Source organism: Coffea arabica, chromosome 7c (assembly GCF_036785885.1).
Source record: "Coffea arabica cultivar ET-39 chromosome 7c, Coffea Arabica ET-39 HiFi, whole genome shotgun sequence".
Classification (NCBI taxonomy): domain Eukaryota; kingdom Viridiplantae; phylum Streptophyta; class Magnoliopsida; order Gentianales; family Rubiaceae; genus Coffea; species Coffea arabica.
In genome coordinates, this window is record NC_092322.1 from 15,403,271 (window position 1) to 15,525,483 (window position 122,213).

The window sequence follows — 122,213 nt, forward strand, 5'->3', positions numbered from 1 at the left end:
CGCAAGCTAACGAGTTTAGTATTTTTAAATTTGAGTTTGAATTGATTAGCTCGAGTCGAGCTCAAACCCAATCGCGAGCGGCTTGATTCGTTTACAACCCTAGTCAAAGTCAGGAAGTTATGGATCAAAATCCCCTATCCAACTCTACAAGTGGAAAATATATACTCACATATTACTTTAAAATTGATAGTATCTAATTTTCTCTAAGTTATGAATGATGACTGATGATCTCTAATCTCATATCAAATTATCCTGGAAGATGAAACATAAAACTGATGTTGATTTACCTAGGAAATAATGAACACATACATTTGGATGTTGCACTAAACGTAGGATCATTAACTCTTTAGTGTGTGTGTGTGTGTGTATATATATATATATATATATATATATATATCCCATCCCATTTCTCTAAGTTACGAGTGATGACTGATGATCTCTAATCCTATCTCAATTATCGTCGAAGATGACATATAAAACTAATATCAATTCACCTAGAAATAACAAACCAATATATTTTGGTGTTGCACAAATGTAGGATCTTTAACTCTTCAGTATATATAAACCTCCCTACCTCTATTTCTCTAAATTAGTATATATATGTACGTCTCACTGCCCCATTTCTTTATGTTAATATCGATTCACTTGAAAACAGCGAAACATATTTGAGTGTTGTACTAAATCTTTAACTCTTTAGTACGTATAGACCTCCCACCCCGTTTTTCTAAGTTATGGATGATGACTAATGATTTCTAATCCTATCTATGGATAATGATCTCTAATCTTATCTCAAGATGAAATATAAAACTACCCTATTTTTCTAAGTTATGGGTGATGACTAATCATCTCTTATTCATATCTCAAGATGAAATATAAAACTAATATCAATTCACCTAAAAATACTGGACAATGTCCAGACAACGTTTGGGTGCTGCACTGAATATAAGATTTTTTTGAATTTTTTAAACAATGCAATGCATATGTTCAAACCCATTTCTACAAAGATATATAGAGCCTTGACTATCACCTGCTGCTAACAGTGTAATGCATATGGTCAAACCCATGTAAAGATATATAGAGCCTTGATTGCCATCTCCTGCAAAATAGAAATAAAAAGAAAAAAAACATAAACATAGAATAACATAGGATTGCAATGTAAAATAGCCATATGTGCGACTAAAAAGTATGCAAAAAAAAAGATAGAAAGAGACAAAGAACAAATGAATTGGCAGAGTTTCATTGGATTTGATCTACCCAACTTTATTGTGTAGTCTGACATTTAATGAAGTTTTCTCAGGAAAAATATTTTTTGTGCCTTAGATCTATCTATTTGAGTCCCTTTTTTTGGTTGCTCAATCTGTAACATGAAAATTTAGAATAAGTACATATTTAGCGTAGACAAAACATAAATATGCAAGTATCTAGGAGCTTTACAATAAAAAAAATTCACTTTGGTAAATTACTTTAATTTTATTAAACAAAAGATGAAGAGTCAAGCTATTGCAAATAATTGTAACAAGCAAACTCTGGCTATTTGAGAGAGACAAGTAAATGTACCTAAAAAAGAAAGGAATTCGAATTGCTTGCCAAATTTAGCGTACTTTGCTTATTGACTTGTAAGGTTTGTCCAAATAACAATATAATTACCTTATGCACATTCAAATCTTAACACTATCACTTTTATGTGTGTTATTTGTTGGTCTTAAATTTCATTACCAGAAAAGTAAATAGGGATGCATTGCTTAGACTAGGTATGAATAGTTAAGGTCGACCATGGAAATTAACCCGAAATATGGAATCAATCTTCTGAATTTGCCCTTTTGTTTGCTATCTCACTTGAAACTTTTGTGAAATTTGACCTGTCAAAATAGCAAGACTTTCATGAGAGACTCAACTTGGAAAAGGATGTTTGCACTAAAAGGGTGCATACTAAGGTAAGCAAGTCGAAAGAAATTCATTTATGACAAGTTCATAATGAAGAAAAACACTAGTGGAAAATTCATTAAATTGTTGTCGTTTAAAGAAACCAAAGGACCATTACTAAGTCGTTAAAGAAAAGATTCCGAACAAATTTTCTCAAGTATAGACTGCTTCAAGTATAGATAGACAAACATGTGTATGAGTTGGGAAAGAGAGAGAGACAAAGAGAGATTAACCTATGCTTTGATGGCAATGTAATGCTGATATGTAGCGCATGTGACAACGACTAAGCTTATTGCTATCTTTTGAAAACTTGAACTGAATAGTAACTCGGCCAAACTCAAGAGTTAGGGTAAATGGATTCGATCGAGTTTGAATCAGTTTAAGAACTAGATGATGTCATCATCATGTCAAAAATATTAATTATATAAATAAAATAGTATGAAGAAATGACCTATAGATATATTAGTGACATAAGAAAATAAATATCCTTTATTCTTCATTTTTGTTTCACAGAGCTTAGTAAAATTCAAAAATATTAAAACCTAACCCTAATTTGATAGTTGTGACTTTTAAATGCAAATTAATGAGTCTATAACTAAATGCATGAGACTTATTTGAAAAAATACATCAAAATTGACCCTGCAAATGACATTATAAAATGTTTTAGGAACTTTGACAGCAATTCAAAACATTGCAGGCGAAAAATGAAATATTAAAAACTTAAGGTAATTATCTCTAATTTCTCATTCTGTTTCCTACATCTTCTAAGTCTCATATGGTCGTGTTCACCATTCTATTTCAATTCCCGGGGACCTCCGTCCTCTCGTTTTCCTTCTGTCTTCCAATCTTTTCCTTTTCCTTTTTAGTCTATCAAATTTGTCTTCTAATCCTGGTTCTTCATGTTTGGTTTTCTTTTCTTTATTTAATCAAACAAAAACATGGAAACTTATTATTCTTTTTCTTTCTCTTTTATCCATTTGCTGGCTTCTTTTTTTCTTCTCTTATTTTACCTTTAGATCTTTGATCTTCAAGTTTCCTTCTTGCTCTTAGTTTTATATTAGATGTTTAGATCTATAAATAGTAGTAATTTTACCATTACAGATTTGCTTGAAAAACGGGAAAATCCTAATTCTTCATCTTTTTTTTCCCAAAAAAAAGGGTGGCAAATTTGTGAAGCAAAGAATCGGGTTTTGAAATCTAATTTTTCTGGTTCAACCTCAATTCAACCCAATTGTTGATTAGATTTGACCAAGTCTCAATTAGCCAGTTTTTAGGTAAGCTTGGACCAGACATTTAGTTAGCTGTCGGTTCGACTGGTTGAACCAGCTGGTCCAGTCCGATTCCTAATCTAAAGGCTTTCTAACATTATCCGCTTCTTTCTTCCTTGAATTTAATTGCCTCATCCAAAGGTTGTTCAATTATCTTGTCAAGTACTAAATCTAATATATTTGAGTGTATATCACATTCATTGATAAGTGAATAGTTTATCACTTATTTTTAGAAACAAGTTTTGTTTAAGTGTCATTTAATTAATTCAGTTGTTTAATTTTTAGTTATCAAATTCATTTGAAAATATTAAGATTTGAATCAATTAAATTTAAGTACTGAACTAGGTTATCAAACATGGTTAGTTTTGTCGCAAAACATGCTTAAACATAATACTCCCTACTTACAACGTTCAAGCAAAATGGCAAAATCCAACCTCTACACATTTAAAAGCAAGGAGCTACACTATTACCTCAATATGGAGGGCGTGTGTCAATCGTAATGACCGAAGTAAACCCCATGCAATGCCTGCAAATTAGCATGAATAAAAACACAAAGATGTCAAACATTTGTGTGGCTCTGAAAATTATAAAAATGTTAACCATACTGAACATCATCAACCTAGTGATCATTGACAGGACCAAAGCAGCAGATGTAAAAAACACATAGAGGATTTTGCCAAGTGGTATCAAAATTAACTTAGCCTCTCATGTCTCTAATATTTGTTCAAGCAATGCAAATGTCAGAGCGTAATCTCTACCATACAAATAAGGATGGCCCAACCTCAATACAACAATTGCAATTAACTCAAAGGTACTGATGGCAAAAGGCAAAACCAAATAATGTTAGCCTTGTCCAACATTTGTATCTCTCGAAGAATGACTTGAAGGCAAATTCATCAACCATGACTTAGGCTGTTGCCTACAACATGATGGAAAACATCGATTAAACAGCACAAATTAAATACATAGGTTCTAGAAAACAATTAGCACTAAAGAATATATCAACAATCCTCTGGTTAAACTAAGTTAAATTGTGAAATACAAACATGCATCTTGAAACAATCTGCACTAATACTGCACCTATGGTTGACAAAGTTGAATGTCCCAACCCAACTAATTGCCTTTATCCACCGTCTCTACACTACCGCCATAACCATGCCCTCTAGAGCTTGTCCTTCTTTCTTCCTGCATGTGATTGGAGGTTCGGAACTTGGCGAGGCACGCTGTCAAGGCGGAAGCTGCGGGTTGTTTCTTTGTTTTGCAGTCATCATGGTACTTCCCCCTCTTTGTCTGTGGTACAATATGTTCTGGAATTATACAAGTAAATTTTCCTGAATTTGGATATTTGTGGACTGGATTCATGCTTTTTCCTATTTTGGAAAATTAAGTTAACATCATATTCATATGGTTTCAGACTTTCAGTTACCTGTACCATTAATTTAGTCTCTATTTTAACAGGATAACCAGTTAAGTAGCTACTTGGCTCGTGAGGGTGACATAAGATTAGACATAGCTCTGCTGGTGACATTTGGTTTCGATTGAGAAAAAAAAATCTACCGTACGAAATATGCATATACGACTAACGGGCAACCTTATAAGGGGAAAAAAGAAAGGAAAAGCCCGAAAAGTGGAATCAAGAACCTTAGACTAATATCTATATCAACTAAATTAGATCTTAGACTAATATCTGTATCAACTGAATTAGATCTTAAAATCTCAAACTCCTTATTTCCCAGGTGCTTTCTTCATTTTGTATGAGATTTCACGCACAAGTTAGTAGAGATTAACAAGTATACATGGAATAAAGAAGTAACACGGAATAGACACCAAGAGTAATGGAATTTAATTAATTAATTGTATAATATAATGCAAGTAAGAAGCAAGATCGGTAGCCAATTGATAGGGTTAGTGATTTAAAAAAGAATATCCCGCCATTGCCAAAATACTATATTTGGACTAATTTGCCCTTGTGAATTATACCTATGCATATTGCCTATTACGTGAATTATACATATACATTTATTTTTTAAACTACTTTACATGTATTAACATCATAGTAGTGCAACTATATTGCCCTTGAACTAAATTGCCCTTACCGAAATTATTTTGTCAACCACAATCCAAATAAATAAAAAATCCTATCAATTGGGTTCTGTGAATGACGACGTCAACAAGGGGATATATTAAAACCCTTGAGTGACAATTATTAGTTTGTATATAATTAAAATCCTTGATTTAATTTATAATTTTAATTAAGGTTATAAATATTAAAAATGGTAAATTAACCACATTAGGAAGAAACTGCAAAATAAGGGGGGACTTTGGTCATTATAATAGCAATCCCATTTTACCTAATTCCCAACGAAACACATTATAGCATTGTTTTTAAATATATCCTATCTAACTCAAAACCAACCAAATACTAGATAGCTTGGATTATTAATTCGGAATATCCCCTCATTGCCAAAATACTATATTTGGAATAATTTGCCCTTGTGAACTATACATACGCATACTGCCTATTACGTGAATTATACATATACATTTTTTTTAACTTTACATGTATTAACATCATAGTAGTGCAACTAAATTGCCCTTGAACTAAATTGCCCTTACTAAACTTATTTTGTCAACCACAATCCAAATAAATAAAAAAAATCCTATCAATTGGGTTATGTGAATGACGACGTCAATAAGGGGATATATTAAAACCCTTGAGTGACAATTATTAGTTTGTATATATTAAAATCCTTGATTTAATTTATAATTTTAATAAATGTTATAAATATTAAAAATGGTAAATTAACCTTATTAGGAAGAAACTGCAAAATAAGGGGGACTTTAGTCATTATAATAGCAATCCTATTTTACCTAATTCCCAACCAAACACTAGATAACTTGGGTTACTAATCCGGAAATGACTCAATCCAAGATTGGTAACCCTATCTTGAGTTACCCTATTTTAATTAGGTTGTCAGCCATATTGATCCGAAATTCAAACAATTAGGGTAAACAAATATAAAATTCAAATTGTTTGACTAACTCCATTTTGATTTTAGCCATTACATGGCATTAAATTTAGGCCCACTGGTTATACTTCTAATGACAATTACAAGTACGATTTGTCTATTTGATTTTTGGGCATCTAATTTTGCTTGTTTTACATCAAAATTTGAATGATAAAGCCATACTAGAATGTTGATTACCAAATCAAGTCCTTACACTACTTAAAAGAACAAATAAAATGGTTGGTAACATGCAACCCACTTTAACACTAAATAATTACTGCTAAACTCAATGTGTGTCCACCAATACCCATGGCCTATACAGAATGTAAACATGCAATAAATGATAAAACACCACCAACAAGGGCCTCAATTGCAAGCATAGTCATTCATTGAAGAATGGGAGCCAGCAAATTGCACATGTCTCGAGGCATATGCCATCAAATTTTGCTTTCTTCTATCGAAGTGCGATAACCGGTTCATGCTTTAGTACCAAATGGGTTGTCAACCATTGGGTCGAACATATATGAGCAATTATCCATGCTTCAATTAACCTTACCTAGTGGGTTAATATATGCATTTAAATTGCTGCCATGTGAGACATTTGCCCTTATCTCCACACGTGAGCCGGTTGCCCCTTTTTTCTACCCTCTTTTTTCTTTCTTTATTTTCCCTTTGACGTTGTACGAAATTGATTTGACAACGGCCTGTTTCTCCCAGCGATTTTGTCAGTCTAATGACATTTTTGTGGTAAAGACCACTTTTAACATACTGTATAATTATCCTAGAATACGTTTGATAAAACTGAGCTGAAATCTGAAATTTGAAATTTGAAGTTTGAATCCATTAAGTCATTGAATTATTAAATATTAAATCTAATATATTTGAGTACATATTATATTCAGTAATAAGTGAATAATTTCTCACTTAATTTTGGGAGTAAGTTTTGTCTAGAAAATTTAGTGCCATTTAATTAATTCAGATATTCAATTTTTGGTTATTAAACGGTCTGAATATATTATTATCTGAATCCATTAAGTTTACGTACTGAATTGGGTTATCAAATAGGGCCTTAGTGTTAGAAGGATATTTTACCCTTTTTTTGGCATTTTTTTATGCAATAGTTGCCAGAGGTGTAACTATCATGTGATTCTTTTAGGTTGTAATTTGGAAAAAATTTGTCAAGGGTGGTAAATGTGCTCAAAAATTAAAAATTTGGTTACCAAATTTGTTTTATCCAAAGTTTGGGGATTAAAAGTGCTCATATATCAAATTTGGGTCCCAAAATTACATTTTTCTTTGCTGAAAATTGTTGAATTCAAGTCCATCCTAAAACTTGTGCTGCTGTCAATTTTCTCAATAAAAAACAAAAAACACGGAGAAATGCTCCTTCTCCATCAAATTTTGGCTTCTCAAAATCCAAAAAATCAAACTCAATGGCGACAAAATCTTTTTCCCATACTGCTAAAACCACGACCCAGTTTTATTAATTACAATAATAGTGGCTATCATTCTATAGAAAACAGAGTATTGTTAAACAACAGGAGAGTGTATTGCGAAATATCTTATGATGTATTAGAAAGCGTGGGCTAGTGATGAAGGAGAGATGACAATTCCCGTTGTCAAGTAGTACATAATCTAGATGAAAAAAAAAAGATTATACATTTTAAACTTATAACTATTGCATCAGAAACTGTGTCCCATCCCATGTAAACAAACCCTTCAGCCGCTGCTAAATTAAATGAGATGTTTTTTTTCTCATTTTATTGGCGCCACCACCAAAATAGTTTCATGTTTCTGTTACACATTCTTATGTTATACTATGTCACATAACTTTTTTATTGTGACAAGCATCCCATCAAGAGAGATATTTTTAAACTTGGATTTTTATCCAATATTGCACGAGATATGTTAGTCGAATAAATACTGTAACAAGAGCGTAATAGGGAAAGTTGTAATTAGGAGTGTAAGTGAATCAATCTACTCGCGACTAACTCAATGCTTGGCTCGAAAAAAACCTCAAGTTGACTAGATTTTATCGAGTTCAAATTCAAGTAGCAAATGTAGTCAAGCTTAAGCTTCAAAATGCTATCCTAATTAGCCTAATCGAACTTAATCGAATATTTTTACTATTTAATTTTTACTTTTAGTTTTTATGTTAACAAGTTTTAAAATTTTTTTATTGATGGAATCACAACTACCATTTGGACATGGCTAGTTTGTTATTAGTTTGTTTTTATTGATGGAATCACAACTATCACAAACGTCTTGGACATATTCCCTCAGTTTAGCACTACCATCCAAATCAGGGATAGCAGTTGAATGTAGTACTATTTTAATCAGTTTAAACTTGATATCGTACCCTCCATGTTGTCAAATTAAGTCCTCAAATTTTTTCCCTATTATTTCACACCCAACAAACATGGCTTTAAAGGTTTACGATGTTATTGTATAACTTTTTGTATCAATTTCGTAGTACTACTTGAAGGCGTTGTGGGTATAGAAATGATTTGATAACTTGATTCTGTATGTATGTACGTACATTTGAGATAGTTAGAACTAGGAAAATCAATGCATTTCTGATAAATGTTCACTTTTTTCATATTATTTTTCTATCACCAAATCGTACAAATTATACGTGTTGGTTGTATGTTGGTCACAGATCAACAATCAACCTATAACACAAGGAGTACACAAGGGATGAAAATGTCATTTTCTTAATCCATGGTCGATCGAATCGACTTTCACTTGCCGGAGTTTGTTCAATTGTAATAGGTTGCAACAAAATTAAACCTCAAAGTAGTTAAGTGCTGAAATTAATAGTTGAGGGTGCAAAGTGCTATATGAGCATAGTAACTAGGGTTGCAAAGTGAAATTAACCCTAATAATTATGCCATATCTCATGGGAGGCAATTGTAATTTTGCAAACTCCAAGTCGGTTTAAGATTTGCGGCCCTACTGGCTACTGCCAAACCAGTTGCAACTTCATTGCATGTAGCCGACTGTACCCCATCTGTGCCCAAATCTTACACAAGAATTTTCCCACCCCTTTCTATATAGAAACTCGTTCAAAATCCTCCTCCCAACAAGTCTCCCTTTCCTCAGTCACACACAAAAAACACGCACAAAAACACACATCTGAAATCCCTAATTTCTGGGAATTGGGATTGTTATTCTTCTCCAGTGTGTGTTGTGTGTGAAAATAGTACACATAGAGAGATGCCAATAGAAATGCCAAGAGGGCTCCCATTTTCAGTGGATACATTTTCTCCAAATTCAAAGAGAAAAAGGCATCATTTCCTCACACATGCCCACAAGGACCATTGTCAAGGAATTCTCACCCATGCTTCTTACCCCATCTATTCTACTGTTCTCACCAAGGCCCTTGTTCTCCAGTATTATCCACAGGTTGGTTCATCTTTTTTTTTTTGGGGGGGGGGCAGTTTTTGTTGTTGGGAAAATTTTATTTTGTTTAGTTGCAGAGATTTTTTTTATTCAAATTCAATTAAATTTTGTTTATGGCAGCTTGATGATGGGGTTTTTGTGGGAATTGAGGTTGGTAAAACACTTGTTATTGATGATCCGGATGGCGATTTTGCGGTGACTGCTTTTGATGCAAATCATTGTCCAGGTGAGTCAATCTTCTTTTCTTCTAGAACTTCTGGGTTTTTTGCCTTTTATTTGCTTTCATGATCATTTTCTGTTTTGGTTTGTCATTTTGCTGATAATCTGATGCTCGTTCCAATGAAAATTACTATTTTTATGGTATTGTTGTTTTAGAAATTATGCTTCAAATGAGAGATGGCTGATTATCTCTGGCACAGGAGCAATTATTTGAATTATCTGTGATTGAGGGGTTTTAATGTGTTAGTAGCTAGTTTAATTAGCAATTGTTTGGGTTTTTGCTTGTATAATTGTTACTCGTTCAGATGAATTCATTTTGGTGATTTGGGGGTTTTAGTTCCTGCTTTAATTCTAGATTACTTTAAACCTGGTTGACAAGCCAAGTTGATATTTTGTGAAGGAGATACCTATCCTTTGATGCATAAAACAAACTAAGTTTAGCTAACTTGTGAGATCAAGGTCATAAACGAAAAAGGAGTTTTTGTTCTGGCTTTTCTGTAATCTATGTCATCCTCAAATTTCCAGGGTTTGATTAACCAGTAAGAGAAATATTAAAGAAAATTCAGGGAAGAACTTGGGAACAAATGATATACACTATAAAAGGAGGGAAGGGTGGGGAGAGGAACTTACAAGGAAAGAGGAGCAGTGAAAAGTTATCATTCTATTGCAAACTTGGTTAACAATACTTGGATGAAATGTGAAAGACAACAAAGAGACGCTTAAAGGGAGAGCGAAGTTGGCATTTGGATAGGTGGGAGGGAGAACAATAAAGAGGGAGGGGTGATTTGATTTTATTATTCTGGCCTCTCTGTGGGTTGGTGAGTGGGACAAAGTGGATAAATCGGTTTGAAGAGAAGTTCCACATAAATAAGAATCTTCAGTTATTGACTGCTTTCAGAATGAAAGTGAAGAAAAATGGCAGCTTCGGCAAGTTTCATTCATCTTTAATTTTCTGATCGTTCTCTTAGCTGCCAAACTTTCTAACTGGAAAATTTAATGGCCAAATATTACAGAGCTCACATCCACCTCTTTAACACAAATGGAAATCTTCTTTACCTTTATAACTTAAAGTTGCATCTGAACCAAGGGGCTGCTAAAGTTCTTGAATAGTGAAATTAGCTTGCTTCAAGCTAAAACTAAGATCCACTGCTTTTTTATTTGTTGCTTTAGAAACTTATTCTGCTATAAAATAATCCGTTGTGTGCTTCTTTAGCTAGTTTCTTTTTCCTTTTTGGTCTTTGGTGCTTATTCACCATGCTTAGTAAGTTTGTAGTAGGAAGGTCATAATCTTTGGAAAGAAGAACAAACATTGGGAAGGAAATTTTGGCATTGTTATTAGAACAGCAATTGGAGAACATTTTTTGTTGTTTCTAGAGACCTCTGGGGACTCTGATCTTAGTCTTTCTCTGTGAGAGGTTTTGTAAGTAAGGTTTTCTGACATTTGGCTGATGTGTTGCTCACTGGCTTCTAGTTTCTTTGCATAAAATTTTTCAGATGACGACGATGTATGCGTTGTCTCTGGGGTTTAGCATCGTCGAATAGGCCCGAGTTAATCTTCCCTTGGGAGGGGGGCTGCGGGTGTATGTGTTTGGTTAAACTCCAAGGGCTGAGTTGTAAGTCCTGGAAATTAAGAATTTATTTGCTGTTGTCTTTGTTGATTTCCTGCATCATTAACAGCTGAGCCTAGCTGAGCCTGCACCAAAATTTCCATTTTTCGCTTTGGAAGCATTTCCATGACATGCATGCTTTACACACACACACAAAGAGAGGGGCTATTTCTATCTTGGATTTGTGACAATACAGTAGTGGTTGGAAGATTTCAGTTCTTTTACTATCTTCTTCAATCCTTTGACCTTTAAATTCTCCTATCAATGGGTCTGAGTTCAGATATGTTTCTTTTTTGATGATTCGTAGGTAGATAGCTTCTGTTGTATGAAAACATCAAGTTCTGGAGCTGTTTTTTGAATCACATTCCAGATATTTTATTAACACTCTGTGCTGGCTTTAACTAATTGGAGCTGGAATTTTCTTATTATCATGTGTCTTTGTTATATTTATTTTTTCTTGCTGGTTGGCCCAATACAAGTTTCATTTTTCTTTGTTCCTTCAGTATTTGATATTAGGACCTGAGCCTATTCACGATGGTGATTGTGTTTGAATGTGGTTTTTGAATTTCAGGAGCTGTGATGTTTCTTTTTGAAGGCAGATTTGGTAACATTCTACATACAGGGGATTGCAGACTTACACCCGAGTGCTTGCAAAGCTTACCGGAGAAGTTCCTAGGAAAGAAAGGGAAAGAACCCATGTGTCAATTGGATTATGTATTCTTAGACTGCACATTTGGTAGGTTTTCCTTGAAAATGCCAAGCAGGCAATCAGCAATCCAGCAGGTTCATACATTCTTCTTATCGATTCTTATCCTAGAACAGCTTGAACTCGTTGTGCTGCTTTTGTCAAATACAGATCATTCTAGCAATAGGATTTCAAACGTCAAAATTCTACCGCCAATCTATTCTTTCTATTGCTATTTGGATTGGGTATTATCAATCAATGGTTATACGTGGTATATTGTTAGGGAGTTGGTATATCTGGTCTTATGTAGATATGTAATATGTGTAATATGTCTTAAGCCAATAGCTTCTTATGTGTGAATCTATTTCAGATGGATGTTCTAGGTTGACTTTTCGTAGATATTGATTAAGACTCTGAGAATGTAATTATTTCAAGAAAGAAGTGGAGACATGTCGAATCTCTATGTTAACTACTATAAATGGAATGAATATGTAATGAACATGTAGACTAGATACTGGTGGCTTAACTTTTTGTTACGTATAATATTGCAACTGGAATAATCTAGTTATTGGACTTTTCATCAAGTACAAATTGATATGGTTTTGGCACTAGCAGAAAAGGACAAAGTAGGACCTTCTTTTTTTTGAAATGGGGTAATCCTATTCAATTGATACACTTTGTAAGTCATAGTCATTAATCTGAAGCCTATTTACGTTCTGTTAGGGTTAGATTGAGAGTCAAATTGCTTTTCCTGAATAAGTCGACTCAACTAGGAATGCTCCGTATGAAGAGTTTGATCTATTTGATCATCTTAATAAACAATATGCCTTAGAGTTGAAAACCCAAGATTCTTTTTTATTGCATTATTTCTTTTTGGTGTCCCTTTCTTTGGGAGTTAGGACTTTTAGGTATTTATTTCACAGGTGAGTCATGTAGGTAGCATTTGGCACCACTTGAGAAATGAAACTTTTGGGGAAAAGTTCATTTAATGATTATTTCCATGAACAGTGGTGAAGGGAGAGCAAACAAAGTTAGGTAAGAAATTGGAAGAGTACTGCTGATGCATGTCAAGTTTGTAGGCCTTGAGTTGCAGGGAAAAACAATCAATGTAAAAACGAAATATGCTGCCTCTCCTTGATTAATATCACCTAGCAGGTGCATGAAGGGGGGGAATTTTGGGTCAAGTAAAGCTTGGTAGAGTCACGTCCCAGCATTTCTGGGTAAGCATCATTGCTGTAAAAAGAGTTGTGATCCTTGTAGACCCTTGATACAAACATTGGTAGTCAGTTGAATTACTTTGTGGAGGTCAGATTTCTATGCCCCTGCTTAAATGGTATGAGGAGCAGTTTCCACATGGTAGAGGTGGATCTATCTAAATCATTTTGAGGCAGACCTCCAGTAGCATTTTGGTGAAGTGTCTTATGAATGTACTAGGAAACTCATAGACTTTGGCAGTGGAGGCATCAGATGAAGTGTATATGAAGAATTTGAGATTCTAGTCCAGTTAATGTGTATCTAAAATGGTTGGTTATTTAAACCCAACACGTGAAAGAACTACTATGTACCAGATTACATCATCTTGGGATATTCCCTCACATGTAAAACGGGAACTTAGTTCTACTCAGGAATTTTAATCTTCTTGCAAGGCTTTTGCCCTCTGGCACTTTAAGCTTTGGTATCTTGGATCTGGCTTTGTTGCTGTAAAGATTGGGATATCAAAATGCCAGTATGTGCTTTTGCCTTTTGCAGTTCCTTCAGCAATACAGACTGCTAGTTTGAATTTAAGAGGGGTACAGCATGTTCTGAATTGTCGCATCTTTTTTTAAGAAAGCTAAGGGAATGTTACTTTGTTTTTGATTAATACCATGATTTTATGGAGAAATCTTATGTTCATTTGCAACATAGTTACTCAAAAGTATGGGATACTGTTTCCTATTAGCTAGTTTGTCTTTCTAAACTATTCTAAGAAGCTGAAACAGATTAATGACAATTGTTACTGTAGATGCAATAGTAAAGTCATACATGGGTTACAGTCTATGAGCATGGAAAACCACAAAATTTGGACATGACAGACTATGCTCCTTATCTGAAAAATACACGGTTTACAGACTATTTGAGTACTGAAAACCAGAAATTTGAAGTTGAGAGAGGATGCTCCTTTAGCCAAAATATACATGTAACTGTTTAACACGTAGTTTGCAGAGCATTTGAGTATGGAAAACTGGAAAACTTTAAGATCAGGGAGGATGCTCCTTTACCTGAAACATACATGCAAGTGTAATAATAGCTGGCGGAGAAGTTTACTGATATCTATGCTTTCTCCTGAATAGAAGGTTTTGTGGTTGTGGAGAAGAGTCTGGTTTTTTCAGAATTTTTCTGCTTCCTTAATTATTTTTCGGTGATTTCTTTCTCAAGTTTCGGAGGGAAGTGATGAAGGGGAGCCAAAGCTGTGGATAGTAAAGTAGCTATTATACTGAATAAAAAATTTTAGAAGAAGAGCATTTGAGCACTCTTGGATCTTAAACTCTGTCTAATCTGCTTCATATGTTTTCTTTTCTTGCCTAGGATATCAGCCATATAAGTATATCAAAGGGCTTCAGCAATAGATGTAAGACTTTGCTTTCTGTCTGTGTGCTGCTAGTTGGATTGGATGACTTGCATGTCATTGAATTTACAAATGCCAGATCAAACTGCTTTACGTCATTGTATTTTTGCACTCAAGTATAAGCTCATTTAATTGTTCAAGTCTTGCAATCACACAGGTCATAAATTGTATATGGAAGCACCCTGATGCACCCAGAGTGTATCTGACCTGTGACCTTCTAGGCCAGGAAGAAATTTTGGTGTATATATCTCAAACATTTGGCTGCAAGATATATGTTGATAAAGTGCAAAATCCTGGATGTTATCAGGCTCTAGAACTTACAGTTCCTGAAATTCTGTCACAAGATTCATCTTCACGTTTCCAGATATTTGACGGATTTCCCAAACTTTGTGAAAGAGCAGAAGCCAAGATTGCCGAGGCACGTGCTAATTTTCAACATGAGCCTCTAGTTTTACGTCCTTCTGCACAGTGGTATGCATGTGAGGAAGGATATTCAGAGGCTGAAAATCGAAGAAAGAGAATACATGATCAGGCTGTAAGAGATATTTCTGGTGTTTGGCATGTGTGTTACTCGATACACTCATCCAGGGAAGAACTAGATTGGGCTTTGCAGCTACTAGCACCAAAATGGGTTGTCTCAACAACACCTAGTTGCAGGGCCATAGAACTAGATTATGTAAAAAGGCATTGCTTCAATGCTCGAACTGCTTCAGATAATTCCTTCTCAAAACTCCTGAATATCACTCTGGAGGATTCTTCAGCTCCGGAAACCACACCAAGTTTGGGTTGTTTGCCTATTATTGAAATACCTAGTAAAGATGATTTGGAAACCCAGCCCCAATCAATGCTAGCATCAACAAGCCACAGAAGATTATTAAATTTGTCTCCCCCAAGCAAAAGACCATCTGTCACATTATTTGGAAAACCAAGGGCTGGAATTCAAGATTCTATCTTCAAGCATGAGAAGGAAACGGTTACAGAAGATGATTCTTCACAGAAAACAAGTGAAGATACTTCACTTAGGCAAGTGGAAGTTGTTGAAGTGGAATGCAGAAAGTCATTTGAGGAAAGCAGAGAGGAAGAAGACAGGAAAATAAGCGAGTCAACACAAAGAAGAAAACGTGCTTCTGATTCACCAATTGGATCGTCAAAGAGCTTTAGTCAAAGTTTGAGGAACTTTTATAGGTCCATGAATGTATCAGTACCTCAGCCTCTCCCATCCTTAGTGGAGCTTATGCATGCCAATAAATGCTCCAGGAGAAGATTCTAAATCCAAGTCTTCTGAGTATCATGGTGGATTTTAAATTCTCTCTGTAATTCAGACCATTGAATTTATGCTTCTCTCTCAAAGGCAGCAGAAGTTGTGTACACGTTGCAATTCTGGCTCCTTTGGCATTCTCCATTGTTTCAAGATTCAGATGCCATTGTGCTTGACAAGAGAAACAGATACATATATACATATACATGGAATTGTTTTGGTAGTATACCTTCTGCAACTACCCAGTTTCCTTCCTCTTTATGTTGTAAGTGCATTTGTTTTTAGTATACTTGATTTGAATTATTCAAAAGTTAGCGTATTTCTCAGCACCTTGTGATTTGTACATGATTAACTTGATATTTATTCTGTAAACCCCATTTTTTCAATTGTTTATCCTATCCTGAATTATATTCTTTCTATTCATGATGCATTTTAATCTGCGATTGTACCATATGGACAGTTTATAAAATCTACAGCTGGTTACGGCTTAAAGCTGACTTTGTATATGCTTCCGCAGGTATACCTTGCGAAAGATATGCTTGTAACTGTCTTCACTGAATTCTTTTTGAGCCAACTTACAAATACGAGTGAGCTAAACACCTCTGTTTGGATCCTTCAGTTTTTCAAAAATTAGTTTTTCAAAAATTATAAAAATTTTTAAAAAAAAATCTAAAAAGTAGTCTAAATTTGTTTTAAACAATATTCCAAAATATATTTTGAAAACTCTACTACTCTTAAATATTTCAATATATTTTCTAAAAATATTTCAAAATATACTCTAAAAACTCTGTTACAGTAAAATTTTTTAAAAACACTTCCAAAAACAGCTAATCCAAATTTGGGACTTTGAGGATGTTCAGAGCTGATGAATTTATTTGGTAGAAAACTTGGCAACTAAAAGCAAAAAGAAAAAGAATCAACACTACATGCCTCAGTGGTTCTGCATTGCTATGGCAGATAATCAAAAGTAGGGCTCACACTCATACATCAGTCATTGCTACTGCAAAAATTTTTTCTGCTTTAAGTTCAGAGTACATCTAAGTACTTCATATTTTTTCAATGCCACTAGATGATGTTGCTGCTTCTTGCATGACGGCCGTCAATTTTCTTTTTTATTTTTTTTAAATAAAAAATGTACTCTTTCTGTTCTAGAACTATGTGGTTTGCTTAACAAAACTGTATATGAAATGATTTTTTCTGCTTGACATAAATAATGCGACTCTGCAACCTAATACATTTCATCCTTTGCTGCTGCAATACCACTATAATTCTATGGTTTCAAAAGCAAATGAGGTACAACATATCCTAGTTTATACCCTCTATAAGAGTTCTTTCAGCTTGAAGGACTTTTTTTGTCCTGATAACTGTAATCTTTCGTTTCAAAAGTAAATGAAATATGGCATATTCTAAATGTTGTTTATACCCTCCATGAAAATGTTTTCAATTGGAAGCATTTTCTTCTCCTGATAAAGCCATTCAATGACCACAAATCAAAGCCACAGTCTCAAAGCAGATAATTTGGTTTACGGTCACTGCAATATTACGTTAAGCTACAATGACTAGTAAGAAAGCAAGAGCCTGTAAAATTCACATGTGCTTCAAAACATGGTATCCTCTCCTAGTTTTGAAGTATTAAGATCACCATTTCTCTGGCTGTGCCTCTGAATCCTTACATTCTTTCATAATCTAGCTTATCGGACTGCAAGAATGCATAACCATAAATCAAGACTTAAAAAAATGTTAAAAAGACAACACAAAATGCAAAAACCATATCCGAATATACTACTGCAAAGTTCTGCAATTGTCAGTAAAAGTTAAGTGCACCAAGGTATTTACACAAGGTACTGAAAAACCTTCCACTATGCTTAAAAAACCATGCTAAGAAAAGAGTTAAAAATGTGAAATGCTACCTTGATAAGCATGTCTGTTGGAAGCCAAGCTGGTGCAGTTGGTATTCCAACCCATCCAATCTGCTTAAGCAAATATTTGTTCATGAGCAGGTTTCTACTAGTCAAAAGTAAAGAGTATATGCTTTTCATTCTTAATTCTCATACCTTTTTTGTTCATGAAACAGAAAATCGCGGTTTGAGATGTAATATCTTTCCTCTACTGATTTCTCTACGTCATAAATCATTTCTTTTAGCAATGGAGGTGGAATGGATTATCTGAAAGCTCTTTCAACCTTATATTACTAAGTTTCAGAAGAATCATGCGAATTTTGCACTGGATGATGACTAAGCAAAACAATTCTTCAGTTTTAATTCATTATGAAGAGACATTCTTCTAAGTTTGTCATGTTAGATTGAATGTTGTAATTTCAAACCAGGGCTAGTCCAAAATTAATGAGAGATGCAAAAAGCTGTACTTACCAGCGCATACTCTCCTGTCTCAAATATCCGAATGTCCAGCACCTAAAAAGAGGTGGTAAAATAGGCAACAGGACACCTGAAATCAGTGTACTGCAGCCTCATTGTATTCCATATTTATTAAGAATTATGTAGCAGAATGAAGATAATACCTCCCCCCTATCTTCATATATGTAGTCCAAACCTTTATAATAAGGTGGATGTCCAACAGATAAGTACTGAAATTTGAAGCAATAACAGTTAGCAGATTATACCTCCTGATAGACAAGAAACTAGAAAACAGCATTTTATCCTGGAAGACAAGACATCAACAATCTGCTGGTCCTTTGCTCATAAATTTCTAACCTGAGATGGGATACCTTACATTCATGTCAGCTTTTCCATAGCCAAATGAGGTTTTCTGTAGTTCAGCATTGCATTGCTGAATCTAATTTTTGTAATTGATATATCCAAAAATAAAAGCGAATCTATTACTAGAACTGAATTTATTGGAGAAACTGAAGAAACAGAAACACTTACATTGATACTATTAAGGTACTTCTCCTTATCCACTCTCACAATCTGCCCCTTTTTCACTGCCAGAAAGAGTTTGCACAACTAAATTTGAACTATTCTTTACACATAATCCAGTAATTTTACAAGATTTTGATCGGTTAACTCACTTGAATATACAGGCTTTTTGGGCTTAGGAGGAGGACTCGTGGATGATGCACGTTGAGAATTGGTAGAAATTTCTTGAGTTTTTGTCTCTGTAAGCTTCTGATCACTTGCGGGTTCGGCCGATTTTTCAGCTTTAACTACTCGTATTCGAAATGGGATTCTTCTTGCTGGCGAGTGTAGAAGTGTAGAAATGTATGAAAATGAGCTCTTCGAAAAGGTTGCTGAGAAAGCCATAGAAGAAAGAAAAAGAAGAAAATGCATTCAATTGATTCTGCTTCAGTGACCCCCCTATAGATAAGGGAGGGAGAAGACCAACGGTCAGATTTCAAGAGAAGACCAAAAATCTGTTGGTTGGCGCTAAATTACCTTTATAATATGCGACTAGTATTTTGCTTGTGCATTAGCATGGAAATTTTTTTTATTGTGATTAATTATAAATAAACGTAAGGCTTAAATAATTCAATAACAATGTTTTATATAAATTATTTATATTTTTATCAAAAAATTATTATACTCCAAATATTTAACTACTAATTAGTCTTTAAAAACTTTTATATGTAAATTTATTATGATGTGATAACAGTCATTAAATGGTATAATTCAAAAAAAAAAAAGAAATAACAGGTGTTCTTTGAGATAGTAATTAAATTTTATCATAAATATGATTATACACCGACTCATATTCATTTTCAATTCAAGACAAAAGCAAAAATATAATAATCTATTTTTGTATGAATGATTTATTACTGTTTATCAAAGTTAATAAGTTTATCAATGTGACAATTGCATTAACTGTAAGCCAATTTATCATATATGGATAAAAAGAATAATTCACATTTATCAAATAAGATAAAGGCTGTCAAAAGTGAGAGAAATTGTAAATAAGTTGGTTGGAAAAGAATTAGATGCAAAAATGGGTAAAACCCATGTATTCATTGACCCATTAGTTCTCTCTAAAGACTCTAATTAGGCATGATACCTAGGAGAGAGAAATTACTTAATTGAAATAATAAGTTTCATATACACATATATATGTGTGCGTGTGTGTGTGTCTCTATACATATATATATATATAGATTGTAAAGTACACAAATTAATTTTTCCTATTATGATAGTGTAAATTCATGTTATGAATATCAATAGTAGTATTAATATGGATTAATTTTTTATATACTGACAGTGTATACGCTTTCACCATTAGATGCATGACACATAATCTGAATTTAAATTTGAAATTCAAATTTTGTATATACTATATATCCAACCGTAATAGTATACTATATAAGAACGAGTTTAAAACTAGATTTCAACCGCAGGGATGAGGCTATTTTGGGAATGTGAGAGTGTTTGAAGAATAATTGGAACATTGAGTACAAGTCATTATAGGTTTAATTTCACTATAATTACTTATATAACCTTTCAGACGTTTAAGGTTAGGGATAGGTTTGGTATGTTATAATGCTTGGTGTAAGTTGAGTATCAAGTACAACTGAATAAAACTTGTATTTTGATAGAATTACATAAAAGTCTTTTTAATCATTTATTATACTAACATCCAAGCTTTCCAATTTCCTGAAACCTTTCTCATCTGTTAAGGAATTAATTGGATGTTTACATAATTTGATTTTAATTAAAATTAATTAACTTAGTTATTATCTGAATAATCATTATCATATTTATGTCCCCATGTTTAGCCGATACCCTTTCTTCTTTTTCTGTTTCACCTCTTTGATTTTATTATGGCTATTAAATATTTTGTGGAATCCATAACTTTTCTTTTAAATTGAGATGAGTTTTTTGGGTTTATCTTCTTCGATTGTAGTTTTTTTTGGGTTTGTTTTCTTCGATTGTAGTTTTTTTTCTGATGATTGGTTTATTCAAAAACTCCATATAGTTTGCCTTTTGATACTTCTAATTCCAAAAACTGACTAATTATATTGTTTTTCTTAGTAGATTCCCAAGATTCTGTCTCTGGTCAAAATACAATTTGAGATAATGTTGTCACTTTCTAAAATAATCAGAAAAGTAATTTTATCATCTTCTCCTCCTTAGCCAAGGTATTATCTCTTTATTTAAGTCAAATAACCTTATTTCTCATGAATTTTCTTTTATTATTCTTGACTCCAGGGATCTGTTGACTACATTCCAGCAGTTATGGTTCAAGTAGTTATTTTTTCATGTAATATGATTTGGAATTCAGCTTTTATTTATTTTAATTGGGAATGCTATGATTGTAAAATTTATTAACTTAGAATTTTGTACTTCATTGAAACTAAAACAGAAAATTAATCATGCTACATAGTACTAAGATGTCATTTGTACTCTATTTGCTTTCCGTGTTATGATCTCGTTCTTGTATTATATTGTTTATATAGTTTCAAATACAAAAAATTTATTTTTTTATACTCTATAAAAGAATTTGTAGTGAAACTTGATGAGTTTAAATGCTTTAGCTACAGCACCATTTTGATTGCATTGTATTAATTCATTTACTCATAATTGTATGTTGTACAATTATAAATAATATTTCTTGATTTAATTGAAGGAACTATTATCCATAGTTCAAACGAGTCAATTAAGTAGAGATGTTATATTGGATACTTATACAAGTAAACATTGGAAAATATCATTAAACAGTTTCTACCTATAGTTTGTAATTCGAATTCATATGAGGAATTTCTTCTGATTTTACTTACCATTTTCTATAATTTCAAATTTAGAAAATATTATTTGCATCAATTTTTTATAATCAAGATAGCTTCAATTCAGATCTTTAACAATTATGCAGATTTGAACTTATGTATGAAATTATAAAGAAATACCTCTAGCAAAAAACACCAAATCTGAATAGTTTCTACAAAATTTTGAAAAAAATCAGTTAAGTTTCTTATCTATCTATCATTTTGGGGCATTATTATCTCTGTAAGAAACATGTGATTAAGTTGTATTATACCCACCAAATTATATAAATAGTTAGTAAACAATAAAATTATTTTAGATTAGATTGGACGCAAAGTGATTGATGGATAAACATGACTTGATAATTCAGGTTGAGTTTAAGTCGAGGGAGAAATCAGAAGCATTGCTTGAGGGATCTTTCACGAACATATATAGATTCGAGAGATGAAGGGTCCAATTGATACTTTAAAATGTTTTATCATCTTGGATAAGTTTTAGAAGAGACCTTTGGATACTTTTCAATTGCACTTCAAACATTCTTACATTTTCAAATTACCCTTATCTTTGCAGTTGAAATTCAAACATAACCTTTGATCACAACGGATTCTTATATAGTATAACGATAAAGATGTCTTATTGCACATTATTTTTATTGACTCACTATGTAACTTATGATTTTTTTTATTAAAATTACATGATAAAATCATCATATTTCAGTTCCTATACTACAAAATATTAAACAATAATTATTAATTATCTTAAATCACAAGCACCAAATTCCCGCACGTCGCGCGGGCTGTCCCTCCCTAGTACACATATATAAAATTTACTCTATTAGTATCTACATTGTCTAAAACCACCAAATATAGGAATAAATATTAATTGCAATTTGCAAAGCTATCAAACGTTAAGATGACCATATTCAGATGAGGAAGAAGAAAAAATGGAAAATAATGTGAAAGAAGAAATTGTCCAAGTAAGAGTCTACACGATAAAGGAAACAAAGGCTACTGTTGAAGGACTCAATTGACACTCTACTACAAATTAGAGGGTCATTTCATATTTACCTTCGGTTCTGATATTTGGTTGAAATTGCAACAGTTTGGATTGTTAAACAAAATCTTCTTTTTTTTTTTTTTTATTCCCAAAGACATCTCCCAAAAATGTCTCTACTTTGACATCAAATGTTGAAAATCGAATGTCAATTATGACATTGGGAAATAGATGTACCATTAGATATGTTTATGGAGACAGACAAAATGATACCACTACTACACGTGAAAATTATTATTTTTCTCAATGTATTGTTTTATAATAAATCACGACATTTTCAAAATGTCCATCATTATAAATTCGGTAAATTATAAAAAAAGTTCCCTGTGATAAACCTAATATACAAGAAAGCCCTTTATAGTTTCAAAATATACAACACGACACTCCGTACTTTGAACTAAATTGTAAAGATGATGAAATCCGTTAAATTTAACGAAAATGACTTATTGGAACCTAAAAAAAAAATTTATACCTAATTTTTAACAAATATACCTATTCTACTCCTTAACCCTCAATTCTTTTTATCTAGAGAATAAAACAAATGATTTTTTTGATCTGTCTTATGCTTAATTCTATCAGGGCATTATGGTCATTTCATCCATTTCCGTTAATTTTAACGGATTTCGTCACATTTACAATTTAGTTCAAAGTACGGGGTATCGTGTTGTATATTTTGAAACTACGGGGGACTTTTCTATATATTAAGTTTATTATAGGGGATTTTTTTATTTTTTACCCTTATAAATTTTGCAGCATAGAAAGCTCTTTCTTTTTCAAGTCAAAGAAGAAGCAAGGGAAAAAAAAAAATTCGAGCTACTCCTAATTTTGCTTTCTCATACATGTTCCTCAGCATAATCAACCAACATCCATCTTGCATTCTTTTCTCCTTCTACAGCAATGTTTGATTAATCCCCATTGCCTTCTTCTCTTTCGAACTTCCTTATTCCCCCACCCTCTCTATATACAGAAATTACAAAACAGAAGCAGCACCAGCTAGGATAGATTTCTCGATAATTCTTGTGGACATTTCTCAGGGACAATTCAAAGGTAATATCTTCCCTTTTGAATTATGCATGGTGGAAAATGAAAATGTTGAGAGAGCTTTAAAAATGTAATAAGTTTCACAGGAAAACATTATCCATGTAATTGTGTTTGCAAGTACATTTGTCTTGTTAATATTTACATCTGTTCTGCCAGTTCCTACATCGTTTTATACATTCAAAACTGGTAATCATGAAGGAATTCTCACCAATTGTGCCACTTGAGCAGGTGCTTTCTACAAAAGAACTTGTAGTATCTTCTGTCCTTTTTTTTTTTTTTTTCCGGATACTATAGAATCTATTTTAGATCTATTCCTATTCTATATTAGGGGGAGGGGGAACCTAAAAAAATCAAAGAAAAACTCGAAGGGGACTAAATCACCACCAGCCCATATCGATGCCCACGCACCCACCGGCGAACTTTTCAAGAAAACCTGAATTTTTAGAATGTAGGTCAAGGGATCCCTTGATTTACATCCAAATAAAGTTTTAAAACTCTTTTGGCAGAGTAGTTGGTTTGCATCTTCTGTTGCTTTGATTAATATGCACTTGTGGTGATGCTAGGGAGAGAATCATCTACCGAAATACACCATCATTTCCTTGATAAGGAAAGATTCAGTCTACCATATTAACAATTTTAGACTAAAATATCTCTAGATGACAAAATAAGAAAGCGAAAAACAAGGCCTTCAGCAAACCGGCAAAGCTAATTTTGATCTTTCAACTTTTCACAACCACAGTGGAGGCAGCAAAACCATATTTTCAAATCATGCCTTTTGATTTTCGTTACACCGTGACTGAAGTATGTATAGAGCACAAACCTTTGCAAATAAGACCAACCAAATATAACAGAAAAGATTCATAAGTAAATATAAGATATATTGTAGATTTGTAGTATGTGCTATACTGCTAAAGAAGCCAACGTTTTGAAAACCGGATTGGATCGGCTGTATTGACCAGTTGAACTGCAAACCGATCATGCCTCCAATTTGGTTCAATAAAAAATCCAAAAAATCAAATGAAGTTAAACTCAGTCAAGAACTGGTTGAATCAGTAAAAATTGGGAGATTCAACCAATTTTTATTAAGTATTTATTTTCTAAAATAAATATTTTAATTCTATTCAAAAATTTTAATACTAAAATAAAATTTAAAAAACTATTAAATCTTTAAATCGATCGAATTACAAATCGAAAGGTTTCCGATTCACAATCTAGTTCGAATTTAAAATCATTGTGGGAAGTTAGAAACCTGCTTGAATGACATTTCCTTCGACTTGAACTCTAGAAGGAGCCCCACAAATTATTTAAGGTAAATTTCATATAACCTCCTGCAATCGTCTATTGTCATATGACTCCTCGAATGTTTCAAAACTTCCATTTTACCCTCCTATGGTTTCATGTAAAGAGGAAATTTGATGAAAAATAACCTATGTAATGTTATTAATTGAATTATCAATAATGCTCCTACTTAAATGTTAAATCAATCAACGATTTAACTACCTTATATAAAAGTATAGGAGGATTATGTGAATGAATACAAAAATTATGGACAATAAAGTGGATATTTATACAAATCATAAAAGGGTCATATGGAAATGAATATTTTATCACATGTGCTTTTAGAGTGCCCAAATGCCATAATTAATTGTGCATTCCATCAATTTTTCACTTTATAAAAAATTATAGAAGGTTACGTGGCTATTTTAAAACCTTAGGAGGGTCATCTGGCATTATATAAAATCACACGAGGGTCATAAGTAATTTAACCAATCATTTATCGAGGGTTAAAGCCACTACAGGAACAGCTTGGCTTTTCATCCTCTGTAAGGTAACATTCAAGGAAAAAAAAGAATGCAACAACCGGTCTACAAAGTACAACAAAAATTACAGCAAAGGAGTCCTATAACTACAAGTAAGCCAGAGTCGATCGGTCCTTTCGGAGAAGGTGTCTCGAGCAATTTGGGATGACTCTGGCAATGTCCTCTGTTAGCTTTTGCTAGAAGACCTGGCTCAATTGTTCCACAGACTCTTATCTTCTGTAGCACCTAATGGCAGATCAACCATGCTGATTTTGGTTAACGTAATAGACAGCTCCTGACCTTAAGAGATTTTCTCTCGGACTTCAATACCCATCAGTTCTGGAACTTTTGAATCCAAATTGTATGAATCACCAGCAACAACTTTGAATTTCAGGAAGTAAATCCCCCAGTGACCTGACAGTCTTCGACTTCCCTGTTCCTCTATCACCTATTATCACTACACTGCCAATTTTAGGATCAATCACATTCAACAAGAAGCATAATTTCATCTCATCTTGTCCAACTACAGCGGAAAATGGATAGACTGGTATTTGGCTTTCTGCAGAAACAAGCCTCTGAGCCTGAAATTGAAACAATTCCAGACATCAATGACAAAATTCAACATCAAGAAGCTCCTTCTTCATAATCCATCACAATCTTATAACCCCTTCCTGATTGAAGCTCATGCCTTAGCCATTTAGGCTATTGTTCTCGATCTTGTTTTCAGCAAAATCCCACCTCAAGGAAAAACACCCAAGATTTAAACTGTCATTCACAACTTATGAACATGAATTATCCTGTAAATCTGAAAGTATTCGTTGATATGATCATTAACGTTTTCCAATATGCCAAGAACCTTAAATGGATAATCAAGTAAACAATCAAATTAAACAAAATTACGCAGCTTTCTAGTTAAAATAACAGCATTAATACAAAGATGATAGATGATCAATCATAATTTATGTCAAAACTTCTGAGTAACCTTCTCAGACAAGTTAACTTTTAATCCTGAATTCAACAATACATATTTATTTACTTACAGAAAACATGCATAAACTACAATCAAACAACAGAAAATAATCGTTGATTAAACAATCCTGTTAACCACGTGACGTGCTTTGCACATGGCTTCTAGTGGCTTGGCTTTTGGCATGGACATTCCCGTCCCTTCAGCCATATCAATCTCCTCCCCACCAATTCTTTGCCAATCAAAACACTGAATTAGAGATCCCAAGGCCAAACCAACAACCCGCTGTGCTAGGCCAGAACCAGGACATGATCTCCTTCCCATCCCAAATGGAATCAGCTTCGATGGCTCAACTTGCAAGCCTTCAAATCTCTCGGGCTTGAAGCTTGTCGGATCATCCCAAACATTTGGATCCCTGTGAACTGCCCATGCACTAACTAGCAAGATTGTGCCTCGCGGAATATTGTATCCTCCAATTTTACAGTCATCAGACGACTCGTGTGGCACTAACAATGGCGCTGCTGGGTACAATCGGAGTGTTTCTGAAATGATGTTGTGAAGACAGGGAAGATTGGATAGATCATGTTCTTCGATCAATCGATCAGTCCCTACTTGAGCATCCAATTCAGCTCGAGCTTTCTCTAGCACCTCGGGATGGTTGAGCAGGAGAGACAAGGCCCATTCTAAAGTCACTGATGAAGTGTCTGTTCCAGCCGTCAGCATGACCTACCAATAGCATACCAGTAGTTCAATTGTATGGAATTTCCAATTCAACCGTGAGCCATGACTAAAAGTGAAAGATTATTCACTTACCACTATAATCCCTTTGATGATTTGGTCTGTGTAGTATTCTGGCTGCGATTCCTGCAAAGAAAGCAGATGATCAATCATTGTATTACTATTCTTGTTACGGCGATGCTCTTCAAGTAAGCCTTCCAAGAACGCGTCGAATTTGGTGAAAATCTTCGTCAAGCTCTTCTCAAAGCTTCCATAATCGATCCACCTTAACAGCGGTAGGAAATCTCCCAGGTTTGCTAAACCACTATGTTTAAACACCTGTTTAATGAGCCCGCGAAACTGCCTTGCTTCGTCGTTGTCATCTTCCTCGCCGAAATATCTCTTTCCGGCCACCATCCTCATAATAATGTTCAAAGAAAGCTCAGATAATCTGGATTGCAGTTCGACCTTAGCAAAATCATGGCGGGTGTTTTGAGCCAGTTTCAGAAGCAACCGCCTGATCTCATCTTTCCTGACGGACAAGAACATATTCAAACGACTGGCCGAAAATATTTCCACCGAACCCAGACGGCGAAGATTCCGCCAATGGTCGCCATACGGGGAACCGACCATGTTGGTGTGGTTGTACCCAAAATATTTTCCTATGACAAAGCGAGGCCGGTTGGCGAGGATCACATCGTTCTTGGTGAAGCATTCCTCCACTGCCGAAGGAGATGATACCACCACTACTAGGCGGCTCCCGAACTGGAGGGAAATTACGGGGCCATATTTCTGGGAGAGGCTGTAGAAGGTTCTATGGAGAGGCGGTTTCAGGAGGCGGAGATGGCCTATTATTGGAAGAGCTGGTACTGGGCTTGGTGGGAGGTTTCGGAACCGCTTTGAAAGAAAGCTTAAACTAAGAAAAATGAGAAAAGATGAAATTACTGTGTATACCCAGACAACTTCCATCCTCAATTCTATTCTTAAGCTCTAAAGATAATGTTATGTATAGGGCTTCTAATCGCTCTCTGTATATACTACTGACCATACACTTGACTACCTTGGAGATTGCAAATCAGAACAGGACTTATCTATTTCGAAGAATTTTCTTCATTTCTACCTCCTTCTTCAGCAAAGTTCGACGGAGATTGCAAGTCTTATGATGTGTCGACTTGGGGATGATCGTTACTCTTCGTGAAGTTTGACCCCAGGAAGAAGGGGTCTGCACTGAGCCCAGCGGATACTATAGGGGTTTGAAGCAAAGACAACCTGCAACAGCTAGTGGACTAGTTTGAAGCCACTGATGCAAGAATCCAGCATCAAAAGAGGTATATATAGTGAAAGTTTAACTGGTGTCCTTGTGTTTCTTTTCTTTTCATTTTTTTTTTCTGGTCATGCATTTTCTCTCTTTTTTCATCTCTAAGGGTGGTGTGTTAGCATAAGATACATAGAATATGTGTGATTTGAAAGAAGAGAAATTTTTTCTTTGAGAAGGATTTGTGAGTAGAAGGGAGAGGAGAAACGTTCCTATTCTTGTCAATAGATAGAGAAGGATACTCATGGTCAAAATAAAGAATGTAACGTGATGGTACACTTTGGGGTGTAACACGAGACCGGTAGCCGCCATGGCCCAATGATTGTCAAATTACGTACGAAGCTTAATTTCATCATTGAACATTCGGACTTCGACTGCACTACAATATTTCCCATAAAAAAAGGAAAGAGAGTGATTCCATCCTGTAGCAGTCTAGCTCAATCATGGTGCCATCGCAAAGTACTTCGTGGCTCTTACTTGCTTGGGGTGGTCACTTGAGAAATGAATGCATGGTCCAAAGTCCAAACAACGTAGCTTTCTAAGTCCCCACAATGTGATAGATTAACAACCAAAAAAATAGACCAGTTCCAGGAGTGAACCAGCATCAACATTGCCAAAGCCAGCTTTGCGGACGAGAAGCATTGGAGGAGGACATTTTTAGATTTTGTACTGGTTAATTGGTGTGTGTTTGTGTTGATATATGGCAGTAATTTTAAGACTAATTTATCAAGCAAATCAAGTGCAGATGTTTAACACTGCAGAACATGCAATCTTTTTTAGGGATGGCAATCAGGGCGTGGGGTGGGGTAGGGCTGGGGGATATTTTTCTCCCCTGCGGTTGAAAAATGGGGTAGGGCCGTAGGGGATGAGGGAGTATATTCCCGCCCAGCCACCCATTAAAAAAATTAAATTTATATATACACGTGTATATAATATATTTCATTTAATTAGTTATAAACTTATAATAATGATATTATTAGTTATAGGTATTATATAATGTATATTAGTATATATAATATAATTAATATTATCAATTATGCTAATAATTATACATGTCTACTAATAGAAATTATTAATTAATTATGCTAAATTTACTAATACATTTATACTAAATTCCTAATTACACATAATACAATAACACTTTTTTCTCGAAAAAAAATGCAATAATGACTTAGTGATTGTATTCTATTGGATTTTATTCAAATAACACAATAACACTTTTTTCTCAGACACATTTGTCTCATTCTATTGGATTTTATTCAAATAACTTTTATTTGATTATTTTTATAGGCTTTGATTGTGAAATTACAGTGAATATTGACTTGATGATGTGTTGATATTTAACTATTTAATTTTTGGCAAAATTTTGGTTGCAATGCAATTATAGGATTTTTTTTTTTTAGCCCCCAGAGGGAAGCAGAGTGAGGGATGGGAAAAGGGTCCCCTTCCGACTCTCGGTCCATTGCCATTCCTAGTCTTTTTAGAATTTTTTATTGCATGTTTGTAAAAGACTAACCCAATTATCAAGAATTTTGTTCCTTTTTTTTTTAAAATTAAACTAGACAATGTTACTATCATGACAAAGCCGAAAATGGATTCTTCTATGGACGCAACAAGAGTTCAATCCTAATATAACACATCGAGAAATGATGGTTGGTTAATCAATCATCAAAAAGGAATGAATGACTTATCTATGTATTTGTTGTTCTATCACAATCATTGGAAATAGTGTTAGCATATGGATTTATATTTAACTCGTTTACACCCCTCATAGAGCTTTGTAGCTCTCAGCTAGCTTGGAGTTGGAGACTGAACAAGCAGTGTAGCTTGCTATGGGTTGAAGTCCTGAATTCCTAATATGGAAAGAGTCTAGACTCCTCAAATGAGAGTAAGAGTAGACAGGGTTCTATAGTTTAAAAAAGCATCAAGCGGGCTACGGAGTCTTAAATAAAGGTGCAAGATGGAGACCGAGAAATGGAGTGCGCATCAATTCTTGGATTGATAGGTGGATCTCTGATCAATCCCTGATAGATACAGTAGAAGTGCCATTGCCAGAAGAGGAGGTGTGGTGGAAGGTTAAAGACTACTAAGTGGATTTGGGAGAATGCCAGAATGGGATTGGTCTTCTCTATCAGAACGCTTGCCAGATACGTACTTAGGTATGCTGATAAGCATGTTCACGCAGGTTCTCACAATCCGGATATGCTTTACTGGCCATGTGAAGCTAATGGCATCTTTACCACCTAATCAGCTTATGATGTGAATTAGGAGCTAGAGGAAATGAATGATCTGGATAAGGGGTGGGAAAGAGTTCGCAAACAGAATAGGCTAGGAAGATGGCAATTTTTATTGTGGCTTACTAGGCATAATAGTTTGCTCACAAATGAGGAAAAGCATAGTACTGGTGCATTTTCTCAAAGGCAAGAGAACAGGGAAAGAAGGATTTATGATTCTCAAATTGGACATGTCCAAAGCTTATGATCGGGTAGAATGGTCTTACTTAGGGAGACTAATGTTTAAGATGGGTTTCTATCCTAAATGGATTCAATGGGTGATGGCTTGTATCTCATCAGTGGGGAGAAATCCACTTTTGGTCCTTAAACTTTAAGCTAAGGACGCATTTCGTTCCCAAACTTTTAGGTGCAACGCATTTAATGCATGAATTAATAACTTTGCCTACATTTAGTCTAAAAGTGGTAAATTATTCAATTTGGACAGAGAAAACTCACGTGTCTAGCACGTGGCCGTTAAGCAAAAACAATTTCTCAATCAAAATAATGGCCACGTGCTAGACATGTGAGCTTTCTCCATCCAAATTGAACAATTTACCATTTTTGGATTAAATGTGATCAGAAATTATAAATTTATGTATTAAATGTGTTACGCCTGAAAATTTGGGGACGAAATGTGTCTCTGGCTTAAAGTTTAGCGACGAAAAGTGAATTTTTCCCCTCATCAGTGTCCTAATCCTTTAATCTTAATGAGCAGAAGGTTGGGTTGGTTAGGCCTAGTAGGGGCATTAGATTGGGGGACCTCTTGTCCCCTTATCTGTTTTTGAATTGTGCAGAGGGATTTTCAAACATGATAGATAGGGCAATCAGGGATAGAGGTCTAAAAGGGACAAGTGTTAGTAAAAAATGGTCCTGCTGTGTCTCACTTATTGCAATACAGCTTGTAAAAGAGGTGAAATGGGAAGAGAATTTCCCTCTGTGGCCAGTAGAATTAGCACAGAAAGATACTGAGGGCAGTGGCCCCTTTTTGTAGTTAATAGTTAATACTTGTACTATCAAGTGTTGGTATACATAAAAATGATATTACCGTTTGAAAAAAAAAAAAAAAAAAAAAGAGGAAAAGCATAGAAGACACCTACATGCTACTGGACCATGTCCACAATGCAATAAGGAAATGGAAACAGTTGTTCATGCTTTAAGGGATTGCTCCTGGATCAAGTCCTTGTGGAAAAAAAATGGTGCAACCTTGTGCTGGGGATAAATTCTTTTAACACTCCACTTGTCCAATGGATTAACTGGAATCTTACAAAGGCTGACATTGGTTGTCGGAAAGATATTTTCTGGACACTACTTATTTCAACAACGCCTGGATTGCTAGGAATTGGATAGTATTTGAGAACTCAGAGTCAAAACTCCAAACTCAAGCAGATCAGCTCATGCTACAAGCTTTACAGATACAGGAAAATGATATCTGCTAAGAACAGACATGGGAAACAAGGGGATTAAAATACATTAGTTGACAGCATTACCTCAAGGTTGGGTCAAGCAAGATTAACGTCGACGACGGAGCTGCTTCAGGAAATCCAGCGAGGGCGAGCACAGGAGGCTTGATTAAGGATGACCATGGGAGATGGCTGTCAGGATTCACGTCAAACATTGGACAAGCCAGCAACGCGGCTGCTGAGATTTGGGCAATGTTCCATGGCCTGAAATTAGCATAGGAAAGAGGTTATAGAAAAGTTATGGTTGAATCAGACTCGCAAGTTGGTCTAGAATTGATAAAGATCCCGCAGCAGAGTCCGCATAACAACATCATTATGCTAATCCGAGACTGGATGAAGAAGGATTGGGACTTGGGAGGCCAATGCAACCAAAACCTAGGGAGAAGGAAATTTCTGTGCGGACCTTCTAAAGAAGATGGAACTGAATGTGGACGCTAGAATAGTTGTGTTTGATCACCCCCGGAGCCTCTGAGAGGTCTGCTTAGCCAAGACATCCAAGAGGCATCTACCCCAAGATTTGTAACCCTGCAAGGAAGGGCAGTTCCTCCCTGAAAGCCAGTTGGCTCCGCCACTGGCTAAAGTCCGGGAAACATATGAGCAGAAAATCTGTGAATATAAAGGTTAACCATTTGCATGTAATCAAGGGGAAAGATGCAACGCAACATGATAGAAGGAGGACGCCAGATCCCTTAAAAAAAATATTGAGGCTACTAGACTTTCACAATTTGGGTTACAATCACAAGTTGGGCACAGACAAAATTTTGATCACCACCACCTTAAATCAAGTGCAGCGCTTTGTGGGCACTAAGTCCATCTGAAAAAGGACCTGACCATTACAGCATTGACTGGTTTTTCATGACATGAAATTAACAACTTGTCCAGGAATGCCTTTGGAAAGAGTTATTCCACCATATTGCTACACTTTCTGGAATAGAAATCTTTCTCAAAGACAATCTCCCATAAACGTCTCTATTTTGACATCAAACGTAAAAATGGAATGTCAGTGATAACACTGGCAAAAAGATGCAGTACTATTATATGTTTCTGGAGACAAAGAAAGCAATACAACTGTTACACATGGAAATTATTTTGTTTCTCAATGTACTGTTATTATATATTAAATCGCGACATTTTCAAAACGTCCATCATTAGAAATTTTGCAGCATAGATAGCTCTTTCTTTTCCAAGTCAAAGAACTTAGGAACATGTTCCTCAGCATGACATCCGTCTTGCCTTCTTTTCTAGTTCTAGAACAAGGTTTGACTAATCCCCCATTGCCCTCTTCTCTTTCGAACTGCCTTCTTCCTCCACCCTTTCTATATATGGAAATTACAAAACAGAAGCAGCACCAACTAGGATAGAATTCTTGATAATTGTTGTAGACATTTCCAAGGGACAATTCAAAGGTAGGATCTTCCCATTTGAATTATGCATGGTAGAAAATGAAATTTTGGTAGAACTTTAAAGATGTAATAAGTTTCACGGGAAAACATTATCCGTGTAATTGTGTTTATAAGTACATTTATCTTGTTAATATTTACATCTGCTCTGTTAGTTCCTACATCATTTTATACATTCAAAACTGGCAATTCATGAAGCGCTGAGTCCTCACCAACTATATCACTTGACCAGGTGCTTGCACCAAAAGAACTTGCAGCATCTTCTGTCACTTTGATTAATACAGCACTAATGGTGTCAGCTGGGAAGAGAATCATCTGCCGATAATGTCCCCTGCACCATCATTTCCTCGATAAGGCAAGATTTAGTTTACCATATTGACAACTTTATGCCCAAAAATTCTCTAGGTGACAACATAAAAGAAAGCAAAAAAAACAAGGCTTTCAGCAAATCTACAAAGCTATTTTTGATCTTTAAACATTTTCACAACCAGAGTGAAGGTAACAATACCACATTTTCAAATCATGCTTTTTGATTTTCGTTACAGCCTGACTGAAGTATCTGTAGAGCACAAACCATTCCAAATAACAAAAAAGATTAATAAGTATCAGATACATGGTAATATGAGGTATAAAAGTTAAAAACCTGCTTCAATGACATTTTCTTCAACTTAAAACTTGAACAACTGTAGAAGGAGCCTCATAAATCATTTATCGTGGGATAAAGCCACTATAGAAACAGCTTGGCTTTTCATCCTCCGCAAGGGAACATTTCAGGAAAAAGAATGCAACAACCGGTCTACACAATACAACAAAAACTACAACAAAGGGGTCCTATAACTCCCTCAGCTAAAAACCTCGTAGAACTTTTCAATGACAAGTAATCCAGAGTCGATTGACTCCAAGGGGTCCTTTCGGAGACGGTGTCTCAAGCAATTTGGGATGACTGTGGCAATTTCCTCTGCAGTTACTTTCTCTCTTCCTTTGAGAGCAGCCAATGCTCTTGCCCCCCTATTTGTAACTATATCTCCTCTCAATCCATCGACATTCAGTTCAGCACAGACCTTTGATATTTTAACACGCAGATCATGATCAATTGTAACGGCAGAAAGAGAGCTCCTTGCTGAAGAAATTTGCTGCTGGAGCTTTTCTTGCTCTGCCTTGTAAGATTCTCTGAACTCTTTAGGATTTCTATCGAAACGAGCTCTCTCTTCGACAATCTTCACCCTGAGTTCTGCATCTTTCACAGTACTCACTTGTGCATGCATCCCAAACCGATCAAGAAGCTGTGGTCTAAGTTCACCTTCTTCTGGATTTCCTGAACCAATAAGAATAAATCGAGCTGGATGTGAAATTGAAATTCCCTCCCTTTCAACAGTATTCCATCCAGAAGCAGCGGAATCCAAAAGAACATCCACTAAATGGTCATCAAGAAGATTAACCTCATCAACATATAGAATTCCTCTATTAGCTTTTGCTAGAAGACCTGGCTCGAATGCCTTTACACCTTCTGTAAGAGCCTTCTCGATATCAATTGTTCCACAGACTCTATCTTCTGTGGCACCTAATGGCAAATCAACCATGTTGATTTTGGTTAATGTAATAGACAGCTCCTCACCTCTAGAGATTTTCTCTCGGACTTCAATACCCATCAGGTCAGAATCATTTGGATCCGAATTGTATGGATCACCAGCAACAACTTTAATTTCAGGAAGTAAATCCACCAATGACCTAACTGTTGTTGACTTCCCTGTTCCTCTATCACCCATTATCATTACACCGCCAATTTTAGGATCAATCACATTTAACAAGAGGCATAATTTCATCTCATCTTGTCCAACTATAGCAGAAAACGGATAGACTGGTCTTTGGCTTTCAGTCGAAACAAGCCTCCGAGCCTGAACTTGAAACAATACCAGACATGAATGACAAAATTCAACATCAAGAAACTCCTAGTTCATAATTCACAGTCTTATATCTTTTTCTGATTGAATCTCATGCCTTAGCCATTTAGGCTATTGTTTTCGATCTTGTTTTCGACAAAATCCCACCTCAAAGAAAAACACCCGAGATTTAAACTGTTATTCACAACTTATAAACATGAATTATCCTATAAATCTGAAAGTATTCATCAATATGACTATTAACTTTTCCAATATGCCAAGAATCCTATCTGCAAAATCAATTAAACAATCAAATTAAATAAAATTACGCAGCTTTGTAACAAGAGCATTGACACAAAGAGGACATCCCAAATTAGAATTGCAATCCTATTACCAACCACATCAACAAAATTAAGTAATGTACCTGCTCTTGAGCAGGGCCAGTTTCAGTGGCAACATTGGAAACTGAAACTTGGAATTGAGACCTTCTCTTTCTAACTTTAAGTCCAATACCTCCATAGAATTTCCTCCCTTGGCAAAACCCTGAAATAAAGACAATTATCATTCCCAAGTCCCAACCCACCCACCAATTTAACAAAAACCCAAAAACCCCAGAAATTTCCTGCCCTGTTCTTCACATACTAATCCCTACTAGACTCTCTAAAAACTAAGCAATATTGTCAACTTGAAACATCAAAAAACCATCAATACTGACTGGGTCGATGGAAAATTTCATGCATAACCTCAATTCCAACTAGAATTATCAATACAAGTACTCAACAGCTACCCAAGCAAAAAGCCCTTATCAACATTTGCAGAAATACTGAAAAACTCGCATTAATAACATATTGCTACCTGGAATTGGAGAGAAAGACGGAAGTGAGGACGTGGTTGAGTAAGACGAAAGGGATCTAGAAGCTAACATTGCCACTGTTGAAGAAGAAGAAGCAGAAGTCCCCAATACTGTAGCCATGTCCACAGAAGTTCTCTTTTTCTGTGTCTTCTCCTGTTTTTTCAAAACTTTCGTGGGTTTTTTGCCTTTGGACTTAGCATCACTTGTGTGATGATTGGTTAAAGTGACTGGTCTGGTTATGGCCTCTGGGTCCTCACTTATTGCGGGTTGGAGGAGTGGATAAGAAGATAGATCTTGCTATGGTTTTCTGCGTTGCTCTACAGTCCACGCCTTGGGTACTTTAGCTAGGGGTGGCAAACGGATCGGGTTCGGATTGACGGGTCGGATTGAAAGAACCTGCTGACTCGAACCCGACCCGTCAACCCGAAACGGGTCAGGGTACCTGACACGAACTCGAAAATTTCGGATTGGCAGGTCGATCCGAAATGATCCGAAACTTAATTTTAATTTATTAATTTATCACTGTAATTTCTAATAAAATCAATTTTTTCACAAAATTAATTACATCATCAAGTAATAAAAATTTAAATAAATAATTTCAAACCAAATCTAAAATAAATTAAACACCATAAAAGTGTTTTATTCCAAATCAAATATAATTTAAATTAAAACAACATAAAAGTAAAAAATAACATAATATATTATTTGTCCAAATATAATAATGTTAACTTCACACAAGATAAATAAATTCATTTAGGATTAAGTAATTAATGCCTTTGGAAAAAAAGAATGATTTAGTTTAGTTACATAAAATAATTTTTATGTTTATTAAATTAGTTTTAATTCGTAAACGGATCACATCGGGTCATATCATGTCACCACGGGTTGACTTGAAATTAACCTATTTTCTTTTCGGGTTCATCGGGTTCGACCTGATTCTGACCCGAACTCCCAAAACATCAACCCAAACCCATTAATTTCGTGTTAGATTCGTGTCTATGTTTTCGGATCGTGTCAGGAATTGTCACCCCTAACTTTAGCAATTTAAGCCTATGTTTACATTTCTTTCTTTTTTTACTTTTTTTGTTTTGAGTTTTGCCCTCGAGATTACATTCAGATATGGTATTATTTGAAATATTATTGAAATAATTATTAAAACATTTTTTGTGATATAGTATATGTGAAATAAAAATAGTTAAAAATATAAAAAAATGTACATTAAAAAATGTGTTTATGATGCAAGTAAAATAATAGTTGAGATAATTCTGTATCCAAGCACAAATACATTTTCTCCAACTTTCCTTACAATTTTCATATTAAAAATAGTAAAAATGTGCTCAATAAATTAAGAACAAGTTTGAAATATTTTAGCAATATGACCACATTACTATTAGAAAACATCTATGCTTTAATTATTAGCTTAGCTTAGATGAATAAGTTGAATTTGTTTAATGCTTTAAAGAGCTAGCATACTCGGTTTTCAAAAGAAGAAGAAGAAAAAAAAAAAAAAAAAAAAAAAAAAGAGCTAGCATACTCCTCTTTGGGATTGGAGACCAAATAGGGTTTCATGAGTTCTACTTCTATTACTACAATTCTCCTAGCTATTTAAGGTAAATGGCTATAATGACATTCATGCGATCAAACCATACTCCTATTTGGATTATAATAAGTGTATAACTATGCCTTCCCATAAAAAGAAAAATTAATAACTTATAAATGTATTACTCATCTCTTTAAATGTTTTAATTAGGTATTAGTTTTTAGAAATGCAAAAATTAAATTGGGTAAATAGTATAAGAGTAATGTATTTAAGTGTGTGCTTGATAAACTGGATGTAAATTTAGGGGGCAATTTGATCATATTTATATTTTTCCATTTTTGTTCTTTGCTACGAGCAAAAACAAAACACTTGTTTTGTTTTTAAGGAAAAGGAAAACATAAATGTGTTTTAGACACTAATACCATTTTAAATACAAAATTGTAATTACATTTGATTGGGAAATTACCATATGTTGCGTGAGATAAAATATGAATTAGGTTTAAAGTTAATGCAATGTCAAAATTAGCATATAGTAATTAAAAATGAGTTTGGTTTGAGGCAAGTTAAGCTGAACCTAAATACTAGGCTTGATCCAAATAATAATAAATATTAGATCAACTAGTTGATTTGTTTAATAAATATACATGTTCAAAATAAATGAAACTATATGAAACATTGTTTATTTTTTAATTAAAATAGTCTATAATTAAAATTTAATATAAATATATAATAAATACATAAATTTACTATTTTTTTTGCTTATATGTTATATAAAAAATTTTAAAATTTTAAAATTTTAAATATATAAGATTTTTCAAGAAAATTCAAGTCAACAATTCTCAACCCAAAACTCATTTTAAAAGAATGCATTGAAATGAGACTTACATGTGTGAGCTTTAGATAGGTTGAATTTGGACCATCAATGAGAATTTTTCCTTTTTATTAAGGTCAAGTTTATCAAAAACTACCTATGGACCCAATTAGAATTGCGGTAGTTTATTGAAAAATGCTTTTAAGGTCAAGTCCTTAAACGCTTTTAAGTATGCTATTTGGAGACATAGTTCAATAAGTATTTACTATATTGGATAATATATGATCTGAAAATTTTAAATGTACTTATCTCTTTATTTAGTTATAATATAGGATAAAATTATTAAATTTAATGTTTTTTTTTAAATCACAAAAACTACTCTAAAAGCATCAAATTTGAATTTTTGCTAAAAGTACATTTCACACCAAAAGCTCCATTCCTAATTTTATGGGATAATGTTCATCCAACATTTGAAAAATACTTTTAACATTTAAAAGTGCTTTTTCACCTAAATTACAACAATCCCAAACAGAACTAAAGCTAAATTATATAAGCTTTTAACAATGGATGGTATGGTCTAGATTGAGCCAAACTAGATAGTAAACAGCCAAGGAAGATGATATGTGGGAAATGGAGATAATGGATTGTAGTTGAGTGAAAATAAAATGAAACAATTTATTAATTTTTCTATTGATAATAACAATAAAGAAAGATTTAGAATATAGAAGTGATATAGTAGTGTTAACAATTTGCATATGAAGAAAACAATAAAAATGCACAAAATTGTTAATAATACCTAAGGTTATTCTTTGTAGTTGGGTTTTACACTCGTATTCAAACCTAATTAGGATCGAATTTAGATCAGATCTATATCTATATATTGTAGAAGGGGGTAGGAGAAGGGTTGGATTAAATGATAAGAAAGAGGGAATGTAAGAGGTTTTAGCCCTGGCATTGTTTTTATTACTATTTTTTTTTTATCAAAAATGCTGATTTTAATAAAAAATTTTCACTTGGAATGTGCAGTATGACTTTGAATTTAATTTAGTGATGCCATAATTTAGGTTTCAAGAATAATACCATTATTAATTTTCTTTTAAATTCATGACCAATGGATATTATTTCTTTTTTTATATGATTTTTTAGGTCAATATTACTTGGTTGAAGGGTAAAATTGTGATTTAATTTTTTACTTGTACTAGGGCATATGATATTTCATCTTTATTTACCTTCCATGAATAAACTTCAAATCAAATTCCCATATTAATGGAGGAACTTGTTGCATTTTAAATTTAAAAAGCATGAAGGTATATCTAATAATTTTTAAAAAATTCAAAATTCTACTAGTGTGTGTGTATATATATATAAATATATATATATATATATATATATATACACACACATATATAAGAAGCAGTTGGAGTTTACTCTTCGGCACAGTTTTCGCCTTGCACTTTCATCTGCTTTGTTGGTGAGAAAAAATTGAGAATGTAGGGATAAGTTCTGTCTGCTTTCTTGGTGAGGAAAAATTGAAAATCTAAGGATAAGTTTCATTTACTTTGTTATGCGCAGGGAAGCATCATTTGTTTCTCTGCTCTAGGAAATTCACGTGTACAGAGAGTCTACTCTTTGGCGCAGTTTTCGCCTTGCACTTTCATCTGCTTTATTGGTGAGAAAAATTTGAGAATGTAGGGATAAGTTCTATCTGCTTTCTTGGTGAGAAAAAATTGAAAATCTAGGAATACGTTTCATTTGCTTTATTATGCGCAGGGAAGCATCATTTGTTTCTCTGCTCTAGGAAATTCACGTGGATAGACAGTGGTATCATGCCATAACCCACGAATACTTGTTTGACGGCATTACAGCAGTGCAGCAATGGTTTAATGTCATAAGCCATTAACATTCCTTTTATCGGATTACAGCTGTAACGATCCCATTTTTCCCTAAGGCGAACCAGAGGGGTCAACGGGCCGCCTGCCCAACTCTCGCCAGGACTCAGTCGTTCCTTACAGTTCTCGATTAAATTACAAGATAAAACTCAACTTTTACATCACATTCTCCAAAATTACATATCATCACCGTAGCGGAAATTAATTCCCAAGAGTGGAATGTATACAAACACCCGATCCACATCCAAACAACCATGCAAGCCCAAAATTTACACAAGTTAAATCTAAAATCAAAGTGTACAAGAGAAATCCATCCATTCCCATTTCAAACAATCACCCTAGCTCAACTATTATACAAAACGGATTCAAATCTAAACTATACAAGATAATAACGTAATACAAGCGCTTCCTTTGCCTCGATTCCTATGGGGAGAAGAAAACATTTGGGGGTGAGTTAGAAACTCAGTGAGTGAACAGTAAAACCGGTAATCCAATAAACTTAACAATAATGTATTTAAGTGCTATCATGAATTAGCGACCAAATGTGCATATAATGCTCTTTGGAGCCAGTGAAAATCCTTGTACTTAAATATCCAACGCTCCCTTAGATCAAGTAACCAGATGAACAGAAACAAGGATCCATCATGCTCCAAAGAATGCATAAACAGCAGCGGAGACATTGGTTTTAAGCACAAGATTTTCCCACGAACTCATTGGAGCCAAAATGTTATGGCACACACACATACACAATGAGATGCCATCATGTAATCAATGCAAGAATTATTTCAAAAATAACTTTTGGAGAAATAGTTGAGGTTCACTCACCAACCACGGCTCACGAACCTTATCCGGCATACCTCATTACCTTGAGCAAGTTGAAACCCTAAATTACAAATATCAAGTCAAGCAAAGGAAATTCTAAAATTAACAAGCTTCCATTGCCTTTGACATTTTAAACACAATTAAAGCTACACTTATCCGATCGAAACGAATCTTATGGCGTTACGAAGCTAAGACATATGTCAACATTTTTTTTTATGAAGATCTCCAAGGCCAAAACATACTTATTCAGGATCAAAATCCGAATCCCAGCGAAAGAACGAAAATTGTCATAAAACAGGGGTTATGGGGCAGTCATGGGTATTTCGGCCAATTCACAAGCCACAGTACTTCAATCAATCTGAAATTTTGCAGGCAAGTAGTCAACTCATATATCTACAAGTTTCACGTTTTGAGCAAAAGTTGATTCGGTCTACAGTACCGAGAAAATGATAGTCCAAGTTCAGTCCAGAAACAGGGAAAAACTGAAATTACTCTTCTTGAACCGACCTTTGCGCATGACTATCACTAATCACAATTAAGGGCTAGAAATCCCCACTTAACATGAGACTAGCCTATACCAATCATGTACAGGCCAAAACAAGGATGAATTAACTTAAACAAAGTTTAGAAATGTCACTAAGATGGAACTTAATCCTCCCAATGTCCAAATCATAAGAATTTCCATAAAATGAATCAAGATCAATTCAAATTCAAAACAAACACATACTCTCCAAAATTGGACGGCATAACCCCTAAATTTTACACATTTCAAACCTACCATTCAAATACCAATTCTCATAACAATTAACCACAGTCACCCATATTATTCATAATCAATACCATACATTCAATTAGCCACAATTTCCTTCAATCAAAGCCAATTACAAGCTTAAAGCCAACCTTGGAAAAATCCGCAATTTGAAACCTTAGAAACCGGAAATTCACTTCACATACGGAAATTTTCCGCAACAACCATAAATAACGTACAAGAGCTTCTATTAACACCATTTAAACCACTAATCCAAATCCAATCCAAGACTTTCACATAAAATCATAAAAATACCCAATAAATCAGAAAATTACCATAATTTCCATAAACCCATGAAATACTCCATAAAATAACATACATGACCACCACAAACCATTAATTAACCAATATTAGAACCAAAGGAAACTTGCATATCCAATCTTACCTCAAATTCAAGAGAGCTATCCACCTAGAGCTTCCCTTCAAAAACCAATCCATCAAAAGCTTTAAACCACCATAGAGAACTCTTGTGTGAAATATTGTCCAAAACCATCGGTGAAATCGCAAGATTTTGGGACAAAATTGAAGTTGGAAAATGAAGAGGTTTCTTTCTCTCAAAGCTCACGGATGAACCAGGGAAGAAATGAGATATTTTGGGTGCAAAAGTGGAATAAAAAGAGAAGGAAACAAGCGGTCAAAGTTGGCTGCCGGACATGACACGTCACAATCCGGCCGGAATCTGGCCGGATTCGTGGCAGTAGCTAATCAAATTTTTTTTCAAAACTGCAAGGCAATCCGGCCAGCTATCCGGCCAGAAACTGGCCGGATTTCCGGCCGGATTTGGCCCCTGTCATTTTTCGAAACTTTTCTTTTCTTTTCCGAGTTGAAAAGCTGTGCTACTCCGTTCGTCCAACAAAGATTTAAAATTCCCGCAAGTACAGTGAACATACACAAACACGCACTCATATGTGAAAACGCTTCTAGGACCATTAGATAGTAAAGAAATAGAATAATGTCTAGGGAGGACTTGTGAAATTTACGGGATCTCACAATCTCTCCCCCTTAAAATAATGTCGTCCTCGACATTCTAACTCATATATATCCGGTCAAGATATCGCTCAGAAACCAATCAAGCATTAGAATTCAATCTACTCCAACTTGTATTCACCAGGTCCAATTAGTTTCCCAAATGTCAGTCAAATACTAAAAATCATTCAAATCTCACTTATCGTAATTCATGATCTAGTAAAGCATGGCTTATTTAATAATCACTTATTAAATTCAAGTACTAAATATCACGCCAATCCAACTTATCAAATAGTCATGATCCAATAGGGAGTTAATCGCGTAACCAGATAAAACAGGCAAAAGGCTTGAAATTGGACGCAAAGTCCCAGATATTTGGAAGAAATTCAGGGTATAGCGATGTTTTAGATCAAAATTTCATCCCTGGTGGTGCTGGACAACACAACAAGCTAGCACAACGACTATATTTCACCAAAAGCCTCAGTTCAAGTATTTGTCCCACCAAAAGCCTCAGTTCAAAATTCCATCCCTGGTGGTGCTGGACAACACAACAGGCATGCCTCGCCAGAAGAATGGCGGTGCTTGAAAACACAACAGGCAATGCCCCACCAGAGAGGTTTAGTTCAACCGCTACAGAAGAATAGTAGCCGGTCTACAACCACATGAGTACGAATAAGTTCAAGAGTAGGGTCAAAGCAGAGTTCAATCAAATAAGTTCAAAAGCAGAGCCAATTACTTCAGGTTCATAGTGCACGAGTACGAAGAAGTTCAAAAGCAGGGTCAAATATTACAAGTTCAGGGAGTATGAATACAAATAAGAGTACAAGTTCAAGTTCAAGTGCAAGTTCAAGTTCAAGGATCATGAGCACGGGTAAGAACACACTGGCCTAACCTCTGTCCAGCAATTCACATTCTTAAGCAGTCATAAAATTCAAGTCCACCTACAGGTCACATACCATATATTCAGTGAAATTAGGTCCATTAAGGGTACGTATGAACACACTCGCCTAACAAGGTCAAGTCTCAAGTAAGTTCAGTCTAGTCGGTCTCAGGCAGCTCAAGATCAATCTCTGGTAGTTCGAGGTCAGTCCTAAGTAGTTCAAGTATAGCAAATTCCAACACTTACCAATCAGGTGGTGCAACTTTAATCAAACAGGAATACTAGAAGAAAGATGCAAAACAAAAAATTTCTCAACAATTCTAGTCACCACCGAAATCTATCAAAACCCGAGCCACACACTTATTGGGCAAGTCCAAGTCATTATTTCACTCTCCTTCTTCGGTTTAGTCGTGAGTATAATACAAAATCTTCTGTGCTCTAACTTATGCCATCACAACTTATCTCAAACTCACTTATAATTTCTATTCACATCGTCATACATTAACCCATGTTCCGTCCAAATCCATAAGCATTTCCTCAGGAAAATGTCAAGTACTCAAGTACAAGAATTCCAACTAAGAAACTTCACGACTCAGACTGTATGCTATTAAGCGAAAATCAAAGTCATAGTTTACATGTACCACTTCCAGAATTAGTGCCAATATCACTAATTTCAATCAAATCACATGCCTTTACGCAATTAGATCTAATAAATCCATAACACAAGCCGAAACCAAAGGTTATCCATTCGCAGTTCAAAATCTTTAATAACCAAGCCACCAGCCAGAGCACCATCATCTCTAAGAATAACCAGTCTTAGGGTTTTATGGTTAAAGTCTCAAGGTCCAAGTTCAAACCCAAGAAATAATCACAACTTGCTATCTGACGTGTCAAATGGAAATCCAGTCAATTCACATTAATTTCGTGCTCTTGAATGCAGTTACTCTATATCTCAAAGTTCCCTCAATTGTACGCCTAAAGATAGGCTCACTCTTCTTTCAAGACAAAAAATGTTAAAGCGTAAGAGAGGTATTTAAAGTACTCAAAGATCTTATCGAAGTCAAGATTTACATTATAAAACACAGGTTCGCTGTGCTTCCGAAAACTCAAGATACAAATTCATGTGTGAGATTACATCAGTATACTATCAAGGGGGAAAACTTAGTTTAGAAAATTTTATCCTTGTACTAACCCATCATATACAAATTCAACAACTCCTCAGTTATTCACAAATTTTCAAATTTAAAATTCAAGCAAAATTCACATTGTTTCCAAAATCGGAAAATACACGTACTTAAAGCGTATATCTATTATTTCCAATCAATCATTTGAAAATAAGGCTAATACATCCTAGTTAGTGGTCTAAAATCATCACACCTGGAGTTTGACTATCAAATCTCGGTCTCTTATCCTCCATAGCCAGTACTAATAATTATCTCAATTCTTTCTACACGTACAAATATAATGATAAGTCAAATTCGTCCAACCTTTTATTGCAAATCTCTTATCCCATATCTTCCTTCAATATAACATCACCTAATTCCTCAGTTTCTTCTGCAAGTCCCAGATAAGAACTCCCAAATAATCAATTTCTTTACCTCCTAAGATACAATAGATCCTTGTTCACATAATATTCAAGCGGATCTCGCAGTCAAGCAACCTAACCTTCAAGCCTAGGATACGCTACGAAGATCTGAAGCCTAAGCTCTGATACCAATTGTAACGACCCCATTTTTCCCTAAGGCGAACCAGAGGGGTCAACGGGCCGCCTGCCCAGCTCTCGCCAGCACTCAGTCGTTCCCTACAGTCCTCGATTACATTACAAGATAAAACTCAACTTTTACATCACATTCTCCAAAATTACATATCATCACCGTAGCGGAAATTAATTCCCAAGAGTGGAATGTATACAAACACCCGATCCACATCCAAACAACCATGCAAGCCCAAAATTTACACAAGTTAAATCTAAAATCAAAGTGTACAAGAGAAATCCATCCATTCCCATTTCAAACAATCACCCTAGCTCAACTATTATACAAAACGGATTCAAATCTAAACTATACAAGATACATGCCATCCAGGTACACAAATAACGTAATACAAGCGCTTCCTTTGCCTCGATTCCTATGGGGAGAAGAAAACATTTGGGGGTGAGTTAGAAACTCAGCGAGTGAACAGTAAAACCGGTAATCCAATAAACTTAACAATAATGTATTTAAGTGCTATCATGAATTAGCGACCAAATGTGCATATAATGCTCTTTGGAGCCAGTGAAAATCCTTGTACTTAAATATCCAACGCTCCCTTAGATCAAGTAACCAGATGAACAGAAACAAGGATCCATCATGCTCCAAAGAATGCATAAACAGTAGCGGAGACATTGGTTTTAAGCACAAGATTTTCCCACGAACTCATTGGAGCCAAAATGTTATGGCACACACACATACACAATGAGATGCCATCATGTAATCAATGCAAGAATTATTTCAAAAATAACTTTTGGAGAAATAGTTGAGATTCACTCACCAACCACGGCTCATGAACCTTATCCGGTATACCTCATTACCTTGAGCAAGTTGAAACCCTAAATTACAAATATCAAGTCAAGCAAAGGAAATTCTAAAATTAACAAGCTTCCATTGCCTTTGACATTTTAAACACAATTAAAGTTACACTTATCCAATCGAAACGAATCTTATGGCGTTACGAAGCTAAGACATATGTCAACATTTTTTTTTATGAAGATCTCCAAGGCCAAAACATACTTATTCAGGGTCAAAATCCGAATCCCAGCGAAAGAACGAAAATTGTCATAAAACAGGGGTTATGGGGCAGTCATGGGTATTTCGGTCAATTCACAAGCCACAGTACTTCAATCAATCTGAAATTTTGCAGGCAAGTAGTCAACTCATATATCTACAAGTTTCACGTTTTGAGCAAAAGTTGATTCGGTCTACAGTACCGAGAAAATGACAGTCCAAGTTCAGTCCAGAAACAGGGAAAAACTGAAATTACTCTTCTTGAACCGACCTTTGCGCATGACTATCACTAATCACAATTAAGGGCTAGAAATCCCCACTTAACATGAGACTAGCCTATACCAATCATGTACAGGCCAAAACAAGGATGAATTAAATTAAACAAAATTTAGAAATGTCACTAATATGGAACTTAATCCTCCCAATGTCCAAATCACAAGAATTTCCATAAAATGAATCAAGATCAATTCAAATTCAAAACAAACACATACTCTCCAAAATTGGACGGCATAACCCCTAAATTTTACACATTTCAAACCTACCATTCAAATACCAATTCTCATAACAATTAACCACAGTCACCCATATTATTCATAATCAATACCATACATTCAATTAAGCCATAATTTCCTTCAATCAAAGCCAATTACAAGTTTAAAGCCAACCTTGGAAAAATCCCCAATTTGAAACCCTAGAAACCGGAAATTCACTTCACATACGGAAATTTTCCGCAACAACCATAAATAACGTACAAGAGCTTCTATTAACACCATTTAAACCACTAATCCAAATCCAATCTAAGACTTTCACATAAAATCATAAAAATACCCAATAAATCAGAAAATCACCATAATTTCCATAAACCCATGAAATACTCCATAAAATAACATACATGACCACCACAAACCATTAATTAACCAATATTAGAACCAAAGGAAACTTGCATATCCAATCTTACCTCAAATTCAAGAGAGCTATCCACCTAGAGCTTCTCTTTAAAAATCAATCAATCAAAAGCTTTAAACCACCATAGAGAACTCTTGTGTGAAATATTGTCCAAAACCATCGGTGAAATCGCAAGATTTTGGGACAAAATTGAAGTTGGAAAATGAAGAGGTTTCTTTCTCTCAAAGCTCACGGATGAACCAGGGAAGAAATGAGATATTTTGGGTGCAAAAGTGGAATAAAAAGAGAAGGAAATAAGCGGTCAAAGTTGGCTGCCGGACATGACACGTTACAATCCGGCCGGATTCTTGGCCGGATTCGTGGCAGTAGCTAATCAAATTTTTTTCAAAACTGCAAGGCAATCCGGCCAGCTATCCGGCCAGAAACTGGCCGGATTTCCGGCCGGATTTGGCCCCCGTCATTTTTCGAAACTTTTCTTTTCTTTTTCGAGTTGAAAAGCTGTGCTACTCCGCTCGTCCAACAAAGATTTAAAATTCCCGCAAGTACAGTGAGCATACACAAACACGCACTCATATGTGAAAACGCTTCTAGGACCATTAGATAGTAAAGAAATAGAATAATGCCTAGGGAGGATTTGTGAAATTTACGGGATCTCACAACAGCCACATGGTTGGAGTTTGTGCAATCAAAGGTTCATCTGCTTTGTTGGTGAGAAAAAATTTAAAATGGAGGCACATGTCTGTTAGCATGCAGAGGAAAGCATCATTTGTTCCTTTGTTCTAGAAAATTCATCATCTCATATGGATAGGCGGTGGTTTCGTGTCATAAGCCAGTAATATTCTTCCTTTACCGGCTTATAGACCATGCTCTTTGTACATTTGATATCTTTAAAATTGCATTTGTGTCGCCGCATTGTTTTTGTGCATTCCAGGTGGAGTTTTAGTTTTGTGCCGTCTGGCTTTTCTTTGTGTGAAAGAAGATAACTCATTGAAATCCTTATTTGACCGGCCTACAGCAATACAACAATCACAGTATCTAATGACTCTATTGTCCTTCGAGAGCTATAGTTCTTCGAGGTTCTACTGAAACACTATAAACGTTGTTTGTGGTTTCTTTGTTCTCCATCTTGCATGTTCTTTTCATCATCTTCCATTTTCTTCTTTGCAGCTTTTAAACAATTTGCAGCTCTTAAACAATATGCTATTTCTTTCTTTTGTCGACTTCTAGCTTCGTTTGTTGAACTTCTTCTTTCCTGCTTCTTATATCTGCAACTTCATTAGCTGCTTGTTATCGGTGCAAGTTTCCTCACCAGTTACAGGTTCGGTTTTATGTGCATGTTTATTTTCGTTATTCTGCTGTTTATTGAATGTCTTATTGGTTTTGAATTGCTACATGTTGCACTTTTGTTTATTGGCTATTTGATTCTTGTTGTCCAATAAAATGAGCTTCTCCAAATTTGTTGTTGATTCTGCTGATTCAATAACTACAAAAAAGAACCAACGTAATAAAAAACTAAGAGAGCAATACGCTGCAGTCTCTCCTCAAGAAAAGGAAATTCGCTTGGCCAAACAAAGATAGGCATATCAGAGAAGAAAATTAAATAATTTTTTAGCACTTCCTGCTCATGAACAATTAAAACAAGTTGAAAAATTGATTATTCGGGAGACTTTTCGCATTCACTGTGACCAAACAAAAGTTGAAGAGGAACAGGATCGTCTGGCCAAAAAAAAGGAAATCCGTCGACAGAAGCAGAGAGAGGCTTATCATTGGAAAAAGTTGCGCTTATCTTTTGGTGCTCATACATCGGAACATACTGAAGAAATTGTCCATGCTGCTCCTGCTACTGCGTTAACTACTGCTATGATTACCAATTGCCTGTCGAGTGAAGATCTAGAAAATCTTTTAAAAAAAATCCCTTGACGCCCGCGCATCACGCGGGGACCGCACCTAATATATATATCCTTACTATACTAAAAGTGCGAGTTGGAGTTGCTACAGTGCTCATGGACCGGTTGTCAGGTAATTTTGAGCAACTTCGATGGTTTTTTCATAGGCAGATAGACTGGTTATGCTGTAAATTTCAACAATTCCAATGGCATTTCATAAGAGTTTGTTTGGGTTTGTCCTCTTACTCCAGAGTTCAGACGCTAGAATTCTTTCCCCTCTGTCCCTCCAGTGGCATTTTTTAGGAAGCATATATGTGCCATATATAAAACTTGATGCCCTTTACGGTGTTGTATTGTTAGTTCTTTCTTCTTCTTTTTATTTTTTTTTGCCTTTATTACAAAGGATAAAATGGATTTATTCTCTAACAAAATAATAAAACAACAATTTTACTATAATTTCGAATCTTCCCATATTTTTACATTCAATTTCTCCATGTTTATCTACTATATTTGACACACATTTCTTTAATTTTTCTTTATTAACATCAACGAAATTAATCCCTTATAATACTTCACTTTTATAAGAGAATTATTATTACAAATATTTTTATTCTAATTAGTTATACACACATCTGAGTGTGCCTTAATCACTATTATGTATAACGAGAAAAGAATTATTGAACATGTTTGAACTAATTCTTCATAAGAAATTTCAGAAAAGTAATGTACTACCCAACCTTTAGCTTTAGATACTTTTATTCGTATTTTCTTCATTCAGAGTTTTAATTTTTGTTTATATTCTTAATTAGGCTTGCTATAAAAATTGAAACCTAGAAATTGGAACATTCGATTTGTTTTCTTAGGGTTTGGGTGTATGTATGGTGGAAGTTGGACCAGTTTTGAGTGCTTCAACTTTTAGATATAATATGGCATATCCATTATTATCCTCTTTAGTTCTCTTCGTGTAAGGCATTAATAGTGCAATATCATGCAAGCAAACTTTTCTTGCTGCAATAGAACGATGAAACTTGGCATCTTTGTGTTTGATTCACGTTGAAAGCAGCATTTTACATTTCCACTGTTTTGCATATGTAGCTTTACGAAATATTCTTTAATTATCTTACATTTCAACTAAGAGTTTCAGAATATACAGTATACACTGAGTTTATTTGGATGATTTATTTGAGATAATTACCGTAGCATATTTTATGATGTGATATATGTGAGATAAAAAGGTGATTGAGAAAATAAAAAGGTGATTCGAATTTGTGAAGCAAATTATTTTTTTCAAATCATTTCAATCCAAGCACACTTACTATCATTTTTGGATACATGCCATATATACAAAAGTTGATATTAGAATTCAAATTTGGATTAAATAATATGCATTAAAATGTGAAAATGTATACTGTCAATATAAACAAGAGGGTCCTCCTGTTTTGGAAAAAAAATTTAAAAAAAATGAAGGAATCCCGTGGCCATGTAAACATTTTTTCTCTTTTTTTTTTTTTTTTGCAAAAGGATAAACTTTCTTCATAAAAAAATATGCAATTTAAGAAATGGATTATAGTTTTTAAACTTTTACAATATTCCCAATTTTTCTTTCGAGCATGAAAAAATGATTCTATAAATACATATTTTCGGATTTTAAATATGAGTTTGTTACTAAAAATATGAAGGTAACCCGTGGCTATGTAAATTTTTTTTTTTTTTTGCAAAAGGATAAACTTTCTTCATAAAAAAAAATATGCAATTTAAGAAATAGATTATAATTTTTAAACTTTTACAGTAGTTCCAATTTTTCTTTCGAGCATGAAAAAACGATTCTATAAATACATATTTTTGGATTTTAAACACGAGTTTGTTACCCCATTTGTAAAATTGATCCACTGCCTAAATTATGGGCAACTTCGGTGGCTTTTGCATTCGTGCTTCAGTTGTGTGCTTGGTCAACTTTGGTGGCTTTTGTATTTGTGCTTTCAGACGTGTATTTGTATCTTCATCGTATAGTTGTAGTTGCTTGAGCTCCTCTCGTGAGTGGGCGGTGGGTGGTAGGCCTGTCAATCGGGCCTAATGAGCCGGGCTTTGATGTGTTCAATCTCAGCTCATTTAATTTGAGACATTTTCGGGTTTCGGGCTATGAGATTCGGGTTCGTAAATGTGAAGCTCATACTCATCTCACATAATATTCGGGTTGTGAGCCTTAATCGGGCTTAACCCAAGCTCACTTATTACTCCTGAATTTTCTTAATATAATTACTATAACTATTAAGTTGTAAAACTAATTTAACATTTACAAGACTATAATATTAAAACTAAACATGAACAAATAATAGTTCTTAAAAAGTATATAAACCAAAATTTTTTCAACAATATTTATATGTAATCCGTTTAAAATGCATGAAAAATAGTAATAAAACATGCAATCATAAGCCAATACATCTTTAAAAGTTGAAACTTTTTTTTATAATCTTGTGATTTAAATCCAAATATGCTTGATGATTTTTGTGTTTGTAGACCAAAAAAAAAAATCAACCAATAATATGCCAATACAAAAAGTTACTCAACCAATAAGAAAAATTAGAGATTTAGTTATGCATTACTAATATTGGCTCTCAAGAAAGCTCATGAAAGAGTCTTTAGATGTGTTTTTGTGTTTTGTAATTTATATATATATTTAGTATTTAGCAAAAATATATTTGGATATATAATTATACATAATATCAAAATATAAATATTATATATATGTGTAATTAAAGGGTCGGGCCTATATCGGGTATGAGCCTAATAAGGCCCAAGCTCGGCTCACATTTAATTCGGGCCTAATTTTTAGGCTCAAGCTCAGACCGGCTCACTAAATGATCGGGCTCATCGGGCTTTCTGTCGGGCCGAACGAGCCGAGCTCGGGCTGGCCCAGCCCCATTGACAGTCCTAGTGGGTGGTGTCTGAAGCGGTTTGTGGGAGCCGCACAAAGCTGTATTGCCTATGTAATGTTGAGAGAAAGCCATCTGAAAAGTAACATATTGGATGTGTTTCTTTCTCCAATTGAAGACCTGGATTTGACGGTTTTACAAGGTGAAGTTTTCGCACTCTCACCTTGCTGATCTTGTTTAAACTTATTTCATTCTTGATTAGTACAAATAGTGTGTGCATAATTTTAAAAGTGATCAGCGTCACCATATTTATGATATTTGTATGTACTTGTACATTTTAAATGAATGCATCATTTATTTATAGTATCAATAATTTGTAAAGATCTTAAGCCAAAGACTGACTATCTAAGAGAAAATTACAAATCAAATGAGTAAACGAGTAACAGCAATATTCAATTTACCTAAAGTCAAATTCTTCACATTTATTAACACCTATCATGTATTAAATATATAACCATTTTATATTAATCCACTTGCCTTCATTTGATCTTGATTAACATAGACTTAGGGCATCCTCACGCATTGCTTGAGGCTGAAAAAACTAGTATATATGAAAGAGTAGGGAGTTAGAAGGCCAAATGAATTTATACAGATTATATATGAAGAAAAGAAATATGCTTTTCTTGTAAATTCTCCGGCAATGAGCCCAAATGAATCTATCCTCCATTACTAGTACCTCTGCCTTCCAACTCCCATTGCTTCCAATCCCCCAGTCTCATGCCTCCAGGTAAGCTCTTCTCCCCACTTTCCCTTAAACCCCAAAAAGCTCCAAGAAGATTTCTGTTGATAGTTGATTCTGGTGTCTGGAATTTCTGCAGAAGTTGTGGGCTGGTCGAGAATTTGGCCATTGAGTGTCAGAGCTTGAGCTATTCAGTCACCACAAAGCAGGGGAAGTCGAAACCAATTCTTAAAGATTGCTCTCTTAGCATTCCTTCTGGGCAGCTTTGGATGCTTCTTGGTCCTAATGGCTCTGGAAAATCTACCCTCTTGAAAGTACTTACTAATTGTCAGACAAAAAATTTGTACTCTTTTATTTTTGTTATTTGGATTTTGAGTTGTTAAAGTTGCAGATTTTGGCTGGTTTGTTGACTCCAAGTGAAGGGTTCTTTCGTGTGAAAAAGCCTAGGGGTTTTGTGTTTCAGAATCCTGACCATCAGGTGAGTCGATAAAGTTCTGGTTTTTTGTTTTGTAGTTTGTCCTTCTTTTCTGTTTTGGAAATTTTGTTCAAAGTTAAAATTTGGTTGCTGTTGAAGGATTGCTTGAGGAATAGCATGTTAACGTTTCTCACTTTATGTAATTATCTTTGCTTAGGGAAAGAAATGATTTTGTTTTCTTTATCTTGGACTAAAATGTTTCCAGCTTGATGAACTCCAGGTTTTAAATTATGCTGCATAGTGGAAGTGATGATTAATCAATTGAGTGAGGGAGAATGGTCAGGGTGTCATGAGCTATTAACATTTTGCCTTTTATAGTCTGCTGCTGTATTATTTTCATCGAAGCATGTGGGATTGGATATTACTGTGAAATTGAGAAAAATTGACATTATTGCTTGGTCTTGGTTCATATTTTAGGTTTGGGGATGAATTTGCTGTAGCTTTTACCAATGTGGTTGACGTTAGGTGTACTAAGAAAGACAAAAATTAGTTGTGTTTGTGCTTCTCTGGATTGGCTCGGCTTATGAAAATCAGTCTTGAGTTCACTTTAAAAACTATTTCATATTAATGTTTGGTAATGTAAGTTTTGCTCATCAGTTCTTGGATACTGCACTTAAGAGTCCTCATTCTCAAGGTGTTGGTCCTGAAATATGTCTCCTATTTAGCAACTAGCTACTACTATTGGAAGTCCTTCTGCAGTCCCTTAGCAATGAGCTTATAGGATATTCATGATGTGTGAATACCCTAAAGTTGGTGCTTATGTGATATCCATGATGTTGTTCAATGAGGATACGTATTTATACTACATTGGAACATCGTCTGCCATGTAAATGAGCTTTCCTTTTCTTCTGTGAGCCATTGTTTACCATCCAATAGGAAGACTTTACGAGTATAGATAGCTAATGATGTAGGAGTAGTATGTCTAGTTTGGTTAAAGTTGAAGTAAACATGATGAATGCTTGATGGCCTTTCATGTGGAACTAAATGCATTATCACTCTAAGTTTTTGGATAGATAGATTAAACTTTTGGATGATAAGATTAATGTCCTTTGTTTTTTGATTAACAATAGTTTTGGGTCCTTTGACTTGTAGTTCAGTGTCTCCTAACATTACAAAGTGGTTAGCCTCTTCACAGACAAATAATAGACATTCTCTGACTGGCATTATATTCAACCTCTGAATGTTTAAACAACATGACTTGGCTTGTTTGGTTCTTGAACTGATATATAGAATGCAATCAATAATTTCTTTTGTGATAATATCTTTGACAAAATAAATTGTCTCTGTTGAAGTAGCTGATTTGTGCATCATTGCATCATGTTAATGGTAACTCTTTGCTGAATGAAGGAGGACTCTTTGACAGGATTTTGGAGTTAAAGCACCTGATTTTTCTTCTTTATTTGCTGTCTGTTCTTCAGCATGGGTATTACGTACAGTTTCTTTTCGACAAAGCTATGAGTACTAATTTCCTAGATGAATATATTTCATCTTACTTGCTATCAGAATTTGATGATTTGAAAGATACTGAATAATTTGTAACGTGATTTGACAAAAAAGGAAAAAGGACAAGTACAAGATACATTTCAAATTGTCAAAGAACAAAATCTACTTTGCTTGCAGGTGGTGATGCCTACTGTCAAAGATGATGTGGCATTTGGTCTAAGTAGATTTAACTTAACCTATGATGAGATTACATCCAGAGTTGAAAAGGCATTGGACGCTGTTGGCATGTATGAATACTTGCAAGTAAGTCATGGAGATGTCTTTATTGTAAATAACCATGTATATGTATCCAATCTGCAGCAGCTCTTAAGAGATGTTGCATTTCTTTTGTGCTTCTTAGAGACCAGTTCAAACTCTTAGTGGTGGTCAGAAACAAAGAGTTGCTATTGCTGGAGCTTTGGCAGAGAAATGTAAAGTATTGTTACTTGATGAGTTAACTACATTTCTGGATGATACCGATCAGGTACATTGCATCTTCTGGACCTACTATCTAAGTTAATATATGTACCGCCACTAAGATACAGAAGATGCTTCCTATGTACAGAAACATAAACTGAATGAGGTCTGGGTGAAGGGACAAAGAGATACTTCTTATCTGTCTGGCCTTTCCATGAAGACCAAAAATCATCCCTTTTGTACATGGCTCTGATATGGTTTGCTTGAAATAAATTATAAGGTTAAACTGTTTCTATGGTTAAAATGAAAGAAACAAAACTTTCTAGTTGATCTATTTTCTTTGTAGAAATTACAGAATATTTCTTATTGAGGTTGCAGAAAAAAATAGAGAAGTTGAGAGGGAAATTGAACTATAGAACTGTTCAGGAGTGAATTGGGAGGAAGCTAGTTATGTATAAGATTGTACTTGACAGACATTCATACTAAATTTTGGCTTTCAGCGAAAAGCATGAGAAACAAGAGAATTGAAGGTAAATAGCATTACAATGAGCACATCAGAGTTACCATCCTTTGACTAAGGAGAATAATAGAAGCATTGATTAGGAATATTGGATAGTAACTATTGTCTGAGGTGTAGAAATTTCAAAAGACTGGAAATACTAGAAAGAAAAAATTAAAAAGATATTGCAAGATGCGTCGTAATGCAATGGCCAAACCTAGACGCCATAGATAGGTGTCATTGAGAAATATGGTTCTATTAGACAGCCATGAGATAAAACTTTTCTGTTCTCTATTCCAATAACATACCATACAGAAAACCTTCTTTCCAAATTCTTTATCTTTAGAAGTTTTTCAAAAATGACACTGCTCTCTGAACAAGATTATTTGGTAACGTTTTCTAGGTTGGGGTGATAAAAGCAGTTAAAAGCACCCTGGCTAGTTCAGAAGGAATTACAGCTTTATGGGTAACCCATCGTTTGGAAGAACTCGAGTATGCAGAGGGAGCTGTTTATATGGAAGAGGGGCAGGTTGTAATGCACGGTGATCCTCCCACCATAAGGGGTTTTATTGAAGCTAGACAAGCTGCTTACATCAAACAAATATATTCTTGATCAAATGCATGCAATTTTGTAACCAGTCCATCTGTCTGGATTACTTTTATAGTTTCTATGTTGCAAGCATTTTATTTTGATTTATACCTCCCATGCTTCGTTTCTTTCACTTCTTCTCTCCTCAGACCTCCCCTTTTTTTTTTGTTACCTGTTTCAATTTCCTTGTCTTTCTCTTTCTGCAAATGCATCAATTCACTTGGCAGTGTTTTTCCCACATGGGAAGTTTCATTAAAGATTCTGGGCTTTGAATTGTGAACATTTGCACAAATTTGTACGTTTTCTTTCCTTGTTTTTGATATTTAAGGAGGGGGGAAAAAGGGTACTGCAGGTGCTGGGATTCATTTCATGCCGGAACTGTGAAAGCAGCATGTACGAGTTTTGAAGAGCCCATATTCAGAGTTGACCCCAAAAACAAAAAAACAAAAAAAAAAAAAAGTGGGTAATGACTGATTTGATGCCTCAAAAGTTGAATTGTTGTTAATTTTTACAACATTTGGTGTAAACCGGCATAACTTTAGTGTAAAATTTGAGTCTGTATAAAAATTACGATTACATTGAAATTGTACGAGTTTATACCCGATGAAGTTAGATCTAGACAATTGATTTAAATTGGAACGTGTAAGACCCCAAGTCCGGATAGTAACAAACACTTGACTGGCTTCAAAATGATCTAGGGTTCAATGTAGTAGACTCCTTGACCTTCTGGATATTCTGTATTGTAGTTTTCAAATTATTTAGTTATTTTTATGCCATTTTAGTCATTCTGTTAGTCATGTTGATTAATATTTCCTAAAGCAGTATACTCGAATACAGCCCTGATCACCAACCAGTAGCCTCTTCATTCTTGCCTCATGCACAAAGGTTGGTTTTGAGAGAAGTAAACATAGTAGTATCTCCAATTCTAATCTTTGGCTGCTCTCCAATTGTGTTCCAACAATTTGCTACCAGTTTGGCTACCATTTTCACAAATATCAACCAGCAGTGCTTGTTTAAGATCCAATCTACCTTCCAATTGTGTCAACTATAGGACCCTCATCCACTCCTACAGCAACCACCACTCTTGTTTTTTTTTGGTCTACACAGAGGTTTCTGGGTCCATGGACTGGTTACCGTACGACCCAACTAATCCTCTGCGGGTCAGGAGAGGCTGCCCAACATCACCGACCTAAGCACCTAGAATTCGAACCTTTGCGGTAGTACTCACCTAACTAGGCTACTACCACTAGCTCTAGTCCAGGGGGGCAAATGTGAATGCATATTGCAACCACCACTCTTGTTGCACGAGTTAGAAATAGAAGAATTCTGTAGACATTTTCATCTACATTTTTTCGACTTGCTTGATAATACCATCTTTCATCTTCTTGTAAAACAATATCCACAGAGCCTAGCAATTACATGTAAAATGCATAAAGTGCCTATGAAATCTGCAGTACTTAAGGTGTTCTTGCTCTTTGCTAGCAGGTACATGTCTGACTTATGAGCAATCTTAGGTCGTCAACTCTGACAATTTTGTCTAGGCACCAACCAATGTTTTGAAAACCGGACCGGACCGGCCGGTTCGACCAATTGAATCGCGAACCGGCCATGGCACCGGTCCAGTTCAATACCATAGTTGACTTTGCCAGAAAACCGGTCAAGAACTGGTCGAATCGTAAAAATCGCAGTTGAACCGCTATTGAACCGGTTTTCAACCTTCCTCTTTTTTTTTTTTTTTTTTTTTTTTTTTTTTTTTGCAAAATGCAGCTATCAAGATTCAAACTCAAGACCTTTGTAATAGAAGACCAATGTATTAACCATTGCATCATCACATCTTATTAGTTTTTTTTGATAACTTATTTATATAAATCAAACACTCATATTTCTTTTTTTTATTTTTCTTACAAAATCTCATTCTCTCATGGCTCTTTCTTTTTAATTTTCAACTATCTCTCTCTCTATCATCTTTTTTTTTTGTCACTCCCTTTTTAATCAAATCTCTTTATTTTTAATTTATTGATGTTTTCTTCCATCTTTTAATTTTGTTTTTGTCCATTTAATTAAAAAAAGTTAAAAAAGAATTATTTTTTTAACCCAAATTATTTAATGCTACAACCAATCACTTTTATCTCATTTTTTATTTCTTATCAAGTTTACATTTCTATTTTCGATTTTCTTGACTTCCTTCGAACTCCAAACTTCCTTTTTTAAATTGCAATATCTAAAACGTAAATTAAAATTTAAGTTCACAATATCTAAATTCTCATAGACGTGAATTTTGTATAATTTTAAAATATTGTGATATTTTTGGGTTGGATTTAGATATAATTGAAATTGAGATGAAATTTATTTGTTTTAACTTATAATTTAAAATTTTTTTTAAAAAAAATCCAAGTTATTAAAAAATAGTAAACCTTTCATCATATAAAGTATTAAATTAATCCATTACATGCCTTATTTTGTACATATATATATTTATATAAATAATTTTTTAAAAAATTCATTGAACCGAGGTTGAACCGGTCCGACCGGTTGAACCTCGACCCTTTCACTTCACCTGTTCAATTAACGGTCCGATTTTTAAAACATTGGCACCAACACACTTTTGCATGGCACATGGGAACTCGAGTGGATTAAGGCAACCCTTGCCTCTCACATTGCCACTTAATTGTGGCTTTCAAGTGGCTGCTTTCGACGGGTTTTCCATCGGTTAGGTCCCTCCTTCTAGACTAAGCTAGAATAATTTATACTAATGCTATCATTGCGACAAAAAAAAAAAAAAAAAAAAAAAGAGCAAGAAGCTGACAAAGCCAAGCTGATTGCCTGGGATTCCAGAACAATAGAAAAAGACACAGGATCAGGGCTCATTTGAGAGAGACGGGAGTAGAACCCCTGACCTCCAGCATCACCAAAGAGGGTGATGACCATTGGACCAAATGGCCCCAAATGGCTCGCCACTGGCCATTTGGTCCAATGGTCATCACCCTCTTTGGTGATGCTGGAGGTCAGTGGTTCTGCCCCCGTCTCTCTCAAATTTGTCACAATATGTGGTTGGTCTTAGTTGACCATCTCCCCTTACCCATTCCCCCTAGATTATGCTAGATTAGCTTATAACACATCTACCGTTGCCGACAAAAAAAAAAAGAGAGAGAGAAAAACCTGAACTCTCATCTAACATTTGTGTCACTCGTTCCAAGTCCATTGAGAAAAACTTCTCACTCCTCCAAAGAATTTTTTTTTTCAAGAATTTTGTAAACCAACTTAAACCATAGTTTAATTGATCCTAGTTCAAGCGCATATACCAAGTATCAAAAAATTCTTTGGCCTGAATTTGGTGATCATATTCACACATTTTAAGCATTTCTTGGATAGAATATTATTCCAAATAGTTATTTGAACTATTTGGAATAATTACTGTAACACTTTTTATGATATGATGTATGTGAAATAAAAAGGTGGTTGAGAATATAAAAAGATTGATTGAGAATGTGTTTACGATGCAAGCGAAATTTTTTTTTGAAAAAATTTGCTATCCAAACATAAGATAAAATAGAAAATTTAAACACATTAGCATTTTTAAGGATCAAAATGGCTTGAAAAGAAAATATGAAGAACTAAATCAGCAGCAAAGAAAGCTCGATCATTGTCTATGTTTTACTTTTGCATAATAGGAGTTAGTCCAAAACATTGATCATTTGCCTGCATTTCACGTTGTTAACAGGATACTGGTTATTATTACAATTCAAATCTTTAGTTGGGTGTAAAGTGAAACTGGATGTTAAGCAAGGGGGTAAAATGCAATTAACCATTCCCAAAATACTCGCTAAAATCCCCACTTTCTGTTTTTTCTTTTCAGGACTTATTTCATAACCAATGGAGAGGTCAAGTGCAGAAGCACCGTCCAATCCCGATCACGCCGTTGTCGCCCTCACCGCCGGCGGCGACGACACCGTAGCCGGAAACCAAGGTAATGCTACTTCTTCAATCTCACCATTATCAAGAGGTAGAAGAAGAAACGTTGAATGGCCAACTATTGATGGACCACTGGGGTTATCACAAGAAGAATCAATAGGGCAAGCTCGTAAATTCTTCAAATTCGGATTTCTATTGCTGCCGTGGCTTTGGGCTGTCAATTGCTTCTATTTTTGGCCTGTTCTCAGAAAACCCACCTCACATAGTCACCCACAGCTTCGTTACTGTAAGTTCCTTCATTCTTTTTTGCCCGCTCTCTTTTGAAGCATAATAGATTGAATTTTTATGTGATTTTAATGAAGTTGATTCGTCTGATTGTGATATTTCTGTAGTTTTATATCTGTAAGTAACATCTTTATCTGGGTTTTAGTAAGCATTGCTTAGCTTGCTGGGACATAGGCCTTCAGTTGATTATATTTGAGGCTCTAGTTGGTTCTTTTTTTTTCTAATTTTTTTTCCAGCATGGGAGGGGTGGGATTTAAGAAGCAGGGAGGTGGCAGGTGATTAGAATGTAGGACATCTAATTCCTCTCGTTGATTCTCAGTTGTGATTGTAGATAGAGCGAGACTTTATTCTTTTCTAAATTAGGGAAAACGGCACACTTGTGGCCCTAATTTATAAAGAGGGTACAATTTCTGTATATTTATCGTGAAGGGCATTTGTTCTGATTTCTGTACAAAATGTACTGCTATTTGCTACCTGTACAGTGAAGAGTATGTGTGTTTGCAAACATCAGCAGAAATGCCATTTGATTATAAACAACCGTGATTATGCCCTCTGTCAGGGCTTTTGCGTGTCAAGTGGTGGATTTAAACTTCAATGTAAATCAATTTATATCACTAGATGGTGCATTGACCGAGATCATTTTTTAAGAACTTGATGCTGCTGAACTGCTTCAAAACCTGATTTTGTAAAATGAAACCTCGAAACAGTGGAGGGATTAGGCCGTGATTGCAAGATATAATGTTCCAGCATGAGCACTTATATACTTTTCTAGTAAGGTCACTTATATAACTGCAATAATTTAGGATTACTGTGGCAAGTGGAGACTTATCCAAGCACACATCATACTGATTTCCTAGGAATGCGTTTGCTTAGATTTTGGTGTTTACTAGGTAAAATTTGTCAGATGTTTGACCTCTGCCAATAAAAATAAGCACAAAATATATTTGTTGTGATATCTAACAAGGGAAGTGAGATTTCGGACTTCTAGTGTTGGTGGTGGTTTCATGCTTAGAGTTATTTTGTTTGTATTTGGATTATCCTATATTTTCAACTATAGATGCTCTTATCTTTGATTAATTGTTCTGAATGGTATTGCTTTTTGAGATCTTCTCTTTCTACAATAAGGAATAAAGCTGCATTGGAATTTGGGAATTTGAAATGACTAGCATAGAGTTGAGCTTCATTTGTGGATGTAAGAGATATGATAAATTGGTTGAGGTTCTTAAATAATAACAATTGATTTAGTTTTGAAAAGGATACAAAATTGGAATTGACAGCTCTAAATCTGGATATATGTGAAAAAAATGCCGTGTTCGTTTCTTGAGTAGTGTGATGAAGGTGCATGATTCTTTGTGTATGTTTGGTTTATACAATTATCAGACTGAAGAAGTTGTGAAGTTCAAGTTAGGTTAAGCTTTTAGCTACATGGTCTATCATGAAAGGATTCCACTCTTTCAGCGAATCTGTTTACTTTTGGTATTGCATTTTAGAGAACTTCAATACTATGCTGCAGGTTTCAAATCAAATTCTTTTCGTTCTCAAACATGAGAACAGAGATTTAAAGCACATAACTAATCATATTGGTGGAGAATCTGGTTGGGGATGTATGATGTGTCAATTTAGGTTCCTTTTTTGGTTAAATCACATGAATTGGGCTTGATCAGTTGAATCACTTTTGCATTTTGGTGAAATAGAATTTAACATGAACTGGGATATGGTTAGAGGTTTTTTTTTTTTAATGATTGGTTATATGGTTTTAATGTTTGTGAATGAGATCCATGTAGTGGCTTGCAGAACTTTTGCTGGTGCAAGTGGATTGTAAATTGAAACCTCAAATTATGCTCGCATTCTTTTTCTTGGTCCTTTTCTTTTTCTCCATTAACTTTTGGTGATATAGTTCTTTTGTGTTTCTATGTCATTTCTGAGTTCTACACCATAATCTTGTCATGGTTATTCTCTTTTATGAACAGATCAAATATTAAAAAAGTACTCTGGTTAAATAACCTATTTTTCCTACTCCAATGGGATGGTTGAGATAGGAAGTTTTACATGGAAGAAATATGGTTCAGAATTGCTTCCGAGAATTCTTTGATATCCCAATCTTTGAGGCTTTATGTGCTCGTTTTTAAAGCAGCTCCTTTGATTGCAATATTAGAATCTGAATCTCCTGTTCAAAAGCAGGGAACTTATTAACGAACTCTGTCTCTGATTTATGTCTTCCTCTTCTGCCCATCCTCTTGATTTAACTGCCAGAATGAATTTTATGTTGGCCCTCAGTCCTGTTTCCTGACTTTGCCTGCTCAAATTGTCATTTCTTCCATTTTATTCTTTTCCATTTACATGTTTAGTAATTTCGGCAAGTTGTCCCTGCTGAATTGTCAAGTCATTTTCATATGATATTAGAGCATCTACTTAAATCTAGCCCAGATAGAGGAAAGATTCTAAAGAATTCTACATAGAGATTATTATTTTTTACAAGATAGATAATGATTAGAGAAAGAAATGCTGCTGGGCTCAGTAATCTAACATCAAGGCTTGGAGCAACATCTTCAACATTTTGGAGTTAACAAGCAAGAGTTATCAGAAAGATTTTGTATTGCGTTTTAGTCAAGTGTCTATTAGATTTAGCATTATCTGAAATGTTGAAACAGAACAAGTGGATTGAAATATTTAGCAAGGTGGTTGGAAATGGTAAACCTTCCAATCTATGGACTCTGAAGGAGGTTGAAACTTTGGAGAAACAACCTCTATATCTACCATACGATGCTTTGGACATCAATGCATCTGTTCATACTATGTTTCCAGCTAGCTTTAAACTTCATGAGGGAGCATCTTTTTGTTTCTGTTCAATAATTTCTCAACACGCTGTTTAGAAAGTAAGTTACTTGGAAGGAATATGTTGTTGCAGGGTCCCCCAAAATTTAGTTTGGTAATAGGGTTCACAAGCTGTCCATTCTTTATCATTGTCGTCTTAGGATCACAGCCTTTATTTTGATTCCCTCGGAGCATGGGTCTTACCTGCTTCCCGCTCAATCAAACATCTCAAATAGACCAGGGAGGAAATCTTCCTTCCAAAGAATCAGGATATAATGAGAAACTATATACGTGTTTCAAAAGGGGTATTTTGGGATCTTGATGAAATTTTACATGTAGGTTGTCTAATGTTGTGCAGCAGCAATTCAAATCAAATTTTTTCCCTGTTTATTCAAGAGCCCGTTTAAGCTTTACGTATATTTTTTCATCCCTGGTATCTTTGTCTGTTATTTTATGTTTTGAACATATGTTTCCTCTTGCAGATGTTGTTGGATCAGCCATTGGGTTCGTGGTGTTCACTGTTCTTCTCACTTCGTGGGCTCTTACCTTTGCCATTGGAGGAGAGCATCTTTTTGGGCATGCCTGGGATCAGCTGGTAATGTACAATCTTGCTGACAGATATGGTTTGACGGGCTGGATCTAACTTTGTAAATTTCTCTATTCCTCAGACCGTAAACTCAACTTCTGTTTGCTGAAGAGATTTAAACTCTAATGGGTGCATTTGTTGCTTTTGAGCTCCATAGAAGGCTGTACTTAAATTATTGATCTGATAGATGTAATATTTTTTGAATTGGCTCTCACCATAGTACAAATCAATCAATTGGCTGCTCATGTTTCTGTTAGAGAACATTGCAAACAGCGAGCACTATGGCCATTCAGGCTTGTTGACTGATTCAAGTTTGTGTTAAATTCTCTTATGCATGCATACACAAGTGGTTGCAGCGTGATGACCGCTCCATTTCTGCTTTAGGCCAAATAGCAGTTCGTTTCGGGATGCATTACCATCAAGTGAAAGATGCTATATCTATCTGATGGAACAGCTGCCATTTATTTGGATAAAATTTGGCGAAGTCCTAGATATTAATACTTCATAATGTGGATAAGGAGCAGCACGTTCCTTGCCTGGCTTGGTTACTGCCTTGAAGTCTCTTTTTTTCTTTGCTCATTTATTGCGTCCGCCATTCAGTCAATAAGGTGAAGGTGCCCATGGGCGTTTACTCGGATAAAACACAGATGGTTTCAACTTTCAAGGTATTGCGTAGTTCATCTGGAATGCATGGGAAAGCTGCAGAATCAAAGTCCATTTTGTACCGTAGCAAAATAGATGCTTACTAATGTTTCTTTGAAACGGCTATCTAAATGTCATCCGTCTTCTTCCCGCTTCATAAGTTTCACTTCTGCACTGCATGAAAAAAAATTATTAAAAAGAAAAAAGAAAGGGCTATCTGAATATCAATGATGTTCCATGTTAGTTTACATGTGCAATTATGTGTCTAAGTCATAAAATTTCGCCGGGAAGATAATAGATCATGAGAATTGTTAACTTGCACTGGAAAAACATATGGTGATTGTTGTCAGGCCAACTTTGGGCCAGTGGCTCAAATCTCTAAAAGATCGTTTCCATAGTTGTTTGAAGTAATCTAAAATTGTGCTTCAGCCTTCAGCCCATTGTTTGAGATTATATCGTCATAGCAGTGAGCATATACTAGCAATTTATGCATATAGAAAGAAGAAAGCACCTGATTCTGAAGTTCTGCACTTTTGTTTTTAATCTCCTGGCCATAGTTATTGGAGATGTTTTACCTCTAAATTGAATTCCATTTTGGTTCCGTACTTATTCTTCCTTTCAGTGGATGGCCAACAGTAGTATTACTTGTATTTCTTCCGCCTGGGATGATCTGCAGTTGTTGGAGAACATTTGTCCAGAAGGGGAACGTCACGCTTTGAGAATTGTGGAAGAAGTGTTGAGATATCTGAGAACATTTCTTCACTGTGTGATGAAGTGGGGCAATGATCATGTACATTTATCATCTGATGGCAAACAGAGCAATGAAGCTATTGACCATGCAAGTCTAGGAGCTCTGGTGATCAAGATTGAAGATGCCATTTCGAAGAAAGGACAGGATATTCGCTTCTTTTGTTACACTGGTTTGGAACATGGATTTCTGAATGGCGTTTTGATATTTCTGGGCAAAGATTTTAGACAAGGCATCGAATCTTTCAAGCAGGAAATTAACAGATGGTACATTGTTTTCTCGGGTTGTTCATCGAGGGAGTCTAGTATTTCTTCAGTAGTAAAAGATGACCTGATGGAATTCATGGACTCTCTCTTGGAGAAACTAGTGAATTTGTCGTACTGGCAAGACCCTCAATATCGAGATTCTTTGGTAAATGCCCTTGAAGAGTAGCTAAAATTCTGGAAAAACTTCATTAGATTTGTTACCGTGCAAGGCGTTGAAGATAGCCAATTGGGGCCTTTATTTACTTACATTCCAGCACGCCTCTCTTATATGCACCGATTTGACTTGAACCATGAAATGCGCAAGGAAATCCAGAAAAGCATTTCAGAACTACTGCAGAAGATTATTTCTCTAGAACCCCCAAGTCCATGAGACTTGTGTCCAAGCCATTACTGCATCAAAGTTATCAAGACAACTATATCGGGACAAGGGTGATCATACTTTGAGAGACTTCATCGATTCTCTCCTATGTAATCTTTCAGAGATACTAAAGTCTGGTACTCATCTTATGATTTCTCTGAAGGATCAACTGCTGCAAATGTTCTATGTGGGACTAAGATCCTTGAGAGCCATTCTCAAGGGGAAGTTGAAGAAGCTGGATGAGCAAGTGAGAGAGCTCTCTGCCCTCGTGATCTGTGATGCAGGATTTGTTATTTGCTCTCTTTCTCCAAGTGCAGTGGAAGATGGATTTGTCAAGGCAATGGATCTGGTGTCTTTTGATTTCCTCGAAGGGATTAAGCTTGTCAAGGCAATAGTTACAGAAAAAGGCCCAGAAACATCATCATTCAACTTTCCTAGGAACAATGAGTTGGGTTTTATTGATTTCCTTCTAGAAAACATCACGGATCTTTTAAGTCCTGAGGCTTGGTCAACTGCTCTTGTAAATTATCCTATTCAAAAATATCCAGGAGGAGCTTATTTTCTTACGCTCTTTCTTGGGAAAATAGTGGAATTGCGCAGTGAAGATCAGGAGATCCAAGAACATTGGGATCGTGTTGTAGAGTTTGCATACAGGGTTGAGTTTCTTATTGACTCCTTACTGGTTGGACTTGGAGAAACTCTAGATTCTTTTTCAATGTCATTTGATACCATTGCAGACGACATTAAGATCATTAAAGCTGAGGTTTTCAAGATTTTTGATAACAAAAAAGTTGATGTCAAAGTTGTGCAAGGTATGAAGAGACTCAATCACCGGCCATCACGAGAAAGTAAGCCTATAATCAATGACGTTGTGGTTGGATTTGAGGATGAGGCAACATTGAAAATGAATCGACTCATGTGAGGATTTCAAGCTTGAGTTGTAACATACGAGAAAGTAACATCTTGAGTTGTATTGATTTCAAGCTTCCTGACAATTTTCTTCAATTACAAGAAGAAGATTTGTGTGAAGAACTCTACAGACATTTGAAAAGAAGCAGATATCTCATTGTTTTGGATGATGTATGGGACATTGAAGCAAGGAATGGGTTGGAAGCCTCATTCCTTAATGACGCAAATGGAAGTAGAGTACTGTTGACAATGACAAGTCGACTGCACGATGTTGCTGGACAAGATAAGCTCGACAACGAACCTCATTCTCTTCAGCAACTCACTGATGTTGACAGCTGGCATTTGCTGACAGAAAAGTTATTTCCTGGAAAAGAGTTGCCTCCAAAATTATGTGAACTTCGAATGCAAATCGTGAAAAAGTGTCAAGGACTACCTCTGACAATTGTCATTCTTGCTGGAATTTTAGCTAACGTGGACCAAGATGGTTGGAAAGTAAGTAGTGGAAAATTTGGGTTCAAGCAATGTTTGTGTTACAGATCAATGCACAGCTGCACTAGAGCTGAGTTACAAACATTTACCAGATAATTTGAAGGCCTGCTTTGTATATTTTGGGGCATTTCCAGAAGACCATGAACACAATACCGAGAGGTTGATTTGATTATGGGTGGCCAAAGGAATTGTGCCAAAAACTCAATTCAAGAGCTCAGAGGATGTGGCAAAGGATTACATGATAGATCTCATTGGCGGAAGCATAGTCATGGTTCCCAGACGAATATCCCTTGGTGGGATAAAAGCTTGTCGAATTCACGATCTATTACATGAGTTTTGTGTAACCAAGGCCAAAGAAGAAAATTTTCTGCTGCTAGTACGGGGGTATGATGAACTGTCTACTTTCAATGTTCCCCAGAACTTACGCTGCTTAAGCGCTAACTCTGAGCCAGAGCACTTTACGGAGTTGGAAAGGTTATCTTCTTCCACCATACGCTCTTTACTGTTCTTCAAGCAATGTTTGTGTTACAGATCAATGCACAGCTGCACTAGAGCTGAGTTACAAACATTTACCAGATAATTTGAAGGCCTGCTTTGTATATTTTGGGGCATTTCCAGAAGACCATGAACACAATACCGAGAGGTTGATTTGATTATGGGTGGCCAAAGGAATTGTGCCAAAAACTCAATTCAAGAGCTCAGAGGATGTGGCAAAGGATTACATGATAGATCTCATTGGCGGAAGCATAGTCATGGTTCCCAGACGAATATCCCTTGGTGGGATAAAAGCTTGTCGAATTCACGATCTATTACATGAGTTTTGTGTAACCAAGGCCAAAGAAGAAAATTTTCTGCTGCTAGTACGGGGGTATGATGAACTGTCTACTTTCAATGTTCCCCAGAACTTACGCTGCTTAAGCGCTAACTCTGAGCCAGAGCACTTTACGGAGTTGGAAAGGTTATCTTCTTCCACCATACGCTCTTTACTGTTCTTCAATCATGGTGAAAGGTACTATTCAAGTTGGTGTGATCATAGTTTCATTTTCGCATCTTCAAACTTGTTAAGAGTGTTGGATTTAAGCCAAATTCATCTGGGTTATGATTTACCTAGAGAAATAGAATTGCTTGTTTACTTGAAGTACTTGGCAGTTCTAGGTGAGATGGTCTCCATCCCATCGTCAATGGGCAACCTCTCAAATTTGGAAACTTTTCTTGTGGAAACTGTTGCAACATCAGTTTCACTGCCGGATACCATATGGTATCTCAGGAAACTAAGGCATTTGCACATAAAGGACAAGTTTCTAAATTTTGGTTTTCAATTGCCAACTGACAATCTTGATAACTCGTTGCAATTGTGTAGTTTAGATACCTTTTCCAGTGGAGTTTTTTCTTCTTGGAAAGACATGGACGAGATACTCAGAAAGTTTCCAAATATTTGCAGGCTGAAACGTGAGCTCTTGGAATTCCACAAGGATTTTGCTTGTGATGGAAACATCATGATTCTAGTTCTAAGTTGACTCGAATCACTCAATTTGATTTTCACTCCACTTCGTGATGTGCAACACCAGATTGAGTTTCAATTCCCTTTTGACTCTATCGGGCTTCTGCTTGCCATATTGCAAAATATCAGCACTTGCGAATCTTCCCAACCTTGAGGTTCTCAAACTACTCAAGCAAGCCTTTGTGGGGGAAAGGTGGAACATGGAAGTAGAACAATTCACTAAAGTTAGATTCATGAAAATAGCTTCCTTGGACATTGTCCAAGGGATAGCCTCTGAATGCGAGGACAGTTTTCCTCATCTCCAGAAATTAGTATTGGAAAGCTGTCAGTTCTTGGAAGAGATCCCTTCTTCTTTGGTGCATATTCCAACTCTAGAATACTTGAGGTGTATGATTCTCCCAACTCTGCAAGTTCAGTGGAACAAATGCAAGAAGAGCAAATGAGCATGGGTTATACTGATCTAAAGATCCTTGTTTCCACCATAATGGATTACTGGTCTTCCGAAGTATGCTGGATTTGGCCAGCAAAGTTTACTCATTTTACATGTTTTTTTTTTCTTTTGATTCCTTTTAACTTTTGTACTACTACTGGTACTGGTTGTGTTGCATCGTTTTGCATCAAGATCTAGTTGTTCAATTTCTCCTAGAACTTTTTTTTCCTGGCACAGAATTGTGTAGCGAGATGACTTCCCAGATTTGATGTTCGTTTCTAATTTCTAAATAGCCAAGTGAATGAAAGGTGTTTTTTTCCCCTGTTTGAAGCAGGTGGCATGATTTCCTGAATGTCTAGCACTTTTCTTGTTGTCTATTAATTCTGCTTAGCTGCATAGCAACAACAGGTTTTTTCAGTTTGTAACCACAATTAATAATTCTTTTGTCGAAGAGAATTAATGCCATCAGTTGATAATAACTAATAGGATTTAACAGTTTATCATTTCTTTTTCATTGTTTTCCGTTACAATATGCAGCCTTTCTTCAGTCTTACTAATAATTCATGAAATCATATAGTCAGCCAGCTCCGTTGCTCTGCTCTTGGAGTCCAGCCATCCAACTCGATCCACTAACATTGGTTAGTGGTAGGAAAAGAAAGAAAGAAAATAAATGATCGATATAATCTTTAATCCATGGTTATAGAAACAAAAATTTGGTAATCAATGTAGTGGTAGATAATTTGTAAGAACCCTAGAAGTAACTTGTGGTTCTGAAGCATGTTTCAATTCATAGTGATGATCGAAGTTAAATCCATCAAAACTTTTTTGTGTAAAGAAAAGGGTTTTGTCTATTGGACACCCGTTAAAATGCACTTCAGGTGTTAAATTTTTTAAAAGATAAGATTAATTAGGAAAAGTTAATAAATGCAAGAAAATGTAGTAATTGTTATATTGCGTGTGTATACATGATTGATTAGGTGAAATTTAAATATGTTAACCGTGCCAATTCAGCACATGTTAAAAACCCCTTATAATAAAACTCAAAGAATGTGTTATATCTCTAGCCTTTCTTACCATTATTAAATATAAGAATTAATTTTTTATACATTATGGGGGAAAAGAATTGTTTACACAAGTGTAAATTGCATGTTACATGTCAAAAAAGCAAATTTATACATGTACTTTTAACAAAGTCCAAGCCTAATGCAATGCTTAAGACCCTGTTTGATAACTCAATTTAGTATTTAAATTTAATAGATTCAAATCTTAACATATTCTAACCATTTGATAATAAAAAATTGAACATCTGAATTTAATTAAGTGGCACTGAATTTCCTAGGTAAAATTTGCTCCCAAAATTAAGTGATAAGCTATATTCACTTATCACTGAATGTGATACACACTCAAAAGTATTAGATTTAATACTTAACAATTCAATAATTTAATGGATTTAGACTTCATCTTTCATATTTCAGACTTTAGTTTTATCAAATGCACTCTAAGGGTCTATTTGATAATATAAAAAAGTGCTGAATCTGAACTTTTTCAGACATTCAGATGTTTTGAGTGTTTGATAAATGAAAATCCATTTGCTGAATCTATATTTATATGTATTGCAGGGGAGGTTTTAGTGGAGGCCTCATGAATGGCTTCCAAATCTCCCATACTTTTTTCTAGATTTTTCATTTATTTTAATACATAAATTCAATTAAAAAGTTTGAAATAGTGTCATTTACAACTACTCCGATAACAATTCAAATTTAAAATTTAAAACTTTCTTTCCCACTTCAAATGAGTGCTTAATAAATCATTTATAGTTTGCTTTTAGATTTTGACCACTTTTTCCTTCCATAAATAAAGAAAATAAATTTGGATAATTTGATTAGTCCCATATTAAAATCATTCACCCCATTACAATTTTATTACTTTAGCCCATTTTATTCCTTGATTAATAAATATTGATTTGTCCAATCTAAGGAATAATCTGATTAGTCCCATTTTTTAATCATTTATATAGTAACATTTTTAGCACTTTCCTTCCAGGTATATACATAGATTTGTCAAATATTTCAAATAACATATCCAATTATAACCATTCTTCAATTTTATCTATTGCAACTAAATTAATTTTTTTAACCTTAAACTTATCCTATTAGACGATTATTCCAACTAATGAAATAAACATTTTGACATACAACATCATCTAGATAATTTTTGAAATGCTCAGACATTCATTTGGATAATTTTGCATATAACGCGTACATTAGAAAGTGCACATAAAACAAAATCTTTATATGAATTTTAAATTAATAAAAGGGGCATTTAGATGGTTATTTTTTGAAATGTTTATCAAAAATTTTAAAACAAATATTTGATAAAACAATTATCCTGGGTGATTATCACAAAAAATAGTAGTATTTCACCAAAGTTACACCCAATTACTTTTCCTTGATGACTATAATTCTAACTCTTTATTTGAAAAAAAAAAGCCACTTGAAAAGTGAGATAATGAATCCTAAATAATAAAAGGAATAGAAAGATTGGATTATAGGGTTGGAAAGGGTAAAAGACAGGTATTGACTCCTAAATAGTAAAAGAAGCATAAAGATAGGAGTATAGGATTGGGGAGGGTAAAGTCAAGGAAGCTGTAGTTGTGAGTTGGGATGAAATTATTAAAATGAGTTATTTATGTGGATCAAATAGATATTAGTTTTACATGATTTTGGTTATCTTATCCATTTACAATCCACTATAAAATTTTATTTATTTTTTCTCCCATATTCTTTGAATAACACAATAAGATATCATTGTAATCAACAAAAATAAGAACACATTGCATTAATAAATAAATTTTTACCTAAAAAATAAAAAAAAAAGTTACACAGAAGAACCAATAGTGGTGATCATAAGGAGTTTCAAATTTGTCCCTATATAAGAATCTCAAAATAATTTAGGTGTGAATGCAAGAAATCAATTAACACTTAATGAGTTAATTAAAACTTTAATGGAAGGGAGGGAGAAAGTAGGATAAAATTCAACAAAAATTTAAAACATAAAGAATAAGAAAATAATGTTAAATATGCCTTTGCAAAAGGTAGAATATAATTATTGAATTTGTAGTGATTTAAATTTACTTACTAATGAATTTGAATCTACATCTAATTTAATTAAGTCTAAATAGGTAGTTCCAATCTATCTATTTAATAGCCACTTATTAATGAATTTTAATTGAATTACCCATTTGAAGTTAATAAAATTGTATACCCATACTCATTTGTTAAAGAACAAATTGAAAATTTGATCATTATTTACAACTATATATGGAGAGTAATAGGACAGAAGGTAAATAAGTTGTAAAATTGGGTAAGAGATCGCATAACTTGATAGAAGCAGGGTAGGGTGAAGAAAAGATAGAATTTGTGAGAGAGAGAAGAGTTGCAAGGGAGTGGGTAGTTTGGATTAGCAAGGTAAGGAAGATAATAATGAAGAGTAGGGGTATATTAACAAAAAGTGGCGCAGAAAATGACAACATGGAAGGGAGGGGTAATAATTTGTGGTTACTGTGCTTTCAGTATTTCTTTAGATATTTTTGACCTTTATTCAGATTTTTTAATATACGTTAAGGTTTTAAATAAAGTACATAAATACAATATAAATTAGATACTAAAATAGCACTCTTTTAATTTTTTTAACCTTTTTCATGTAACTAATATAAATAATTCATTTACTATTTTAATTATATTAAACATAAATTCGTGCATAGCACGGGTTGCTATACTAATTTGTTAAGTAGTGCTGAACTTGTGTGTATTTTTTTCAGCATAAGAATCTTAACTGAATGCTTAATTGTGATAAGAATCAATAGAATTACTTCAACTATCTTATCTTATCTACCAAATCTACCCTTGTTTATTAATTATATTCAAAATTTTTATCTAATTAAACAACTTAATATTCTCTATTTAATGATTTTCTATTTCTCTTTTCTGCCTTTTTAATAACTTTCACATATTCTCCATCCTCATCATATAATACATTTCATCTTTTATATTAATTTGATTTAAAAATAAATATTATCATTTTCATACCTAAAAATTTTAAGCTAATTAAATCATAGGTTCTATTTCTTTTTTGGATGAAAAGATATAAGGGCAAAATTGTTAAATTTAACTTATTAAGTATTCAATTATAAATATTTATCAAACAGTATAAATAGGTTCAACATTAAAATTCAGACATTTATATATTTCTTTTCAGTGCTTAAAATTCAGTAAATTAATTATTTCAGTATTCAGATTTCAAATTTTAGACTTCAGAATTCAGATTCAGCTTTATCAAACTGAACCTAAGGATCCATTTGATAAAAGTGAATCTGAATTTTGAAATCTGAAAACTGAAATAATTAATTTGTCAGAATTTAAGTACTGAAAAAAAATATATGAATGTCTGAATCTTAATGCTGAATGTATTTATATTGTTTGATAAACATTTATAATTGAATGCTTAATAAGCCAAATTGTACAATTTTGCCATTCTATCTTTTCATCCAAAAAAGAAATAGAATTTATGGTTTAATTAGCTTAAAATTGTTAGGTGAGAAATTGACAATATTTATTTTTAAATCAAATTAATATGAAAGTTGAAATATATTATGGAAAATATTAAAAGAAACATTACAATCCAATAATTCATATAACATCTAATATTTTGAATAGAAAATTTAGGATTGGATAAGGATTTTAATTTGATTAGGATTTTGAATAAAGAATATTAGGTTATTTAATTAGATAAAGATTTTGAATAGAGACTATCAGATTGTTTAATTAGATAAAAATTTGAATGTAATTAACAAACAAGGATAGATTTAGTAGATAAGATAAGGTAGTTGAAATAAATCTGTTGATTCTTATCAGAATTAAGCATTCAATTACGGTTCTTGTGCTGAAAAAATTATACATAAATTTAGCACCGTTTAACAAGTTCAGCAGATGCTTTTTTATTTATCAAACACCCAAAACTTTTGAATGTTTAAAAAAATTTAGTTTCAACACTTTTTTATGTTATCAAACAGACTCTAAGTCAAAGCTGATGTAGAATTAATATATAATAATAACTTAGGGAAGTGTATGTGTAATGTAATCGTGCTTCTATGCTTATGTATGACAATAGCACCCAAAATATTGAAATGTACTTAGTTAATTGTAACGCATAACTATTAGTTGTCAAATGATAATCATAACTCTTGATTAAATATTCATCGACACAACATTCTTTATGTACCTAATTTCTACTTAATTTGTTTGGTTATTAAGCACACAAAACAAATGAAAAGGAAGAAGCTTTAGAATTCTTTTATTTTTTTTGCAATTAATAAAAAAGAAGAGAATTAGTTATAAGTTGATAAAGAAAAATGTTTTAATTTAAGTTATACTTTTATAAGTGAAGAAGTAGAATGACTGAAAGGTATATAAAAAGCATTACAAATTTCATGAATCATAGTAACTTCATCCAAAAACTCTAAAGGGGGCATTTTCATGAAAAGAAAAATACACATTATTTTGTTATCTTAATTTATAATGCGTAATTTGTCAAAGGGAGCAAACCCAAATCAATATCCCTCTAAGTTAGGGGGCGCAAAGTTTAACTATGGCATAAGTTTAAGGGGTAAAACGTAATTAACCTATATCAATTTCCCTACTAATAGTCCAACTTAAAATGTGTTGCAAAGGAGACACTAGTTAATACATTTAATTTGCACATAATTTATCAATTAAATGAACAAATTTAAATTTATTGGCCCCTATATTTAAACAAATTCCCAATTTACCTTACTTTTCCAAAAATTGACATATGAATATCCTCCTAATACGTGCTCATTCGACATTCGTTGGACAAAATTTGAGTAAAAACTATCACCTTTAGGTTGAGCTCAAAGATTACCCTTTGCTCGCCCTACATAAAAGCATAAAGCGTGGAGTTGTGGCGTGTTAAATTCGTGCCCTCTAATAGCAGCAACTCAAAGACGCGGTTCACTGTCATAGGCCACTTATCGCGCCTATGTCGCTTCCGCCTCTTTAGCACATGAAGGCGCATCGATTTTCCATTCTTTTGTACTCGCCTTTTCCTAGCGAGACACACAAACACTAACTTGGACTTGTTTGATAATTCAATTCATCATTTAAATTTAATGAATTCAGATTTAATATATTTAGACATGTTTGAAAATGAAAACTAAAATATCTTAATTAATTAAGTAGGTCTAAATTGTGTAGGCAAACCTTGCTCCAAAACATAAGTAATAAACTATTCACTCGTCAATTAATGCAGAATGCGCTCAAACGTTGGGATTCTAGTATTTACAATTCAATAATTTTTGGATTGAGATATCAAATTTTGGATTTCAATTTTATCAAATGCATCCTTAGTAATCACTGATAGATTACTGATAACATTACACTGTAAGTACAAGAATGAAATCTTCCATGTATGAATTTATTAACTTTATTAGTTTATTGTTTCTTTTATTTTCTTCTTTATTCTGTTTGAATTTTAAAAATAATAGTAAAACTATTGCAAAACTGTTAAAATTTCATATTAAAATTACGTAAGGAATGATGTGTCTAATATCATACCTTACATTGTACAATCGCTGCTAAGTCATCTATTGAAAGGGGTAAATCGAGACATCTAACATCTATTATTGGATTTCTATTTTTATCCTTTTTAATCTTTTTAATACATTAAAAAAATAAGAAAGTGCCCAAGTGTCGCAAACCCAATCTGTTTTCTTATATTATCTATATCTATATAAATTTGAGATGGGGCTTTTAGCAACAAGTCTCCACACACCTTCCTACTTTCTATTCCATTTTTCTAGCATTTTACATTTAATTTATTTCGTAAAATATATAATGTCCACGTTTAAAACACACTACCACATTTTCATCAAATAAGAATTCCACTCCAACTAACACACCTCCCTTCACATACCTTCCCACTTCAATTAATACTCCTCCAATTAGCAATTCCATTTTGATTAAAACTTCTCCAACCCAATAATAAGAGATAACAACATAATTTTACCAAAAATCGCAATTTACCATCTCTTTCAATTTCCTTCTGGTATTGATCTTTTCCAACTTCTTTCTGGTATCGATCTTAGCCCTTAACTTAATTTCACCATAGAACATGTTCGCCTACAAATATTTCATCAAGGCCTAAATTTCAAACTTGCCAAATTGCAAAGGAGGAAACATTTGTAGTCACACCTACGGTAAAAATTCTCTCAATTAATTAATTAATGAACAATTATCTACAAATTATTTTGAATTAATAATTGTAATCTATACATTTGTTGAATGGTTTTAGGTTAAATATTTTCGGATACTTGCTTACATTCAAAGCATTAACATAGACAATATGTTCCATTAGTTATGCAAAAATTGTGAACAACCATGTCAATCTCATTTTTCAAAAATGGTGTGTATCCATTGTAATGATGTAGTTGATACTATTGTCAGGTAATTATTTTCATATATCTTTAATTTTAATTACATTTTTTTATTGTATATCACAATTTCCTTTTAACAGATAAAATATTAACATACAAGTTAGATATTCCAGTGGTAACCTCTTGCTCTTCAAGGTAGGCATGCATGATTCACATTTTACTGTGTTGCTTTTTATCGTAGAGATTTGAAAGGGAAGGTATAAATTATTTATATGTATATATTTTCATACAATATTATTTACAAACTTTCTAAACAAATGATAATTCTAAATTCCACATGCTCTTAATTGTTAGGAAAATGGCGATACATTGTTCGACCAACACATTAATTCATACAAAAATCGTGCATTCTCATTTATAGTACGAACTCCACAAAATTCAACAGAATTAATTAAACCCCCGAATATCGGCATTCGTACTCAGAGTTGATTGGTGTGAAGAATGTTTCCACCTTCATAGAAGATTATCAAATCGAAGGCAAAATATTTGTAAGTATTTCATTTACTTATCAAATTAAATATTTAGTTATATTTAATTGAACTCTTATGTCGCTCAATTTATGATATAGATTTCTACTTCTTTTTTTTTTTCAGGATTTAACTTCCATCAATGTGGTAATTTATAAATAATGGGGATGTTTTTATCGTATATTGAACTATTGCTACAAAATCTCATTTTTTAAACTATATTTTCATGTGCCCTAAATGAGACGAACAATTACGTACATTTCTTACTCTTTTTAAATTCCTCCATCGATTATAATTTTTGCCAAAAACACGATCTACTGTGTGTAGCACAGATGTTTAGTCTAGTTGTATGGGATAGGGAAGGCCAATCAAATATTATATTATACGACTTGGTTTTGGATTTGGTAATAATTTCTATATAAGCATGTAATTACTAGCATAATTCTTCCTCGATATCGTTCTTAAGTATACTCTTGTATGGAACAGGGAAGGACAATCCAACCTTATATTATAGGGCAAAAAATCGCGGTGGTTTTCAAACTTTCAACTTTGCACACTTTTAGTCTTCCAACTAATAAGTGCGTAAATGTAGTCCTTCAATTAATAAAAATGTGTAGTCATAGTCCTTCTGTCTAATTTGATTGTTAAAATGGATGGAAGATACAAAAATGATACAAAAAATAAAGGGATAATTTCAGAAACCTCCCTTGAGGTTTTTAACAATTTTATTTAGCTCCCTTGATGTTTTAAAAATTACATATACCTTTCTTATCGTTTAAAATGACAATACTACCCTTGAATATTAAATGAAATTTCCTTGTTTGGTATGTTTATATTTAGAATGACTTTTAAAATTATTTTTATTCTTTTTCCTTCTTATTCCTTTTTTTTAAAATTTTTTGCCAATAAAACTGTAAAACTATCACTATTATTTCTAGTTTCTATTGCAATCAAATGTCCAATTAGTGATTTTTTTGATGAGTTAACTTTATATACAATCCAATGTTTTTACTGATCTTTATTTTCTATTTTTTGGTATTAAAATTAACAATAAATCAAAAGAAAATGGTCCAAAATCACTATTAAATTATGATAATCCAACTATTCGAAAAATTCATAAATACTAAATGAATTATTTCAACATTTTCTTTTCTATCTTATAAATTTAATCCATAATAAAATACCATCAAAAGTATCCTATTATAATGATAAAATTATTATTACTGCAGTTTATTAATAGTAGGTACGAATTTGAAAAATTGGGTACATTTTTATTATAATTATACTATATAATCTTATAATTGTATAGGGAAGTAAATTAAAACTCATTGCACAAGGGTATTTTTGGAAATTCATTTAAAAATTTGACCAAATCAATATTATTTTAAGATTTCGTTACTAAAACTATCAAATCAAGGGAAGTAGGTGTAATTTTCCAAACATCAGGGGAGTTGAGTGAAATTTTTAGAAATCTCTAGGGAGTTTTTTGTAATTATCCCAAAAATAAATGTCATGTGAGCAATGTGTGATGTGTTTCCCGTCTGTCTTAACAGTCAAATTGGATGGAAGGACTACAACTACACATTTTTATTAAATAGAAAACTACATTTACGTACTTATTAGTTGGAGGACTAAAAGTGCGCAAAGTAGAAAGTTTGAGGGCCACCGCGATTTTTTGCCCTATATCATACGACTTGGTTTTGTTTCTAAGAAAAGCAAAGAAGGAGCGGGAAAAAAAAAAACAGCATGGGTATATAAAAAAGAACCAAATAATGGATAGTGAGCAATCTGAATTCAGGGGGGAAAAAAATAGAAGCAGGGCTGCAAAAAATGAAGGTGCATGACGATGGAGGAGCAAAAAGGCAGCAAGCCACTGAGGACCAGCAACAGGATTTGCACGGCACGTGATTTGCGCGGGCGCAGAGGACGAAAGACCACTAACAATTCAAGTGACATTCCCACTTTATATAAAGTTCTTAATATACAATACTTCCAAAGTTAATAAGCATACAATTACTAGCATAACTCTTCCTCTATATCGTTCTTTAGTAAAAGATTAATCAATAATCAACTATGGAAGAAAGCAATAATAATTTGCCCCAACACTATAGCCCTTCATCAAATCCTCAGACTAGCGGAGTCCTCAGCATGATTTATATAGTGGCACGGGCACCTGATCAGCATGATGATGATGGTGACTATGATGATGAAGATGATGTTGAACACGAAAACACCATGCCAGACTTTGATTTAAACGTGGAACCGGCTCATCAGGAGGATGAGCTTGAAGATGATCAACTGGGATTCAGGGAAAACAGCATATCAGATTTTGATATGGACTTCTCTTGGGAGGAGAACGAGGTTCAACAGGAAAACATGGTACTAGATTTTGACCTGAACCTTCCGCCTCCGGTCAATGACGTTCAGGAGCAACAGGAAAACATGGCACCACGCTCTGGCCTCGAGTTGCCTCTGGAGGAGGAGCCTGAGAATGAACAGGAAAACATGGTACTGGAAAACGTCCAATGGCCGAGTCGGGAGGACGAGGATCAGAGGGAGAACCACCAGCCCAGGAACCAGTTTCAGGAATCTAATCGATCAATATATATCATCTATTACAATCGTTTTCGACAACAAGTGGTAAATTTCTTTCCTAAAAGTCTAGTATGTTTTTTGAGCTTTTCTTTTTTCCCCCTCCAAACTCATGATTTTCTAGTGAAATTTTTGAATGACTTTGCCCGTAAAACACAGGATTCTGGAAGAGATCATTTGGATAGCAATGCTGGTGGGAATCATGGCGGCTTCCCTTGGGAGTCAGCAAACGATTTAACCGCTGCATTACATTTCCAAGGTATTAATCAAAGCCGTAATTTGTCAGAAGAAACCATCTCAGAGCACCTTAAAACGAAAAAATATCGATCACCTGCAAATCAAGATTGTAAGGAAGAACATGAAATTTGCATAGTTTGCCAATGCGAATATGAGAATCAGGAGACAGTTGCAACCCTTGATTGCGGACATGAATACCACGCTGACTGCATTAAAAAATGGTTTCTCAAGAAAAATCTTTGCCCTCTATGCAAACGCACAGGTATTAATGTACAAGAAAGGGGTACTTAGTGATTTGTTACATAGTGTTTGGGGGCTATTAACAGAATTTAGATGTAGCTTCAATTGTTAAGTCTGATTTGTTTGTCTCAGAGTTTTAATTGTTGATCTAAAGATAGTTGGGAGTTTTCACTTTTTGATTTGTGTAATATTTATGTTTTCATTGTAATATAAATTGACTTTTTGATTAATGTGAAATCTTCACCCTTTAAGCTGTGCCTCTGTCTAGTGCTACTTAATGTACCAAACCCTAGTTTTCATAACTTCAGTAACTTAGATTAAAGACCATTAGACCAGTCATATGGTCTTTGAAGAAAATGTATTACGATAGTGCCTTGTTTAAACTCAAGTAATTACAACTTTTACTTCAAAGTTTAGTGTCAGAATTGTGGGATTATGTTGGCATATTACTTAAGGTTTTCTAAACCAAAATAAGTTGTTTGGAGTATTCTTACCAAGACTACCTATCCAAGAGGGAAAAGGCTTAAGATTCCAAAAAGGGTTGAAAATATACAGGGAGGAGATAGAAAATATGAAACCAAAAAGAAAAAGAGAAAAAATAAACTGGTTTAGGAGTTGGTGATGTGCATGCAGCTTCACAAACAACTAGAGCTTGACCTGCAAACGAAAACCAAAAGGGATAATTTTAGAAACCTCCCTGAGGTTTCTGACAATATCACGCTTAGTATTCTTGAACTTACAACTCTTACTATCAAGATGGAACCTATGGTCAAACATCACAAGGCATCCATTTACATTTTCTATCCTCAGTGCTTTAGGCTTATTTTAAGAAACTATTTCTCACCAAAGAGTTTGGCGTGTTGATCCTCCGTTTTTTGGGAATAGAAAATTTTGGCCGTAGTATTAACGAAAATAAATAATTTGGTGCCAATTTAGGAGCCTTTGAAGGTCCAAAATTGGGACACCGGTCTATCTACCAGATTAATTAGTTCATATGTTCATCAAATTACCTTCATTCTATGTCATTTGAACTCGACTAAGAGAGGCAGATATTGATATGTGTCTAAATGTCTAGTTTGTCAATAATTCAAAATTAGGATAAGTGAATACTTCTCAAGAGTCAGATACTGATAGGTGCATACAATTCACATTTTAGCAAGTATACAACTTATATACAAGGATGTCGTCTATCCATATTAACCAATAGACATTTTTTCTTTAGGGAAGTTTTGAGATTTCCTATATTTAAGGGAAATTTAAAATTTTATATAGATCACCGTCGAAAAGAATAAAGGTTATATAGCAATCATAAAAGAGATTAAATTTAGTAGCAGAGTTTGGAATTTAATCAACACCGAAGATCCTTATTGCCAATTAAGTGTAACCTTGATGCCTATCTATCTTATATTCAGTAATTCCCTATCACCTCTTAATTGTCTTTCCTCTAATTGACTTCTCTAATCTGATTAGATTATCTTTTCTCCTCGTGGATCACTTCTCCATTTTGGTCTATATTTTGTGTTCTTTTTCACCTAGTCATCTTCTTTCTTTCTTTCTGAAAGTCTTAACATTTTCCACTTTGCTTCCCATCTCTCCTCCTCCTTCACCATACCAGTATTAGTTTACATGGTATCACCTAAACACGAGTACGTTGGGGTCAAACAAAGAATTTCCCTTAAAATTCTTTGTAACATAGATTTTGACATTAGAACTTGTTTTTATTTTTATTTTTTTGGCTCTTCAAATTCTGAATGTGGCGTTGAAATTAGAGCTACAATTATGTTCTTTAAGTTGAAAGATGTTGGGAGATTGCATTCCTTCTTAAGTTTGAAGAAGCTCTACTTCTTGCTTTTGTACTTTCAAAATTTACTCTTCAATTTTTCAAATCTTTTTTATCCCAACTCCCACTGTATCGAGATTTGGCAGCATAAATAAGTATTGTTATTGCAAAAGTAATATGCATGATGGTTGTTGTTGTAGCTATATTTCATTCCATTATTCTTACGATCCCTACTCCTTTTTTTTTCCTTCGTTTGCTAACCTTACTTGTTTTTCTTCGTTTGCTAACCTTTTATTATCCCTAATGTAAAATTCTGGCTATAAACTAACAAGGGGGACAACTAAAGGGAATGTAGAATGAAAATAATTTTCTCTTTGCTTACCTTTTTTTAAATAGGGGTGAAATATGTTAAACAAACTCTGAATTAGGGAGGTTAGTTATGCTTTAATATGTCGGTACTTTAAATGATATATTAATCAGCATTGCTGTGCTAAGCGAAATATCAACACCATGTTCCGAAACGAATTGTATGATCCCTAATGGATTCTAAGATTAACTTTATGTACGGAAGAAAGGAAAAATAGGAGATGGTTATAAAATAAAGCATCTTTCTCCTGTGGTAATCGTATTTTGTATCTTTTTCTATGTCAATTGGTGAGAGGTGAGCTCAAAAAGGGACTTAAGTCCCTCTTTGAATTGTAGATCGAGAGTTCGAATCCTATCTGTAGCGAAAAAAAAAATTTAAAGAAAGTGTCGGAACACTCCTTTGGTTTAATCAAATCTGTATATCTGTTAATTTCTTATACAATCTCTTTAACCTCCCCTCCCTTTCTATAAATTAGAATAGATTATATTATAAAATATTATCGTTGCCGGGAAAAAAAAATTGATAAGAGGCGAGCAACTTGTGCCCCGTGCCTTACTTCTTTCATTCATTGTTGCCTTAGAGTGCCAATATGTGGTCAGAATTGTAAATTGGGTTTTTTTTTTTTTGGCAAACGAGCTTTTGAATAAGCACGAGGCTAGCCCATTCTAATTTGATATGTTTGGTCTAAATTTGGGATACCGAAGCTCACATAAAAGGACCATTCTTGGTTCACATAATATAAATCAGGCTTTGGACCTAGTTGGAGCCACTCAAGCTCAATATGCTGTGTAAGCCTTCTCACTTAATTTCCTATTGGTACAAAAGAGCCTAGAAATTTTTTAAAGCAATGAAATATACCATTTCATCCTAAAGACAAAATACACGTAATTCGACTTGATATATAGAAAAAGAGCTATCATAATTGACGAAAATTGAAGTACTTTTACAGCAGGAGCATTGTATGTGAAAGTATCATATGACAGAGCTAAAGTTGCAGAGCAAGTTGTAAGCACATACCAATTGCAATATAATGAACAAAGACATAATGAAGTAGTTGGAGCCAACCTAAAACCAATTGACATTCTTAATTTCAGTTAATGTATTGAACATGAACAAGCAGATTGTATTTCAAATTCAAAGACGTGCCTTTGAATAATGGCTCTCTAACTCTATCACTTGAAAAAAAATGTGCAAGAGATCCAACTAATTTTGTACCTTCTAAGAGTAATAAGGTAAAAGCAAAACCAAAAAAAAAAAAAGGTGAAAGTAAACAAGGCAAAACTTCACAAAATTTTATTAACTCATGATTTTGCTATTTCAAGTTTGTCCAGTAGCTTGTTTAAAACAAAATTTTCGAGTAGGTGCCCTAAGCAGTACCAAAATATTGCACTATATAAATCATTGGTTGTTTTGAACCCTCCCTCCGTACAATGTTCCTAGTTTGTTTGCCTTTCTCTACAACAGTTGCATAGAAACTTGCCATGTCGAAATCAGAGAAAAGAAAAGAAAGTTGTTCTTTCCACCTTGCTGAAAAATTTACCAACCATGAATGAACAAATCCGGCGAGCCACCTACATTCGATCACAGGCGACCTAATAACAAAAATCGCCAGAAGCAGCCTGGTGAATTCCAACAAAATATCAGGCATCATTTTGCTAGCCTGCTTGGGATATCAATCAACCAAGACCAAGTTATTAGGCCAACCGTTGTTCGTGCTTGCTTTTGCCATGCCAAATATAATCATCAATTGTGAATTACCCTTGTTCTTGCATCCTAAAGATACTTTGCAATCCAGTGCCAATAAGAGCAAGTGTAATCTTTTATACACTGACAACGTATAATCTCTGTTACACCAACCCGTATAGGTTTGTGCCAGCCATGTGTACAAATGGCATCCAAGCCTGAGACACCGATCGTGATGTAAATATTGCACTATCAGTGTAGGACAGAGTCCAAATATTGTAACGCCCACAAAAACTCAAGTGCATGAACACCAAGGTATAGAGTCATTCTTTTGCAACTGTTGACATGGCTTTGGCCAAACATCACAACTATAACCTGAAACAAATTCACAGCTCCATGCCATTGATGGAGCTAAGCCAACTATACTTATATTTTTCATGCAAATGCCCTCAACAGGAGAACCCTCAATGCCCTCTAATAAAGGAGCCTTTTTAGTATCCAAACTTACCACATTACTCACAACAATGCCTTTAACCTGTGGAAGAGCTTTAGGATCCCATCCTTCATCAGGATGGTCATTGGCACCTCTACTAAATCTCAAGGGTATTTTCACTCTTTCCATTTTAATGTTATTTATGGTAATATTTTCGATATATCCACCTCTTCCCTTATCAGTCTTAATCCGAATACCAGCTGCAGAATCTCGGACATGCAAATCGTCCACAATAACATTTGAAATTCCACCAGACATCTCACTTCCAATTCCAACCCCAGAACATGTTGGAGTTGTACCTGAAACTCTTCTAATGATGATGTTCGAGCTTGGACGAGCCATGGTGATGCCATATTGGTCCCAACCGCTCTTGACTGCAACAAGGTCATCTCCACTCTCAATGTAACAATCCTCAATGCACACATTCATGCTTGAATCTGCATTAGATAATGCAAAGGCAAGTCTCTTTAGAGTTCTACATTAAAATAGATAATCCATTAATATCTAGAAGCTTCAACTTATAAAGCCATAGCTTTAAGTGCTTAAACCAAATGCATCAAAATTTTACATTCTCTAGATAGGTAAGTGCAATCGAATAGACTGACTTTGCCTAAGAAGTGATTAGAATGATTAAGCTGTTCAAGAACCCTCATAGACTGCATGGCCAGGTAAACTAAATGTCTTGGCTTTTTGTTCATGCCTTTATGAGTCATTACTCTAAAATGTGCTTATAATTATGAGGGTTTAGTAACTCTACACAGTTGAGAAAGTTGGTCTTGTTTGGTTTTTTCTTTTTTGTGGTTGCTTTTGGTAGGTGTTTTCGGAAAACTTATGTGCCATACTACTATGTAGTGTTTGACAATGTTTTCAGAAAATATATGTGCGATACTATATGTAGTGTTTGACCAAAAAAAAATTACTCTAGCATCTTTATAGTTAAAAAGATGGTTAAAAAATGTGTTTTTAAGTTTTCCAAATACATGTTCTTGGAAACAGGTTCAAACAAACAGATCCAATATCTGGAAATTAAACACACTTTATCAAAACAGGTATAAGCCCATGGGAGGGGAACAAAATTGGGATGTCAACTGAATAAGGAAATAAAATTTGTACCTGGGTCTATTCCGTCTGTGTTTGGAGCTTTAAGTGGAGCTAATATCGTCATGTTTTTTATTAATACATTACTGCAAGAAATACAAAACAGCAACTGAAAGTGTGAGGATTTGATTTTTGTGCTACATAAGATGATGACAGACAAGAAAGTTGGTTTTTTAGGTATGTGGACCAAATTGAAGCTACTGATTTGATCAATTGTATATGATGACAGAAGCATGAATTTGTCATTCAATAATCAAGACAACAAGATTTGTACTATTCTGGCTATAGGTTATTATCTTAAAGATCTGCATATTTTTCTTGACAAATAGTTTATGCTCTTTCTTTTTTTACAAAGTTACAAAGAAAAAAAAAAGTTAAGGTCTGAAATATAACAACAAACTGCACCTGCAATAAACTGGATGGATGGTCCAAAATGGAGAATTTCGAAAAGTGAGGTTGGAAATTAGAATGTTGTGAGAGTCGATGAGCTCAACAAGGTGGCCCCTGGTATGTTCCAAAGTCCTATTCCACCAAAGATCCCACCACATCTTCCCTTGCCCATCGATTGTGCCATTCTGACCTACAAGGGGGTGGACATGATTGGAAAGAGCAAAAGATTTCATCAGTTGTGACAAAAGAAAGGTGGAAAAAAGGGTAATCAGTTAAAGTACTAGCAAAGAAAACAATTTGATCAGTTGTCAGATGTCACCATCAGATCAGGAATGCTTAAACAGGATAGTCACTAAATCTGGAAAGTCTACACCTAAATGAAAATCACCGGCCCTTTGGTTGGTGGCCACTGGCCACCATCAATGCATTAAGACTTGATGGGTGGGTGACAAGGATTCAAACCTTAACTTCTATCAATTTGTCACAATTAAATGTGGCTTTGCTTAAAAATTCAGATAGATGCGTAATGCATTCATCTGATCTGGTGGTTGTTCAGTCCCCTCATGGATTATCCTAGGACCTCTTCAGATCCTCCTCTTCCCATAGTGTAGGAAGCTATTATATCGAAAAAAAAAAAAAAACTACACCTAAATGAAGCTAAAATGACAGAAATTCATGAGCACAGTCTTCAAAAATTGTACCGATTTTCCTTGGATTTCATAGGAATTCGGCTTACACAGTGTAAGTTTACCGGAGGGATAGTTTGGAAACCTCTCTTGAGTTTTTTTTTGCTAATATCACTTATCACCTCTAAAGTTGTAGGAGTATCGCTTTCTTTCCCTGTCACTAAGATGGGACTACTAATTACTGTCACGGTTTATGAGTTGACAAAAATATCCTCACTGCCTTATTAATTTTTTGGCAAAAAATATGGAAGAGAAAATCTAAAATTGTGAAAGTAAAATGGCTATTTCAACAAATCTTTTGGCACTTAAACCATCCACTTATTGAGCCCTCCTACGCCAATCATATATTAAAGTATCCTTGCTATTCTAATAACTATTTAAGCAAAAAAAAAATTCAAAATCAATCAAACAATTTCTATTCTAAAAAATGGCTGTTCTAGAAAAACATCTCTCCTCCACTTTTTTAATTATGCCAACCTTACACTAATTTCTCTCATTATTCTAACAATTATCTAGGCAAAAAATTGAGAAAAAAAGGGACAAAAAATTCACTATTCTAATTATTTGAAACGAAATTGCCAGAAATATTTGGATGGTAGTGTAATTAGATTACATGTTGTAGAATATAATAATGAGTCATTATAATTGTAGAAAAAATTTGAAAGAAGTTGAGAGGGGCCATCATGACCCCAATTTTCATGGTACTAAGAAGTTGCCCTTATAAAAAGCCTAGAATTTCCATAAATAATATCTTATAAAGGAATCAAGAACTGCACATCTTCTCTCTAGAAGGTTGGCAATATATAAAAGACGCCCTTGATTTCTGAGCACTAATCAATATTCTCTATGGTGCTTGCTATGGACCACAAGCAAATATTACCACCTCCAAAACCATTTGGCTTTTTCTTCTAAAATGTACAACAAAATTAGACTCAAATCAAGCTTATCATATTGGAGGAAAAAGATTCTCTTAATCAGTAGCCAAACAGCCAAAGAAACCCAAAAAAAAAAAAGAAAATAATAAATAATCCCATCAATTAAAATTAAAAAAAAAGAAAAGAAAAAAAGAAACAGAACCAGCCTAGACAAGTCTTTGCCCGTGAAAGATGGAAGTTGAGGATGCTAAAATTGTCAGTTCACATGCAGAAGCAGCAGAATGCTTCAGTCACATGAAGCAGTTTCTTGAATGTACATATGATCAGCAGTAAATTGTGGTACAGATTGGAAACATCTTCTTCCATCTCAAATTCAAAACCCTGTTTTTCTTTCTTCTGATCCCACATAAAATTGAAATTGACATTTCTAGTATTTCTTCCGTTCAAATATTGTCCTCGATCATCAAAACATTTTAAGGTTTCACATGCTCCCTTCTTAAACTTCAATTAGTTGGTATGATTAGGCCTCTTTAGTCAACACTACTCTTTCTTTACCTGCTCCTTACTATCAACATCTACATTGCGTGTCCCTCACATTTTTAGACACAATTCAGAAAGTAAATGATTTCTTTTGCTGTCGACACTGGCATTAACGAGTAACGCCTCAATTTTTTGTGATGTGATGAACGTGAATATTAGCGTTTACGAGGCACGCAAGATAATATTTACAAATTTCCTTTCTCAAATTATACTATCCAAACGGATCCCATATCATTACAAAACTCAATAATCAAATGGTAGTGAAAGAAGGGCCTAATAAAAAAAAATATTAGTGTTGAACAAGATTCTTTGTTTTAATTATTTCGAAACCAGTTGTCCACAGCGGATCAAGCTGGTTGAAGGGCACATAAAACAAGTATTGACTATTCCAATTTAATAAAGCAATTAAAAAAAAGATTTTGATTTTGTCCCTTGATTAAAATAAGCAGTGGCATCTTGATTAGAGTGATCATTACCTGTAATGACAACATTTGTTAGGTTGTTGCCATGGATGAGGCTTATGTGCCTTCCTCCAAGCCTTTCTCTTCCTCTTCCATAAGAAGGCAGTGGCTCAATAATAGGCCAGTCCTCTGGATCCTATTGTAAAAAAGAAGAGAAATTACATAATTAGTTGATAAATTAATCTCTTACATAAGCCCCAGTTTGCTAATTAACAGATGTCATTCTTCCAAAACCCAAAAAAAAAAAAAAAAAAGAAGTTATTGTCCAAAGAATAGGAAAAATATTAGTAACAAACTACTCAAGGAGTTGTGTGCTATCTATTATGTCTCCAACTGGAACAAAAACAAAACCAAGATTATTTATTTGGAAAATAATAGGAAAATATTATTATTTTAAATAGATAACAAGAAAGTGTTGAATGCTATTATGTGATCTTTTCAGCATTTCTCAATCAGCAGATTAGACAAGATATCAACAATCCAACTCCAACTACAAGAAACCCCATCAAATCCCCTGCCACAAGAAATTGATTAAATAATTTTACTAATTCTACAACTTTGTCAAATTTTAGTATCCACAACCCAAAAACACTTATTTCAAATTTCTCAAAAATTAATGAACAATTAGTTTAAAAAACCTTAAACAGAGATGAAAAGCCAATAGATTAACCAAGCATTAAATTTTTACCTCTGATCCCAAAATTACTGCACCTTCTTCAAGAAATAACGTTAAATTACTGGTGAGATTAAAATTCCCAGTAAGCCACCGTCCTCTGGGGACATTCAACTGGGCCCCACCTCTGTCTGCGAAACTTTCCATATACGCCACAGCCGCCCTAAACGCCGCCGTATTTGACGTTGTTCCATCGCCAACTCCACCAAACTCCACGATGGATTTCACCACCTTTCTCGGCGGCACCTCCGCGAAGAACCCAGAACAACTCTTCGGGCCCCCAAAGCCCGAGCCCGAGCCCGAGTTTTCGATTGTCGCCGGAAATAATGGTGGGATCGGAAAAACTGATTTGCTGGTGATCTGAAGGGTGAAAAGGGTCAAAACTGCGAAGATAAGCAATAGAATTGCCCATGAAGGCCTTGTAAAACTGGCCTTTATTGTATTGAAAATTGAGTTTTGATCACCTTCTGATATCATCTCTGTTAATATCTACTTCTGGAATTTCTATACGTTGCATGAAAAATCATGCACAAACGCACGAACATGTGTGGAAAAAGGTGGGGAGATTTCTGAAAGGTGAAAATTGAAAAAATTTAATGGTTTTTTTTTTCCTGGATAGCTGTTCTTGATATAGTTGAGTGCCGATCAGAAGTTCTGCAGCAACATAGATAGCAGATATGGTGTGTGTGTGAGTGAGTGAGTGAGTGTGTGTGTGTGCGGGTTTTGTGGTGTGCCTGTGCGATTCTGTGTGTGAGTTTTCCTTCTTGCTTTCATGAACAGAGAGGAATAGATGTCATTTTTTTTAGTAGTTATGTATAGAAGTCAGAACGGTGGAAGAAAGACAGGGCAACCTAGACTTCATACTTTAGTGCAATTATTCAAATACTTGTCATAGAAATAGAGGATTACATTTCTGTGTACGTTTCTATTTGTATATATACTATCATCGATGTGAGATTATTAGTTAATTTTTTTAAAAATTTTATATTTGCATCATACATTAGTTAATTTTATGATTAGTTAATTTTTTTAAAAATTTTATATTTACATCATACATCCAATTGTGTCAATATATACAATATTAATATATATAAAATTAATTTAAAATAAATTAAAAAATTAAAATTGAGATATAGTTTCTTCCATTATGTAGCCTTTAAAAGGTGTCACTATTTCAGTGTTTTGGCAGAAGGATAAATACTTTTGGCCAAACTGTACGGATTCAGAGGTAGACGCCTAGATGTTAAATTTATAGCTCGGATGATTTTGTATTTTTTTTTTTTTAGTGTGCTTATTATGTGTTCTTAGGGTGTAGGGGAAAAAAACGTACTCTCATGCATATATTTGTTCTCTACTTTCTTTCTTTTTTTGCCAAAATTTCTGAAAGTTTAAATACGAAAAAGAAATATTAAATGGTTTCTTTCTATTAATAAAATAAGGGAGGGAGTCTTAATTGAGGTCACTTTAAGTTATTTCTAATTAAACCTTTTCAAAGTTAATTCTAAGAACCGATTGTCTTTAATCAGAATCTTTTAAAAGAACTTTTAGAACAGCATAGAATGTTTTGTAGTAATAAAGAACACATAAATACATGCGTACGGTATGTCAAAATTAAACCACCATTTCGGTTGAACACTTTGGGTGGAATTTGATTTCAAATCCTTTAACCCAAATCCCTTGAATTGGTTGCATAAAGTGATAAAAAATCAGATTTTTTAATTCATCATTTGGTAGAAGAGATTTAAAAATTTAAAATTCGGGAATTTCAAATACAATCAAAATACTACATGTCATTACATTTGGCGTATTCACATGTTGTCTTTCTCTCTAATAGGCTCGATCGTGTGTTGTGTACAGATCAATAATTTGCAAAATCAAATCGAGTTGGCTGGTTCAACTGGTTGAATTGTAAAATCCGGTATAGCACCTTTCTAGCTCTATATTAAACTCGGAAAACTGCATCAATCAAACCCAATCAAATTTTGGTTAACCGGAAAAAACCAATAAAAATCAAATGATTGAACCGATTGCCGCTAATTTTTTTCTTTTTTTTTTTGTTCAATATTATCCTAGTTATATAACTAGAAGCTAATCTGATTCATCAACCAGTTTGAGTTTTAAAACATTAGTATAAAATAAAATGATTTGATGTCTAAAGCGGCTGCAATTTGACCGGAACGGTTTAACCGTAGATTAGAAGCTCATCTGGTTCATCAACTTGTCCGTGTTCAAAACAATATTGTATTGTAATAGAGAGGGATTTGACCTGTCCGAAGAACAAATTACAAAAAGAAAAAGAGAGGGCATACCTTTGAATTTGATAGCCCATTTGTATTATGCTCATTTGATTTGAAAGCCACGGAATTGCGTGAAGAATGTGTGCATGACAGAAATCAATAACATTGGTTGGAATTGGATCCTCCACCGAAAAGAGAACACATATGTCGCGCGGCGCGGTTGACATATGATGCTTCTAATGTTTGAAAAGGAAAGTAATATGAAATCTCCACATCTAACCTTTTAACTTTCGAGTTTTTGAGTTCCTTTCCCATTCTTTTTGGTTATTTATAAATTTTCTTTATCCTAATCATGATAGTTAGCCAAATAATCTACATCAAATTGGATATACGCATTTTATGTCTTATTTTCACTCGTGTAGATTCAAAATTCTTTCTTGAATCCAAATTTACTAGGTCATGTTTTCTATGCTATGCCCTTGGATAAGTTATAAAATATAAAAGGTGCATGTATAGAAAAAGATATTAGTCATTAGATGATTTTATGAGTTTAAATTATTAAATTATGTAATAAGAATTTATTGGATTTCAATTATGGGTATGATACCCCAAAGAAATGGTAGAATTTTTCTATGTTTTAAACATTATCATCTATCTCTGAATTGAGTAAACTTTAGGGAAAAATGTAAATATTTCACTTAGAATTAAACGTGGGAACACATTTTATCCTGTGCCATAGAGCAGCATAACAACTCACAACTCATCTACTAAGCGACATAAATAAATTAAAAGATGGCACGTCGCTTTAATTTTAGATCTCTCCATATTTATGTCTATTATTAAAAAGTATCTTCTTTTTTTTTTTGTAATACGTTGACAGTGTATACATTATTACTGTTAGATTCACAATATATATATATATATATATATATATATAAGTTAGATTTTATATAATTATTAGTCATTTAAAACTGATAGTGTACACACTATCGGTATAAGAAAAATTAATTTTTTTTTTTAGGTGGACTCATTTACTAATTCCGACCTAATAGGTGTCTTTATATGTGTTGTGTGGTTCTGGACTTTGTTGGTGAAAAGGGGAGTTCAAAGGTTAGCGGATGCCCCGTTTAGCTTAGTGCGCCCATGGGTTTACTAGGGTTGGTGTGATAAGATAATCTCCGAAAGTACGTGATAAGCGTGATCCTGTTTGTTTGGTGTCGGAGCCTACTCGGAGGAGGGATCTAGTATTTTACGAAGTATGATGTTTGGAACAAATTAACGAAAAGCATAAAGCGATTGGAGAGCCCAGATTTTTTTGGTTGACGTGGAGCAATTCTACTTGATAATTGTAAGGATTCAATGTGGTGGAGGCTACACGGGAACCGAAATGATGAAGGGAGCAATGTGTGACCGAAATAATAATGGGGACAAAACGGTGCTTTTGCGGTAAAGGTCAAATGAGGGAGCCGCTCTTCACGGGGGGAAGTCTCGTGTTATTACTAGCCTTTTTCGTGGACTTACTTGATTGTAAATTTGTAATGAATTGCGTCAGTGTTTCGAAAATCGAATCGAACGGACACTAAGACCGGTCGAATCGTAAATTGGCTGTAATATTAATCCGATTCATTAATAAATTTGAAAAATCAATTGAATCGATCAAAAAAATTATAGTTCAAACTAAATTTCTCTCACTCTCTTTTCTAATTTTAAAGTCCTCTAATTTACATAATAAATGAAAGAACAAAAAAAAAAGAAAAATATTTGAACCATATTGAAACGGTTGAACTGATTTGAACCGAAAATTTATTCGTTTCATTTCACTGTTCGAGTTCAAAAATATTGGTTTATGCTGAGAACAAAGTATTTATTGATTAACTATTACGATTGATCAGGGGATCAGGAAAATGCTCTTAAATCTCTTCTCGCACCCAAATTCAAGATTGAAATTTTAGACCTCACAGTAGGAGCGGAAAGGGAATGAGGAAGGGTGTGAGATAAAACAACGAAAAAAAAGTATTTATTAATTACTTCTGCAACTCACTACGAATTTACAAAACTCCACATGCCTATGCTAATGCCAAGGACTATGCTAATAACGTGATAATATTTTGTTTTTCCGGAATAATAATAATGTTTCATTCTTATAAAGTCACAAGGCATAATTCATGATTGATAGCGCGTCCCAAACATGGTAATTGGGCTCTTCCTTGCTGAAAAATCGGACGAAAACAGTAAATTTTATTTGAAAACTGACAAGTTATTAATTTATTGGTTCAACCACTTACTGGGTTTGTTTGGATTGCTTCATATTTTCCCAATTTTATTTGCTTACATCATCTTTACAATTTCCAATACACCTTTTTATCTTCCCAATATCTTTTTATCTCACATACATCACATCACAAAAAGTGCTACAGTAAAAATATCCCAAATAATCCCAAATAACTTACAATCCAAACAGACCCACTGATTGATAACTAGTCACGTCAACCTACCGAGTTATTGTCGAAACCATGGTTAATAACTATAGGTGGCACACACGGCATAAAAAGAGTGAATGTGATACTAATTAGTAAGCGCAGGGGTACTTGACAAAAAAAAAAAAAAAAAAAAAAGTAAGCACAGAGGTATTTACCATATTTACTCAAAAAACTTTTTTAATATAAAAGAAAATTATTAATTTTTTATACATAAACAATGAATACAATATCATCATTAATTAAATGTATTACAACTAATTTTAATTTGAATTTAAAATCTAAATTTTGTATATGTATCATATATCTAATCGTAATATATAAATATTGTATCTATAAGATTAACTTGAAAGAAAAATATTTTCACCTACAATTTTATACGTGTATAGTTGTATGTATATGTAGTACTGGAATGCCTACATGCATGGCGCAGTTTTACGTTAACAAGAGAATGAATGCAATTTATTGATCAATTTCCCTTACCTTTTAACCGAATCAAGCATTCACACCTGATGAATGAATGGGATGGATTCTGAAATGACATCCTCGAATCGACCGGAGTTTGATTACTTGTTCAAATTACTCTTAATTGGAGACTCTGGCGTTGGGAAAAGCACCCTTCTTGTCAGTTTTGCCTCTGACGCTTTTGAACAGCTTTCTCCAACAATTGGTATATATAATATATCTTTACGTTAATTTTTTTTTTCTTTTGCTTTCGTGTGATCTATTCTTGATTTGATGAAGTCTTGACTGTTTAGAGCTAAGAAAATTGTGGGTTCTGTTTGGAATTTGAAAATTTTGTCGGGTATACAAGAAAAATTTTCAAAAATCAGGGCAGAATGTTCGAAATCTATGAACTTTTTTGCCCCTTTGAAAAGCCTTAAACTCTGGGTTGATGATGGAAACTTCTTGTCGGTTGAAATTTGTTTCGTTATAAAAAAAATTGCGAGAAAATGTGAATGAAACTATTTTCATTTCTTTGATCTGAGTATCCAATTGGTTATTTCTGTTTGCAAAAGCATGGTTCAGTTTTTCCATTTTTTAGATAGTTTTACGATTCTCTTCAAAAATGGATTTTGCATTCTGATTGATGTAAGTGGTCAACTTAGCATATAACCAGAACAATAACAAACAAGAAAGGTAAATGTGGTTGTATTCGTGACTTTCCAATTGCATTCAAATTAATTAATCCGATTTCTGTACGTTATAGGTGTTGATTTCAAGGTAAAATATGTAAACATTGGGGGGAAAAAGCTTAAGCTTGCAATTTGGGACACAGGTAAGAAATACATTGTGATGCCAAGTCTGCTGCTTGTTCATGCTTGGTGTAGTATAATGTCCAGTTTCAATAATTTTGTATCTACTGCTTTTGCTTTCTACATGAGATTTTGATTGATCAAAATGTTGATCTTGATGCTGTCTAGCTGCTGAAGAATTAATACAACATGTTAATTATACAACCACCCTTTTATGTTCTGGACTACTTTACTTGATGAGCCTGAAACTTGTTGAACTGATGGAACTTTTCAAGTTTACATTCTGGAAGTTTTGGATGCTCACTTGCTATCTTCTGTAGATTATATAACTTTTGGTGATATCTCTTGTTAGATATACTTTCCACAGGCATTTATGTGTTCGAACATACGTCAGTATGGGGGATGCCTTTGATCAATGTCATAGTTCTAGGGGAAAAAATGGTTGGGAGTTCTTTTCATTGTTGATGAGGTCTTAGCAAAAGACTTAACACTTTTGATTGGGAAGGGCAAAGGAAGCTTTGGAAGAGTGTTTTTTACCAAGGAGTGGAATGCTGCAGCAGCAAATTTAAAATGGCAATCGAGTCTTTACTGGAATTCTTTTGTTGTCAATGACTGTTCTCTGCTGTATAGAACAAAGATAATTTAGCAATAGCTCTTCTAGTTGCAGGAGGCCTTCTTTTAGCATGGTGGCTCACATGAGAAATTCAATTGAAACAGATAATGGCAAGAGGGTGAGAAAGAGAATGAATCAGTATGTTATTTAAAAGATTTTGGAAATTAGTGGCAGTTCTAATATATATATGTCTTCTGAGTATTCTCTAGTCCTGAGTGTGAAAGTCAAGTACTAATGAGTCTCAATGGTTTTATTCCTATCTGGTATTTGATCCAACTATCCTACAAAAGTCACATTGATTCATGTAGGGGTTCTGATGTAAGAAATAATAGCCGACTGACTGAGAATAACTGATTCTTGTATCGATAGCAGGTTGGACCTTTCCTCCAAAACTTGTTATGATGTTTGTTGATTTAATGTGCAGCTGGTCAGGAAAGGTTCAGAACATTAACAACCTCATACTACAGAGGAGCACAAGGGATTATCATGGGTATTTCATTTACATTTTCACTGATCAATGTTATTAGCATGACACAAGGTTTCGGCGAAGCACACCTATTTCTCCAATTCAAACTTCAAGATGATCCTGTTTACATGCATCATCCATAGAACTTTACTACTTTGTTGATCTTGTTGTGACACAGTTTATGATGTAACAAGACGGGAAACATTCACCAACCTTTCTGAAGTTTGGGCCAAGGAGATTGACCTTCACTTAACGAATCCAGATTGCATCAAGATGCTTGTTGGAAACAAAGTTGACAAGGTAATTTGTTCATCTATCCAGGAATTGATTTGAAGAACTGTAAGGATAACACCACTTGTGTTGAAATGAGATTTTGTAAAACATTTCGGTGAAATAAGATGAATGTGCCAGAAACATAAGAGATAGCCATGGGAATTTCAAAGAATCAACCTCCAATTTAATATTTCCTTCGGTTCAGATTCAGATAATAGTAGCAGGTATGAGTATCTAAAAGTTCAGAATTTGAAGCATTTATAGTCTTGTCAACTAATTCTTACATAAATCAGCCCAAGAGAATGATCTTTTTCTTTTCTTCTAATGGTGTAACACAAATCCTTCAGTAGCTAAAATTTTATTATGATATGCTGCCTTTCTTCCTGCCATAGCCCTCCATCCAATATACACGTACATATGCACATAACCAAAAAGAATTTACGTGTTTGTGGACTTGTCCTGATTTCTTGACAGACTTGTAAATACGAACTAGGTGCTAATAGAATTGATTTTTGCCCTTGTCACATCTTCTGTTGGACTCTTGTCCTTCCCTACTCTTGAATCTTTTGCCAGTGGGCGTAAAATCACTTCTTGACAGATTTTGTGCATTGTCTCCAACTAAGACGCTGAACCTGAAAAAGTATCCTTCATGCTATATTAGTCGAAACATCTCATGCTTTACTTTTCGTATTCTGTTTTTCCTTGTGTATATGCAATTAGAGGCCTCATTTCTTATTTGATTTGTAGACTATAGTCCTACTACATAAGAGGGTCTAGTGCTTCTGTTTGATGATTTTCATTTGATTCATTACATGACTTGTCAAATCATATGGCATACACTCCATTTCTGAAACATGAAATTTTGGTCAAGTGATATGTGAAGCTTTTTCATTGTTCATGTTCAAAATTCCTCCAAGATGTGTTGCTTCTGGACTTCTTTGTTTCCTGAAGGCATCTCTCCCCCAGTTTTGGTTGGATTCAAGCTGCATTTTGCATACATTATGCGCCTTTTGCTGCTTTTTTTTCTACTCTTATTCTTCTTCACTTAACATTGTTTGTTTTTGAAACTCTTGAAGTTTTCTGTGATCTCAATTCCAATACGAAGTTTTCTTCACATTTGAGCAGAGATATCAGGCACTAATTCTCTGATTCTTCCAGGAGGGTGAACGTTCGGTAACCAAAAAGGAAGGAATAGATTTTGCTAAGGAATATGGGACCCTTTTCATCGAATGCAGTGCAAAAACGCAACTCAATGTGCAGCTTTGTTTCGAAGAGCTTATCTTGAAGGTTAGTCAAATCTGAATCAACAAATTTGTTTTGTAGACCTTATCAACAAATTTTTTTCAAACAAGTTTTGCGGCCATTCAATCCTTGGGCTGCAATCACTTCTCCCATTTGTTGATGGATTCAATTTCTTTCATTTTTATTATACTCCTAATGAACTATGTTTCTTAACAGATTCTGGATACTGAAAGCCTCTTAGCTGAGGGCTGCAAGGGTGTGAAAAAGAACATATTCAAAGAAAAGCCACTGGAATCTGACACTTCCTCAAGTAGCTGTTGCTAATCCTTGTTTCTCCTAAAACTTCTAACACCTATTTTGATCCCTTCAGTTATTAGCCACTATTACTTGTATAAAACTTGATCTAAGCAATGATATCACAAGTTGGCTTCCACATTGTATAACTTGTTATTGACTGGAATTTTTTTTGGGAACTCTTTTGGCTCAACATTTGACAAATGGCTTGTTTATGGTTTCTTTTTTTTTTTTTTTTCATTGATTAGATTTAGGATAACATCTACTATAAATATTGTTTACAACTTTCTCTCATTCATCTCAACATTTGTGCTATTAAGATTGATTATTTCGTACTACCCTTAAGTTGAGCATTCTGCTACTTCCAGGGGGGGATTTTCCCTTTTCTTTTTCTTTCTTATTATGAGATAGAAAATTTCAGAAGATTTCCTGTAGGATCATCCCCAGAACAAGAAGCCACTAAAATTTGGTTACCACAATGAAGCCTCAATTTAAATGTTAACATACCCAATCTTCTTTTTTTTTTTTTACAAAAAAATATTTTTTGAGAAAACAAAGAACTTCATTAATAAGATTACTGGATATCGTCTATAGCACGACTTGCTTGATAAAACTTAGAAAGGTTTAACAGGGATTCAGAAAGGTCGGCAGCTTTCGCATAATAAGCTAGACAATGCGCAATCTCATTGGCATATTTTAGAACTCAAAGTACATTGACAGTATACTGATGCAAGAAAACAAAGTGAATATCTTCAATTATCGAGCCTAGAGTAGATAGAAGATCATCTTCATCATTAATGAGCTTGGTAATTGAAGATGCGTCGCCCTCCAACATGAACAGGTCTACTTGATTGCTTTAAAAATTACACTTTATGCTAATAATTGAAGTGTGAATCCAGAGAGGGAGCATTTGCAGTCCAATAGATAGTCTAACCATTGGAGCTTTTTCTGGACTTCCATACAAGCATGAAGCAGATTGGTAAATTGCGTCTACCTTCTATATTTTAGAGGCATATTTGGAGTCGAGAGATATATCTGACTTCAATGCTTAATTGTTTTATTTAGTTTTTTTCTTTGGAATACAATACTATTACAATTGGTCCTATACTGAGGGATAGGAGAGGGACTTAACCCCTCCTCTAGTAGCCAACTAATGCTTAACTATGAAATGTAAGAAAGTATAAATTAGTTTCTCAATTCAGGGCTATTCTTGAATGGTGTAACATTTTTTGAACATTTTATAATTCTGAGTAAACTGCTTATACATCCTTACAACATAGGCGTGATATTCTATTACTGTTCATGTAGATCGCATGCATAATAATTACATCCCAGTCATAAAATTTTATAAGTAGTTTACGTAGAGTTACATCTTATTCAAAAAATATTACGCGGTTCGACTGGCAACCCTCGGTAGCCTGGTCCTGAAGAGATGTTAGTCGGGTGCAGAGTTAAAGTCAGCTTCAAATACGGCATGAATGGAAGCCATATAAAACTACCATTCTATATTACTACTTATTGGTTTCTTACCAATTCTTTCTCTTCCATGGCAGGTTGTTCAGCAGCACACACCGTTGGTACGTGCTATGCCAGATAGTCAACGCTATACTTGAATCTGCGCAAATTGTGCAGTTCAAATATATAATATATAAACGCGGCCTAATTTTAAATGCAAAAACCAATGTTTTCAGAATCGGACTGGATCGGCCGAATTGTCACCAGTCCGTCTAATGCTAAAGCCGGAAGTTCATGGAGAACCGTTGAAACCCGGACGAACCGTTAAGAACCGTGAACCGGCGGTTTTTTAAATTCTTCAACAAAATATCAAGAATGATGTAACTAAGATTCGAACCTGGGTCTCCAAGTTTGGATATGACAATCTCACCGCTAGACTATAGTTAAGTTTATTGAAAATTTTACTTGACTAAAAAATATATTAAAACATCAAGTTCTTCTCTTATTTTTTTTTTTCAATTTTTTCTTCTTAACCATTTTTAACCCAAATATCCACAACAAGATTTTCTCAAGTCTTCACCATTATTATCAGGTTATTATCTTTAGAAAATTGTAAACAAGTTAAAAATTTCAACTTTTCTTGTTTTCCAACATCTTAGTAAGTTTAATTTTTTTCTTTTCAAGGTTTTTTTTTCTATATTATTATCTTTAGTTGATTTTTTGCATTTTCTTCTTTTTCCCCTCAATTTTCATATGTTTCCCTCATTTTTGTTTTATTTTTATTCGATTAATTAAGGATGAAATTTTTGCAAAAGTAGTGCACATCTGTGTAGGAATTGGGTAGGAATTACAAATAATAACATTGGGTTGGTCAAAAATATGGTAGTTGGCACATAATCGAAGCTATTGATAATTAAATTTAAAATAATTAATGGTATAGGATCATTGAATTTAATATAACATGTTAATTAGTAATGTTTAGTAGCAATTAATTTTTTATGTGTTTAACTGTATATTTGTTTTTCAAAAATTTTTAGTTTTTTTTAGTTTGAGCAATTAGATTTATATTTTTATAATAAAATTTTAACTTTTTCAGCTTAAGTTGATGAAATTGTGAAGGTGGTGTGGTTGCTTATCATGCCACTGATAAAAGTTTGCTATTCAAATAGTTTGTCTTAACTTGAACTCTTTTATGGATTTTTTTAAGGGTTGTAAAAGAATTTCAATATTTAATTTATTTATTTTTTGTGTTTTTATTTGTGATAATTAGTGAACATTTGGATTGTATCTATTTATGTTTATAATGAATTTATGAAAACTTATGGTGAATTATGATATTTTAATTATATTTATCATTCCATGTTTTATGTATAACTTTTAGAAAATTTATTATTATCATAACTTAAATTAAGTTATGTTGGTAAAGTTCAAGTGTAGAATGAAACCTGTTTAGTACTTAACACTAAAAAAAAATAAAAAAAAAATAAAAAGTGAACCTTTGAACCGGCCGATCGGACCGGTCGGATCGGTCGAACCACGAACCGGCCACCTCTCCGGTTCACTGACTGGTCCGAGTTTAAAAACATTGGCAAAAACCATTCGTTTTTTGTGCCCCATAGGGTCCATAACCTCCCAACCCCATGACATTGGCCAAACCTTGAAACTTGGTAAGATGGAACTGAGGGCTCCCTACACTTCTTCATTTCCCACTACTTTGAGATCTTATACATTCTTTGCAAGACCATACAGAAATAAGTTGCATGCTTTCTAAAATTAGTCTAAAGTTTACCAGATTAAGTCATAAAAGACGGTTAGCTTTTCATACAATTGTCGGTACAAAAGTTGAATTTGACATGCTCATGAATCAATGACAAAGAATTCCCTCTTGGACATCAAGCTATAAACCAATACAAGGCATGCTTGATTGCTTGGGTTCTTTTTATTGTTTTTTTTTTTTTTCTCTTGGAACGTGTATTTGGACAAATAATGTACATCTTAAACTAATTCACCATTTTTGGCTCAAAGAGATTGTATAATACAGCTTCTGGAACTTTTCCACCTGAGGCACCAACTAGGGGCTAGCAGCCTCTTTTGGTTGTTCAACCCAAGTGGAATTTAGCAACTTGAGCAACATTCTTGCCTTGGCCTTGGTCCTCCCACTACACTGGCTCTGAAGGAGTAAAAGCAGCTGAGTCAAGACACCTGCAGAGATTGCTTCTTCCCTGGCATGATTAGAATCACAACACAAGGCTAATAATGAATTCACAGCACTCTCACTTCCTTGATGATCTGATACTCTGAAAACCATCTTGACTAGAGCTCTGACACAACTAGGATTACTGATTACTACTTCTTTGGCACTCTCCACCACCAACAGCCTTTCGATTGTTGCTATTGCTGTTGGGGCTAATTTCCTTTGATAGTTTTCGGATTCCAGGATATATGCTATTAGCCTTTCAACTGCACCTTCTCTTACCAAATTTTCTCGGGTTGTTTCCAAACAAGATAGTGCTGAGATGGCCTTGATTCCAGCTTCAGAAGCTTCAGAAGTTTCAGCCAAAAGATTGAGAAGTTCTTGCTGCAACTTGGTTGATTTTCCTAGCATAATAGAAACCTGTTGTGTTTCCATGGATGAAGAAATTACCTCAACAATATGGCACAAGTTCCTCTTGATGTTCACATTGCCTCTGTAGAAGAGTGAAAGGAAGCAGTCAAGGACTGGTTCTTCTTTAAGCATGTTTAATGATGTGAGATCGCTAAATGGTAACAACTTCAAGGCACAAGCCAATGCTCGTTCGGAAAACCTCAAATCATCTTCAGAACAAGAACCATTGACCTTTCTGAAAATTTTTTCTAGCAGTAAGGGAAAGATGTCTAGTTGGATCAAGCAAGAATTCTGCAAAGGAAGCTCCTCAGATAATATGTAAACTTTTTCAACTATTTCAAGCTTTTCTTCCAATGTGGAATCCTCTGAATCAAGTCTGTGCTTGAGTACAGAAATGCAATCGACGTGATTGATCATTTCGCGGTAATCAAGACAAAATTGGCTATCCTCTTGAAGCCATTGATCTATCAGATGGCGAAGGGTGTGGTTGGGAACCATGGAAAGATCATCAAGCTTCTGCATTGTGACAGGACACGTTAGATTTCCAGCAGCAAGCCACTTTTCTATGCTGGATCGATCATAAGTTTGTCCTGTGCAAAGAGTTACTGGATCTGTGAACAAATCTAGACTGATAGGACACTTGAACAAAGGTGGAATAGCCATCTCTCTTTCTTTCGTGGATTGATAAACCAGTTCTACAATTTTATGAACCAAAAAAACTTCAGCCAATGAACAATTCTCATAAGAGATAAAATGATGAAGATAAGTACCAATCAATGATGCCTCAGGACTAGCTGGCCTCTAGAAGGACTAAATCCGATGTGGAACATCAACGCCCACAACTCTGACTAGGCAAGTATGCAACTGTAAAAATGCTTCCAAACTTGCTAAAATGGCTCAAGAATTGAATGCATTTTCAGTTTAGATACAAGGGATAAGTTTGAAATGACAAGCTAAAATTTATACTATGGGAAAATCACAATCCAAACAAAGAGGGGTGTGAAAGTGAACGGTTAAAGCTAAGAGACAGGAGGAAAGCTGGAGAGTTTGGGATCTTAGTTGGAAGGATCAGAAGATTATTGCAACATACAAACACTAGAAGATGGCCCCAAACCAAAAGCAGGGGCCTTATCCTAGTGAGAGTATTGAAGAGAACCAATACTATAGAATGATTAAGATGGGGACCCATTTTTTCTTTGCTCCAATATTTATCATTCAGTCAAAGTGTCGCACCAAGAAAAGCACTCCAATTGCTGATGAATCTTTGAAGTTTGAATCAACTTTGAATATAAATGCATCGTCCTTTTCACAGACGTATATGATAGATTTATCCTCTGGGGCTGGGAAGCAAAACATTGGTTCAATGATATTGGCCCTTATGGAGATTTTTCGTTTGCCATTTTGGGTGAGGGCTTTGAGCGGTTTGGAAATTTAATATGGTTTATTGACTGGTTTTATCTTTTTGTCTTTTATTGGGAAAACCATAGAATACTTATATTTGCATAATATCAGTCGGCCAATCTTTCATCAACATGGACCTCTTTGAGTCTCTGAGAAACCACAACAAATCCATAAGAGGAACATTTTTTTTTTCCCTTAAAGAAACAAATACTGCAGTAGCCTAACGATACAGAAACTAAACTACTCGATACTTGAATTAAGCATGCTTAGTAAGAGTTCTTTCAAATTTTGATTCACCAACTAATCAAACGAAACGAGAGCGGCATTTATTATTTATTAAAATTTCAACCTCGACTCGAGTGCGACTTGATTTTAATATGTAAAAAGAAACAAAGAACTACTTGAGTATTATTCGAGTCTGGCTTGATAAGTGAATAACTTAAACCTGATTTTAAGTTTGTTCAATTAGGTAAAACCAAATAGAAATAATTTCCTCTTTAATATTCAGCAACAAGTTTGACTTCAAACTCAAGTGAAATGGTGATGTAAATGTAGATATGCTTTGGATCATACAAACTTTGAAAGTTTACCAATAATAAATCTATGGCATATTCTATTTGCAACTATGCAAAATCCCTAAGAAATGTTATTCCCATTTTGGCCGACCTAATGAGGTAATTGTGTCCAATAGTCGGTCGTTTGGCTTAAATCCATTATACACCACAAGTGATCAAAAAGAGAATAAAAGACAAAGAGGCATAAAAATTAAAAAAAAAAAAAAAAAAGACAGAGAGAGAGAGGATAAAGTCACTTCAAAAAAAGTTTTCAATCCTCACAGCAGTATTCACTTTTTCCTCCTTCGGTCCTTCCTAGCAATGCAATTTTAACTTTTTTTAATAGAAGAAAAAACCTCAACTAAATCAATTAGTCACCGGAAATCTTATACTTTCTGATCTTTTGAATTGTTGCCATTTGACTGTTAAAAAGAACGTTAATCAAACACAGTTCTAGAACAAATTGACCTAAGTAAACAAATCAGATCATGATACATCATCAAAGTTGAATTTTCTATTATTGCAAAAAACAAAAAAAAAAAAAGCCACATCATGTTAGAAGTAAATTATTTTCTGTCTCTATTTTCTTTATAGAGAATATAACTTTAGAATGTGGATGTTTGATGGTAATTGAATACGACTAAAAAGGACCCATCAGTTATCCGTTATCCTTACACTTAGGAATTTGAAAATATTATGGTAACTTACATAACAAACAAACAAACAAAAATTTTAAATACAATTGATCTTTCAAATAAATAACTATAATGTGCTAAACAACGTAAATGAATAGTAGCTTAAATTGTGTTCTAAACTATGACGAAGCTAAATATAAATACTTAATGAAGCATGTAACGAATAACATGATGATTTTCTTCTTTGGAACTCTTCCACTCTCCACGTACTTTTCCTTTCCCTGCTTCTTAAATCCCGCCTCTCTTCTACTAGAAAATATTTATAAAAAATATAAATAAAAAAAAACTCTTCCACTCACATAATTCGTTTGCATAAAAATTAGTGTATAATCGATTACTAACAGCTGCAAATCACATTCGTGGTTCTTGGACTTAAGCTTCTACTTGCTAAAATTTCTTGAGGAAATTTCCAATTTTTGGCCTATCTTCACCACCTTCATCCCATTTTTGACCGGATTCTTTAGTGTACCTCTTCAATTATATTCTCCCGAAAATTCTTCGTATAATTAAAGACGGAGTTCAGCATTATTCTCCATGTACATGAACCTCAAGGTTGCTAACATGTAGGTTACTCTTTCAATTTGTGCTACACACAGTTCATATTGCTACTAAAATAGTAGTATTCTCATCATGGTACAGATTGTACCAATTAACTTTTTGTAGGCAAAAAATTATTGAATTTCCAAACACTATACAACGTATTCAATTTCCCACGGAACTAATTAAATACGTTGAATAAAAGAAGTTGGTTTAACATTATAAGAGTTGAGAATCATCTTGTAACACAAAGTATTTGGTAAGAATTTCTAATTTGTACAATCAATAGGCAAAGTGCATGAACCTATTGCATAGAATATTACGTGCATGTATCAAAAGCAGAGGACCCGTAAGCAAGAAGAAATAGTGCGTAATAAGCCCTTTGGCTTTTGACTGGCCTAACATTTTATGCCTGTCTTTGCCCATCAGAATTCAAAATGAAATGGGTGGCTGCTCTAGGGTCCTACCATCACTGTTAACAACAGTGTTAACAACCATTGTCGCGTTCCCATTGCCGTTTCTTTGTGAAGCATATAGCTAAAGAAATAAAAATTATTTTGCCGAGAAAACTTTGGTCTAGTGGTTAAAGTTTAAGTTTTAAGTATCAGCGATTAATATTGGATTCTAATCTTTCTGCATCTTCTCCCGTTTTTTAATTCCGCCCCTCCCTGGCTAGAAAATTTTTTAAAAAATAACATATATTTCCTCTGTTTTTTTGTTAAAATAATTCATGCAGTTTCTTCGGTGGTCAGAAATATTAGGAATTTTTGACGTTAGAATTCTTTTTTGCTATGTACTAAAAGAAACCACAAAAAATTCATTTTCTTTATTGGTCAATTTCTTCGCCATCACCATCGTTTCTAACCAAAAAGAGCATTGCATGTGGAACCTATATTGATGGTTGCATGCCTAACAGTGAAAGTTATTGTAAATGTTGGGTAAATTACACTTTATTCTTCTGTGATTTAATATTTTTTACATAACCCCCTTTGATTTTAAAAGCTATACATAGCCCTCTCATGATTTGAATTAAAGTGTTAAAATAACGGAAATGATCATTCGTAACGGAGTCACCTAAAATGTCAAAAATGCCCTTATGTAAAGTTGAAAATTATTTATTAACCAAAGGGGGTTATGTGTATATTTTAAAAACAACAAGGACCTTATATGATAATGTATGAAACTATAAGAGAATTATATGATAAAATATAAAATCATACAGGGTTAGTGTGTCCTGTATTTATAAAGGTAATTTCGGTATTTTTAAAAGTTTCATTATGAATGATCATTTCCGTCATTTTGACACTTTAATCTAAACCATAAGGGAGTTATGTATAATTTTTGAAATTATATAAAATTATGTAAAAAAATACTAAATCAAAAGAGGGTAAAGTGTAATTTGCCCATAAATGTCTGAAGTTGAGTATGACTGTTCACACGGTTCACGGTCTTTGAAACCATCATGTACCATCATCATAAGATTAGGGAAGCAATTATTTTGCCCAACGATACAAAAGGAATGGATGTGAACCATCTTTTGTATTTAAGTGTTTTGATTTATCATCTAGTGGGGAAGGTGAAAATCAACAGAAAGAGTCAAAGGATGGCCAAAAACTAAGAGACAAAGGCGAACACAGAAAGAAACATAGGAACATCAAGATTGCTATGTAGAATTTTCAGCTTTGACTACTATCTTGTCTGCCACTAGATGATTCTACTCCAACTAAACTTGCAAAGAGCCCACTCTCTCTATTTAATACGGCATTGGTCCCATCTTGATAGTAGTGTTAATTTTTTCACACAGTTTGAAAAAAATTAATTAACTTTATTAGAAGAGTAAATCTAATCTATTATTTTTCTAAAATACTCTTCTATTAATATTAGGAATATGATTAATCATTATATTTTTACATTAGTTACAACAATAATACTATGGAATATTGCAGCATTCAAGATACCAATCAAATCAATAACTAAATAAGATATGTTATACTCGTTTACATTAGATAAGGATATTCTAAAAAAATTACAAGTTTAATGTAATAATAACAAAACGATCAAAGTGGGACAGAGGCAGTATTAATTTGGTATGTTTGGATAGCCTCTATTTGCACAAAAATTATTTATTTGCATCATAAATATATTTTTCAATATATCTTTTTATTTTTTCAATCACATTTTTATCTCACATGCATGATACATCACATCACAAATAGTGCTACAATAATTATTCTAAATAATATCTCAAATAAACTCCTAAAGTGCTACATAAAAGTGCAGTAAATGTGCATATTAAAGGGAAACTCTTACATTTTTTTTGTAATATTTTGAGATTCAAACTATAATATTTACAAGGATTTTTAAAAAAAAAATATTTTCAAGGATATAAGTGAAAAGTTTAAACATTCTAAATATGGCTGTGAATTAGGCCTTTGGGCCACGTTTTGATATGCCCAAGTCTAGACCCAAATAAAAATCTAAAAATTGTGCTTGGGGCCATGCCCACTCCGGTTTAAACTAGTATGGATCAACCTTACCCCTTTTGTTTTATACGGTGTCGGGTTCTAGAAACAAGTTGGTCCAAATTTAACAAATCACCCTTAAAATATTATCTTACAAAAAGTATAAGACATTAATTAAATGTAATGTATTTAAATTACATCAAATTAAAGATCTTAGGTTCAAATCTTACTTTCCCTTTAGGCTTCTTAAATCCCACCCCCCTTACTAAAAAAAATTTTAAAAAAGATATTAGTTAAACAAATCAAGGTTTAAGATGCTTAACACAAGAGTACTCATAATTTCAAATTATGAATTTCTTAATGAAACTATAATTTTAAACAATGAGTATGTGCATATGTGTTTGCGTGTGTGCACTGCCCCGCACATGTTGAAGGGTTCTTCCATGAGCTATCAAGATCTGAAACCTATAGAGTGCAGCTGCTGGCTTTAAAGGTTCAATAACCAAATCAATCCAGAGGTCTTGAAAAAGATAGCAACCAAGGCCTTGCAAAGGGTATAGATAGGACACGAGAATAGAATCATAGAAGAGGGCAGTGAGAGCTCAAGAATTATGTTTATCTTGAAAAAGATCTACTCCTTTCAAGGCAGTAAATTTATTCCATTTATACGTACCTCCCTTAAACCGCCTGTCAAGTATCCCATCCTTAAGGCTAACTAGTTTTTTAGGCCTCGCGCTACGCGCGAGGTTGCCCTAACTTGTGTTAATTTAATTTAATTTTATGGAGTAGGTTAAACGATGATAATTGGTAATATGATTGCATTCGATAATTAGAAAGTCATTTTGTATGGAAGGTATAGATGTATCAGTGTATGTATATAGATATATACATTTAATGTAGAATGAAGATCAACTGATTCTTTAAAGACGTTGGATGAAAAAAATGTCAGATGTGTAAACAAAAGAAACCATAGTGTTTCGGTACTGTGTTATCACATAAGAATATAGGTCGTTTATAATACTTATGGGTTTAAACTTTACAAAAGATTAAGTCACACTGGAATTACATTGTTGATGTAAGTTTATGAACAAGGGGATCAATAATTTTAGAAGGAAGAATCTGACAACTTTGATCTTTTTACTGCGAAGAAAGCGGTCATATTGCTGGTTCAGAGCTCAAAAGGAAGCAGTGATTGCTCATAATATCAGTATATCAGAAAACTGTTTGTGTGTTGCTTGACTAAAAGAAAGGTCATAGATGAAATCTAGGAAATTGTTGTATTAAACTAATTGGAATCGTGAGACCAGACGAAGCTGCTGGATGATACAGAGAAAAACGAAAACGTCGGACGGGGAAAGAGTCTAGAGGTCTCTCGTACCCTCAGGTAGTTATCAAGAAGCGTGATCGAGTAGGGATTGACCGTATTGGAAATTTTTTTCTAACTATTTTGTAATGACGGTTGACTGATTAAGGCACAAGAATTTTGTTCATCTTCGAGGATGGTGCTGCGAAGGATGGTTGAAACTTGAGACTCGAGAGCAAGTAAAAAATGTTGAATGATTGCTTTCTTAATTATGATCAAGAGATATCTCAAGTATTCACTACCATTTAATAAAGTAGTTAAACGAACTTTCTCTCCTTCATTTCATATGTTCCAATATTTCTTCACTTGAGACAGTTACCTACGATCCGCAAGAAACGAACCCGTTTCAATCTTGTCCCTCTAGCAGGAACACTGCTGTCTAACCATTCTAATGACCTGCACTTGTACTCCAAAACGATTATCACGTCAAATCAAACATCATCATCTCTCTAGCTTACTTCGCAACAACAACATTAACTCCTGCTGATCCTCAATACTATGAGTCCTGCAAATACTCTCCTCCACTTGAGATAATTTTTTGGTACACGTGCATGCACATATTTGCTATAGAGAGAGACAGAGAGAGAACAATTGTCGCTGCGAATTCGAGAAAGAGTTGAATTTAAAGCATAACATGTCAGGCCGCATTCATCCATCGACAGCTCTAGCAGAGATTGTGTTCTGGTACTGTGCCTTGTTCCTGGCTTTAAAGTTGGTGTTAAGCTGCTGTGAATCAACTGAGGAGGAGTTTGAAGTGCAACAGTAGAAGCAGCAAATATTATCTTCATTACTACTTGAACAGCCGTGTGATGAGATTCATGCGGTACGTGAAGGAGAGACTCTGCATACTATCAGTGGAAAATGTGGGGATCCTTACATCTTTGAGCAGAATCCCTATATTCATGATCCAAATGATGTTTTCCCTGAGTTAGTCATCAAGATCACCCCTTTCACAAATATGTAGATGTTTCTCCTTTTAACCTATTCTTAAGCTCGTATGTTTGTTGCTCCTCTGTTTTGTTGAACCGGATGTTGAGGTTCAATGCTAATAGCCCCATTGTCCTCTCTCCTCTGTTTTTCTTTTTCATGCAATATATTATTTTGATTGTGCGTGAACCACGGTCTGTGGCTGCTTGTCTTGCTAGTTTCTATGATGAAATATGCAATTGCATGTTACTATTTCATCATTTTCAACTTTTTGCTTCTTTCTCGCGGGAAGGCATAATTTCTCGAGAATAAGTTCAAACTTGTACTGTGTTTTACGGTATTGTTCATCAAGCTTTTGCAGTAAAACGAAGGATCAATAGACATAGTGAGACAGAGTAACGAGCGCTTCTTTCACTTACACTACAAAGAGGGGGGACGGAGTGATAGACTCAGATTGATTTCAACCGTTATATGTAGTTGTTTTTAAACTGGTTTTTTTTTTCCCTGGTTGAAATATTTATTTTAAGTTAAACGTTCCTTTGTTGGAACACAAGGGAAATCGTAGTGAAGAACAAATTCAGTTTATCATGAAAATTCTTGTTTCTCAAAGTAAAACAAAGCAAGAAAGCTAAAGTGGGAAAACAAAAATATTGGGCTTAAATATAAAGTATGGAGTAGAGGTGTTGAAATGGATGACTTGGGTGGGTTTGGGTTGGATAAAATGGGTAATGGGTATAAGTGAATTAATTCATTTATACCCATTTAATTAGATAGGTATAAATGAGTACGTCAAAAAATGAATTTGGTAACTCAATTACCCATTTACAACTTATTTATTTTAACTTTTGGTTAACTCATTTAAATTTATTTTTGCAAAACAAGTTATCAATTTATACCACTCTTTGTACCCATTATTAGTTTTAAATATTTATTTATAATGTTCAATAAATTTAATTACCAATTTTTTTTCATTTATACTCTATGTTACAAAATTATCTATTATTTAATAATTGAATAATAAGAATATACAAATTTGAACTAAATACTATAAAAATTAATATAAAATTTTGAACTTATACCATCTATTCATGGACGAGTATAGATAAATTTAATTAGGTGGGTTGATTTGTCACCTCTAGTATCGAGCCATTATAACAATTGGTTTGAGTTTTATTAATATTGTCAACAAAATGGCTACGAAAAATGAGTACGAATTTCATCCAACATGGTAAGTTGTTTCTTCTACAATCTATACTGAAAATGTTTAAAAGGTCGGATGAGGGTTTGAAAATCAAAATCAAAGGTAGATGCCACGAGTGCAGGACCATCTCTCGCTCTCTCTATCTCTGTTGGGCTCAATGTATTCAAAGTGGCAAAATTTTCGTTGAAATGGAATTTCTCTTGGGCACCCATTTCACATGTTAGGCGTAGCTGGTGTATTCGGCGGCTCCCTATTCAGTGCCCATAACAGTCAAATGAGCTTTGATCAAATGGGGTGCTAAAGAACCAGCACCTATCATCACAAAGGTCGCCGAGTCTTTTCTGGATAAGTATTGTGAAGCTAAAGCAGAAACGCAAGAAGTGCGATAAACGGTTAGTTCAGTGGCATCGATGGAAGCCAAGGTTTGGCCCACGCGGACAGACAGCATCGAAGTTCCAAAGCCATGCAGACAGCTAGGCGCATGGCGGTCTCTTCTTTTGTTGAAGAAAAGAAGCAGTTCTTTCTCTTGTCGCCCACACCACTGAATGACAAAAGCCACCACCACTGCATCACAACAGACCAAACTGCCCCTCAAACTCACAGAAATCACGGTATAACCTGCCCATTTTCACTGTAGCAACTCTAACTCGCACCTTTAGTATAGTAAAGATTACTCAGATTATGGTCGAGAAAAAAAAAATTCGGACATGTACCGCTCTGACAAGGATCTATACAAATCTATGGGTACTGGCCGTGTCAGCCGGCACTCAAAAGTCAGTCAATTTTTTTTTTTTTTTTTAAGTCTGATTGTCAGCCCGGCAGCGTTTTTAAAGTTGTCGGTTGCCGAGCTGACAATGCCTGGTAGTCGACAACTTCTGCAAAAAGGCTGGCTGCCGGGCAAAGAGAGCCTGGCAGCCGGTCTAATTTTTAAAAAAAAAAATTTGCAAACTCTCCACTTTCTGAATTGAACAATAGGTTACGTCTACAGTGGAAAGTTCACTATGCGTAGCCAGTCTAATTTTCAAAAAAAAAAAATTTTTGCAAACTCTCCACTTTCTGAATTGAACAATAGGTTACGTCTACAGTGGAAAGTTCACTTTTTTGTGCATAAGAAGCAGAAGCAATGCAAGGAGGCCAACTCTACTATATGGAGACACACGAATAAGTATATTCGGGCACTGGAGAAAGCGAATTATGCATAGATAAAAAATGTTATATATTTTAAAATCACAATAAAAGTTCTCTTAAAAATTTATTCATCATCTAATGTCCAATACTTATATTTGATAAATTAGAATAGTTAATTAAATATTCTATTATAATATAAGTAACTATATGTCATTGAGTCGAATGAATAATATTTCTTTTTTCCTTTTTTAGGCATTTCAACTAGTTGTCTATTAAGTTTCAATTGAAATAAAGATTTTATAATTATTTAAATTATTCAATAAAATTATCAATTTAAGATGAACATAAATATAAATACATTAAATTGTATTATTGAAATATTTAATTTAATATGAAGGAAAGACAAGAAGAAATGGCAAGAAATTTTTTAAAAATTCATATAAGTTCTTTATATTGGTAATCACCTTTATTTGTTATTATAATTATAATACCTGATCATAACCGATTGAAACTCATATCCTAATACTATTTACAACTAAAGTTACTATATACTCAAATTAAAATTTTCTTTTTTTCACTAAATTTTCTTTTATATCTGATGTATGTGTTATCATTTGTTGACAATTAATATAACGAAAAGATGCTGTTTAGGCTAATATGTCTTGACAACGTGGGTTACTTTTAAGGATTTGAATGAGAACTAGACCACATTTTTGTCCATTTCTCTGCTAGGCACTTGAAAAGCAAATTAGTCACGGGATGCTCAACATCTACCTGCCAGCCATTTTTTTTTTTTTTTTTCCATAAGCCCCGATAGAAGGTTAGGCAAATTTTTTTTTTTTCAAAATTAGACCGGCTGCCGGGCTCTCTCTGCCCGGTAGCCAGCTTTTTTGCAAAAGTTGTCGGCTACCGGGCATTGTCAGCCCGGCAGCCGACAACTTTTTAAAAAATATATATATATTTTTCCCGTTGCAGCGGTGTCAGATCTCAACAAAAAATTTTTGACTGGCTTTTGGGTGTCGGGCTGACATGGCCTGGTACCCATAGATTTGTATCTACATGTCCGAATTTTTTTTTTCTCGACCATAATCTAAGTAATTAGCCCATCCTTAAATGGTATATCTCCATTGGTCCAACACTCATATAATGGTCAAACCACTAATTGCGGGTGGATCTCGTAGTATTGTTCCACTACTTGGAGTGGAGAAATCTTTTTTTCAATCTGTTTGCCAGACACGATAGATTTTAAGGATATCCTGAATTTTCAGAATGTGCAAATCAAGGGATTTGACCCCTTAAATTACACCTAAATAGAATCTTAAAACTCTTTTACTCGCTTGTCTACTTTAGGAGTAATTGGTTACTCGAAGAAATCTATAGTTGTCCTTTTGTCCTATTGCACTGGTAAGAGCGACTTGTCTCCAAACCATCCACCTTTGTTGATTTCACCACCACCTTGCTTTGCCTCCTATTCGTCCGTTCTGAGCTCTCCCTTACTTTTTATCAATGTTTAAGGTAAGAAGCCGAAGCAAGGGCAATCCTTATTTAAGTCACACATCCAAGAGCCATAAGCTATCCAAGTCAGGGCTGATAACCCATTCTACAGTGAACCCTTCATATCCATACCTTAGTACGAGTCCTGCTGCCATTCTATATCAAACGCAAGATTGGGTTACAGCCTTGTCCAATTCTAAATTGGGGGTAACATCCCAATGGACTCCCAATCAATCTGCCACTACATATTGACACAAACAATACACGGGCTTAGATCTAGTTAAGCTTATAACTATCCAAGTTTGAGTCCATTTTAAGTTCAGGCAATGACAGAGTCAAGGAAGGACTAATGGGAGCTGTGGCCTTCCCTAAGTTTTGAAAATTTTAATTCACAATGTATAAATACATGCATAAAATAAAGTTGTCCCCCTCCCCCCACTCCCCCCTCCAATTTTTTAAAATTTTAATTTATATTATGAGAGTATATATATATATATATATATGTATTAATCACCTCTGAATTAATTTTTTTCTTCAAAAAAGTTATTTATTTTTTACATACCTTTATAATTAAAGTTAATTTTGATGTTTTTCGATGTCATATATTTAAATAGATCAAAATTAGTTTGAACATAACATATTAAGATAATATTGTTTGGAAAAATTTTGGCCCCCCAGGAAAAAAATCTTGACTCTGTCACTAAGTTCATGCTTAGTTTTCAAACTGTATCTAATCTAACCTATTCCCAACCCTAGATTTTTAGAAGAGGGGTCGGCTCAATCTTATTAATAGTCCTATTTTTAGGACGTCCAAAAGAATTTTTAAAATCTAAGAGAGCAAATTTTAATTTATGCAAGGATATACATAAAAATTTAAATGTTTTAAGGGAATACAAAAATATGTCTAAAATCTTAGGGGTAGCTGCTCTTCCTGCCCCTTTACATCCATTAGTGCGTATCTCATAATTATGAGACTGGTTTAAGATTAGAGCTGAAACAATTATGTGGTCCTATTTTCTCGTACAAATCAAATATCTTTGCAAACAAGCAATACATTTATAACAATGAAGTTGCAAACATTTTTAACAAGGATGTAGATATGGTGTGTTGTACACCATGAACATCTCAGCACATAAATAGGTAGAAAAATATTTAACACCAGTATGTATATGCATGGAGAAGACGGGTATATCATTAATCAATCAAATTATAATTAAGAATTACCTTTATATCCATTGAGACTTTCCTACATCACTCAAACTAGTTTTTATACATAATAAGGCTAAAAAAAAAATAGGAAAAGAAAAAGAAAAAGAAAAAGAGAGTGCACATTTTGTAGTTGCGAGCTCTAGATGGCCAAGAAACTTCATTGTAGTTTTCAATAATTTAACGATGCAACCTTCAATTTTGTTTGTCAATTCTGCGCTTCATTTTCCTTTAATCAATCTGTTACCCTTCCTTTCCTATAAATAAATATATAACTACTAGATGAAAAAAAAAAAAAGCATAAATTCTTGTAACAATTCATCGAACAATGCCTCGTGCACAGAAAAGAAGCGAGCTTTCTTCATTGAGAATTGCATGTTAAGTGAGTGGGCTAAAATTACTTTTCCAACCTTGATGTTAAACATATTGTGGTTAACAGTCAATAACTCTTGAGGGATAATCTTATAAATGCATAATTTAAATTACATTTTAAAAATTTATTCTCTGTCGTTTCATATAAAATATCGTATTTGCCCTTCCCAATTTAATTGAGTGGATAAACAGTTCGTAACTGTATACATGTTTGCAAGTCAATTTGTAAAACTTTTATTTTCCTCTTTCTTTTATTTTCCTTTCCATTAACAAAAATTACTTTATCTTGTCATGCTTTTGACCTTTGGATCACTTGTAAGTTTGGATGATCGATTTATCAATGTCAGAAGTACAATAATTTTTTCCAGAATTTCGGATAGGAGTCGATAGGATTTTTTTTTTTTCCGCAGAAATTTAGTGAATATTTTGACTTTTGTTCGCTAGAAGAAAGGATTAAAGAGAATAGAAATACTATATGATATTGTTCCTTCGTCCCTCTTTGTTTTCCACTTATGTATATAGACATGACATGCATGGTTTCCTATTTATTCCATTTATAAAGGCTTTTGGCTTTGCTCTCTTGCATTGTGATATGCTATTTTTCATGCATGTTCTTTGTTTTCAATTTGGCTTAATTTTTTCATTTCTTCACCTTTGATGTCTTATTACTAAATATTTTATGGGAGTTTGTTTTCCTGAATTTATTTCCACAAATCTTATGTTTTCTCTGTTATTTCCCTGATTAATATGTTCGAAATTTCATTATTAGTTGTGATTAAACTTTTTGTTTTTGCATTTCTTTTTGGACAAATTTTTCATTTCGCCTTGCCCACAAATTAATAGGCTTAGCTTTCAGTTTCTTACTACTTTGGTTGACAATATGCTAATTAAGGTATGCACCACCTTATTTCTGTGGATGAATATTTTAGATTCATTGATCTGTAATTGCTTAGTACTTGTCTGTAGGCTATGGATTAAGTAGTTTGAATTCAATAGACTTTTGGAGGTTTGCCTTTATGTTATAAAACTAATAAAATAAGCTACTATAATATCAAGTGAAATATTGGAGAAAGAAGTAGAGAAATGGAGAGTGATATTCTTATATTCTAACAAGATACAAAAGTCCTCTCAAAGGGTTTCGATGTACCTCTATATATAGGCACTACAAGATTAAAGGTACATAAATCATATTAAACATCCATGACTACAATAATATGAAGAAACCTATGAAACGGTTTCTCCACTACATGAATAGATTTATGAATTGTAACTTCTATACATAATGTAATCATAAATCATGAATTAATCCTCTTGGAAATACAAAGAGACATCCATACTTTTAATTGTTTCATAACACTTTATATATTTTTCTACGTTGATGCATTAATTCGATCAGCCGTTTAGGCCAGACAAAAATTCTATATAGTTTAACTGCACATATGGTCTGAGATGAGCTTTGCCACTTTCACTTCCTCTTGTGTTTTTTAAAAAAAATATATATATTTTTGTGTTTTGTTGCTCTTAATTTACAAAACTAGATGTTAAGTTAAAAGAGTCTAATTAGTGGACTATAGACAAGTCCATCTCAACATTGGATGGTGCTGTTAAACCAAACCCTGTGTCCCTGCGCCTGATTCAAGATGGTGCTAGTCTCAAAAGACTTTTTTTCTATTTAAATGTATTGTATTGTATTGTCTTTTCTTTTCTTTTTTGAAGAAATACTTTAATATACTTTTACTTCCTTTGTAGTTTCTTTGTCTACTAGTATATATGGAAAAACTTCTCAATGTATTGTTCTTGTTTCAGCTGCTGTCATACTCTCCCAATGCAAATTTTCCACACAAGAACTGTCCATTTCATTTGAACAAACAAATTATGTAGACTGCATGGTTTTTAATCCATAACATAATATTCAAATTACATTCTTGATTCTAAATAAATGTTTTCGTTGGATCTTTAATTCTCATTTCCAAATGAGAGTCTTTGTACAAAAAAAAAAAACCTTAAAATTTTTTATGCATAGATATGGATTTAATATGACTAGTTTAATTTTTTTTTTTTTTGACAGACAGAGCAATTGATGATTCGCACAATTGAAAATGGTTTTTAATATAAAAATTATAATAGTGGTGGCTAAAGAAATCACAGCTATAACCATCACATTTCACTTGTGAGGCCATATTGCTAGGGTTTTGGTTACACTAACTGAAACCTATAGGGAAATAAAATAAAAGATTAGTAATTTTTACTAGAAATTTTGTTGCAATTATATATAACCCATCTCCAAATGCTTTTCGACGTAGGAACTATCAAAAATGACTTTTATTATTGTATTAATAGACCATATATTATTCAGTCAGTTTGAATTTTCGTAGTTGTTAGCAATGAAATATATCTAATTGGTTATGTAGAGTTCTTACACTTGTTATTGGGTTGCCAATCAATTCTAGAACATTTACTTAAGAACAAATTATTTTGTGGAATCCAAACTAAAGATTCTACTGTTTTATTTCTCCAGATGATCAGCGTGTAAGGCTTTGTATTTTTGTACTGATTACAGAAAACCTTTTAATGCATGCTGCAGTGTATCTTATCATCCACTAGACAGGTCAAGAAATCACTGAAAATTTTGCCACCCAAAATTGGATGCAATCCAAGGGTGCACAGATGGATGGACCAATTTGCGTGACGTTCACGTGTAGCTATATATCAGAAAGAACAAAAGACCACGAAGCTGCTGGACATTTCGCTGTTGTCGGTCCACATACACTGTTCATAAGGCAGCTCATTCTTTCAGCATAATAATGGATAGACGGTAATGCCATGCGCCAGGTAACTAACGCTTGTGTCTCTGTGTTTTTCTTTCTTTGTTCGATGTAGTAATCATGTGTTTGCTGACTGTGTTTCAAACAAGAACTGTGAAATTCCTTATCAAAACAAAAAAAAAAAAACAAGAACTATGAAATTAGGTTAGGTAGAACCAACAGGCACATGGCTAATACATGTGGATGTGTAGCCTTGCTTATGTGTCACATTACTCCTTTAAGATAGGTGATTTGATAATTTCTATTTTTCTTTGTGACAATTTCTGTTTATTAGTGTGTACTTCACATTTAATAGTCTGATGGAAGAGAGAAAGAAAGACAACCATAAAATGGATTTATTATTTTCTTCTGTTTGCTAGTTTTGAATGAGCATTCGAGCATATTAATAAGACTTTTAAATCAACGTAAAATTGAATTAATCTTTTTTATGTATTCAGTGAATATCTTTCGTTTTACATTAGTAAGTGTAATTTTTATTCAAATGATAGATTTCTTTTGTATATGTAGCATGCATCCAATCTTACTTGTGTAAAAGAGTTTCTATGAAATAGAAAAGATTAAATTTATAAAATTTGATAAAAACAAATCATGAAAGATATTTGACGCTGGCTAGGCACTAAGACCAACTTTTATACCAGGAAAAACCAACCCCAAATGGAAAGCTAAATCACAAACGGAGGCATTAGATTCAAGTCATCAAGATCTGCAAACATAGCTATAATTTTTTTTTTTTTTGGGGACATTCAAGACCTTTGAGCATTTCCATACTTGTGGTTTCACGTTGTTTATATTAAATTCAAAACTTGAGATCGAAATCCTAAAGATGTAAGAGCGAATCTTTTTGCTTTTTATATTCTGGACAAGTTGCAAATACGAGGCAAAAGATTTAGATCGAAAAAAAAAAAAGTATGGAGCAGAAGATTATGTAACGATTTGACATTAAAAAAAATGCAAGCATCTTCATACTGTGAGAATTCAGTAACTTTAGATTGAAAAAGAAAATTAGCAAAAGATTATGTAGTGATTTTATATATGGGATAATTTCATAAAGATAGCTCCCCTCGCGTTTTGAAAATTACACATCCCTCCCTTAGAATATAGGTTTGGATTTCATCTTGATGATATACGACCAAAAAAGTACATGAATGTCCAAAATTTCCCTCATCTAAATTTCTTTAATATGAATAACCACTAAAATTTTTTAAAAGTTGAGAATATACTTGTATTTTTTGTCAAAGCCTTTCGTAAGACTTTTGTGACTTTACAAACCTAAACCTCAAGTAAACCTCAAAAGCCGGCAACTCTTGAGGTTCCTCAGGAGACTTATATACCCACCCAAATCCCCTCCCAGCCCCGATGTGGGATAACCACCTAAGGGGAGCAGCTGCTACTAAGATTTAAAGAGATCCCATTAACCCCGGTCCAAGCGATTTTTTTTTTGTCAAAGCCTTTCGTAAGACTTTTGTGACTTTACAAACCTAAACCCCGAGTAAACCTCAAAAGTCGGCAACTCTTGAGGTTCATCAGGAGACTTATAAACCCACCCAAATCCCCTCCCAACCCCGATGTGGGATAACCACCTAAGGGGGGCAGCTGCTACTAAGACCTAAAGAAACCTCACTAACTCCGGTCCAGGCGATTGAGAATACACTTGTATACTACCAAAATTATGATTTCTATTGTTTAACCAACGTTTTGATATTTTTCATCCCCATGATTTTCCACATTCATCCAAATTTTCAAATTCTTACCACTTCTTCTTCTTTCGAGCAAACTCTTTGTCTTAGATGTCGAAATCCACTGTCATAATTCTTACCTTCAAAATCTTTACCTCTCTATAGGTTTCTTCACCATATTGCCTATCAAATCAGTAGTTATAAAACTCACAATCCTTACATTTTCTCCACTCAAACGCCCAAGTCCTCATTTACCAAAATACTTCTAAGCTCTGCTCTCAATATTTGGTTTGGTCATCCTAAATCAACCCACATTTTTTTCTCTGAATTGACACAATTTTGTTGAGAATAAATTTGATGTCCATTAAGAGGAACTAGGCAAAACATCAACAAAGTGCAAACTTGGGGTAGTAATTTTAGTACAATCTATCAAATTATACTTTTCGGTAATCTAATAGTTTTTTTGTGGTCAATGATATGAACAACTGAATTGTTGGCAGTGATAATTGCTTCCATCATCATCAACAGCAGTAGCATATTTAAGTGATAGAAAAAATGAGACATGTACCTTGATTAGCATATTTAAGTGATAGAAGGTTATAATTTAATGGTCATGGTTAAAATAGTTTGGCCACAATATATGGTCTGGTCAAAAAGAATTATTTTTCTTTTTTCATTTTCCTTTTTTTCTGTTATCTTTTCCCTTTGTTTTATCAATGGCTTGTCTTTTGAAATATTATAAAGGTTATTATAGTCATTGTCTATTATCATGGGAGATAAGTGTGATATTGAAAATCTCAAGGGAGTTCAGTGAAATTATCATAAACCTCAGGGGAGGTTTCTGAAATTAACCCTTTACATACACACAAGCCCACCGCTCCACATGGGCATTACTGATTTCCAAAGAAGCCCAACCCAGGCAAAACCAAAAGAATACCCCTTCAATTCACAGAAACCAACAACATAACTAGACATATATATAAATATATATATATATAGATATATATATATATATATATATCACACCGAGTTACTTTCATTTTTTTAAATAAATATAAGTCAAATCAATATATAAAAGTTGTTAGATTAAAGCAAGTGATTTTGATTGGTTAGTTGGAACAAGGTTTCAATGCCACACACACACACACACACATATATATATATAGGATAAAAAAATCAATTAATTTTTAGCATTGCTTACACACACACACACACACAAAGATGCATATTAGATTTCTAAGGTGGCATGGGATCTTTCAAAGGATTTGGCTAGTCCAATTTTACACTGTTTTGACCCTAAATTTCCCCTCTTATGATGTAAGCATCTTACACGATTAGCCTTGACAAAGGAAATTCTTAGATTTCTTAGGTTGGCATGGGATCATTCAAAGTATTTTGCTCAAACTAATTTTACACATTTTTTACCCTAACACGCCCCTCTTACGACTAAGTATCTTGCATAATTAGCGTTGACAACCTATTTCAAAAGGCATTTGAGTGTACAGATCTACCATAGTCATTACATTTTGTTTTAGTCAATTGTCATCATCTACATCTACTCCTATTCCTATTCTAATCAATTATGGAGAATAATTCAATAGGACCACGGAAAATCGACGAGAATAAAACTATTATCGAAT

At 34.1% G+C, this 122,213-nt stretch overlaps 9 protein-coding genes and 1 long non-coding RNA gene across 18 annotated transcripts; 4 read left to right on the forward strand and 6 right to left on the reverse strand.

Moving 5' to 3' along the window:
* Positions 1–9,211: 9,211 nt before the first annotated feature.
* Positions 9,212–16,304, forward strand: LOC113698620 (uncharacterized). Its single transcript, XM_027218500.2, has 4 exons — positions 9,212–9,604; positions 9,722–9,827; positions 11,999–12,210; positions 14,875–16,304. Exons 1-4 carry the CDS (start codon positions 9,416–9,418, stop codon positions 15,985–15,987), a joined length of 1,620 nt encoding a protein of 539 aa, XP_027074301.1. The 5' UTR covers positions 9,212–9,415; the 3' UTR covers positions 15,988–16,304.
* A 1,106-nt stretch (positions 16,305–17,410) lies between these two features.
* Positions 17,411–19,316, reverse strand: LOC113698475 (NAD(P)H-quinone oxidoreductase subunit O, chloroplastic). 3 transcript variants are annotated; one of them, XM_027218305.2, is made up of 6 exons: positions 19,004–19,296; positions 18,861–18,916; positions 18,494–18,559; positions 18,345–18,386; positions 17,886–17,945; positions 17,411–17,674 (listed from the first exon to the last, which is right to left on the reverse strand). In XM_027218305.2, exons 1-6 carry the CDS (start codon positions 19,260–19,262, stop codon positions 17,645–17,647), a joined length of 513 nt encoding a protein of 170 aa, XP_027074106.1. In that variant the 5' UTR covers positions 19,263–19,296; the 3' UTR covers positions 17,411–17,644. The 3 variants fall into 3 exon arrangements, with proteins under 3 accessions (XP_027074106.1, XP_027074107.1, XP_071912758.1); XM_027218306.2 differs by lacking the exon at positions 17,411–17,674 and adding an exon at positions 18,701–18,768 and having other exon boundaries at positions 17,926–17,945; positions 19,004–19,316; XM_072056657.1 differs by lacking the exon at positions 17,411–17,674 and adding an exon at positions 18,701–18,741 and having other exon boundaries at positions 17,926–17,945; positions 19,004–19,315.
* A 7,215-nt stretch (positions 19,317–26,531) lies between these two features.
* Positions 26,532–28,790, reverse strand: LOC113699283 (cytochrome P450 81Q32-like). Its single transcript, XM_027219535.2, has 2 exons — positions 27,354–28,790; positions 26,532–27,266 (listed from the first exon to the last, which is right to left on the reverse strand). Exons 1-2 carry the CDS (start codon positions 28,224–28,226, stop codon positions 26,661–26,663), a joined length of 1,479 nt encoding a protein of 492 aa, XP_027075336.1. The 5' UTR covers positions 28,227–28,790; the 3' UTR covers positions 26,532–26,660.
* Positions 28,791–34,334: 5,544 nt separating this feature from the next.
* LOC113699115 (magnesium-chelatase subunit ChlI, chloroplastic-like) lies at positions 34,335–36,752 on the reverse strand. Its single transcript, XM_027219231.2, has 3 exons — positions 36,441–36,752; positions 36,010–36,128; positions 34,335–35,600 (listed from the first exon to the last, which is right to left on the reverse strand). The coding sequence occupies exons 1-3, from the start codon at positions 36,556–36,558 to the stop codon at positions 34,548–34,550; spliced, it is 1,290 nt and encodes a 429-aa protein (XP_027075032.1). The 5' UTR covers positions 36,559–36,752; the 3' UTR covers positions 34,335–34,547.
* Positions 36,753–40,937: 4,185 nt separating this feature from the next.
* LOC140010176 (uncharacterized) lies at positions 40,938–48,635 on the reverse strand. Its single transcript, XR_011817439.1, has 5 exons — positions 47,875–48,635; positions 46,684–46,741; positions 42,694–46,281; positions 41,504–41,561; positions 40,938–41,101 (listed from the first exon to the last, which is right to left on the reverse strand). It is a non-coding gene; the product is annotated as an uncharacterized lncRNA (long non-coding RNA).
* Positions 48,636–53,170: 4,535 nt separating this feature from the next.
* On the forward strand, positions 53,171–57,064 carry LOC113698071 (ABC transporter I family member 10). 2 transcript variants are annotated; one of them, XM_072058174.1, is made up of 6 exons: positions 53,171–53,368; positions 53,460–53,634; positions 53,712–53,798; positions 55,353–55,541; positions 55,639–55,761; positions 56,597–57,064. In XM_072058174.1, the coding sequence occupies exons 1-6, from the start codon at positions 53,292–53,294 to the stop codon at positions 56,804–56,806; spliced, it is 861 nt and encodes a 286-aa protein (XP_071914275.1). In that variant the 5' UTR covers positions 53,171–53,291; the 3' UTR covers positions 56,807–57,064. The 2 variants fall into 2 exon arrangements, with proteins under 2 accessions (XP_071914275.1, XP_027073542.1); XM_027217741.2 differs by having other exon boundaries at positions 53,175–53,368; positions 55,416–55,541.
* A 3,557-nt stretch (positions 57,065–60,621) lies between these two features.
* Positions 60,622–70,074, forward strand: LOC113699642 (probable gamma-secretase subunit PEN-2). Of its 5 annotated transcripts, none has more exons than XR_011817883.1 (3): positions 60,622–60,980; positions 64,276–68,800; positions 69,233–70,074. XR_011817883.1 is itself a non-coding variant. In XM_072058176.1 (3 exons), the coding sequence occupies exons 2-3, from the start codon at positions 65,000–65,002 to the stop codon at positions 66,199–66,201; spliced, it is 603 nt and encodes a 200-aa protein (XP_071914277.1). In that variant the 5' UTR covers positions 60,622–60,980; positions 64,276–64,999; the 3' UTR covers positions 66,202–70,074. The 5 variants fall into 5 exon arrangements, 3 of the variants coding, with proteins under 3 accessions (XP_071914277.1, XP_071914276.1, XP_027073570.1); XR_011817884.1 differs by having other exon boundaries at positions 64,276–68,749; XM_072058176.1 differs by having other exon boundaries at positions 64,276–65,044; positions 65,644–70,074.
* A 14,108-nt stretch (positions 70,075–84,182) lies between these two features.
* LOC113698505 (probable polygalacturonase) lies at positions 84,183–90,696 on the reverse strand. The gene is made up of 5 exons (XM_027218349.2): positions 89,830–90,696; positions 89,157–89,277; positions 86,595–86,769; positions 86,205–86,275; positions 84,183–85,528 (listed from the first exon to the last, which is right to left on the reverse strand). The coding sequence occupies exons 1-5, from the start codon at positions 90,289–90,291 to the stop codon at positions 84,894–84,896; spliced, it is 1,464 nt and encodes a 487-aa protein (XP_027074150.1). The 5' UTR covers positions 90,292–90,696; the 3' UTR covers positions 84,183–84,893.
* A 4,357-nt stretch (positions 90,697–95,053) lies between these two features.
* LOC113698104 (ras-related protein RABC1-like) lies at positions 95,054–98,809 on the forward strand. The gene is made up of 6 exons (XM_027217789.2): positions 95,054–95,198; positions 95,739–95,807; positions 96,822–96,887; positions 97,042–97,163; positions 98,295–98,423; positions 98,595–98,809. The coding sequence occupies exons 1-6, from the start codon at positions 95,054–95,056 to the stop codon at positions 98,700–98,702; spliced, it is 639 nt and encodes a 212-aa protein (XP_027073590.2). The 3' UTR covers positions 98,703–98,809.
* A 3,111-nt stretch (positions 98,810–101,920) lies between these two features.
* LOC113698124 (U-box domain-containing protein 26-like) lies at positions 101,921–103,858 on the reverse strand. 2 transcript variants are annotated; one of them, XM_027217830.2, is made up of 2 exons: positions 103,503–103,858; positions 101,921–103,427 (listed from the first exon to the last, which is right to left on the reverse strand). In XM_027217830.2, exon 2 carries the CDS (start codon positions 103,393–103,395, stop codon positions 102,199–102,201), a length of 1,197 nt encoding a protein of 398 aa, XP_027073631.1. In that variant the 5' UTR covers positions 103,396–103,427; positions 103,503–103,858; the 3' UTR covers positions 101,921–102,198. The 2 variants fall into 2 exon arrangements, with proteins under 2 accessions (XP_027073631.1, XP_027073632.1); XM_027217831.2 differs by having other exon boundaries at positions 101,921–103,858.
* Positions 103,859–122,213: the final 18,355 nt, after the last annotated feature.

Bases quoted from the DNA above. Each gene is read 5' to 3' on its own strand.
- LOC113698620 (XM_027218500.2), top strand. From the start codon at position 9,416: ATGCCAATAGAAATGCCAAGAGGGCTCCCATTTTCAGTGGATACATTT. The intron at 9,605-9,721 runs GTTGGTTCATCT...TGTTTATGGCAG, and splicing joins TTCTCCAGTATTATCCACAG to CTTGATGATGGGGTTTTTGT. The intron at 9,828-11,998 runs GTGAGTCAATCT...TTTGAATTTCAG, and splicing joins TGATGCAAATCATTGTCCAG to GAGCTGTGATGTTTCTTTTT.
- LOC113698475 (XM_027218305.2), bottom strand. From the start codon at position 19,262: ATGCATTTTCTTCTTTTTCTTTCTTCTATGGCTTTCTCAGCAACCTTT. The intron at 18,917-19,003 runs GTGAGTTAACCG...TCTTTCTGGCAG, and splicing joins CAAAAAGCCTGTATATTCAA to TGAAAAAGGGGCAGATTGTG. The intron at 18,560-18,860 runs GTAAGTGTTTCT...TTCAAATTTCAG, and splicing joins AGTACCTTAATAGTATCAAT to TACTTATCTGTTGGACATCC.
- LOC113699283 (XM_027219535.2), bottom strand. From the start codon at position 28,226: ATGGAAGTTGTCTGGGTATACACAGTAATTTCATCTTTTCTCATTTTT. The intron at 27,267-27,353 runs GTAAGTGAATAA...TGCTATTGGTAG, and splicing joins TCATCAAAGGGATTATAGTG to GTCATGCTGACGGCTGGAAC.
- LOC113699115 (XM_027219231.2), bottom strand. From the start codon at position 36,558: ATGGCTACAGTATTGGGGACTTCTGCTTCTTCTTCTTCAACAGTGGCA. The intron at 36,129-36,440 runs GTAGCAATATGT...TCTTTATTTCAG, and splicing joins GTCTTTCTCTCCAATTCCAG to GGTTTTGCCAAGGGAGGAAA. The intron at 35,601-36,009 runs GTACATTACTTA...TTTCAAGTTCAG, and splicing joins CTGGCCCTGCTCAAGAGCAG to GCTCGGAGGCTTGTTTCGAC.
- LOC113698071 (XM_072058174.1), top strand. From the start codon at position 53,292: ATGAATCTATCCTCCATTACTAGTACCTCTGCCTTCCAACTCCCATTG. The intron at 53,635-53,711 runs GTACTTACTAAT...TTAAAGTTGCAG, and splicing joins GAAAATCTACCCTCTTGAAA to ATTTTGGCTGGTTTGTTGAC. The intron at 55,762-56,596 runs GTACATTGCATC...AACGTTTTCTAG, and splicing joins TTCTGGATGATACCGATCAG to GTTGGGGTGATAAAAGCAGT.
- LOC113699642 (XM_072058175.1), top strand. From the start codon at position 66,542: ATGATTTCTCTGAAGGATCAACTGCTGCAAATGTTCTATGTGGGACTA.
- LOC113698505 (XM_027218349.2), bottom strand. From the start codon at position 90,291: ATGATATCAGAAGGTGATCAAAACTCAATTTTCAATACAATAAAGGCC. The intron at 89,278-89,829 runs GTAAAAATTTAA...TTTTTACAATAG, and splicing joins CAGTAATTTTGGGATCAGAG to GATCCAGAGGACTGGCCTAT. The intron at 86,770-89,156 runs GTAATGATCACT...ACCCCCTTGTAG, and splicing joins AACAAATGTTGTCATTACAG to GTCAGAATGGCACAATCGAT.
- LOC113698104 (XM_027217789.2), top strand. From the start codon at position 95,054: ATGGATTCTGAAATGACATCCTCGAATCGACCGGAGTTTGATTACTTG. The intron at 95,199-95,738 runs GTATATATAATA...TGTACGTTATAG, and splicing joins ACAGCTTTCTCCAACAATTG to GTGTTGATTTCAAGGTAAAA. The intron at 98,424-98,594 runs GTTAGTCAAATC...GTTTCTTAACAG, and splicing joins TCGAAGAGCTTATCTTGAAG to ATTCTGGATACTGAAAGCCT.
- LOC113698124 (XM_027217830.2), bottom strand. From the start codon at position 103,395: ATGGCTATTCCACCTTTGTTCAAGTGTCCTATCAGTCTAGATTTGTTC.